The sequence below is a fragment of the Bubalus kerabau genome, chromosome 9 (assembly GCF_029407905.1).
Source record: "Bubalus kerabau isolate K-KA32 ecotype Philippines breed swamp buffalo chromosome 9, PCC_UOA_SB_1v2, whole genome shotgun sequence".
NCBI classification, from domain to species: domain Eukaryota; kingdom Metazoa; phylum Chordata; class Mammalia; order Artiodactyla; family Bovidae; genus Bubalus; species Bubalus kerabau.
This window is the reverse complement of record NC_073632.1, coordinates 14,340,092-14,484,270: the sequence shown is the minus strand read 5'-3', so window position 1 is coordinate 14,484,270 and position 144,179 is coordinate 14,340,092. Positions and strand designations below refer to the sequence as shown.

At 36.7% G+C, this 144,179-nt stretch overlaps 1 pseudogene; it reads right to left on the bottom strand.

Moving 5' to 3' along the window:
• Positions 1 to 34,314: 34,314 nt before the first annotated feature.
• Positions 34,315 to 123,132, bottom strand: LOC129619541 (solute carrier family 25 member 36-like; annotated as a pseudogene).
• Positions 123,133 to 144,179: the final 21,047 nt, after the last annotated feature.

The window sequence follows — 144,179 nt, the reverse complement described above, 5'->3', positions numbered from 1 at the left end:
ATATATGCTTTAGTCATCACAAAGTCTGCAGGATTATGTTCAGAAGAAAACATGAACATGGAGTTAAAACAGACTCTAGAGTGGCAGGTTGAAAAATAAAACGTTTTAGTAGTTTTGAGGGAAAGATAGGGCATAACATAATTTATTTCCTGCATGCTCCAATATGGTAATGGTATGATTTATGAAATAAAGTTTATTCACATCCAGAGATGAAGTGGATTATTTCTGGGGATGTGTGTCTTCAAGAATAGACAAGAGAAATCTCAGGGCCTTTGATTTTGCTTCATTAATTTATTCCAACTTCTAGTTGGAAAACTGACCCTTAAACCCTCTACTGCTGTGTGATACTGCCTCAAATAATTTTAAATGAAGCACATGATTCCAATGCTGCTGAAAAGCACTTAAAGAGCCACTAGGGAAATGTTATTAATGAGTCAATTAATTTGTAAAAAGTAAATAGGAGTGAACTTTATTGATTTTGTGTATGAACACCTGCAAAGCCATAGCTGTTAATTTCAAAACAATCACATACAAAATATGGAAATATTTTTGAACAATTCTGTCACCTCTAGTGTGTTACACAGTGCATTGAAGTGGTAACTTTTTGAAGTCAAGCAATTCTAGGTTTGAATCCTAGCTCTTCTCTGCTTCTAGCTGGAACATTATAAGCCACTTATTCCCCCTGTGTCTGTTTCTCTATCTTAAGCCCATTAATTATAATTGGTATGTGATAGTATCTCATTGTATTTTTGTTTTTCCCAATTTCTAGCGATGTTGAATATTTTTCATCTACTTATTCCCCATACCCTATACCTTCTTGCTTAAGCTTCTTTCCAAATTTTTGTCCATTCTTAAAATGAATGTTTTTCTTATTATTGATATTGAAGATTATATATTCTAAATTGAAGATCCTTTATGAAATACATTTGCAAATATTTTCTTACAGTGGCTTGTCTTTTAAATATCGACATTTAAAAAGTAAACTTTTAAAATTTTGATGAACTCCAACTTATCAACTTGTTCTTTCATGGTTTGTGCAAATTTTTGCTCAGTCATTCCTATTAATATCTGTATTTTGAATCAATATGATATTCTGTAAAATGTCCAGATGGTCCACATCCCTAGGGAGGTATTAAACAGAAGGTAGGGGAGTTAATATAGCAAGACCATAAGGGAGCAATGTAGTCCTTTCCAAATTAATGTAAAATGTTCCTAATCCTCCTTTTCTATAGGGATGTAAAAGAATGTTTCTGTCAGATCAGTGCCCACATGGCATCTTCCTGAGACAGTGCTAATTTGCTCTAGTAGAGGTACTATATCTAGCAAGACAGTTGCATTTGGTTTTCCCTGGTGGCTCAGATGGTAAAAATAAATAAATAAAATAAAATCTGTCTGGAATGCAGGAGACCTGATTGGATCCCTGGATTGGGAAGATCCCCTAGAGAACAGAATGGCTACCCACTCCAGTATTCTTGTCTGGAGAATTTCATGGACAGAGGATTCTGGTACACTACAGTGCATGAGGTCACAGAGAGTTGGACACAACTGAGCAACTAACACTTTCACTTTTTTTCAAGAGAATTCAAGAGAGTCTGAGGAGTCAAGTTTATCTAGTTCATAATATCTCAGGATCTTACTTCTTCCCTTCAGGATCCTAATACTGAGGTAGGAGACTCCTTACTCTAAAATTCATCCTCTCCCAGGGCTATGCTACTCTGATGATTGTAATAAAGAGTAATCAGCTGTTTCTGTCTTCCTGCTATAAGAACTGACTCTCTTTATAAGCTCCCAGGCCCTCTTGCTTTCATCCCTTGTGGTTTCTTGATGATTAATTAGTCTTAGTATTTTCTTTCTTCATGCCATTCATTGGTTCATATCATTAGAGACATAATTCTATAATTCTCCTATTATTGTTTATCTTACTCTTCCCAAATATCTGACACAGGACCGACTAGTGTGATCTTGGAGTCCTATCCAATCTACCACCATTATGGAAGTATTTAAAAATGCACTTCTACCACTTCACTTAACAAATGCAATTAGTCTTCCACTTACCACCAGTGAGGATCCCCTCACTGCTTCCTGGGTGTCAGAACCCCAAAATCCAATTTTAGCTTCCTTAGACTCCTTGCACCAACTATCTTAAATGGAGTGTCTAGGAAACAGACTCTAAGATAGAGATCTGAATGCAGGAACTTTAGGGGGGAACTGTTCTTGGAATATCATCCTTGGGGGACTGAAGGATGGGAGTCTAGACAAAGGAAGAACTTAAACTGTAATAAACTATAATATAGCAACAACAGAGGTCCAGCCTATCCTATGGGAGTATCTGATGCTGAGGTCAAGTATTTATTAATTAATTTAAGATAATAATACATCCATTATATGTTATACAGTGTACTTTCATAAAAAGTAACTATTTTGAAGACAAGCATTTTAGTGAGAAGAACATTTTTTGTGTATAAATTTCTTTATTTTCTGTTTTAGTAGAGAGAAGCTGGATTTAATTTGTTGCCATATGACATCATATAACTTCTGGAAATTTTCACAGCAAACTCATGAGGGAATGGAACTGAAAAGTCAAATAACATCACAGTGTTCTTATAAAAAATGTTTTGGGTTTTGGAGACACACTGGAGTCTGTGGACTGTGCTTTAAGAACTACAGCATTAGACCATATTCTGAAAATGAACACAGTCACCATTCTTTAAAAACATGACCTTATTTATATATCTTGTTCAACTCTTGCTGCTAATGGGGTTAATGGGCTTGTGGAAGTCATTAGGGGTGTTTTCAAATACTCTGATTCTCTTTTCCACTTAGGCACAGGTAGAGTTGTATTATTCTGCCCCCTTTGAAACTAAATCTAGATATACAATTTGCTTTAGCTAATAAGATTTAGTCTGAGTAAGAAGATAGTATGCAAGCTTAGGAAGCAATATGCAATTTACCACATTCTGTTTTTCTGGCTGTGAGTTCCTGAATATTGACAAAGAACACACATGCTGATGCACTTTGGAAGTAAAGAGTGAGCAAGAAGTAAACATCTTATATTAAGTCACTGAGACTGTGCGGTTGCTTTTATTATAGAAAAACAACCCTATACTGACTAACACATTCCTCCTCTCTCTCTGTCTTTTCATCTTTCCCTCCCCAACACCCCCAAAAGTATGCTTAAAAATGATTCCCAAGATTTAGATTAGGTCCATTAGGACTTGGTGGTGGTGGTTTAGTTGTGAAATTGTGTCTGAATCTTTTGACCCCATGGAGTGTAGCTTGCCAGGCTCCTCTGTCCATGGAATTCTCCAGGCAGGAATACTTAGTTGCCATTTCCTTCTCCATTAGAATTTAGTCTAAGCCAAATTTGGGTGTGAAGGGGCACTGTGAACTTGTGAACTTTAACATGGTGAAGTAATGCTTCGGTTCCCATTAAACTTGTTTATTTCATGGAGATGACTTGTTTGGAAAGTAGGAGATTGGGAGAGGGGAATTGTAAGAAAAGGAATTGCACTCCTATGTACAGGAATGAAATACCTTCACATATAACAATAGACTTTTTTGTAATTGTCCAGAGAAGACAATTGACCAGTTTGCTAATGTATAAATAATTTATGTCTTATATTTCAAATAGACCTATTTTATGTGTGATTGTATTAGGATGAATGAATAAGTGCTAGGATTTCAGCCCTTTAATTAAAGAAAAAAAAATGCAGAAGGTGGAAATCTTTTAAGAAATTTTAAGATAAATCATACATTAAAAAAATAGAATTATAAATCAACGCTGCACGTCCTTAGTCAATCAGTCATATCCAATGCTTTGCAATCCCATCAGACTATAGCCCATCAGGCTCCTCTGTCCATGGTATTCTCCAAGCAACAATACTGAAGTGGGTTGCTATGCCCTCCTCCTGGGAATCCTCCCAATCCAGGGATCAAATCCAGGTCTCCCACATTGCAGGAGGATTCTTTACTATCTGAGTCATCAGGGAAGCCCATAACTCAATGGTAGTAGGTGACAATTCTACCCCATTGCCTTTCTGTTAAATCTGCAAACTCACAATAACCTAATGATGAATGAGTCAGGTCTACTAAGACTGTGTGACAGAGAAGAACAGATAGAGAAGTATAACAATGTAACTTTTCTTATATCCTTATACCTGAGTTTCCAAAGAAGAGTAAAATAGAACAATGTATCCACATCCTGATTTGCTAGAATATATAGGCTAGCCTTGGTAAAAGACTGTGAAATTGGTTTAGTCAGCATTTGTCCATCAGGACCTTAGTCTATAGAAGAGAAAGCAAAGTATGAGTTTAATCAGGTGAAGAGACAAGACAGGGTTTTGTTTGGAGGAAAATATTTTTAGGCACAGTTCCCAAACTTTCAAATCATGGGTACGAAAATAATTCACCCTCATCTCAGAAGTCCAAAAGCCTCAGTTGGAATTGTTGACTTAAAGGAGATCAGTCTTGAGTGTTCATTGGAAGGACTGATGTTGAAGCTGAAGCTCCAATATTTTGGCCACCTGATGTGAAGAACTGACTCATTGGAAAAGCCCCTGATGCTGGAGGATTGAAGGCAGGAGGAGAAGGGGACGACAGAGGATGAGACGGTTGGGTAGTATCACCGATACAATGGACATGAGTTTGGGTAAACTCCGGGAGTTGATGATGGACAGGGAGGCCTGGCGTGCTGCGGTTCATGGGGTTGCAAAGGGGTCGCAAAGAGTCAGACACGATTGAGCGACTGAACTGAACTGATGCTGGGAGAGATTGAAGGCAGGAGAAGAAGGGGATGACAGAGGATGAGATGGCTGGATGGCATCACCGACTCAATGGACATGAGTTTGAGTAAACTCCAGGAGTTGGTGATGGACGGGGAGGCCTGGCGTGCTGCAGTCCATGAGGTTGCAAAGAGTCGGACATGACTGAGTGACTGAACTGAACTGAGATTCTCTGAAGGTTGAGGAACTAGTATCTGACACATTCTGAAAAACCTGAGGTCTAGAGTCAGTGGTTAGCAAGTTGTCTTAAGGCAGTCAGGTAGACATAGTTGTTTGGGAATGTCTTTCCTTTCAGAGTGAAAGGTCATGTAAGGTCACATGAATATACATCATAAGTACAATGTGATTCATGAGAAAGCAGCTGGACCAAGCTACTTGGCCTGAAAGCTGCTCAAGAGGAAAGTAGAAGGGTCAATGTGAGTTCACAGAGAGGAAATTCAGAAACTGGCAGCAGATAGAGAAATCCTGAAGGGTCAGAACAGGCATGGCTTGCTTCAAAGAACTGGTAGAAGCCTAGCAATGGGAAGAAGTCACCAGAGAAAGATTCCCTCCTTCCCCACCATTGGACATAATCAGACACTGAACTCTCCATAGTCAGAAGAAACCACTGCAGGGTCAATAATGCAGCCAATAAGAGATTAAAGGCTCTCAGTACCCAATCTACCCACAGGTGTGCAGGATTTCAGCACTGGAGAAGAGGGCAGAGGAGTCTAAAATTGGAGAAAAGTCTGCAGGTTTGATAATTCCCTTGGATTCAGCATTCTCTAATATATCTAAAAGACAATTTTCATCCTAAATATGATGAAAGACTGAAATTTTATCTAGGGACATGGAAAAATGGATATGGGGATGAGTTTGCAAAGACAGTAACATGAATGTCTTTACCCAGGTTGCTCAGTGGTAAAGACTCCACCTGCCAGTGCAAGAGATGCCCGAGATGTTGGTTCAATCCCTGGGTTGAAAAGGTCTCCTGGAGCAGGAAATGGCAATCCATACTAGTATTCTTGGAGAATCCTGTGAACAGAGGAGCCTCATGGGCTACAGTTCATAGGGTCACAAAGAGTTAAACACAACTGGGTGACAGAGAAAACACACATACAAACAAGCACAGTAAATAAAAGTCAGCACCTTTTAATAACTGGATAAAAATGTTTCTTTCTCAAAGTAATGGCATTATTAATTTCATTTAGGCTAAGAATAAATATTGATGAGCATTATTGTTGTTGTTTGGTCTTTTTCTTTTTCTATCTTTTAACTAGAATATTGACAACAGTTTTGGACTTCCTCTTATAGAATATCTACCAGAAAAATTTATCTTTTAAGTGTTATTTGAATTAATTAATCCCTAAGTTCATAAATATTTGTGACAACTGTAAATTTTTGTCAATCAATAGTATTTTGTGCTAAAATATTATATTTTAAGTTCATTTTTAAAAGAAGTTTTGAGAGCTTAAAAATTCAGTTTTGGCCTGCTCTACATTGTTTAAGACAATTTCAAGTTAGTTTTTTTTTTCTTTTCCACTTGAGAATAGCATATTTTTAGCTTCTACTCCATGTTATACATTTTGAGCCTTTTATGACCTGGATTCCTCTTGTGGAATCCTATAATTGGTATTGTTCGGTTAAGGGGAATAAGATAGAGACACCAAATGGGAAATTGTGAGAGAATGCAATGAGTGGAAAACAGCCCTTAATAGAAAGAAGCTTTGTCTTTTTTTTCCATCATTTGATACAGCAGTCTAAAATTCAGGCAATAATCCAGAACAAAAACAAGTCATAATCCACATATAGACTCAAGGAACATTTTCTTCTCTTCAAATATCGTTCTTACCAAAAATGCTACGCTGCATTCTATCCCATTTAAGTCCTCCATGGATATTTGAATTAACAGAGGGAATTAGTGAGGGTATGAATGAAGTCCTACTGTTTTTTACCTTCATTGGCACTAATAAATCCTGCTGTGTAAAAATGAGTTTAAAAGTCTCTATAGAATTAGCTTTCCATTTTACCTTGAATGTTTTAGTACAGATTGTTAGCTAATCAAGCTGGGAAACTGAAATAGAGTGTACACAAAAGTGTTTATCATTAATATTACAAATGAGCAGGGCAGATAGTACTGTACCTGTTTTACTGCTATAATAAAACAAGAAGTGATATTAGCATTGTATCCATTTAGGTTTAATTGTACAAATTGCTAACTAATCAGATGAGAAGCATGGTATTGAAAGACCAATGTTCTTTTTATATGCTATGGCCTTTTTGTGTTTAGCTATATATATAAAGAATTTTAGACCTCAACACAAATAGTATATGCATAAAGATGTGTTTTTAGAAACACTTTTATATAGAAAGTAAATTTGTCTTCCTTTGCAATAATAGGCCTTGGGCACTTCTCTAAAAGCACAGATTTGGGAAAATGCATAACATTTACAGAAAAAAAGGTACAACTCTGTTTATCAAGCCAGATGCAGTTTTTAGCTCAAAGGATTTGGACATGCTGTCCACAGCATGGCCTCAGCTGGAATTGTATAAGTCTGGCAGAAAGACATGTGAACTTTTTTAAGAAGTAAGGTAGAAAATTTATGAGCATAAGAGGAAATGACATGCTTTCACATTTTCTATAAGTTTATCTCAGATTTTATAAACTCTAGTATGGGTTCAACAATGCATAATTTCTGATGTCCAATGAAAATTTCTGTTGGAGGAAAGCTTTAAGAGGTAGAAAAGGGGACACAAATTAGGATTGTTTATCTTCAGAATTATTCAGATGTATTGTTTCTGGCTACTCATTTTTAATGCAGTCATAATAAATCTTCCAATGAATTAAATATAACCTGTGTATATGTATATATTTATGTATGTATACAATAAAATCCCTTATGATTATACAATGGAAGTGAGAAATAGATTTAAGGGACTAGATCTGATAGACAGAGTACCTGATGAACTATGGATGGAGGTTTGTGACATTGTACAGGAGACAGGGATCAAGACTATGCCCAAGAAAAAGAAATGCAAAAAATCAAAGTGGCTATCTTAGGAGGTATTACAAATAGCTGTGAAAAGAAGAGAAGTGAAAAGCAAAGGATAAAAGAAAAGATATACCCATTTTAATGCAGAGTTCCAAAGAATAGCAAGGAGAGTTAAGAAAGCCTTCCTTGGTGATCAGTGCAAAGAAATAGAGGAAAATAATAGAATGGGAAAGACTAGATATCTTTTCAAGAAAACTAGAGATAGAAAGGGAATATTTCATGCAAAGATGGGCTCAATAAAGGACAGAAATGGTTTGGACCTAACAGAAGCAGATGATATTAAGAAGAGGTGGCAAGAAAACTCAGAAGAACTATACAAAAAAAGATCTTCATGATCCAGATAATCATGATGGTGTGATCACTCACCTAGAGCCAGACATCCTGGAATGTGGAGTCAAGTGGTCCTTAGAAAGCATCACTATGAACAAAGCTAGTGGAGGTGATGGAATTCCAGTTGAGCCATTTATAATCCTAAAAGATGATGCTGTGAAAGTGTTTCACTCAATATGTTAGCAAATTTGGAAAACTCAGCAGTGGCCACAGGACTGGAAAAGGTCAGTTTTCATTCCAATTCCAAAGAAAGGCAATGCCAAAGAATTCTGAAACTACCACACAATTGCATTCATCTCACATGCTAGTAAAGTAATGCTCAAAATTCTCCAAGCCAGACTTCAGCAATACGTGAATTGTGAACTTCCTGATGTTGAAGCTCGATTTAGAAAAGGCAGAGTAACCAGAGATCAAATTGCCAACATCTGGTGGGTCATCAAAAAAGCAAGAGAGTTCCAGAAAAAAAAAAAACAAAAAACAAAAAACAAAAAACAAAAAAAAACACACACATCTATTTCTGCTTTATTGACTATGCCAAAGCCTTTGACTAAGTATATCACAACAAACTATGGAAAATTCTGAAAGAGATGGGAATACCAGATCACCTGACCTATCTCTTGTGAAACCTGTGTGCAGCTCTGGAAGCAACAGCTAGAACTGGACATAGAACAACAGACTGGTTCCAAATAGGAAAAGGAGTATGTCAGGGCTGTGTATTGATTGTCACCCTGCTTATTTAACTTATATGCAGAGTATATCATGAGAAACACTGTGATGGATGAACCACAAGCTGGAATCAAGATTGCCAGGAGAAATATCAATAACCTCAGACATGAAGATGACACCACTATCATGGCAGAAAATGAAGAAGCACTAAAGATCCTCTTGATGAAACTGAAAGAGGAGAGTTGAAAACGTTGGCTTAAAGCTCAATATTGAGAAAACTAAGGTCCCATCACTTCATGACAAATAGATTGGGAAACAATGGAAACAGTGGCTAACTTTATATTTTGGGCTCCAAAATCACTGCAGATGGTGATTGCAGCCATGAAATTAAAATATGCTTACTGCTTGGAAGGAAAGTTATGACCACCCTAGACAGTATATTAAAAAGCAGAGACATCACTTTGCCAACAAAGATCCCTGTAGTCAAGGCTATGGTTTTTCCAGTAGTCATGTATGGATGTGAGAGTTGGACTATAAAGAAAGCTGAGCACCGAAGAATTAATGCTTTTGAACTGTGGTGTTGGAGAAAACTCTTGAGAGTCCCTTGGACTCTCCTACCAACCAGTCCATCCTAAAGGATATCAGTCCTGTGTGTTCATTGGAAGGACTGATACTGAGACTGAAGCTCCAGTACTTTGGCTACCTGATGCGAAAAGCTGACTCATTTGAAAAGACCCTGATGCTGGGAAAGATTGAGGGCAGGAAGAGAAGGGGACGTCAGAGGATGGGATGGTTGGATGGCATCACCAACTTGATGGACATGAGTTTGAATAAACTCCGGGAGTTGGTGATGGACAGGGAGGCCTGGCGTGCTGAGGTTCATGGGGTCGCAAAGAGTCAGACACAACTGAGTGGCTGAACTGAACTGAACTAAACATCTATTTAACCAAAGGACTGAATAAAGACTTAACTAAGTCTGAAGTTTGGAATTGGTACATCCTAAGCATTAGTTGTGTTCTAGCATTGCTCCTACTGTTTTTCTTACACAGCTTTCATTCTACCAGTGTGTTTTTGCTTCGTATAATTTCTCTAAAAGGCCCTCTTTGGTTTCTCTCCCTCTGGTCTGGCTGCTCTTATTCTAAAAGCGTATAGCTAAACAGAAACTGAATTCATCTTCCATACTGTCTCTTTGCATACATTGTATTTTTCATAACTGTGGATTCATTCATGTAAAAGTTTTTCTTTCTCTACGTAGGGAAGAATTGTGTGGTGGTAAGCATAAATGAGTTACTATATACTAAGCAGAATGAATTACAAAAGTGAACAAGTGTCTGTAAACTTTTCCAGTCATTTTAATAAAATTGACTACTATACTTGTTTAATCATAGTGCCAGATTCAGAGCTACAACCCAGCTAATTGGCTCCTAATTCCATAAATCTCTTCCTTAACTAAAAGACACACAAGAAAAAAGCATACATAAATTCAAGGTGGAAGCTAAGTTTCAGTTACAATTCTATCAGATTGTGATATTAGTGAAGTCTGTGATGCTGGGTAGTCACTTTACTTTTCTGAGTCCTAAATAAAGATCAATGAGTTGGAGATAATAACAAAATTAATTTGCAACTGTACATTCTAATGTAATGTATAATTTCTTTAGTAATTATGGTAAGAGACTGACTGTGATCCTTGACAATGTTAGTGATTAAATGTTGAATAATTTTCACTGATGAATTTATCTTCCAAGCAATGGTCATAGACAAGCCTATGACTGGATTTTCTTATCCTTTTGAATTGATCTCAATTTGATTGCTTTTAATAAGACTACTTTTTCCAGAGTAGTTTTAAACTCACAGCAAAACTGAGAGGAAAGATACAGTCCATGGGTTGGCAAACACTAGGACATGACTGAGTTAAGCATGCACATGCAAGCGCACCTAGTATTGTACATTCTTTGGGTTTGGAAAGATGTTTAATGATATGTAGCTCCCATTAGAGAATTATACAGAATACATTTTGTTGTTTTGTTGTTGCTTAGTCACTAAGTTGTGCCAGACTCTTTTGCGACTCCTTGGACCATAGCCCTCCAGACTTCCCCATGCATGAGAGTTCACAGGTAAAAATCCTGGAGTGGGTAGCCATTTCCTTCTCCAGAGGATCTTCCCCACCCAGGGATCTAACCCAAGTCTCCTGCACAGGCAGTCAAATTCTTTACCACTGAGACACAAGGGGAGCCCACCGAATATTTTAACTACAAGCGTTTGTGCTCCACCCTCTCATCCCTCCTCTAGCCCTTAAACTCTGGCAACTGCTGATTTTTTTTTTTTACTGCTCTGTAGTTCTGCCTTTTCCAATATGTTGTATAGTTCAAATCATACAGTATGGGGCCTTTTCAGGTAGGCTTCTTTCACTTAGCAATATGCATTTTTCCTCCATGTCTTTTTTTTTTTTTTTAATTTTATTTTATTTTTAAACTTAACATAACTGTATTAGATTTGCCAAATATCAAAATGAATCCGCCACAGGTACACATGTGTTCCCCATCCTGAACCCTCCATGTCTTTCTATGATTTAATAGCTCATTTCTTTTTAGTGCTGAATGATATTCTATTGTCTGGAACTGCCATATTTTACTTATCTATTCACACACTAAAGGAAAATTTGGTTGCTTCCAGGTTTTGTCAATTATGAATAGAACTTCTACAAATGTCTGTATATAAGTTTTTATGTAGACACAGGTTTTCAACTTCTTTGAGTAGATGCCAAGGCATGCAATCAGTAGACTGCATAGTAAAATTATGTTTAAAATTACATCCTCACCATCATTTGGTGTTGTCTCTATGCTGGAGTTGGGCCTTTGTAATATGTGTATACTTGTATCTCATTATTTTACCTGCTTCTGACTTGGGTAATAAACATAACCTTGATACGTGTGTGTGTGTGTGTGTATATATAAAACTTTCACTTTTATATATATATGAAAGTGAAAGTTTCTCAGTAATGACCAACTCATTGTGACCCCGTGTACTATGAAGTGAAGTGAAGTGAAGGGAAGTCGCTCAGTTGTGTCCGACTCTTTGCGACCCCATGGACTGTAGCCCACCAGGTTCCTCCATCCTTGGGATTCTCCAGGCAAGAATACTGGAGTGGGTTGCCATTTCCTTCTCCAGGGGATCTTCCTGACCCAGGGATCGAACCCATGTCTCCCACATTGCAGGCAGATGCTTTAACCTCTGAGCCACCAGGGAAGCCCATATATATATATATATACACATAATAATATATGATAATATATTATTAATTAATAATATAATAAAATATATAATTATATTTAAATATAATATATTTATAATATATTTATATTATATTTATATATATATAAATATAAATATATTTATATTTTATATATTTATATATATTTATATATATAAATATATTTATATTTATATATATATCTATTAGATATATATATCTAATATATATTTATATTTATATATTTATTATATATATAAATATATATATTTATATATTATAAATATATATATAATATATAAATATATATATTTATATATTATAAATATATATATAATATATAAATATATATATTTATATATATTATAAATATATAAATATAAATATATTTATAATATATAATTAAAATATATTATATTTAAATATGATATATAATTCTATACCAATAATTATAATAAGAATACATTATAAAATAGTAAACATATATACACATACATATGTTTCAGACACATTAATAAAATAATTTAAGAATGCAATTACAATATTTTTATTTTGCTTGTTGTTGTTGTTTAGTCACTAAGTTATATCTGACTCTTTTGAGACCTTATGGACTGTAACCTACAAGGCTCCTCTGTCCATAGGATTTCTCAGGCAAGAATACTGGAGTGGGTTGTCATTTCCTTCTCCAGGGAATCTTCCCAATCCAGGGATAAGCCCATGCCTCCTGCATTGGCAGGTAGATTCTTTACCACTGATCTACCAGTGAAGCACTTAATTTGGCTTAAAGTACATAACTTTTCAGGGTAATCACCATGGGCATATGCTAATTCCCAACACTGTACATTAAGTCAGAATCACAGCTTGAATTGGGAGAGTGTCCCATTGAGCCAAAGACAGTATGCATAACTGAATTCAGCTTTGGTTCTTAAATTTTAAAGCATCACTTTGTGAATGAAAATATTAAATAAACTTGAAAGATTTAAGCAGCTCTGTATTCCATAACTGGTGAAAAGAAGTAGATTGAACAAACATGCAGCAGTACAGTAGCAGCATCTGCTGTGATGTCAAATGGTAGTCTTCATATTTCAAAATGGCTGGGATGTTGTCAAGTATAATGTATATGAAGCTTTAGCTGAAATAATCGTGTAAAAGTGATGAAAAAGGTTTGGAGTCATAAAATATCTCAGTTAATATGTGACATAATGAGGTCTGTATAGTTAAGGTTATGGTCTTTCCAGTGGTCATGTAAAGTTGTGATAGCTGAACTGTAAAGAATGCAAATGATGAAGAATTGATGCCTCAAACTGTGGTGCTGGAGAAGGCTCTTGAGAGTCCCTTGAACAGCAAGGAGATCAAATCAGTCAATTTTAAAGAAGATTTAACCCTGAATATTCATTGGAAGGACTGATGCTGAAGCTAAAGCTACAGTACTTTGGCCACCTGATGTGAACAGCTGACTCACTGGAAAAGACCCTGATGCTGGGAAAGATTGAGGGCAGGAGGAGAAGGGGATGACAGAGGATGAGATGGTTGACTGGCATCACTGATACAATGGACATGAACTTGGGCAAGCTCTGGGAGATGGTGAGTGACAGGGAGGCCTTGCATGGTGCAGTCCATGGGGTTGCAGAGTCGGACATAACTGGGGGACTGAACAACAACAATGATGATGATGTATAATGAGGTCACTCAAATTTAAAAATAAATCTCAAAGTCTAGATTTCACTGGAGTAAGTGCTTGATTCAAGGGATACTTTTTCATCATTAAGAACTTCCATTTTGTATTCATAGCCACCCTGTTACTTTCAGGGAGTTACTATATTTGAAATCTAAATTTTCAAGTTTCAGAAAATTTTGAACTTTTCTCCATCAGGGGAAAAATAAGTATTTATTAAAACTGATATGACCTTTGAAGAATGTCATTTTAATGAGTTACATTGCACTATTGCTATATAGGCTAACTCCTTTAAATAATACACATTAATATACTTCAGGTAGGTTATAATTCTAATAACAGGTTAATTGAGATCTGGGGATTAACCCAACATCTCTAGATAAAATCACAACAAATTTGAAAATTTTCACTCCTTATGCATCATCTACTCGTATATATTTTCTTCTTTTTTATTTATTATTCAATTTGGAGGATAGCCACAAATATACTCTGCTATAGTATTTCTTAATCTCAGATATGCAGATGACACCACCATCATGGCAGAAAGTGAAGACTAAAAGTGAAAAAAAGAAAGTGAAAGAGATGAGTGAAAAAGCTAGTTTAAAACCCAACATTCAAAAATTGAAGATCACAGCATCCAATCGCATCACTTCATGGCAAATAGATGGGGAAACAATGGAAACCGTGACAGTCTTTATTTTCTTGGGCTCCAAAATCACTGCAAATGGTGACTGTAGCCATGAAATAAAAGATGCTTGCTCCTTGGAAGAAAAGCTATGACAAACCATATTAAAAAAGCAGAGACATTACTTTGCTGACACAGGTCCATCTAGTCAAAGTGATGGTTTTTCCAGTAGTCATGTATGGATGTCAGAGTTGGACTATAAAGAAAGCTGATCACTGAAGAATTGATGCTTTTGAACTGTGGTGCTGGAGAATACTCTTGAGAGTCCCTTGGACTGCAAGGAGATCAAACCAGTCAATCCTCAAGGAAATACCTGAACAGTCATAGAAAGGACTGATGCTGAAGCTGAAACTCCAATATTTGGCCACCTAATGCAAAGAACTGACTCATTAGAAAACTCTGATGCAGGAGGTGAAGGGGATGATGGAAGATGAGATGGTTGGATGGCATCACCAATTTAATGGACATGAGTTTGAGCCAGCTCTGGGTATTGGTGATGGACAGGAAAGCTTGGCGTGCTGCAGTCCATGGGTTCACAAAGAGTCAGGCATGACTGAGTGACTGAACTGAACTGAACTAATGTTCTTTATCTTGTCACTCCTATTGTTATTTTTGCTGTTTTCCTCATCAATGTCAATAATAGAAAAGATCTTTTGTAGATAAGAGAAGTTATTTTTCTACTGTAAATTAGATTGCAAACTCCAGTCTTTTGTACTAAGAAAGAGTCTCAGTGATGCTTTTCAAAGTTCACTTATGTTGCAATTTCTAATGCAAATTCTAATGCTGAGGTTCTTTTCCTGTATCTCACTTGGTGCGGGTGCCTCAGAAACAGGATGTGACCATGATTCTACTAAATGCAAAGCATCCCAACTACTTCTGGTAAGTTTTAGATTAGTTATAAGAAATCACAAGGGAAATACATCTTCTCACATCTACCTGGAGTAAAAGGATGTTTGGCCTTGGATTACAAAATGAAGCAGGGCAAAGGCTAACAGAGTTTTGCCAACAGAACGCACTGGTCATAGCAAACACCCTCTTCCAACAACACCAACACAACTCTGCACATGGACATCACCAGATGGTCAATAGTGAAACCATATTGATTGCATTTTTTTAGCCAAAGATGGAGAAGCTTTATACAATCATTAAAAACAAAACAGGGAGCTGACTGTGGCTCAGATCATGAACTCCTTATGGCAAAATTCAGATTTCAATTGAAGAAAGTAGGGAAAACCACTAGGCCCTTCAGTTATGACCTAAATCAAATCCCTTATGATTACACAATGGAAGTGACAAATAGATTCAAGGGATTAGATCTGATAGAATGACTGAAGAACTAAGGACAGAGGTTTGCAACCTTGTACAGTAGGCAGTGATCAAAACCATCCCCAAGAAAAAAAAAATGCAAAAAGTCAAAATGGTTATCTGATGAGGCCTTACAAATAGCTGAGAATGTTGCAGAATCCAGTACTCGAGAAACCAAGCACCAGAGTCATAGAGTTGGAGAACTCAGGTTTATTACTCCTGCAGGCCCAGAGGAGTTAATACTCTAAGCTCTGAGCCCCCAGACAAAGGGGTTACAGACTTTTTTATGCATAGGCAGGCATGATTAAGTGGGTTTGTGTTTTGGCAGGGGCTAGGGCGATTGCAAAGAACAGGACAAGAGTGAGTGAGACAAGCTCCAGTTCCTAGTATTATGAGTCCCCACTTTCTGAGACCTTACATCATCTAGAATGTGCAAGGAGGAAGCTGGATTATAGAGGCAGAAGGTGCAGGAGTTTATGTAAAATTGTAACTTTTCCTCTTCATTCACGCCTCTTGATGCTTTTATCACTCATTGAAGAAAGCATCATCTCATGTTTTGGTTGGATATTCAGAGCTCCCCATTGTTTAGGGGGCTATATTGAGCTATTACTATTTGTAACTTTATGAGTTCAATCTGATAGGTTATGAACTGCTAATTACATTGAGAATACAAGGGTCAAACAAGAACTCTGCAAAGAGGATGAAGAGAGGGCCTGTTAAAGGGAGAAGCCACGATGCCCAGTTCTGGATACTGCTCTAATTATCCCAGGAATTAGCTAGCTCCTCTCTCCTTTTTATGATTTGTTCCCTTAGCTGTTGGGCCATCCCTGACTATTTCTGATTGGTTTACATAAAGGCAACATTCTTCATTTAAGAAGAGACAAGAGTCCTCTCTTTTCAGCTGTCAGTAGGCCTGCTGCTGCTGCTGCTACTAAGTCGCTTCAGTCGTATCCGACTCCATGCCACCCCATAAACGGCAGCCCATCAGGCTCCAGCATCTGTGGGATTCTCCAGGCAAGAATACTGGAGTAGGTTGCCATTTCCTTCTCCAATGCATGAAAGTGAAAAGTGAAAGTGAAGTCGCTCAGTCATGTCTGACTCTTAGTGACCCCATGGACTGCAGCCTACCAGGCTCTTCCATCCATGGGATTATCCAGGCAAGAATACTGCAGTGGGTTGCCATTGCCTTCTCCTGTCAGTAGGTCTAGCCCTCTCCTATTCTGTAAAACCACCTCAGCCAGGGAGTCTAGTTGGTCTCATAATGAAAAGCACAGCAATAATACTGATTAGGGATAGAGGCCAGGGTTGACAATGAAAATCCATTAATACTTCAATAGCCGGATCCTCAAGCTTCAGTTGTGCATTGACCAGTCACCTGCAGGAGTGTAGCTGGAGCAAGGCTAAAAGATCCTCAAGCCTCTGGCGAGCGTTGACTAGTCAGCTTCCAGAATGAGTAGAGTAGGGCTCAGCATCCTACGTGGTTGAGGACCCTTGTCTTTGGAACCGGACCTTGAGGAGGTTTTTGGGGTCCCTTCTTTCCAGGTGTCCTCATCACAGGAAGCCTCTGCCTTCTTGATTCTGATGTGGTGGATCCAAGGGATGACATTGTAACTTTAACAGCAGTAGGGGTTTCCAGGATGACCATGTGAGGGCCTGTTCAAACTGGCTGAAGAGGTTCCTTCTTTTAATCTTTAACCATATCTCATCTCCTGGCAGATAGGAATGAACCCAATTGCCCAAAGGAAAGGGTGTCCTTTTTAAGGTTTCTCAGGTGATATGGCAGAACGCTTTTCCAGGTCCTGAAGATGGACATCTCCAGGTCAGCTAGTTGTTGGTGGTCTCCCTTGAGCTTTTCTATTACTGGGGGTCATCTCCTATATAAGATCTCAAAGGAAGAATAGCCTGAGGACCTCAGGGTGCATTTATGGAGGAAGAGGAGAGTGCACAGAATGATAAGTAGCTTATTCTAGCATTGTCTGGGTGTTGGCCGGAGGATATTCTTGTTGTACTACTATTGGAGAAACAAACTTAACAAGAAAATTAAAGATATATGGCCCAAAGATTAATAGAAGTAGGAAAGCTTCTGAGGGGCTAGCGAGGAGAACCAGGTCCAGAACTTGGTTCGTGACATTAGTATTTCTCTAGGTATGAGAAGATGTAAGAATTTGGACTCATAAAAATCTTTACCCGAAAACATCTGACTATCTGAAGGCATGTTTTCTGGGTTTTTCCCAGAGCACAGAGTGCCTTATTTTTTGTTTCCACCTTGAATTCCTTTCAGGGGGGTATTGAAGGTCAGCATCTTGTAATGGTAATGATTTACTCTTTGTAGAGGCAGCTGGCAAGGGGCAACTTCCAATCAGCAGGGCCCCTTCATAGTCATATTTTACCATGTTTTGGGGGGCATTTCATGGTCATTGTGTCCTGCGGTGCTGGGAAGGCTCATTCACAGGTACAACAAAGATTCCGTTGACAGGCCACTCAATGTGTTGTCACTAGACCAGGCCTTGTAAATAGCAGAAGTCTCTGGACTATACCCGTCTTACTAGCTTCTTGGTCCAGGAAAATATTTGCTCTTGTTTCTTTTCATATCTAGAGTTACATTATTACAGTTATCGATCTCATATGGAACTGCGTATCAGCATTTTATCACAGCCTCAGTCACACATTTTGTAACATAAGAAATAATCTTCTGAAGCAAGCTATATAAAAAATAATATAGCTAGCAGTTATTAGTAAGGTCACAAGCAAGAATTCAAGTCAAGAACTTTCATTGGGTATAGCCTGGTATACCCCAGGTTATCTGACTCAGTTAAATGATTATAGCCAACTGTTAATCTCCTGGTTGTGCATCATGGAGCATCTGACCTTTATCCAAAGACTGGTTACTGAGATAAGCTTTAGAAAATCTTAAAGTGTCCTTTTAAATAACTTAATTAAAACTTTTAGCAATATAACATAATAAGGAACTATCTCAGAAATGAGTCTTAGTAAGCACAGATTTTAACTAATCAAATTAGAACTTAATATTCAGTGAAATATAATTTTTTTTTCTTTTTTGGAGAACTCACTGTGAGGGCATTAACACTGTAGCCAGGTAAGGCTTTAATCCATCAAATAAAATGAGGTATGTCAGGGAGCTGGGACAAGCCAAGTAGCCATCTTGGATTTTCCATAGCCCTGGGACTTTGATTTTCAGCTGTTGCTTATCCATTTTTAATTTCCTGATTTAGAAGCAGACTATTACCATGTTTTAAGGACATCAGGATATCTAAAGTTCACCCGTGAATTGTTATTTTTTGCTGTTTTTGAAGCAGAATGAACTTTGTTTACATGTACTGTAATCTTAAATAATGTTTATTTACTTTGTCAAAGTAACAAAAAAATTTTAAAAATAAATACAAATCACTTAAAGGCAAATAAACTCATAATCTGCTATCAAAAGCTGAATTTTAATAAAACTTTGTTCTCTAAATAGAGAGAAGACCAAATTCCAGTCTGGTACCAGAATACTGTCAATAATAAAATTTGTTTATCTGTTTAATCTTAGAAAGTCTTTCTATAAATCTTGAACAACTAGCAGTATTTTTCTAAAGGCATAAGAGTAAAACCATAGAAGGCATGTTTAGAATCTGATTCTATTGCAACTGACAAAGAAACCTGGTCATAACACTTTAATATGATAACTAGAATTATAGTCGGAGAAGGCAATGGCACCCCACTCCAGTACTCTTGCCTGGAAAATCCCATGGATGGAGGAGCCTGGTAGGCTGCAGTCCATGTGGTCGCTAGAGTCGGACACAACTGAGCAACTTCACTTTGACTTTTCACTTTCATGCATTGTAGAAGGAAATGGCAACCCACTCCAGTGTTCTTTCCTGGAGAATCCCAGGGACGGGAGGCCTGGTGGGCTGCCGTCTATGGGGTAGCACAGAGTCGGACACGAATGAAGTGACTTAGCAGCAGAATTATAGTTGGCCATATTTTATCAGGGTATATCAGATCTATATGAATTTTATTTAATTTTAAGATATCTATATTAGTAACATCAACCATATAGTAAAATCTGAAAAAATTTATCATCCCTTCAACAGTACTTCTGTAATTTAACATGTCCAATGAACCCAGGAAGCTTAATAGCTCTTTGGGCTATCTCAGGAGCCCTCTGAAGCATCCCAAAATTAGCTAGAAGTCAAGTTATTTAGGAAGCTATGTCAATAAATGTCAAAAGGGTTTATAACAGTCAGTCAGGTAGGAGCATATGCTACTGCTAAGTCGCTTGAGTCGTGTCCGAATCTGTGCGACCCCAGAGACAGCACCCCACCAGGCTCCCCTGTCCCTGGGATTCTCCAGGCAAGAACACTGGAGTGGGTTGCCATTTCCTTCTCCAATGCATAAAAGTGAAAAGTGAAAGTGAAGTCGCTCAGTTGTGTCTGACTCCTAGCGACCCCATGGACTGCAACCTACCAGGCTCCTCCATTCATGGGATTTGCCAGGCAAGAGTACTGGAGTGGGGTGCCATTGCCTTCTCCAAGGAGCATATAAGTCACTGTGAAAAAATAGTTATTCACTTAGCCAAAGTTAACAAAAGATTATAAAGGTAAACATAGAACAGATCAATTAAGAGGTAAAGAAACTTAAATCTATTATTCAGTTCAGTTCAATTCAGTTGAGTTCAGTCACTCAGTCATGGCCTACTCTTTGCCACCCCATGAATCGCAGCACGTCAGGCCTCCCTATCCATCACCAACTCCCGGACTTTATTCAAACTCATGTCCATTAAGTCAGTGATGCCATCCAGCCATCTCATCCTCTGCTGTCCCCTTCTCCTCTTGCCCCCAATCCCTCCCAGCATCAGAGGCTTTTCCAATGAGTCAGCTCTTTGCATGAGGTGGCCAAAGTGCTGGAATTTCAGCTTTAGAATCATTCCTTCCAAAGAACACCCAAACTAATCTCCTTTAGAACGGACTGGTTGGATCTCTTTGCAGCCCAAGGGACTCTCAAGAGTCTTCTCCAACACCACGGTTCAAAAGCATCAATTCTTCAATGCTCAGCTTTCTTCACAGTCCAACTCTCACATCCATACTTGACCACTGGAAAAACCATAGCCTTGACGGACCTTAAATATCTGAAGAAAGTATGCCCTCTTAACAGAGGGAAAGGCCAAATTTGTTTTGCACCAGCTTACTTTAAACTCATTTAGATAAATTTAATTAAATCTATTTTATTGTATTTTATTTTATTTTTTTAGCTGAATTGGCACTTAACGTTCTCTATGTGCAATCTTTTTAATCTTTTTTTTTTAATTACAGAAAACTTCAATAGTATGCTAAAATAGAATAGTGTACTGAATGCTAAATCTATTTTAAACTTAATCAGTCGTAACTATGCACAAAACTATTTTGGGTTCACTTTCCACAAACCTTTTAATCACTTTTTGTAACAGCCACCTGTAAGTCAGACCTACTTTCTTTTCCCTTTATAAAATATAATTTTATTTTTTATATCTTCTTTATTAAAACCATACTTCTTACTTCCTTATTAGATTAGCAAACAAACATTAATACTAATTATTTAATATTGAATGTTTCCCAGTTTACATGAACCTGAAATTTATTTAGGTTAATTTTTCTTATATTTAGAACTGTTTCATTTGTAAGCACTCATCTCACATGCCAGTAAAGTAATGGTCAAAATTCTCCAAGCCAGGCTTCAGCAGTACATGAACCATGATCTTCCTGATGTTCAAGCTGGTTTTAGAAAAGGCAGAGGAACCAGAGACCAAATTGCCAACATCTGCTGGATCATGAAAAAAGCAAGAGAGTTCCAGAAAACATCTATTTCTGCTTTATTGACTATGCCAAAACCTTTGACTGTGTGGATCATAATAAACTGTGGAAAATTCTGAAAGAGATGGAAATACCAGACCACCTGACCTGCCTCTTGAGAAACCTATATGCAGGTCAGGAAGCAACAGTTAGAACTGGACATGGAACAACAGACTGGTTCCAAATAGAAAAAGGAGTACGTCAAGGCTGTATATTGTCACCCTGCTTATTAAACTTCTATGCAGAGTACATCATGAGAAATGCTGGGCTGGATGAAGTACAAGCTGGACTCAAGATTGCCGGGAGAAATACCAATAACCTCAGATATGCAGATAACACCACCCATATGGCAGAAAGTGAAGAGGAACTAAAAAGTTTCTTGATGAAAGTGAAAGAGGAGAGTGAAAAAGTTGGCTTAAAGCTCAACATTCAGAAAAGTAAGATCATGGCATCTGGTCCCATCACTTCATGGGAAATAGATGGGGAAACAGTGGAAACAGTGTCAGACTTTATTTTTTGGGGATCCAAAATCACTGCAGATGGTGATTGCAGCCATGAAATTAAAAGACACTTACTCCCTGGAAGGAAAGTTATGAGCAATCTAGATAGCGTATTGAAAAGCAGAGACATTACTTTGCCAACAAAGGTCCATCTAGTCAAGGCTATGATTTTTCAGTAGTCATGTATGGATGTGAGAGTTGGACTGTGAAGAAAGCTGAGCACCGAAGAATTGATGCTTTTGAACTGTGATTTTGGAGAAGAATCTTGAGAGTCCTTGGACTGCAAGAAGATCCAACCAGTCTATTCTAAAGGAGATCAGTCCTTGGTGTTCTTTGGAAGGACTGATGTTGAAGCTGAAACTCCAATACTTTGGCCACCTCATGAGAGAGTTGACTCATTGGAAAAGACTCTGATGCTGGGAGGGATTGGGAGCAGGAGGAGAAGGGGACGACAGAGGATGAGATGGCTGGATGGTATCACTGACTAGATGGATGTGAGTCTGAGTGAACTCCATGAGTTAGTGATGGACAGGGAGGCCTGGCATGCTGCGATTCATGGGGTCACAAAGAGTTGGACACGACTGAGTGACTGAACTGAACTGACTTTTCTTTAGGCCAATTACATTAGAATGTTTTTACAACTTCAACAATATTATCAGAAAAAAGAAAAAAAAAAAGACATACACTGAGACATACATAAATCCAGATAGACAGAGATCTTATAGTTTTCTGTTTGAGATTTAAAATATCCCTTTGACCCCCCCTTTTTTTTTATTTTGCTTGAAGTTCTAATTTGCTCAAGGCTGAGGTCTCAGGCAAAGTGGGCTGTGTATTTCAAGGACATGGAAAGAGTAAACTTTAAGCTTTTTCCTAGGCAGAACCTTTTAACAAGCTAGTTGTTTTTAATTGTATATGCAAAAAGAATTGGCTTTGCAGTTTCCAAAGGGGTGGTAGTGGAAATATCTCACTCTGTTCAATCAGCAATCATGCACTCACAATCATTCAGAGGTTTCCTTAACTCTTGCTCCCTTCCTGGGAGTCCCAAGGAGGTTATCATTCACCATGCCTCCCTTCTCCTGAGTTTCCATTTCTCCCTATCTGATACTCCCTTCCGGGGAGCCCAAGGAGGTGATCTGTCTCCTCTTCTACCCGTTGGGGTAGGTTCCTGCCTAGAGACTGGCCCCAGAGATTTACCTTATCCTGTGGCTGTTACTGATGAGTTGCTCTGTCCTTCCAAAGAGTGCAGTCAGTGCTCGGCTGTCCAGAGAGTCGGAACACTGGTCTGAAAGAGAACCCATAATACCATCTGGTGGCACCCTTTCTTGTTCGTCTTGGGTTTTTCTTGGGGTACCTTTGCTCCAGCCTGCTGGAGCCGCTAGTCCAGTGGATCAAGGGGCCTGCATGGTTGGAATCTCACTGGGGCCTACAGAAATATTGCAGAAACCAGTACTTGAGAAACCAATCAACACACTTGGAAAGTTGGAGAACTCAGGTTTATTACTCTTGTGGGCCCAGAGGAGTTAACACTCTAAGCTCTGAGTCCCAAACAAAAGGGTTACAGAGGTTTTTTTATACACGGACAGGGTTTGTGGGTTTGCAGGGGCTAGGGATATTGCAAACAGCAGGACAAGGGTGAGTGAGATAAGCTCCAGTTCCTGGTATTGTGAGTCTCCACTTTCTGAGACCTATGTGATCCAGACTTTGCAAGGAGCAAGCTGGGTTACAGAAGCAGAAGGTGCAGGAGGTTATATAAAATGTTAAATTTTCCTTTTCAAGAAAAGAAGAGAAACTAAAGACAAATGAGAAAGGGAAAGAGATACCCATCTGAATGAAGAGTTCCAAATATAGCAAGGAGAGATAAGACAGCCTTTCTCAGTGATCGATGCAAAGAAATAGAGGAAAACAAGAGAGTGAGAAGGACTAGACATCTCTTCAAGAAAATTAGAGATACCAAGGGAACATTTCATGCAAAGATGGGCACAGTAAGGATAGAAACAGTATGGACCTACAAAAGCAGAAGATATTAAGAAGAGGAGGCAGGAACACACAAAATTATTATGCAAAAAATATCTTAATGACCCATATAATCACAATGGTGTGATCACTCACCTAGAGCCAGACATCTTGGAGTGCAAGTCAAGTGGGCCTTAGGAAGCATCACTATGAACAAAGCTAGTGGAGGTGATGGAATTCCAACTGAGCTTTTTCAAATCATAAAAGATGATGCTGTGAAAGTGCTACACTCAATATGCCATCAAATTTGGAAAACTCAACAGTGGCCACAAGACTGGAAAAGGTCAGTTTTCATTCCAATCTGAAAGAAAGGCAATGTCAAAGATTACTCAAACTACTGCACAATTGCTCTCATTTCACATGCTAGAAGAGCAGTGCTCAAAATCCTCCAAGCTAGGCTTCAGCAGTATCTGAACAGAGAACTTCTAGTTGTATATGCTGGATTTTGAAAAAGCAGAGAAACCAGAGATGAAACTGCCAACATATGCTGGATCATAGAAAAAGCAAGAGAGTTCCAGAAAAATATTTAGTTCTGCTTCATTGACTATGGTAAAGCCTTTGACTGTGTGAATCACAACAAACTGTGGAAAAATATTAAATAGATGGGAATACCAGACCACCTTACCTTCCATCTGAGAAACCTGTATGTAGGTCAAAAAGCAATAGTTAGAACCATACATGCAACAATGGACTGGTTCAAAATTGGGAATGGAATATGTCAAGTCTGTACATTATCATGCTGTTTATTTAGGTTATATCCTGAGTACATCATGAGAAATGCCAGGCTGGATGAAGCAGAAGCTGGAATCAAGATTGTCAGGAGAAATATCTATAACCACAATTATGCAGATTACACGCAGATTACACCACCCTTATGACAGAAGGTGAAGAGGAACTAAAGAACTTATTGATGAAGGTGAAGAAGAAGAATGAAACAGTTGGGTTAAAACTCAAGATTCAAAAACTAAAATCATGGCTTCTGGTCCCATCACTTCATGGCAAATAGATGGGGAAACAGTGGAAACACTGACAAAATTTATTTCCTTGAGCTCCAAAATCACTGCTGATGGTTACTGCAGCCATGAAATTAAAAGGCACTCCTTGGAAAAAAAGTTACGACAAACCTAGACAGAGCATTAAAAAGTGGAAACATTACTTTGCTGACTAAAGTCCACATAGTCAAAGCTATGGTTTTTCCAGTAGTCATGTATGGACATGAGAGTAGGACCATCAGGAAGGCTGAGTGCTGAAGAATTGATGCTTTTGTACTGTGGTGTTGAAAGAGACTCTTGAGAGTCCCTTGGACAGCAAGGATTTCAAACCAGTCATTCTTAAAGAAAATCAGCCTTGAATATTCACTGGAAGGACTGATATTGAAGTTGATGCCCCAATACTTTGCCACCTGCTGTGAGGAGCCAACTCATTAGAAAAGACCCTAATGCTGGGAAAGATTGAAGGCAGGAGGAGAAGGGCACAGCAGAGGATGAGGTGGTTGGATGGCATCACCGCCTCAATGGACATGAGTATGAGGAAGCTTCGAGAGGCGATGAAAGACAGGGAAGCCTGGCATGCTGAAGTCCATGGGGTTGCAAAGAATCAGACATGACTGAGAAGCTGAGCAACTGTCTCTTCTAGTTACATCAAATCTTGAAGGAATGATTATTTGCGCATTTGCACATGGTTTAAAGTTGGATTCAGGAAAATTTTCTCAAGCTTTTTCTCTCCAAGAGAATTGAATTTATATATAAAATATCTTCCAGGTGAACAATGAGGTATAAATAATATATGGGCCTTATACATTGAAATTATGTTTAATTATATATTGATTGATGTGACTACAAGGAAAGCATTATTTTAATTATCTTGGTATCTATACTATTACTGTGAAACAAGAAGCTGAGGACATATCTAAGTTTTTCTGAAGAAGGCATACTTTTGAAAACAGTCTCTTCAAGCCTGAAAAAGTTAATGACAGAAAATTTCTTTTTTTCTTTTTTCTTTTTTTAAATTTATATTATTTCTTCTATCTTATTTTTAACTTTACATTGGAAGCATATTTAAAAAGAAAAACAAAAGTAAAAAACTAATGCTTTAAAGTCACAAGAATAAAATGACCTGGGATTAAAAAGAAGTAAATGACATAGAGGGCTTCTCAGGTGGTTCTAGTGGTAAAGAACCTGCCGGCCAATGAAGGAGACATGGGTTCGATCCCTGAGTTGAAAAGATACCCTGGAGAAGGGCATGGAAACCTACTCCAGTATTCTTGCCTGGAGAATCCCATGGACAGAGGAGCCTGGTGGATTATGGTCTTTAGTTCGCAAAGAGTCAGACACAACTGAAGTGACTTAGCACACACGCATATGACATTTGAAGGAATTTAAGAGTAAAGAGAGACAATCTGAGCTTTTAATGGGTGGTAGAAAGAACTGGATATGATCCTAAAAACTTAAATCAGTAATTAAGAGCATCTCCAGTAATGCAGTTAAGATTAACGCAATAATGAGAGCAATGTAAGAAACCGTTAACTATGCATTTTGCTATATGAAAACACATATTTTAAGAAGTTATATATGCCTCAGATAAAGCAGTGATATGGCATAAATAATAACCAAATTCACAATTAAAATGCAAATGAAGACAATACAAAGAAAGGTGTTGACAGACTAGCACAAAATAGTTAAATGTATGAATGTTAAAAATACTACAAACAAAAGTCATATATACATACATATATATATGCACATATGCCACATACATATATACTTAAGTCTCTGACATGCAAATTTCATAGAGGAAATATTTTGAATATATTACCAGCTTTGATGCCCAATTCAAACCAGAATTTTAAAAATTCTAAAATAGAGATCAATTATTATATGTTCATAATTTTATACATACACCCAGACACATAACATAGTCATTGTGTGTGTGTCTGTCTGTTTGAAAGTAATATAACAATATTTCAAATTAACTAGTTTAGGGTGATAGAATTATTTACATTTTGGTTATGTTTTTTCCAATGTTTCTACAACAAAATCTGAGTACTTTTATAGTTCAAAGAAAACTGAAAATAGATGACTTTCTTTCTAAATCAGAAGCCATTAACTGACTTACAGTTAAACATGAAGAATTTATATTAGCAAAGCTATAATGAATGTAAATCAATTTTTTTTAAAGGTTAATCTACTAACTCTTATTCCTATTCAGTTAGGATTTATTGGTGTTTAGGTTTGCTTGCTTTGCTTGTGTAAAGGACTTTTTGATGAATGTGTGTTCTTCCTAACAGTTTTAATAAAAGCATATCTCATTCACAGTGCCAACCAAGCCTGGGATAGCCCCTAACTTATGTAAACATTAACCTGAGTTTTTTTCTCCTTCACTTTTACAATTCTGTATTCTTGTCATTGTACATTCTTACTCCAAACTATTTTTTTTTTAATCAACCAATTCAGGATGGAAAACATGCTCAGAAAGTTTTCCCACAGATACACATTTTAATTTAGTCCTGGCATCTGAGGACTGAAAGCATCCATTAAGTGAAGCTCCAGGCAGGTGCCAGTCAAGATGTTTTTACACTTGATCATTATGCGTACCTCACAGGGCAATAACAGAGATTCCATTGAAAACAAAAGCTGTGCTAAAATGCATGCATAACCTTGAGTGCTAGGGGCAGGCTGTGAATACAGACTCCACGTTTTCCATCTCTGTCTCAAAAAAGCCACATTCACATGTTACTTTTGGGGAAAAAGACCAAAGGCATTATACAAAATTGGTGATTAACTGGTAGCCCAAGGAGACCCAGGGTAGGTGCAAGACACACTGCAGACTGCTAAATAAAGAGCAGCTATACCAGTAGCATTTCTATAGGTCTGTTTCCAGTCTTGAAATGCTCTTGAACTTCATTATCAGTTACTCTGCTCAGAAATCTTGCCAAGGCATCTTGGATACACTTGGGTTGCCTTGAAATTTAATGACACCAAAGGAAAATGAGTGACACAGAAGAAACTACCAAATTTGCCCACCTCACACTTTCACCATGATTTTTCTACCTATGTTTCTTTAAACCAACCTAAAAGCATTGTAAGAAACATGTCTTAAATTTTTGGTTTGTTACCCTCTGCTTTTAATTTTTCCAAGTATTTATTCAGATGATAAAGCCTTTTCTCTATTTCTCTCATTTCTGTTATGATAATGATATTACTTTTCCACATCTAAATACCTTATCTCCACATCTCAGGAGGTAGAGACTGGATCTCAAGATACTTTACCTCCCAAGGAATCCCAGTAAAGGATATGACATGCAGAGTAGAAACAGCTGTGGATTATTTGGCTAATGATTAAGAAGATGAGAAATAGTGATACACTGCACAAGTTTGTTATCACTTACATATACTAATGTAAAGGAAAAAGCATTTCAATAATTCAAGATGAATACACATTCTTTCCTCTTCTGATGGACCATCTATTATACAATTCCTTAGGCTTATTTAGCTTTCCTATGACTACCATACCATCATGACAAGAACAGTTTGAGTAGTATCGATATTAATGAACTAATGTGCACATTTAAGTCAACTCAAATGCTCCTTTTATGGAAGTGTCTTTACATAATTTTATCTGAAGTTAGTTTGTCACAAAGTAGTGCACAGCTTTATTCTAAGATGCTTGAATTCCTTTCAAGTTTGTGTTCAAACACTATCAGTAAGAACTAAAGACAGAAACAGATGCAAAGACTGGAAGATGCACTTAGATAATAAAAGTATTTTGTCACATCCAAAAAGAAGTGGGAAGCAGGACTATGAAATGTAGCTAATATATTGTAAAGGAGACTGGTGACCCAGTGATGTGATAGTACAGCTATACCCTGTGCTCTTCTTTCTTGCTTCCTCCTCCAAGGATGTGTAGACTGACTTTGCTGTCATCAGTAAATATTTAGTAGACAACCACAAGTTACCCAGTAAGTAGATACAAATTCAGATAGAGTGTATGTGCCTTATGAAAGTGAAAGTTCATTTCCTAACAACAGGGAAATTATTAGGAAAGTTCTTTTTAATAGCAATACCTAGTTAATGGGAGTGTTAGCATTGCTTAATTGTTTGACAATTTGTGCATTTTTAATTCCATACTCAGTCTATTTGGTCTAGTATAGTGACATTTAGATTACATGGCAAGGGAAAGAGAAAAATATTCAGGAAAATAATTGATAAGCAGATAAATAACATACTAAAAAAGCTCCTCTGATATCAGCACCTGTTTATAAATGACCTAAAATCAAAGTTTTTCTTTAAAATCCCATGCAATGGGCACAGTTCTGCATTCCCAATGGGAAAATACAAGAGCAATGTTTACATCACATTAGCATTTGATCTTGTCCAAGACATTGTACAAGGTATTGAACTGTCTAATTTGCAGCTGGGTTATTTTAGTTGTTCCTTCCATAGCTCATTATTGAATGGAAATCAGCTCCCATAAATAAGAATTTACACAAAAATTCTATCTTTTCTTTCCATTGACCTGAGCCTGGTTGCTTCATAATGAGTAAATAAACAATCTAGCACTTTAATCAGTATTGTTATACTCCTGAAAACTGTTATGTAAACACCTCTTTGCTCTGCTACATGTGTCACTTTTGTTTTCTACAGTAATTTAAATTATATTGGCAAATGAGGAAGAAACTACAGGCCATTTCTTTGAGATGGAGTGAACTAGACATCAGCACTAACTCTCCCTGATTGAAGAGCCTATATGATTAGGATGAACATAACACACATTGGAGAAAGCAAAATCAGGAGACTAACAAGAGCTTGATATAGTTCTAATTACAGTGGGGAAGGATTTCAGTGTCATGCCAGAGTAAAATATGGGAGGCACCTTTTCATTTGCAGACTGTTCATTAGGTGTAAGAGACTTTCTCTCTCTTTAGGAAATTCTATTAGTAGGACAGTGACTTATAACTGAACCTAAAAAAGGCAGCTTTTATTTTCAGTATATTATACTGAACTGGAATTATTACATTTAAAGGTTTTATTATTAATTCACAGAAGATTAGCAACAGTGCTAAAACTATGAGTAAAAAACCTACTGATTAGTATTCACTAGGAATGAAGGATGATAGATTGATAATGATAAAGATAACTATTATGTTTCAACAATAGCTAGCAATAGCATTGTCAAAGGCAAACTTTTTTATGTTTACAATTTCAATTTTTACCATGATCATGTTTACTTTGAGATCTAGTACCATGCAAATCAGGATTTAATACTGTCTTTTTCACTTGATATAAGTGAAACATTTGCAAAGTGTGTTGAAATGTCATTCATTAAATTTTGACTGTAATAATTTATTCAAAGAGTACCTTTCTGAAAAATTATATGGCTGTTCATGACATATATACATCTGGTCTAGCAGAGTAATTTACACAGATTAAAATTAGGCATAGTTTATACTTTACACTGCTGATTTTTTATAGTTTTAGACCCAAGATCTAATTTCCTTGGAAATGTAATTTTAGGTCAAATGCAAGTTAAGTGTGGGTAATAGTGTCCATTCAACGTCCCACTTTCCCATTTCCAGAGAAATAAGCAAACACAAATTCAATAGACTGAGTCACATCAACAATAGCCGTTTGAATGATTCAGATAGACTTCATCTCCAAGGAACTGACTCCTTATTCTGATGTGGCAGCTATCAGCTCACCAGGGTACTAAGAATGGTGACACACACATGCCAAACTAGTCTTCTTGAATTTAAGTCTTGATATATATTCAGAAATGATCATCCTACCTGCAATCACAGAAAAATCATCCATGAGGAGGAAATATTGAATATATTATTGGGTCAGCCAAAAGGTTCATTTAAGTTTTTCTGTAAGATGGCTCTAATAGTGCTTAGTTTTCCTTAAAATAATTCCAAACACTTTTATTATATTGTATTATGACAGAAATCATATCAGCATGCATTGAAAAAATTATCAAAGTTGGTGAATTTTTGTGTAGCTATTTTAATATTGAAGATGGAAGAAAAAAAAGCTAAATTTCAAGCATATTATCTTTATTATTTAAGGGTAAAAACTCAACTGAGATGCAAGAAAGATTTGTGCATGTATGAGGAAGGTGCTGTGACTGATTGAACATGTTAAAAGTGGTTTGGGAAGTTTCATGCCACAGATTTTTCACAAGAAGATGCCCCACAGTTGGGTACACCAGTTGAATTTGATAGTGATTCAACTGAGGCATTATTTGAGAATAATCCAGTGTTACACCATGGAGGAGATAGCAGACATACTAAAAATATCCAAATCAAGTGCTGAAAATAATTTGCACCAGCTTAGCTATGCTAATTGCTTTGATGTTTGGGTTCCACATAAGTTAAACAAAAACAAACAAAAAAATCTTTTTGACCATATTTCTGCATGCAATTCTCTACTTAAATGTAACCAAAATGTTCCATTTTTAAAACAAATAGCAGGCAATAAAAGGTGGATACTGTACAATTATGTGGAATGGAAGAGATCATGGAGAAAGGGAAATGAACCACCACCAGCCTCACCAAAGGCTGGTCTTCATGAAGCATGTAAAATATCATGTATGAAACGAGTTGCCAGTCCAGGTTCGATGCATGATACTGGATGCTTGGGGCTGGTGCACTGGGAGGACCCAGAGGGATGGAATGGGGAGGGAGGAGGGAGGAGGGTTCAGGATGGGGAACACATGTATACCTGTGGTGGATTCATTTTGATATTTGGCAAAACTAATACAATTATGTAAAGTTTAAAAATAAAATTAAATTAAATAAAAAAAAGAAAAGAATATGTATTCTGCTGCTTTAAAAAAAAATACAAAGGTGATATTGTGTATACAGTGGGATTGGAAGGGAATCCTCTATGAACTCCTTCTGGAGAACCAAACAATTAATTCCAAGTACTACTCCCAGTTAGACCAACTGAAAACAGCACTCAACAAAAAGCATCTGGAGTTAGTCAACTTTATGCATAATCTTCCATAAGGATATCACAAGACCACATGTCTCTTTGATAATCCGGCAAAAGCTATTACACTTTGGTTTGAAAGTTCTGATTCATTCCCTATATTCACCTCTTCAGATGTCTGTTCATTTTATTTTTTATAGTATTTTTTAAAATTATCTCTGTCATACATAAAGTAAACTGCAACAGACTGTACTTTTGGGGGGACAAAACAAACATCATCGCTCCTTTCCAGTTGTCGCACAAAGAAACAAAGTCTGAGACTAAGATCCTTTTTCTTCCAGCACAGAAATATACTCACTTTTAAAAGCTGAATATAATGCACTAAAAGGTCAATACAAATACAAACAGGAACAGAATATGAGTTCATCCTTGAAGGACACTTGTTATGAATTTGCTACAAAGATGTTCCTTAGTTGCTGGTTTTCATATCATTCTTAGCCATTTGTGGGGTATTCAGATCACTAAAATTAGAGTCTCTTGCACATTCAAAACAACTAATGTTTACAGATCTTCACAAGGCAAATGGCACTGTATTAGGCAGTATAAGTGGCACCTGAAAATCAAAACACTATAGGTTGACACTTTCTCTACAGATTTAAGTTATAAACTCCATTACTGTTTTCTTTTTGGCATGTTTCTCACAATAAATGTCAAAGCTGAAATTCACCATAAAAGATATGAATAATGCCAAAAGTAATGAAACTGAATTTGCCTTTGGTCACCAAATAGATTGGAATAGTAATTCCAAGCACCTCAAAAACATCCAGTTACTGTTAATTACAAGGAAGTTAAGAAGGTGGAGGAATTCAAGGGGGCACTGTGTTTCAAAGGTGACAGCAGAGCAAGCTTGCAATGACATGCTATGAATTTTATGTTGGGGCGCTGCAGTACACATAAGAATACTTGAAACATTTGTATTAAAGATCCCCCAAACAATACAGCTAAATCTCAGAAAAGAATGTTATGAATACTGTTTCTGCCTATTACATTAACCAGTGTTTTAAAAAAATAATTTAACATGGGAATTCTCTCCTAGTCACAGCCCCCCAAGCCCCCAAAAGGCCACAAAGTGCATTCATAAAGAGTTCTTAAGATAAAGCCATTGTACACAATGTACAGTTCCTGTATACTGAAATGAGTACCATACCGGAGTTTAATGGTATAAGCTTCATATACACGTATAGCAACATCCATAAGCAAAGGTCTTTAATATTATAGACTTACAGCAAATACCTTTATAAGGGTCATACATACAATACACTTACAGTATTAAAAGGTGCAGTTGAACTCAACAGCAAAATGTAAAAGCTATCTCCTGTTAACACACTTAATCTGAATTGCATCTTTTTTTATGATTTACCATTCAAGAAATTAGGATGGAATAAATTTCTTATCCAAAGTAGTTTGTTCACTTATAAAACTGTAAGTCAATTAGGATCCCTACCCACTCAATCAGATAACAGAGGCCCTTCTTCTATGAATGTTTATGCTGCCCCGGATACTTAGAATGTTGCCTTAAAAAGAAAAGCAGCTTTTAAGGGGAAAGCCGAAAATTACCATTTTCTCTACTAAATAAATGCAATGTTTGCAGATCTTCCAGAAATAATCCAAAGGTTCAAATTCTTAAAATGGTAGATACCAGAGAAAGATTCAGAAGTGGAACATATTTTTTTCCACTTTAAGAAAATGATACCTAGGTATGATGTTCATTAGTAAGTCACTGAAAAGACATTGCATTCATTCACATATCATTAGGTTAGAAAAGATAAGAGGATATGCTCAAGTTATTGAAATGGTCAAGAATCAACATTTTACAGGCTTATTTGGTCCCAAACTATTACCATTTGAGTTGATACATTAAACAATTTTATTCTTTTTTTTTTTTTTAGTGTTCACATTGGGCCAAACATAAAGTACCCGTGAGGAGTAGAAACCAAAACATTTTAAAGCTAAAAGTAGGCACAATATTTGGATACTACTTTATTTGTGAAAAACAGTGGCTACTAACACCAAACAATTAACTTTAAAATACAGTGCCAGATCCTCTCAAGGAAATGTAAATACTAGTATTGTTAGTTTCCAATTTTATGGGAACTATACAGAAGCCAGAAGTTAGAAATTTATGACTGTTAATACTTTCTTTGGATAGTTCTAGTATAGTATATAGTTACAGATGGCTTTGTCCAGAAGACTGGAAAAGTGCTCATGGAATAAACACAGTACTCTGGTTGCTGTAAATCAACAAAATGCCAATAGTATCCTGTGGACATGATAGAGAATATGGCAGTTTTGAGGAAAGAGTGCTTCTAAAGGCTTTGTCTTGGAGGCAGCCATGTTTGTTTGTTTTTTTCACATTACTAAAAAGACTAAGTATTGTGGTTAGGATTACTTTAATTCCTACACCTAAACTTCCACTTAGGCATAGTTCCATGTTCCCACACTATTTTCCTTCTGTCCACCATGCTGGCTTTGGTACTTCACGGTCCAGTTTCTCTTTTGGTCTTCCCTCTTTATAGCACAGCAGTTTGGTGGTGCTGTCCATTGAGCAGGTAGACCACCAACTCATAGGTGGCCATCATAATGGCTGTGTTTGGAATCTGTCTCATCAGATGAGTTTTCAGACCACAGTAAAGAGACCCAGAGCCTTCTTCTTGAATAAGCAAAGATAATGTCTGAAAAAAGGATCTATATTTTGTTCCTTCTTCACAGTCTTGTTCTCACAACTTCATGTGGATATGCTATATTTGTGGCACACGTTTTTGAGCTAGCATCATTCCCAGAAAATCTGACACTTCTTTATAGACTCTTCTTCATTTTCCATTGTAGAAGCAATCTTATATTCTAGTAGCTTTGCTTAATATTTTCATAAATGGCAAAATGGATAACAGTCTCTGATATACCAGCATATGAAGCAGACATTCTCCTATAAAATCCTCTAAGTCCATCTGTCTGATACACTTCAGGGACACACTGGAAAACACCCATTCGCTTTTCCCTACGGTTCCTTGCATCAAGCTGTAATCGAGTTTTTATAAGCCAAATGGTGTTGGTCGTTGTGATTGCGGTAAAACGAGGTTTAAGTTAGTCCATCCAGGAAGTGACCTGCGGATGGGGAGTATGAAATGACATGATCTCACTCTTTTCTTGGAGAGAAATGTACAATAAATGCCTGCCATTGCAGCTGAAATCATGTGTACCTGGGAAGAATCAGGATCAAATAAACAATTCAACTCTTCCTTGCGGTTTGAATAAGCACCAAATTATATTGCTCTGGAAGGGGCCACCGCCACCAAATTGAGCCCTTATCTTTTAAACAGGGAACCGAGGCCCTTCTTTTTCCAAGATCACCTTTAGGCAATGGAGAGGTCCAGGAGACACTGCTCCATTGACCCTGGCTCCGGCCGTGGTGCTCAGCTGAACTGCAGAGATACAAGGTGTCACAGAAGATGACTGCAGCCGTTTTCACAACTTCCAGCGGACATGTCAGAATGGCTCCCACTGCACCACCACATCCTCCGGCGAACAGGTGTACCAGCCTGTGCTTCTGTCTCCTCCTCTCTCCAGCGTGTCCTCCGGACGCTGAGGCAGACGCGGATCCGGCCACCGGCGTAGGCCGCAGCTTCCGCTCGGCCTGGAGCATCCGGAGCCCCAGGGATGGCGAGGGGCGGGGATGGAGACTCGGCTGCCGCCTGCCCGCAACGCTGCAGCCGCCGCCTCCCGGCTCTGGCCCCGCGCTCTCGGCACCCGTGCTAGAAGGCTGTTTATTTTAGTTTTTACAAAATTCTCTTGATGGAAAACATTTAAATTCCCTGGAAGACTGTAAAAGACACCTGGAACAGTTCTTTACTTAAGAAGTTTAAAGAAAGTTTTGGGAGAGTGGCATTATGAAGTTTCCCGAAAAATGGCAGAAGGTGGTGGGACAAAATTGTGAAGAAATGGTTCAAAAAAGTTCTTCACGAAAATGGAATGTATGTTTAAAAAAATTTTACTTTAAGTAAAAATGGAATATGTGTCTATTTTTGCTTTACTTTTTGACCAATTCAAAACAATTGGTTCAATTTCTTAAGTTAAACACAGATAATCTTAAAATAACTTAGTTTCACTCTCTCATGTCCTGTGTTCTCTAAATTTCTTCATATGTTAAAACATAATCATAGTATTGCAAATCCTGGCATAATGGACTAAATCTCTAAATTATATTTTGTTTTGTTCTACTTTCTTTTCTTTTCAGTGGTATTTAGAAAGTATTTCAGGCTTTAGAGAGAAGAGATCTGAGTTTAAATCCTACCTCCTCAAATAAACTTTTAGTTAATAACCACACTGGGTTTCTTTAAACTTTAAAATGAAAATACTTTTAATTTTAAACTAACGTGAACTAAAGACTGTCACTTGCTATCTGGCTCTATAAGGATTAAGTCACCAGCCAGTGTAGTCGCTGACCTTCAACACCCCCTGAAAGGAGTTCTGGGTGGAGGTCAAGAGTGAGATACTCTGTACTCTGGGAAAAATCACCAGAACAGACTTTCAGATACTTAGATATTTTTAGGAAGTTTTATGAGCCCAGTTTCTTGAATCTTCTCATGTCTAGAAAAGCACTAAAACTGTTAATGGACACATGTGTTCCTGTAATTAGCAGCAACCTTCAACTAAAATGTGTTTTGACTGCATGTACCCTCCTTCACCAAAGTCATGTGTACCAATGACCTTCCCCTGCCTCGCTGGAGCAGTTCCGCAAAGCTATCTGAGAGGTTGCCTCCCAGGTTATAGTCGTCTGTAAGCTTGAAATACAACTTCACAACTCACACATTGCACATTTATTTTAGTCCATGCAATCTTGTACCAGTGTTATGCCCTCTAGGAGTGGAAAAATTTATGAAGCCTCTGATATATAGAAAGTCTTCAGGAAATGGTAGCCTTTAAAAAGAGATCTCTAATGTAGTAAATGCAATCGTTTATGTTTAGGAAATATAATAATGCAAATTCTTACAACATTTTCTAATACAGGATATTCTAAACTCTCTTTAAAAGTGGTTTTGTGAAGCAGGGTACTTGCCTAAATGCATCAATAATCCCTACAATGTATTTGGTTTAACTATAAATTATTTCAGGATATATACATTCTAAATAATGAATTTTATATAGAATTTTTGCACCAGGATAGGCAACAAGAAAAACAAAGATGGAAATTTGAGGCCAAGACACCAGAAGCTCACATCTCTGAGGCTGGAGGGTCCCTGCCTTGTAGTAGTGAGGACATGAAGAGTAGGGAGAGTTTGCTCCACACTTGACCCTCTACAGAAAGGCTGAAAGAGGAGAGAAAGGCAGAGGCCAGAAAAAGCACACCATTCATCCCCACCCACATGGCCCTTGCTCCTCAAAGAGCTTGAGACAGAGGCAGACACAATATGGCAAAGACTCGAATACAACCACTCAAGTCCAGCTGTAGGATGGGCCTCAGATGCTAAGGAGATGCTCCAGTTCACAGGCAAATGGGACCTTTCATAAGAAAAGAAGTATTAATAGAAAAGCATTAAGAGTTTAAGTATATTTGAAACACAATTTCTAAACAAATCTATCAATGCCTAGGACAGGTAGAAGCCACTTGTGGTGTTAATTCATTTTGTAGTTTTTGCTTCTAGATGCTAATTTATTACTGCAATTCTGTATACTTGATCTTATAAATCTTTTAGTTTCCACTGACCAGATTGGAGACTCACACCTTTTATTCCCAGCATGACTCTGAATACTTCCTACTAAGTTCTAAACTTAGTAGACCATTACTACTGTTGTTCAGTCACTAAGTCGTGTCTGACTCTGCAGCCCCACAGACTGCAACATGCCAGGCTTCTCTGTCTTTCACCATCTCCTGGAATTTGCTCAACTTCATGTCTATTGAGTCAGTGATACTATCCAAACATCTCATCCTCTGCTGCCCTCTTTTCCTTTGACCTTCAATATTTCCTAGCATCAAGATCTTTTCCCAAGAGTTGGCTGTTTGCACGAGGTGGCCACAGTATTATAACTTCATTATCAGTCTTTTCAATGACTACTCGAAGTTGAATTCCTGTAGGATGACTGATTTGAACTCTTTACTATCAAGAGACTCTCAAGAGTCTTCTCCAGCACCACAATTTGAAAGCATCAATTCTTTGGTGTTCAACCTTCTTTATAGTCCAGCTCTCACATCCATACATGACTACTGGAAAAACCATAGCTTTGATTATATGGACCATTAGTCTGAGTGAACTCTGGGAGTTGGTGATGGACAGGGAGGCCTGGCATGCTGCGATTCATGGGGTCGCAAAGAGTCGGACACCACTGAGCGACTGATCTGATCTGATCTGATCTGATCAGCAAAGTGATGTCTTTGCTTTTTAATATGCTCTCAATGTTTGTCATAACTTTTCTTCCAAGGAGCAAGCATCTTTTAATTTCATGGCTGCAGTCACCATCTGCAGTGATTTTGTTGAAACTGGACCTATTATACAGAGTGAAGTAAGCCAGAAAGAAAAACACTAATACAGTATACTAACGCATATATATGGAATTTAGAAAGATGGTAACAATAACCCTGTATACGAGACAGCAAAAGAGACACTGATGTATAGAACAGTCTTTTGGACTCTGTGGGAGAGGGAGAGGGTGGGATGATTTGGGAGAATGGCATTGAAATATGTATAATATCATATATGAAATGAGTCGCCAGTCCAGGTTCGATGCATGATACTGGATGCTTGGGGCTGGTGCACTGGGACGACCCAGAGGGATGGTATGGGGAGGGAGGAGGGAGGAGGCTTCAGGATGGGGAACACCTGTATACCTGTGGTGGATTCATGTTGATATATGGCAAAACCAATATAATATTATAAAGTTAAAAAATTAAAAAAAATAAATAAATAAAATGAGAAGGTAAAAGAAAAGAAAAGAAAATGTGTAACTGTTTCCATTTTTTCCCTATTTGCCATGAAATGATGGGATCAGATGCAGTGATCTTAGTTTTTAAATGGTGAACTTTAAGTCAGCTTTTTTGCTCTCCTCTTTCACCCTCATCAAAAGGCTCTTTAGTTCCTCTTCACTTTCTGACATTAGAGTGGTGTCTTCTGAATATGTGAGGTTGTTGATATTTCTCCTGGCAAACGTGATTCCACCTTGTGAGTCACCCAGCCTGGCATTTTATGTGAGGTACTCTGCATAGAAGTTAAATAAACAGGGTGACAATACATAGCCTTGCCATACTCTACCAATTTTGAACGAGTCATTTGTTCCATGTAAAGTTCTTACCATTGCTTCTTGAATTGCATAGAAGTTTCTCAAGAGACAGAAAAGGTTGTATCATATTCCCACATCTTTAAGAATTTTCCACAGTTTGTTGTGATCCACACAGTCAAAGGCTTTAATGCTGTCAATGAAGCAGATGCAGATTTTTTTTTTCTGGGATTCCCTTGCTTTTTTATGATCCAGTGAAGGTTGGCAATTTGATCTCTGGTTCCTCTGCCTTTTCTAAATCCAGCTTGTGCATTTAGAAATTCTCATGTCACATATTGCTAAAGCCTAGCTTGAATGATTTTGATCATAACCTTACTAGCATGGGAAATGAATATGATTGTAGGGTAGTTTGAACATTTTTTGGCACTGCCCTTTTTTGGAATTGGAATTAAAATTGATCTTTTCCAGTCCTGTGGCCACTTCTGACCACCACTGCATGCTGACAAAGGCAAGTGTTTTTGTCAATAAAATGTTCATTATTATAGTAATTTATCATTAACAATTTTACTGAATCACATTGTTTTTACTTTCAGAGCCCATCTCCACCCAGGGTACTTTTATTTTTCCAACATTCCTCTGTCTCAGGACTATGGAGCCTGGAAAAAATACAAGACAGATTTGTGATCCAAACTCTAGCTACCAGTCAGTCCATCTCTGATTTTCTGTTCACAACTGAGTTGTCTTTTGAGAAATCACACATTAGGACTTGGCTTTGTTCTAATTTTGCACTGCTTTTTAGATATATCAAGAGAGAATCATTCTTCTTTTTTTTTTTTAACCACTGTGTGTTTCATTTATCCTTGAATTTAAAACAAAAGTAAAACATTTTTCAAAGATTTCACCTTAGTTCTGGGTAATAGGTAAAGATTCTGTAGATACTTAATAGAGATTCCATTGTCTCTCACTGGTATTCATTCTCGACAGTGGTGTGTCTCAAAATATCTGATGACGCATTCTTGCCTCTTTTATTTCCTTCATTCTGTTCTTTTAGGAAAATAAAAACTTACCTTATTTTTTTTCTATATAAGTAGTAAATAGTCATATGGTGCAAGAAGGTGAAATAAATATTTGGAATTCAAAAAGAAAGCAATAATCAGTGGAAATTTATCTGTGCAACTTTCCTTTTTGGTACTAAATCCAAGTAAATTTGTTTTGCTGCTGTTGGTGAAGAAAAGAGAACATTACTATCTATTTACCATAGCATCATGTATGGGAACCATGAATGATTCTATAAGTCAGAAATATTAGAAGTATATGTGTATCATCTGTATTATAAGTTTTGTATATATAGAGAGACTATACATATATATATTATATATATATAATATATATATATATATATAGTCTGCTAAAGCAGGAGACATAAAAGACACAGATTTGATCCCTGGGTCAGAAGATCCTCTAGAGGAGAGCATGACAAGCCACTCTAATAATTTTTCCTGAAGAATATCATGGACAGAGTAGCCTGGCAGGCTATGTAGGGTCTCACGAAGAGTCAGACACGACTAAAGTGACTTAGCATGTATGAACTCTTTGCACACAGATGACTTTGAAGTTCTACAAGATGCTTTCAATAGTATTTAAATGGGAAGATAGATTCCAGTTAATATCTGGTTTTCAGCCACCTGAGACCAAACTGAATTTTACATGCAGAGAGGATTTTCAAGTTATATTCATTGCTGAAGATTTCAATTTTTACTTTTTACTATACACTAGTCATTTGTGCTCCATGAACTTCAAATAATAAAAAGAACTATTATATATACTTTTTTCCCATTATGTTAATTATTAGTTGCACATATTACCAAATCAAATTTCTTATTATCAGACCCAGAGTTTTACTCTTTCTACAAAATCCAAGCTAAAGGTCATTTTTACAGAGCCTTTCCACAGCTGGGTAGGGTAAGTAAAATTATTAACTTTGTAGCAATAATGCTTAACCTTTCCTTGCTCTTGTGGATTCTAAATTTTATTATATGAATTATCTGTTGCTGCAAAACAAAATAACATAAGATATGACCACTTAAAACAAACATTCATTATCTCACAGTTTCTGTGGTGTAGGACTTAGTTTAAACCTCTATTTAAAGATTTTTCATGATGTTGGATTCAAACTTTCAGCAAGGACTTTAGTCTCATCTGAAGAGTGAATTGGTAGAGAGGATGTTTTCCCGACATGCTAGCTGGCTTCTTTCAGAGTGAGCCAGTAAGAGGGTAAGAAAGTGCACCCAGGATAAATGCTACATTAGTTTTGTAACTTCATCTCTATCGTAAGTGACAATCCATCACTTTTATGCATCTTATTTTTTTAGGAGTCACTATATTCAGGCCTTTTCATACTGTTCATGGGGTTCTCAAGGCAAGAATACTAAAGTGGTTTGTCATTCCCTTCTCCAGAAGCTGAGCACCAAAGAATTGATGCTTTTGAACTGTGGTGTTGGACAAAACTCTTGAGAGTCCCTTGGACAGCAAGGAGACCCAACCAGTCCATCCTAAAGGAAATCAGTCCTGAATATTCATTGGAAGGACTGATGCTGAAGCTGAAACTCCAATAGTTTGGCCACCTGATATGAAGAACTGACTAATTGGAAAAAGTCCTGATGCTGGGAAAGATTGAAGGTTGGGGGAGAAGGGGATGACAGAGAATGAGATGGTTGGGTGGCATCACTGACTCTATGGACATGAGTTTGAGTAAACTCAGGGAGTTGGTGATGGATGGGGAGACCTGGCATGCTTCAGTCCATGGGGTTGCAAAGAGTCGGACATGACTGAGCAACTAAACTGAACTGAACTGATATTCAGGCCATATTGAATTAGAGAGAATTGTACACAGTCATCAATACCAGGTAGGGACATGAGTGAGGACCACATTAGAGGCTGTCAATGACATCTGGGAAAATGGGAAACATGCTTGTATTATATACAAGATATCTCTAAACTGTAGCATTTAGTTTGAAATCTAAAATTATTAAAGTAAAATGTAACTGAATTGAATTTGATTAAGGATAATTCAAATATAATAAGATGAAACTAGATAGTATCACATGGTTCAATAATTGGAAGTTATAAAATTTCTTAACTCATGCCTAAATGGCCATTGTTATTCAGTCACTAAGTCATATCCAACTCTGGGATGCCATGGACTGCAGCATGCCAGCCTTCTCTGTACTTCACCATCTCCTGGAGTTTGCTTAAACTCATGTACATTGAGCCAATCATGCTTTATAACTAACCATCTTACCCTCTCCCACCCTTTTCTCCTTTTTGCCTTCAATTTTCACCAGTATCAGGGTCTTTTCCAATGAACTGGCTCTCTGCATCAGATGGCCAAAATATTGGAGCTTCAGCTTCAGTATCAGTCCTTACAATGAATATTCAGTGTTGATTTCCTTTAAGATGGACTGATTTGATCTCCTTGCTGTCCAAGGGACTCTCAAGAGTCTTCTCCAGAACCAGAATTCAAAAGCATCAATTTTTTTTAGCACTCAGCCTTCTTTATGATCCAACTCTCACATCTGTACATGACTACTGGAAAAAAAAAACATAGCTTTGACTCGATGGACATTTGTCAGCAGGGTGATGTCTCTGCTTTTTAATATGCTTTCCTTCTAAGGAGCAAGCATCTTTTAATTTCATGGAAACTATCAAATAGAACAGATATGACACCTCTTGGAGAAAGTAATAGTAATACAACACAATCAAAACACTGCTAAAGGAAGTTAACACGTTTTATTATGTCATCTAAGTTACATATTGTTTTCTACCTATTTTTTCTCCTTTACTTCACTTTTCCCCAAAGTTTAGTGATATTACCAAGTGCATAAATGCTTGAAACAAATATTAAGTAAATTAATCAATCAACAATTATTTCATAGGAAAATTTTATGGATATCATAAAAATGATGATTTTCTCCAAAGTATTGGCTTTATATAACTGTGTGATTTGATAATTATATCTTCTTGCAAAATTGAACACTTATCATTATGTGATATTCCTCAATCACATGTAATTTTCTTTATTACAAAGCTAGCTTTGTCTGACATTAATATAGTTATACCAAATTTCATTTGGTTGGTAATTGCGTATGTTTCTCCATCTACTTTACTTTTAAATTATCTGAGTCAATATTTACAGTTTCTTGTAGATCTTTCAGTATTACTTTTACTTTTTAAATCCAGCCTAAATTTCTCTATCTTCTAACTAGTGTGTTTAGATCATTTATATTTAAAGTAACTATGGTGACTGCAGCCATGAAATTAAAAGACGCTTACTCCTTGGAAGAAAAGTTATGACCAACCTAGATAGCATATTGAAAAGTAGAGACATTATTTTGCCAACAAAGGTCCGTCTAGTCAAGGCTATGGTTTCTCCTGTGGTCATGTATGGATGTGAGAGTTGGACTGTGAATAAAGCTGAGCACCAAAGAATTGATGTTTTTGAACTGTGGTGTTGGAGAAAACTCTTGAGAGTACCTTGAACTGCAAGGGTATCCAACCAGTCCATTCTGAAGGAGATCAGCCCTGGTATTTCTTTGGAAGGAACGATGCTAAAGCTGAAACTCCAGTACTTTGGCCACCTCATGCAGAGTTGACTCATTGGAAAGGCCTCTGATGCTGGGAGGGATTGGGGGCAGGAGGAGAAGGGGACGACAGAGGATGAGATGGGCTCAAAAACTCTTGAGAGTCCTGTGGACTGCAAGGAGATCAAATCAGTCCATCCTAAAGGAAATCAGTCCTGAATATTCATTGGAAGGACTGATGCTGAAGCTGAAGCTCCAGTACTTTGGTCACCTGATACAAATAACTGACTCACTGAAAAAGACCGTGATTTTTTGAAAGATTGAAGGCAGGAGGAGAAGGGGACAACAGAGGATGAGATGGTTGCATGGCATCACCAACTAGACGGAAGTGAGTTTGAGCAAACTCCGGGAGTTGGTGATGGACAGGTAAGCCTGACGTGTTGCAGTCCATGAAGTTCCAAAGAGTCGACTGAACTGAGTTGACTGAGTCCTGGCTGAGCGACTGAACTGAACGAAACTGAAAGATGGCCAATAACTAAAGATAGTAGACGTCTATGAGCCTGTTACCAAAAATCTTGTTGCCAAGACAAGATAAATAAAATAGCTAGAATTTATTTCAAATGTTTATTTACAAGTAGACAGAATAATCATTATGCAATCTCTTTTTGTGAATTCATTACATACAAAGTGTGCTTCAGTCAGATATGATAAATCTAATATCAGTGTGAGCTAAAGGTCCATGTCATATGATGAATCCCCAAATGAGATACAGGACACAGAAGTTGAGTAACAATCTAGAGAATCACTTGGGAAGGCATTTGTTCATGGGTTCATCTGATTATAATATAACATTTAGGCAAACTTGGAAGTTTCTCTACCATCTAGCTAGATTACCCACACATATTGCCACATACTTCATCAATTTTCTCCTATCAATTTTAATTTAAAACTTTTTAAATTATTATGATACAATAACACATTTCAAGAGACTTTGAAAATACAGAACAAAGTTATATATAGTTCCACTATATATTACTATTATTATTTTTAAATTGATAAAGATTTTAGTTGGAGTTTCAATATTATACTCTCAAAAATTAATAGAATGAATATACAGAAAAGTAGAAGGATACAATAGATCTGAAAAAGGCTACAGACCAATTAAAGATAATTAAGATTTATACAATTTTCACACAACAGCAAAATATAAATTCTATTCAAGTTCCCATAAACTGTAAACTATAGACACTGGAACATATCCAGGAACATAAAACAAGGTTCAAAAAATTCACTGTCTAAATATTTTGAAATTATATAAAGTCTGCTCTCCTATCACTATGGAATTATGTTATAAATCAATTTCAAAATGTACTGAAAATAACCCACATATTTTAAGTGCAACGTGACAATAATCAAGAGAGATCTTTGACTTAATCATTGAAAGCTTGAGTAAACTTAAAAGACTGAAAAACCTCAGAGTGATTGCAGAGAAGAAAGCATTTAAATGAGATTTTAGTATCAAAATGAGAAATGAATATCAAAATAAGAAATTAATATCAAAGATAATTTGGAGGACAAACAATACCAGAGCATTTATGTTTTTCAAAATATTCCAATATAATTCTAATGTGCATCAAGATTTTTAAAAGTGATTACAAGTTTTTCTATTAAATGGTAATTTTCATGATACAGAATTCTATTATTTTCTGTTGGCCAATCATTATATAAAGATATTAAAAAATAGTTATATAATCACAATGGTAAAATATGTTTATCAGTTTTCACAATCAATAGTGAGACATAAAATAAAAGATACAATTGAAAGTCATAATGTAAACATGATTATCCTAACAATAAAAGGAACTCACATAGAGTTTGAGGGATTAAGTAGACTGATGTGGTAAGTGGGGTGCCTATATGTACAAGTTCTCACCTGCCCAGCCAATCTGTATTGATGCACTTAACCTATTTACATTTAAGGTAATTATCAATATGCATGATCCTAATGCCATTTTCTTAATTCTTTTTGGCTTATTTTATGTTAGATTTTTCTTTCCTTTTCTTCTGCTTCCTGCCTAGAAAAATCCCTTTAGCATATCTTGTAAAGCTGATTTGATGGTGCTGAATTTTTGCTTGTCTGTATAGCATTTGATTTTTTCCATCAAATCTGAATGAGAGTCTTGGTAGGTAGAATATTCTTGGTTGTAATTTCTTTCCTTTCATCATTTTAAACACATCATGCCATTCCTTTCCAGTTTGTAGAGTACCTGTTGGGAAATCAGCTAATGACCTTATGGGAGTTCCCTTATATGTTATTTCCCATTTCTCCCTTGTTGCTTTGAATATTTTATCTTTGTCTTTAATTTTTGCCAGTTTGATTACTATGTGTCTTGGAGTGTTTCTTCTTGGGTTTATTCTTTCTGGGACTTTTAGAAGCTTCTTTGAGCTTCCTGGATGTTCTTGACTATTTCATCAACCTATTTCTTTTTAGGGAGGTTTTAAGCTACTATGTCTTCAAATATTTTCTCAGGTCCTTTCTCTCTCTCTTCTCCTTGTCAGTTCATTTCAGTTCAGTTCAGCTCAGTTGTGTCTGACTCCTTGTGACACCATGGATAGCAGCATGCCAGGCTTCCCTGTCCATCACCAATTCCGGAGTTTTACTCAAACTCATGTATATAGAGTCAGTGATGCCATCCAACCATCTCATCCTTTGTTGTCCCCTTTTCCTCCTGCCTTCAATTTTTCCCAGCATCTGGGTCTTTTCCAATGAGTCAGTTCTTCACATCAGATGGCCAAAGTATTGCAGTTTCAGCTTCAGCATCAGTCCTTCCAATGAATATTCAAGACTGATTTCCTTTAGGATGGACTGGTTGGATCTCCTTGCAGTCCAAGGGATTCTCAAGACTCTTCTCCAACACCACAGTTCAAAAACATCAATTCTTCGCCTCTCAGCTTTCTTTATAGTCTAACTCTCACATGCATACATGACTACTGGAAAAACCATAGCTTTGACTACACAGACATTTGTTGGCAAAGTAATGTCTCTGCTTTTTAATGTGCTGTCTAGGTTGGTCATAGATTTTCTTCCAAGGAGCAAGCATCTTTTAATTTCATGACTGCAATCACCATCTTCTTTGATTTTGGAGCCCAAGAAAATAAAGTCTGTCACTGTTTCCACTGTTTCCCCATCTATTTGCGATGAAGTGATGGGACCGCTGGAGAAGGAAATGGCAACCCACTTCAGTATTCTTGCCTGGAGATTCCTGTGGACAGGGGATCCTGGTGGGCTACAGCCCATGGGGTCACACAGAGTCAGGCATGACTGAAACGACTTAGCAGCAGCAGCAGCAGATGGAACCAGATGCCATGATCTTAGTTTTCTGAATGTTGAATTTTAAGTCAACTTTTACACTCTCCTCTTTCACTTTCATCAAGAGGCTCTTTAGTTCTTCTTTGCTTTCTGCCATAAGGGTGGTGTCATCTGCATATCTGAGGTTATTGATATTTCACCCAGCAATCTTAATTCCAGCTTGTGGTTCATCCAGCCCAGCATTTTTCATGATGTATTCTGCATATAAGTTAAATAAGCAGGGTGACAATATGCAACTTTGACGTAGTCCTCTCCTGATTTGGAACCAGTCTGTTGTTTCATGTCCGGTTCTATCTGTTGCTTCTTGACTTGCATACATATTTCTCAGGAGGCAGGTCAGGTGGTCTGGTATTCCCACCTCTTTAAGAATTTCCACAGTTTATTGTGATCCACACCATCAAAGGCTTTGGTGTAGTCAATAAAGCAGAATTAGATGTTTTTCTGGAACTCTCTTGCTTTTTCAATGATCCAATGGATGTTGGCAATTTGATATCTTGTTCCTCTCATTCTGGGACTCTCAAAATACAAGTGTTGGTGAATTTAATGTTGTCCCAATGTTTCTTTCTTTATTTTTTTTTCCCATTTTTTCCCTATATTTTGTTTTGCAGTAGTGATTTCCACAACTATGTCGTCCAGATCACTTTTCCATTCTTTTCCTCAGTTATTTTGATATTGATTTCTTTTAGTATATCATTAATTTCTGTTTGTTTTTTCTTTATTTCTTCTAGGCCTTACGTGAAGAAGTGAAGTTAAGTTGCTCAGTTGTGTCTGACTCTTTGCAACCTCATGGACTGTAGCCTACAAGGCTGCTCTGTTCATGGAATTTTCCAGGCAAAAGTACTGGAGTGGGTTGTTGTTTCCTTCTCCAGGGGATCTTCCTGACCCAGGGATCGAACCCAGGTCTCCCACATTGCAGGCAGACAATGTATCGTCTGAGCCACCAGGAAAGCAAACTTTTATTGCATCTTCTCCATTCTTTTTCAGAGATCTTGGATTATCTTCACTATCATTATTTTGACATGTTTTCTGGAAGGTTGCCTATGTCCACTTCACTTGATTGTTTGGGGTTTTTTATTGTCCCTTCACTTGGGGCATAACCCTCTGCCTCTTCATTCTGGTTAACTTTCTGTGATGTGATTTTCATTCTAGTGCTATGGGATTGTAGCTCTTGCTTCTTCTGTATGCCCTCAGTGGATGAAGCTAAGAGGTTTGTGTAAGCTTCTGGATGGGAGGAAGAAACTGGTGGTGGGAAAAACTGAGTCTTGCTCTAGTAGGTAGGACTGTGTTCAGTAAAATTTAATGCAATTGTCTGGAGATGGGTGGGGTTGTGCTCCCTCCCTCTTAGCTGATTGGCCTGAGGTGATCCAGCTCAATGGTAGGGCCAATGGCAATTCCAAGAGGGCCTATGCTTAGGGGCATCTACCAGTACTGATGCCACCAGTGTCCCTGTCCACAGAGCAAGCCACACTGCTGACCCATGCTTCTGGAGTCCTTCCAACATTATCAGGTAAGTCTAGTTTAGTCTGCTGTGGGGTCACTGTCCTTTTCTCTGGGTCCTGGTACCAACAAGATTTTGTTTGTGTCCTCCACAAATGGAGTCTGTGTTTCCCCCTGTCCTGAGGAAGTTCTGTAATCAAATCTTGCTGGCCTTCAAAGTCGGGTTCACTGAAGATTCTTAGTCCCTTTGCTGGATCCCCAGGCTGGGAAGACTTATGGGCTCAGAACCTTCACAATAGTGAAGCTTTTTTGGTACTATTTATTTGGGGGAGCTTCTTTGGTACTATTCTCCAGCTAGTGGGTCACCCACATGGTGAGTATGGGATTTGATTTTATCATGATTTTGCCCCTACCATTTCCATTGCAGTCTCTCCTTTTTGTCTTTTTTGGTGGGCTCATGCATTCTCCTGTTAATGGTTGTTCAACAGCTGGTTGTGATTTTGGTGTTCTCACAGGAGGGATGAATGCATGTCCTTCCACTCCACCACTTTGAACCAGTCTATGTATCTTTATATCTCTCTATAATTTTTAATTTTAACTAAAAAAACTTACGGAGAACCTCTAGATGATAATATATGAAGGTCGTGGAATTCTCCTTTCCATGGTAGATGTTTTATTAAAATGCTACCTAATATTCCTGGAATGTGGATTTCTAATTGTGATAAGTATTAACAATTTGCTTCTAATATATAAATTCAAGTTAATTTATATACATCTGTTCATCTCACTATTTATGTTGCAAGTGTTAAAAGTAAATTTACCAAAAAATCAGTCCTCATTGTAGATGGCAACTCTTGCAGAATCTTTCCAAGACTTCTCTATTACATTGTGGGACTGTTATGTTTGCATTAGGTGGAAATTGATAAGATCATGAGAATATAATCAATGAGAAACTGTAGATATGATCAATCCAGATGCTTTCACTGTAAGACATTTTCTTATCCATAGAAATTCTGGAGATGATGATTTCTAATATGCCCATCCTGATGTCTATCTATCCTTAAATTCTTTCACAAATGGGATGGTGAGCTAAGAGATGGTTTTACCACTTATTCTGATACATATAATATTGGGATAAAATGTTATCAAATTGGTTGTTTGTAGAGTGATCATATAATTCATTGTCTAATTCCCAACACTTAAGAATGAATGGAAAATATTATAAGCATAATGCCAAGATAACAGGTGTAAATGTAAATTCCAAGCAAAATTTTGCTGTCACCTTCCCAAGAGTTTTATTTATGTCACCTGCCAATGCAGGAGATGCAGGAGACCTGGTTTGATCACTGGGTCAGGATGATCCCCTGGAGAAGGGAATGGACACTCCAATATTCTTGCCTGGAGAATTCCATGAAAGACTACAGTCCACAGGATTGCAAAGAGTCAGACACAACTGAACAGCTTTCACTTCACTTCACTTAATAGGACCTATGTAAATTCTCTCCAAACTAAATAGATGTGCCATCAGAAGAGACCTATTGTAAAGCTATGATCAATATTAAATCTATATAATAATATCAAAAAGGGCAGAGTCTTATGTGCAATAAAATGCTACACTGAATTCTATTATAACCAGCCATTTTAATTTAAAATTGTTAGAATTAATTTCATATTTGAAAATATTTACCAATCTATGTTTCATAGTCCTGGAAAGACTTGTTCATGAAAGACAAAACTTGAGGTAGGAAAACTTCATAAATCTTGGTGGCATTTTTATAAGCTAATTCTTTTTTTCAGAGGGTGAGTGTTTGTATATGACAATGTACTAATGATAGTTGTTCTATCTATGCTGTTAATTTCCAAATATTAGTAATCTTAAATATCCCTAAAATGTCTTTCAATTTTTTATTGAGTTATAATTAACTACTATTTTATATTAGCTTTGATATAACATAGTGATTTCACATTTTTATACATTATAACAGAATCAATGTGATAAGACCAGTTGCCATCCATCACAATACATAGTTGTTACAATATTATGAACGATAGTCTCTATGTGTACACTATATCCCCATGATTATTTATTTTACAGTTGGAAAAATTTCTCACTTTTTCATCTATCCCCCCACACTCTTCTCTTCTGGCAGCCACCTGTTTGTTCTCTGTTCTGTATCTGTTATTTTGTTTTTAGTTTTTACATGTAAGTGAAATGTTGCATTATTTGTTTTATTTTGTTTGATTTATCTCACTTATCATTATATGCTATAGGTCCATTCGTATTTCCATAAATATATTTTATCATTTTTATAGCTAAGTAATACCCCGTACTGTTGTTAAAGTGCTACACTTATTATGCCCACATATTTGGAAAACCCTGCAGTGGCCATAGGGCTGGAAAAGGTCAGTTTTCATTACAATCCCAAAGAAAGGCAATGACAAAGAATGTGCAAACTATCACACAATTTTACTAATTTCACACACTAGACAAATAATGCTCAAAATTCTCCAAGTGACTTCAACAGTAGTGAACTGAGAACTTCTAGATGTTCAAGAAAGATATAGAAAAGGCAGAAGAAGCAGAGAGTAAATTGCTAATATCTGTTGGATAACTGAAAAAAACACTCCAGAAAAACATCTACTTCTGCTTCATGGACTATTATAAAGTCTTTGACTGTGTGGATCACAACAAACTGTGGAAAATTCTTAAAGAAATGGGGATATCAGACCACCTTACCTGCCTCTTGAGAAATCTATAAGAAGGTTGAGAAGCAACAGTTAGAAATGGGCATGGAACAATGGACTGGTTCCAAAATAGGGAAGGAGTACATCAAGGCTATATATTGCCACTCTCCTTATTTAACAAATATGTGGAGTGCATCATGTGAAATGCTGGGCTGGATGAAACACAAGCTCTGGATTCAAGATTGCCAGGAGAAGTATCAACAATATCTGATACCATCCTTATGGTATCCAGAAAGTAGAATGGAAGTAAAGAGCCACTTGATGAAGGTGAAAGAGGAGAGTGAAAAAACTGCCTTAAAATCAACTTTCAAAAAATGAAGATCATGGCATCTTGTCTCATCACTTCATAGCAAACAGATGGAGAAACAATGGAAACAGTGATGGAATTTATTTTCTTGGGCTCCAAAATCACTGCTGATGGTGACTGAACCCATGAATTTAAAAGACACTTACTCCTTGGAAGAAAGGCTATGGCAAACCTAGGCAGCGTATTAAAAAGCAGAGACATTAATCTTTGCCAACAAAGGTCCATGAAACCAAAGCTACATTTTTTCCAGTAGCCATATATGGTTGTGAGAGTTGGACCATAAAGAAGGCTGAGAACCGATTCAGAATCAATTTCAAAAGAACTGATGCTTTTGAACTGTGGTGTTGAAGAAGATTCTTGAAAGTCCTGTGGACTGTAAGATCAAATCAGTCAATCCTACAGGAAATCAGTCCTAAATATTAATTGGTAGGACTGATGCTGAAGCTGAAGCTCCAATACTTTGACCAACTAATGCGAAGAGACGACTTATTAGAGAAGACCATGATGCTGGGAAAGATTGAGGGCAGGAGGAGAAGGGGATGATAGAGGATGAGATGGTTGGATGGCATCACTGACTCAATGGACATGAGTTTGAGAAAGCTCTGGGAGACAGGGGAGCCTAGCATGCTGCAGCCCATGGGATCGCAAAGAGTTGGATATGACTGAGCAACTGAACAACAATAATACTCCATCAGTTCAGTCGCTCAGTCCTGTCCGACTCTTTGCAACCCCATGAATCGCAGCACGCCATGCCTCCCTGTCCATCATCAACTCCTGGAGTTCACTCAGACTCACATCCATCGAGTCAGTGATGCCACCCAGCCATCTCATCCTCTGTCGTCCCCTTCTCCTCCTGCCCCCAATCCCTCCCAGCATCAGGGTCTTTTCCAATGAGTCAACTCTTCTCATGAGGTGGCCAAAGTACTGGAGTTTCAGCTTTAGCATCATTCCTTCCAAAGAAATCCCAGGGCTGATCTCCTTCAGAATGGACTGGTTGGATCTCCTTGCAGTCCAAGGGACTCTCAAGAGTCTTCTCCAACACCACAGTTCAAAAGCATCAATTCTTCGGTGCTCAGCCTTCTTCACAGTCCAACTCTCACATCCATACATGACCACAAGAAAAACCATAGCCTCGACTAGAAGGACTTTTGTTGGCAAAGTGATGTCTCTGCTTTTGAATATGCTATCTAGGTTGGTCATAACTTTCCTTTCAAGGAGTAAGCGTCTTTCAATTTCATGGCTGCAGTCACCATCTGCAGTGATTTTGGAGCCCCCAAAAATAAAGTCTGACACTTTTTCCACTGTTTCCCCACCTATTTCCCATGAAGTGTTGGGACCAGATGCCATGATCCTCGTTTTCTTAATGTTGAGCTTTAAGCCCACTTTTTTACTCACCACTTTCACTTTCATCAAGAGGCATTTTAGTTCCTCTTCACTTTCTGCCATAAGGGTGTGTCATCTGCATATCTGAGGTTACTGAGATTTCTCCTGGCAATCTTGACTCCAGCTTGTGTTTCTTCCAGTCCAGCGTTTCTCATGATGTACTCTGCATATAAGTTAAATAAGCAGGGTGACAATATACAGCCTTGATGTACTCCTTTTCCTATTTGGAGCCAGCCTGTTCCATGTCCAGTTCTAACTGTTGCTTCCTGACCTGCATACAGATTTCCCAAGAGGCAGGTCAGGTGGTCTGGTATTCCCATCTCTTTCAGAATTTTCCACAGTTTATTGTGATCCACACAGTCAAAGGCTTTGGCATAGTCAATAATGCAGAAATAGATATTTTTTGGAACTCTGTTGCTTTTTCCATGATCCAGCGGATGTTCACAATTTGATCTCTGGTTCCTCTGCCTTTTCTAAAACCAGCTTGAACATCAGGAAGTTCACAGTTCACATATTGCTGAAGCCTGGCTTGGAGAATTTTGAGCATTACTTTACTAGCATGTGAGATGAGTGCAATTGTGCGGTAGTCTGAGCATTCTTTGGCATTGCCTTTCTTTGGGATTGGAATGAAAACTGACCTTTTCCAATCCTGTGGACACTGCTGAGTTTTCCAAATTTGCTGGCATATTGAGTGCAGCACTTTCACAGCATCATCTTTTAGGATTTGAAATAGCTCAATTGGAATTCCATCATCTCCACTAGCTTTGTTCGTAGTGATGCTTTCTAAGGCCCACTTGACTTCACATTCCAGGATGTTTGGCTCTAGATGAGTGATCACACCATCGTGATTATCTGGGGCATGAAGATATTTTTTGTACAGTTCTTCCGTGTATTCTTGCCACCTCTTCTTTATATCTTCTGTTTCTGTTAGGTCCATACCATTTCTGTCCTTTATCGAGCCCCTCTTTGCATGAAATGTTCCCTTGGTATCTCTAATTTTCTTGAAAAGATCTCTAGTCTTTTCCATTCTGTTGTTTTCCTCTATTTCTTTGCATTGATTGCTGAGGAAGGCTTTCTTATCTCTTCTTGCTATTCTTTGGAACTCTGAATTCAGATATTTATATCTTTCCTTTTCTCCTTTGCTTTTCACTTCTCTTCTTTTCACAGCTATTTGTAAGGCCTCCCCAGACAGCCAATTTGCTTTTTTGCATTTCTTTTCCATGGGGATGGTCTTGATCCGTGTCTCCTGTACAATGTCACAAACCTCCGTCCTTAGTTCATCAGGCACTCTATCTATCAGATCTAGGCCCTTAAATCTATTTCTCACTTCCAAATCATAAGGGATTTGATTTAGGTCATACCTGAATGGTCTAGTGGTTTTCCCTACTTTCTTCATTTCAGTCTGAATTTGGCAATAAGGAGTTCATGATCTGAGCCACAGTCAGCTCCTGGTCTGTTTTTGTTGATTGTATAGAGCTTCTCCATCTATGGCTGCAAAGAATACAATCAATCTGATTTCGGTGTTGACCATCTGGTGATGTCCATATGTAGAGTCTTCACTTGTGTTTGTTGGAAGAGGGTGTTTGCTATGACCAATGCGTTTTCTTGCCAAAATTCTATTAGTCTTTGCCCTGCTTCATTCCGTATTTTGAGGCCAAATTTGCCTATTCCTCCAGGTCTTTATTGACTTCCTACTTTTGCATTCCAGTCCCCTATAATGAAAAGGACATCTTTTTTGGGTGTTAGTTCTAAAAGGTCTTGTAGGTCTTCAGAGAACCGTTCAACTTCAGCTTGGGCCATAGACATGGATTACTGTGATATTGAATGGTTTGCCTTGGAAACCAACAGAGATCATTCTGTCATTTTTGACATTGCATCCAAGTACTGCGTTTCAGACTCTTTTTGTTGACCATAATGGCTACTCCATTTCTTCTGAGGGATTCCTGCCCGCAGTAGTAGATATAATGGTCATCTGAGTTAAGTTCACCCATTCCAGTCCATTTTAGTTCTCTGATTCCTAGAATGTAGACGTTCACCCTTGCCATCTCTTGTTTGACCACTTCCAATTTGCCTTGATTCACGGACCTGACTTTCCAGGTTCATATGCAATATTGCTCTTTACAGCATCGGACCTTGCTTCTATCACTAGTCACATCCACAACTGGATATTGTTTTTGCTTTGGCTCCATCCCTTCATTCTTTCTGGAGTTATTTCTCCACTGATCTCCAGTAGCATATTGGGCCCTACTGACCTGGGGAGTTCCTCTTTCAGTATCCTATCATTTTGCCTTTTCATACTGTTCATGGGTTTCTCAAGGCAAGAATACTGAAGTGATTTGTCATTCCCTTCTACAGTGGACCATAATATCCCATATATGTGTGTATATATATATATATATATATATATACACACACACACACACACATATATACATATTCATATATATACATATTCATCTGCTTACGTCTCATTTGAGAAAAAAATCTATTCAGGCTCTTTGCCCACTTTTTAATCAGATTTTTTTTTTCATATTGAGATGTATGATTTGTTTATATATTTTGGATATCACTTCCTTATCCTATATATAATTTGCTTATATTTTCCACTAGTAGGTTGTCCTTTAATTATGCTAATATCTTTTCTTCATTGTACAAAATTTTTTAGTTTGATGTAGTCCCACTTATTTTTTTTTCTTTTGTTTTTCTTGCCTGAGGAGACATAGCCAAAAATAATGCTAGGACCAATATCAAAGAGTATATTCCATGTTTTATTCTAGGAGTTTTCTTCTATTAAGTTTTAAGAACTTACAGGTCTTACATGTACATAAGATCTATGTTATTAATCTATTTTGAATTTAGTTTTGTATCCAGTGAATCAAGGTGGTCCAGTTTGATTATTTTGCCTATAACTATCCAGTTTTCCCAGCACCATTTATTGAATAAACTGCCTTTCCCTTCCGTATATTATTTTCTCTTGTAGATTGAATGACCACATGAGGATGGGTTTATTTATTAAAAAAAAAAAGTATTATTATTATTATTATTTACTTTACAATATTGTATTGGTTTTGCCATACATCAACATACATCCACCACGGGTGTACACATGTTCCTCATCCTGATCCCTCCCCGCCCCCCACTTCCCTCTCCATACCATCCCTCTGGGTCATCCCAGTGCACCAGCCCCTATTTTTGGACTCTTTATTCTGTTCCATTTATCTGTATGTCTGTGTTTGTTTGTTTGTCTTTTTCAGTGCCATACTGTTTTGATTACTTTCTGTATATAAAGTATACCTTTATATTCTGATAGCATGTTATCTCAGTTTTGTTCTTTTTCCTCAAATTTGCTTTGGCTACTTTAGGTCTTTGGTGTTCCCATACAAATTTTAGGATTATTGATACTAGTTCTATGAAAAATTGGTATTTTGATGGAGATTGCATTGAACCTACAGGTTGTTTGGGGTCATATGTACATTTTAATGCTTTAATTCTTCCAATCCATGAACATAAAATAACTTTCAAATTATTAGTGTCTTTTTCAATTTCTTTCTGATTAAAGTGTCTTATAGTTTTCTGAGTTCAAGTCTTTTGTGTTCTTAAATTTATGTCTATGTATTTTATTATATTTGATGCAATGGTAGATATTATTGCTTTCTTTTTTTTCCTGATAGTTCTGTGTTAGTGTCTAGAAATGCAACTAATTTCTGCACATTAATTTTGCATCCTGAAAATTTATTGAATTAATTTATTAGTTCAAGAAGGTTTTTGGTGGAGACTTTAGTGTTTTATATGTATAGGGAGAGAAATATAGTATCATGCCCTGTGCAAATAGTGACAGTTTTATGTTTTCCCTTCCAATTGAGATGTATTTTATATACTTTATTTTTTGTATAATTGCTCTGGTTAAAACTTTCAACAGTATGTTGAATAAAAGGGTGAGAGTGGGAGAATTTTTGTTGTGTTCCTACTCTTTAGAGGAAAAGCTTTCAGCATTTCATCATTATTATGTTAACTGAGGGTTTGTCATACATAGTCTTTATTATGTTGCAGTATCGGAGAAGGCAATGGCACCCCACTCCAGTACTCTTGCCTGGAAAATCCCATGGACGGAGGAGCCTGGTAGGCTGCAGTCCATGGGGTCGCTAAGAGTCGGACACGACTGAGCGACTTCACTTTCACTTTTCACTTTCATGCATTGGAGAAGGAAATGGCAACCCACTCCACTGTTCTTGCCTGGAGAATCCCAGGGACAGGGGAGCCTGGTGGGCTGCCGTCTATGGGGTCGCACAGAGTCGGACACGACTGAAGTGACTTAGCTGCAGCAGCAGTATGTTGCAGTATCTTCCCTCTATAGCCACTCTGGTGACAATTTTTATCATAAATGAATGTCTAATTTTGTCAAAAAATTCCATGCCTCTATTGAGATGATTATATGATGTTTATCCTTCAATTTCTTAATGTAGTGTATCACATCAATTGATTTATGGGGATTAATCTATTCTTGCATTCTTGGGGTGAAACCCAGTTGATAATATTGTATGATCCTTTTAATATGTCATTGAATTCAGTTCAGTAACATTTTCTCAAAGATTATTGAATATGTTATTTAGGATATTGACCTGTAACTTACTTTTTTTTTTTTTTTAATAATGTCCTTTGTTTTTTGGTATCAAGGAAATGCTGACTTGATAAAATAAATTCAGAAGTGTTTCCTTCTCTTCAAGTTTTTGGAAAAATATTGAGATAGAGAGATGTTGAAAGAATTTACCTGTGAAGCTATATGAACCTTGGCTTTTGTTTTGGATAGATTTTAGATTACTGATTCAATTTAGTTACAAGTAACAGGTCTATTCAAGTTTTCTATTTCTTCATATTGTATGTTTATAAGAATTTGCCAATTTTTTAGGTTGTCTAATATGTTGACATGTATTTTTTCTATAAAGTCCCTTAGGATCATTTGTATTTCTTTTGTGTTGGTTGTAATGTCTCCTCTTTCATAATTTTATTTATTTGGAGTCTATTTTTACTAATGAGTCAGTATAGATTAATCAATTTTATCTTTTTAATGAATCAACTCTTAGTCTCACAAATTTTTCTATGACTTTTTAAGTCCCTATTTCATTTATTTCCACTCTGATATTTACTATTTCCTCCTTTCTGGTAACTTTTGGCTTCTTTTTCTTATAGGTTTTTTTTTTTTTTAAGTGTACATTTTAATTGCTTATTTGAGAGTTTCCTTAAGTCTTGAGGTAAGCCTATATTGATATGAACTTCCCACTTAGCACTGATTTTTCTGTGTCCCATAGATCTTGAACAGTTGTATTGCATTTTCATTTGTCTCAGATTTTTTTTTAATTTCCTCTATGATTTCTTTAATAAATGGTTGTTTAGCAGCACACTGCTTCACATCTCTATGTTTCAGTATTTTTCTAGTTTTCTTAATGTAGTTGAATTTTAATTTCATACCTTTGCAATGCTAAAAAATCTTAATATTATTTCAATCTTCTTACAAGTCTTTAGATTTTTTTGTGGCCCAACTTGTGGTCTACCCTGGAGAATTTTCCTTGTGCACTTGAAAAGAATGTGTATTCTGTTGCTTTTGGATGGAATATTCTGTATATGTCTGAATATTGCAACCATTTAATATAGTGTTGTCATTTAAGGCATGATTTTCCTTATTTTTTCCATCTAGATAAATTTATCTAATTTTAATAGCAATTGCATGCTTAGTCCCTTACATTCTCTTTATTTTGAAAACTTCTTTTTTTGCTGTTCTTGTTTGGTGATTTCCACTAGTCTATCTTCCAGATTGCATATTCATTCCTCTGTATCATCTGATCTGCTGGTGAATCCTTCTATTATATTTTTTATATCATATATTGCATTTTATGACTTTTTAAAATAGTTTCTATGATGAAACTCTCTTAGTTTCTCCATTATCTTCTTCAATTTGTGAGCTTCCTTATGACTGTTTCTTTGAACTCTATCAGGTAAATTACTTATCTCCACTTGACTGAAGTTTGTTCCCTGTAATTTTATTTTCTTTTTTCATTTGGATCATATTCCTCTCTTTCCTCATTTGTTTAACTTTTTGTTATGAATTAGGTAAAATACCTACTTATAGTCTTGAAGGAGTAGTCATGTGTAGACTGCTTGCACTTGGAAACGTTGGCAGACTGGGTGGAACTACAGCAATCCCTGATTTGGGTCAGTTCCTGGCCCAAAACCACCTTGGTAATGTGGTTGGCAAGGGGTGCAGGCACGACCAGGAGGTGTCCCAGAGGATCTCAACCAATGGTGCCTCTGAGTCTGGAGAAAACTCCAGCAATTCTCTGCCTGTTTGGCAGAATTCCCAGAGTTCATAAATAAATTTACTTCCCATATAGCCTAGGTGCCACTTAAACTACTGACTTTTCACTGTGTACCTGGGTGGACAAGTCTGTTCTCAGGCCCCTCAGCAATACTCCTGTTACAGTTTGCCACATAGAGGATGGGGTTACTATGAATACTGTTTCTCCATCATTTCTGTCATTTCCTATATGACCATCCTATGTGCACTCCCTGTACAATCAACATTTGGGTATTCTTTGAGACAAATTGCTATTTACAAAGGTATAGATTCATTGTGTCTATTGAAAGAGGTAAGTTAAGGGACTTTTAAATCATCATCTTTGGCCACTCTTCAAAGTACAGTCCATTTCAAATTCATGCCATGTTCCCATAATCCAGCTTGCTGGAGTTCTACTACATGGAGACATTCAGGGACTATGGATGCTGGAGGCTCCTATATACAACATATGGCCCCCTTGGTCACAATAACATGGAAAAAGACAGATGGAGACTTTTCTCTATTTTCTTTGGGGTCACACATGTCATTATCAAGCCAGACCAGTGGCTCAAGCTAGTAGTTCCCCAGCCTTCCTCCAGGTGTGCTTGGAAAAAAAAGGAATGGGTGAAGCAACAAAGTGAAAAGAGCTGTAGGTTATTTATGGTTCTTTTTATATAAACGGCTACTGAACTGGTTGCATAACTCCTCTAAACCTCAGATTCTTAATCTGCGAAATAGGAGAATAAAAATGAATGATCTTTATGGTCTTCTCCGACACTAAAATTCACTGACGGCAAAATGCATACAAGCAAACAGCATGTAAATGCACATGACTCTGTTTTAATAAAACTTTGTTCACAAATATGGGCAATAGGCCAGATTTAGCTCATTTGGCATAGTTTGCCAGTCAGTGATCTAGTGCAGTCCCTCTTGGATAGGTGACACTTTTTTCTTCTGTCACTGTCTAATATTCAAAAGGTATTAGTTTCACATTTTCAAATGTGATGGAAATGGATGAGGGAAAACTTTTCAGTTTTAGAGGACTTGTACACTCTTCTGCACTTTATAGTTTCTGTCTAGAACTTTTAATGATGTCACTTCCAGCTTAAATGTACAGACATGCCTCATTTTACTGCATTCCACTTTATTACACTTTGCAGATATTGCATTTTTACATAGTGAAGATTTGTGGCAACCCTGACACAAGCTCTACCAGTTTTTGAGTATTAGTGAAAACACATGTAGTATAATTTTACAAGTCTAGAACGCCTAAGACTTTGGAGAAGATGATTTAATTTAAAATTTGTAAGTTTATTACTCAGAATTTATATGTACAGTAAAATATATGATTCTAAGAACAATAATTGATCAAAGTAGGAAGCACAGCTATCTAAGTTGATGAGTAGAAATTTCCATCCAAAGAGCTGGGGCCTACAGATATAGATGGTCATTGCTTCTTGTATCTCTGAAAATCAAGGGTATGTCCAAATGAGTAGATCAAAACATGAAGCAAGTCACACTAAAATATAGCAATGACCACTTCTACCACAGAAATCCATGTGTCATAGGTTGTCTGTGAAATATCTTCCTAAAGTCTCATAAATCTAATCCAAAGTTGCCTGTACTCTTGGAGAAAGTAGCTTTTTCCTTCACAAGAGATAAAGAATTCAAGAATCAGAAACGGGTTGTATGCCTTCTTCCAAATACATACTTTTCTTATTGCATTCTCCAGCTAAGAGGAACTTGAAGGCATATCAATGTTTAAGTAACTCTTAAGCCAAAATCTTTGTTCTCAATTTGGCTTTATATTATATATCCTTAGGACAAATGTCCTTCTTGCACTATATACTGTCTTTATTGTCTAAGTATTTTACAATTGTTTATTAAGATGGATTTCAGTTCACACAATACATAATGATATTTTAACACTTAATTTGTTGCATTTTCTGGGCTCCCCTGGTAGCTCAGAGGTTAAAGTGTCTGCCTGCAATGCATGAGACCTGGGTTCGATCCCTGGGTTGGGAAGATTTCCCTGGAGAAGGAAATGGCAATCCACTCCAGTGTTCTTGCCTGGAGAATCCCATGGATGGAGGAGCCTGGTGGGCTACAGTTCATGGGGTCACAAAGAGTCGGACACGACTGAGTGACTTCACTTCACTTGTCTCATTTTCTACCGCATTCCTCTGGGAATTTAAATAAAAAAAATATAAAACAATAGTGCAATGAAGAAATGATTATTCTTATAACACAAACTTTCCTTTATTAAAAATGGTGTCAGCATGGTGAGGATGTAGTCTAATTTCTAATTTTTATATGGTTTTGAACGTGAATCAGTTTGGTTAAAAATAACACAAAACAAAAAGTCAGTCTTCTTTGGAAAGGGTCAGCCTCTTCTTTTAACATGAGGTACATAATGTGTAACTCTAATCAGGACACAAACTACAGAGTTATTTACAAGGGATGCAAAGAATGATTATGTTATGAAAGGAGATTAATTATTAAAATATAAAAATGCATATCTAAAATACACACTATGTCTGAGGGTACATACCTGAGGAAGAACAAACTTAAATAAGGGAGATTTCCAAAGCTGGGCTAAGGACCTCATTGGAGAAGGTATGATACAGCCACTGAATGACAGATGTTTTTTCCAGGTTGCAGGAGTCAGAGCTTGTCTACTACATTCAGTCAAGCAGGAAAGAACCCTCTAGGGTACAAGCAAGCCAATGTTGGTGTACAGTTACCTGGAATGAACTGGGACACAGTTTCACATGTGATGACTGGAGCTGGCAGTATCTGCTTTGGGAAGACTTGGGAAGGTGGTCACTGCATTCAGATGTGGGCATCTACAGTTGTCCCAGGACTGTGTGCTTTTGGGCATGTGCCTGGGGCAGGTCACCACTAGATGTCTACACATACTTGCACTACTGACTGTGTAGCAGGAGTAGAAAATTAATTTAAAAAAACCTACAACACAACTTAATGAGAAATAAAACACCCTCTCTTCTATTGTATCCTCCCAGTACACTTTTGATAAGGCTTCCCAGGTGGCACAGTGGCAAAGATTCCATCTGCCAATGCAGGAGATGCAAGAGGCACAGTTTGATCCCTGGGCCAGGAAGATGCCCTAGAATAAGAAATAGCAACCCACTCCAGTATTCTTGCCTGGAGAATTTCAGGGACAGAGAAGCCTGGTGGACTACAGTCCATGAAATCACAAAGAGGCAGACAGTACTGAACACTCACACCCACTCTGTAGATAAGTTTATCAGTGTGCTTGTTGTGAAGTAGTGCTTAGCAGTCCAGTTTATTTTTATAGGCCAGATGCTGAATTTTGACAGGAAATAAATCAATAATTGGTATATATGGAACAGGCCAACCATTGATTTTCTCACTTCAAATCATTGTACATTTGGCCTTTAGGGAATATGAAGGGTGGGGTGCTGACCCTCTATTATTGAAAACCTTCATATAACTTACATTCAACCCTCCATATATGTGATTCCTCCATATGCGAGCTTTTACATCTATGATTCAACCAAGAGCATATCAAGCAGTACTGTAGAATTAGCACTGGTATAAAATGGTATAGCACTGATATCAAATGATCTATACAAATCTATACAAATAATGGATCCAAACAATTCAAACCCCTGTTGTTCAAGGTAAACTGTCATTAGCCAATATTCTACCAATATGAGGATGATTCTAAATTAATATCTTAATTTTAAACAATTGTGACTTAAATCTTCTTTGCTATCTATAAAAATGTTTTATATAAAGTTGGAACATTTGTATCATGGGCTGTTGGTCAGATGTCATGATAAACTTATAAGTTGATTCAGATTATTTTTAATGTAATCTTTGAAAAATTGTTTAGTATATTTCAGTTAATTTTCTCTTTCAAAATAAGTTATTTAATTCTAGTAAACTCACTGCAAACCCGTAAAAGAAGAATCCCACACCCACCCCAACATCCATATAGAGAGAATAAAACTGATCAGATAAATTATTATAGGATTTTCTCTGTTATATAATACATAGCTGTGATTGGAAGGGCTGATGAATAGAATTAATATTAAAACAATTACTTTTTGATTGGTTAAGACAACAGTGACCTATGGGTTTATTATGTTTATACTGTGTTTTATGTAGTTTTAAAAATGAAAGACGGAAACACAAGTGAAGTAAACAACATGGTAGAATAAGAGTTTCTAGTGCTCATCCTCTTTTAAAAACATCAATTTGAACAACTATCCATGTACAAAAATATCTTGACAAGACTTATGAATTCCAGGTAAAGGACTTAGGGAGAAGCCCAGAAATAAGAGAAGATACATTGGAGAGGACAGGAAAGACAACTTCATATTAACCACTTGCTCCTGATTTTTTGCATGGACAGAGACAATTTCCCTGTGGATGGAGAGTAAAGTAAGCGACAAAGCCAGCACAGAGCCGTCCGAGTGCCAGGTCACACTCTGTGGCCTCAGGCTCCAGGTGTGCTCTCATAAATCCAGAGATGGCCCACACCTGCATCAAGTTAGACTCCAGGCTCTAGACTGGACCAACATAGTGCCATGCTGGCCTCTAAAGACTCTATAACCAGGTTTACCCCCAAGAATGTCTGGCACCTAGTTGGCTCCCAGTGATGTAGGATGCAGGCCTGCCCATGCACTCAGGTGCCAGGCCCAGCACCTTGGACCCAAGTGCCAGACCCACAAACAGATCCAAAACCAAGGCCTTCTAAAGTTGACTCACATTCTAGTCTTGACTCCATGGACAAAAGCATCAAAAAAATCATCAAATAGAAGTTATAGTGCTGAAGAACAAAATGATCAAACTGGATAATTCAATAAAGAACATCAACAACAGATTCAAACAAAACAAACAGAAACAGTGAACTAAAAGACAGGTCATTTAATATTATTCAGTCAGAGGATCAAAAAAATAAAGAAAAGGAAAGGGGAAAAAACAGAAAAAAATAATGAAGAAAGCTTATGTGAATGATGGATTATCATTAAGAAAAAAATTATCAATACATCTGTTGGAACTCCAGAATGGAAAGAGTGATAAAGAGTGGCTGAAAGCTTATTTAAATAAATAATGGCTAAGAAATTCCCAAACATAAGAAGAGATTTAGAAGTTTAAGTTCATGAAGTTCATATATCTTCCAAAATATTCAATCTAAAAAGATCCTTTTAATGATACATTAAACCTGCATAAAATCAAAGACAGAAAATAATATTTAAAAGCAGCAAAATAAAATAATTCCTCACAGAAAAAGGATTCCTGCAAAGTTATTAGCAGATTTCTTAATGAAAACCTTTGAGGATAGGAAAGAGTAAGACAATATATTCAATATATTTAAAGTGCTGGCTGGGGGTGGGGGGCAGGCATGTGGAACCCTGCCAACCAATAATAGTTTGCCCCATAAAGATGTTCCTCTGAAATGAAGAGTTTAGCACTCTTCTGAAGTAAAACGAAAAAAAGAAGTGATAGCAGTTTGTAACCATTAGACATGCCTTACAGAAAATACACGAGTTTTTCAATTTGAAATAATTTGAAAACTTATAAAAGTATAAAACTCATTGTAAATATAAAAATATTATCAAATTCAGTATACTTTAATACTATACTGGTCATATGTATATCACTTTTAACTCTGCTATGAAAGTTTAAGGCAAAATATTAAAAATAACTATAGCTACAATGTGTTAATAGATACATCATATATGAAAGATGTAAACTATGACAAATACATATAATAAAAATGTGGAAAGAGGAGAAGTTATAGTGTGGAGTCATTGTATGCAATTCAAATTATGTTGTTACCACTTTAAAATAGAACATAATATTTATAAGATGTTTTATGTAGGCCTTATAGCAACCAAAATAGAACATCTGTGCTGAAAGAAAAAAAAAAAAAAGAGCAACTGCTAATAAAGAATGGTATATCCAAAAAAAAAAAAAAAAAAAAAAAAAGAATGGTATATCCAGCAAAACTGTCCTTCAAAAAACTAAGGAGAAATACTTTCCTACATTAACAAAAGTCGATGTTCATCACCACTATAAGTACCTTAGAAGAAATGTTAAAGTGAGTCTTTCAAGCTGAAATAAAAAGCCACTAGTTAGCAAAACAAAATGATATAGAAGTACAAAGCTTGCTGGTACATATAAATATATAGACAAATATGGAATAGAGCCATATTATAATAGTGGTACATAAATAACTTTCCCTCTAAAACAGAATTTAAAACACAAAAATATTAAAAGTAGCTATAATATAAAATATGTTATTATAATATAATATGAATATAAAGAATTAATATGGTAATACCAGATATAAAATGAGGCAAATTTCACATTAAAACACAAAGTGTGTGAGCAAGGTGTAGAGAAAGATAGAATTTTAGTGTTCAAATGAAATAAAATTATCAATTAAAGATAGAATGCTATAAAACTAGAATGATATAAATATAATAAATTTTAAGTAAGATACATGGTCAAAATAAAGAAAATACATATAAAAGATACAGCATGAAAGAGAAAGAACTTAAAGCAGGTCACCACAAATACAAAAATAAATAAATAAATACAAAGGAAAGAAACACAGCAAGAAAGGAAAAGGAAGACAAAAAAGCTATAAGCTGGGAAACTCTTCTCATGAGGTGGCCAAAGTACTGGAGTTTCAGCTTTAGCATCATTCCTTCCAATGAACACCCAGGACTGATCTCCTTTAGGATGGACTGGTTGGACCTCCTTACAGTCCAAGGGACTCTCAAGAGTCTTCTCCAACACCACAGTTCAAAAACATCAATTCTTCGGCACTCAGCTTTCTTCACAGTCCAATTCTCACATCCATACATGACCACTGGAAAAACCATAACCTTGACTAGATGGGGCTTTGATGGCAAAGTAATATCTCTGCCTTTTAATATGCTATCTAGGTTGGTCATAACTTCTCTTCCAAGGAGTAAGCATCTTTTAATTTTATGGCTGCAATCACCATCTGCAGTGATTTTAGAGCCCCCAAAAATAAAAGTCTGACACTGTTTCCACTTTTTCCCCATCTATTTCCCATGAAGTGATGGGACCAGATGCCATGATCTTACTTTTCTGAATGTTGAGCTTTAAACCAACTTTTTCACTCTCCTCTTTCACTTTCATCAAGAGGCTTTTTAGTTCTTCTTCACTTTCTGCCATAAGGGTGGTGTCATCTGCATATCTGAGGTTATTGATGTTTCTCCCGGCAATCTTGAGTCCAGCTTGTGCTTCTTCCAGCCCAGCGTTTTTCATGATGTACTCTACATAGAAGTTAAATAAGCAGGGTGACAATATACAGCCTTGACGTACTCCTTTTCCTATTTGGAATGAGTCTGTTGTTCCATGTCCAGTTCTAACTGTTGCTTCCTAACCTGCATACAAGTTTCTCAAGAGGCAGGTCAGGTGGTCTTAGCAGATCTTACCCATCTCTTTCAGAATTCTCCACGGTTTATTGTGATCCACACAGTCAAAGGCTTTGGCATAGTCAATAAAGCAGAAATAGATGTTTTTCTGAAACTCTCTTGCTTTTTTGATGATCCAGCAGATGTTGGCAATTTGGTCTCTGGTTTCTCTGCCTTTTCTAAAACCAACTTGAACATCTGGAAGTTCATTTTCATCAAGAGGCTTTTTAGTTCCTCTTCACTTTCTGCCATAAGGGTGGCGTCATCTGAATATCTGAGGTTGTTGACATTTCTTCCAGCAATCTTGATACCAGCTTGTGATTCATCCAGCTTTGCATTTTGCATAATGTACTCTACATAGAAGTTAAATAGCAAGGTGATACTAAACAGCCTCGACATGCTCCTTTTCCAATTTTGAACCAGTCCTTTGTTCCATGTTTTGTTCTAATTGTTGCTTCTTGACCTGTGTACTGGTTTCTCAGGAGAGAAGTAAGGTGCTCTGGTATTCCCATCTATTTAAGAATTTTCCACAGCTTATTATGATCCATACAGTGAAAGACCTTAGTATAGTCAAAGAAACTGAAGTAGATGTTTTTCTGGAATCCTCTTGCTTTTTCTATGATCCAGAGGATGTTGGCAATTTGATCTTTGGGTTCCTCTGCCTTTTCTAAATCATGTTTGAACATTTGGAAGCTTTTCATTCGCACATTGTTGAAACCTAGCTTGAAGGATTTGGGGCATTACCTTGCTAGTATGTGAAATGAGTGCAATTGTGTGGCAGTTTGGACATTATTTGGTATTGCCCTTCTTTGGGATTGGAATGAAAACTGACATTTTCCAGCTCTGTGGTCACTACTGAGTTTTCCAAATTTGCTGGCATATTGAGTGCAGCACTTTCACACTGTCATCTTTCAGGACTTGAAATAGCTTAGCTGGAATTCCATCACCTCCACTAGCTTTGTTCATGGTAATGCTTCCTAATGCCCACTTGCCTTCACACTGCAGGATGTCTGGCTCCCGGTTGAGTGATCACACCATCATGGTTATCTGGGTCATTAAGACCTTTTTTGTACAGTTCTTATGTGTATTCTTGCTGCCTACTCTTAATCTCTTCTGCTTATCTTAGGTTCTTGTTATTTCTGTCCTTTATTGTACCCATCTTTGAATAAAATGTTCCTTTGGTGTCTAATTTTCTTGAAGAAATCTCTAGCTTTTCCCATTCTGTTGTTTTCATCTATTTCTTTGCACTGGGCTTCTCTAATTGCTCAGACAGTAAAGTATGTCTTTACTTTTTAGCAATTATATTGAAGGTAAATGAATTAAACTATCTACTTAAGGGCTATGGAATTACTCAATGAATAAATAAACAACACCCAACTACATACTGTCTAAAGGAGACTTACTCGTAATAAAGTTCCTATATGAAAAGCCCACAGCTATCTGCATACTCAATGGTAAAAAAAAATGAAAACTTTTTAACTAAGACCTGAAACAAGGGATGAATTCCTTTCTTATCACTTCTAGTCAACATGGTACTGGAAGTACTAGACAAACAATTAGACAAGAAAGAAAAAAAAAAGATGACACTCCAATTGGAAAGGAAGATGTAAAATTATTTCTGATTGTGGATGACATAACTTTATATATAGAAAAAAAAATGCTGCACTACACACACTTTTTAGAAATAAAAAACAAATTTAATGAAGTTGCATATTACAAAATCAACATAAATATATCAGTTGTCTTTGTATACACTAACAAAAAACAATCTGAAAAGGTCATAGGGAAATTATCCTATTTACAATGGCATCTAAAGAAAACAAAACAAAATACTAGGGGATAAACTTAACCAAGATAATGAATGACTTATTTACTGAAAACTGCAAAGCACTGCTGGAAGAAAAGAGACAGATATCAATGAAAAGATATTCCATGTCCCAGGATTATAAAATTTAATATTAAGATGTCTGTAAAACCCAAATCAATCTTCAGATTCCTTCAGATTCCACTCAGTCCTTATCAAAATTCAAATGATATTTTTGTAGCAATGGGAAAAATCAAATATTTATATGGAATAAACAAAGGACCCCAAATATACAAAACAATCTTGAAAATGAAGAATAAAGAGAGACCTCACTCTTCTTGACCTGAAGACATACCATCATATTATAATAAACAAGGCAATATATCTCAGAATAAAGACAGTCACATAGACCAAAGGAACAGTAATAAAACCCAGAAATAAATTCTGCCACATATGGGCAAATCATCTTTGACAAGAGTGCCAAAACCACACAAAGATGAAAGGATTGTACCTTCAACAATGTGTTAGTAAAACTAGATACTCAAATTCAAAGGGATTACACTGGATCCTTATACCAAACACAAAAATGGACACAAGTGGATTAAAAACTTAAACACAAGACTTGAAGTTATAAAACCATGAGGAGAAAATGTAGAGGTATATTTTCATGACATTTGTTTTGGCAATTATTTCATGGGTATGATATCAAACATACCATCAACTAAAATAAATATAGAAAAAATGGAACACATAGAATGAAAAAGATTCACACAGCAAAGGAAACAATAAGCAGATTGAAAAGGCAACCTATGGAATGTGAGAGAATGTTTGCAAGTCATAGTTCTAATAACTGGCTAATATACAAAATATATTAGGAATTCTAACAAACAACAATAATGGCAACAAATAAGCCTATTTAAAAAAGAGCTAGGTAATTCCTTACTTACCTCTTTTCTAGAAAAATAGTATGGAAGAATTTGTTTACAGGGCAACAATGGAGAAACAGACTTATGGACATGAGGAGAAGGGAAAAAAGGGTGAGACGTATGGAAAGAGTAACTTGGAAAGTTACATTGCTGCTGCAAATTTACTGTAGGGCTCAGGAAACTCAAACAAGGGCTCTGTATCAACCTAGAAGGGTGGGATGGAGAGGGAGGTGGGAGGAAAATTCTAAAGGGAGGATATATATGTATACTTATGGCTGATATATGTTGAGGATTGACAGAAAATGACACAATTCCATAAAGCAATTAAAAAAATAAATATTTGAAAAAAAAAAAGAGCTAAGGACTTAAGTAGACATCTCTCCAAAGGAGATTTACAAATGTCTTATGAACAATGGACCTATCAAAAAATGCTCAGCATCACTATCCATCCCAAAATGCAAATCAAAGCCACAACAAAATATAAATTCACACTTGTTAGGATGGCTGTCATAAAAAAGACAAGTGATAAATATTGGTGAAGATGTGGAGAAATTGGAACACTTCTGCACTGTGGATAGGAATGTAAAATTGTAAAGCTATTATAGAGAATACTATGGACATATTAAAAAGCAGAGACATTATGTGCTGACAAAAGTCCATCTAGCCAAAGCTATGGTTTTCCCAGTAGTCATGTAAGGATGTGAAGTTTGGAACAAAGAAAACTGAGCACTGAAGAATTGATGCTTTTGAACTGTGGTGTTGGAGAAGACTCTTGAGATTCCCTTGGATTGCAAGGAGATCCAAGCAGTCCATCCTAAAGGAAATCAGTCCTGAATATTCATTGGAAAGACTGATGCTGAAGCTGAAGTTCCAATACTTTGCCACCTGATGCAAAGAACTGACTCGTTGGAAAAGACCCTGATGATGGGAAAGAGTGAAGGCAGGAGGAGAAGGGGATGACAGAGGATGAAATGGTTGGATGGCATCACCAACTCAATGGACATGAGTTTGAGGAAGCTCTGGCAGTTGGTGACAGACAGGGAAGCCTGGCATGCTGCACTCCATGGGGTTTCAGAATTGGACACGACTGAGTAACTGAACTGAACTGATGGAAATTCCCAACAAAATTAAAAATAGAACTATCAGAGTCAGCAATTCCATTGCTGAGTATTTATCTAAAAGAATAAGATACATTTTGATCCCTATGTTTATTACATCATTGTTCACAAGAACCGAGAGGTGGAAACAATCTATATGTACATCAACATATGAATGAATAAAGAAAATATGTTATATAGATAAAATACACATAAAATGGAATATTATTTGGCTTTAAAAATGAGGGAGTCCTACCATATGCTACTATATGGGTGAATCTTTAGAACATTATGCTAAATGAAGTAAACTAGTTACAGAGGGACAAATATGATTCCAGTTATATGAGATATCTAAATTAGTCAAAATTACAGACACAAAAGTAGAATGGTGGTTGCTAGGGCTTGTGTAGACAGGCTAACAGACGTTGCTGTGCAAACAGGCATAGGCTTTCACTCAGGCAAGATGAAAAATTTCTAGAGCTCTGCTGCACAACAGAGGTATAGTTAACAATACTGCACTGTACACTTACAACTTGGTCAGTGAGCGGATTACGTGGCCTACAATTATTTACCACAAAATAAAAGTAAATAAATCATGGTAGTGGTTTAGTCGCTCAATTGTATCCTATTCTTGCAAACCCATGGGTAGTAGCACACTGGGTTACTCTGCCCATCGGATTTCCCAGGCAAGAAAACTGGAGTGGGTTTTCATTTCCTTCTCCAGGATATCGTCCAAACCCAGGAATTGAAAACAGGCCTCAAGAATTGCAGGTGAATTTTTTACTGACTGGGCTCTGAGGGAAGCCCCAAATAAAACATGTAATTGTGTTAAAATAATAAATTTATTGGAAAAACCTTGAACAAAGATGTGGAAAACCTCCACAATGGACATGATGAAAGATGATTAAGGGAAATTAAAATAAGATCTTCAGAAGTGTAGAAAGATCCTGTATTTATATGTTGGAAATTTCAACAGTATTACAGGGTCAGTTTTCCCCAAGTTTATCTAGATAGTCAATATAATTCCAATTGAAGTTGTATTGCTATTTTGAAAACTTTTCTATATATCCTGATAACTATAAAGTTCAATTAGCATATAAAATTTCCTCTGTGTATATTTAGATATTAAACATTTACTACTCAAGAATGATACAAATAAAATTCATTTTGTTGAGCTGTACTAGTTGTATCAGACATAACAGTGGGAGTGGAACATTGTATTATCACTTATTTTTATAATATTTAATTTTGTGACATTTGAATATATTATTTAAAAATTTAGAATAGCCATTATATTGTATCATTCTAGAAATATTAGTTGTATCTCTACAAGAATACTAGTTGTAGAGAAATATTCACCCATGTATTGCTCTATTTCAGGGAATTAAGCCATGAATGTTATGAAAGATGCTGGTTCTAATTTAGGGGGAAATTACTTAGGAGTTTGTTTCAGTAATGTAGGAACTTACATAAGAAGATAAGAATTGTGCACTCTTTCAAATCCAGTTGGAGAAAACAAAATCTGAGAACCACAATATCTCAGTCAGTTAAGCAGGAAGGGAACACAGTTTCAAATTCTATTAGAAAAAGGAACTGGATTAGAAAAGTTTCTTGTCTCTTAGCAATCATGCTGGAGGAGGGAGGGTGCTCTTTCAGAATCAGGTGAGGGAAAAAGTCAATCTAGGAAAAACAAAGACACCACAGTTTTACTGTGCACACATATCAGAACAACCAAATAATTCAAGTCAGGGAGATTATTTAGTCTCTGTTCTGGACATTAATTTGCAGTGAAACAAATTTTCTGTATTTTATCTGTCTAGATAGTAATACATCAGGGCAACTAGGTTTCTGGTTATTTTCAAATACTTCCCTTGGAAGGTAGATTGTGGCTAATTTATTGGCTGAAATTTTAAATCTGCACGGTCTGATATAATTACTAGCTTTGCATGGCTATCTAAATCAGTTAAAATGAAGTAAAATTAAAAATTAGCTTCCTCATTTGCACTAGTCACATTTCAAGTGCTTAAGAGCTTCATGTGGCTAGTGGCTATAGCACTGCAGAGCACAGATGTGGAAGACTTTCATCAATGCAGAAAGTTCCATGGACTGTAGCTATTTTAAAGATCTAATCCTATACATGATATTGCAATGGATAGTAGGAGTCTCAAATCATGCTGAAATTATTAAAGAACTTCAGTGTATCTCTAGCAGATACCTACAGCAGATACCTACAGATGGTCCTTGTTCAATTACCAGTGCCATTCCACATGAAGTTTTCTTTACTATGAGAATTCACAATTTCTGGTACTCAGAATAACATGGGAAGATTGAAAACAAAAAGCAAACTCTGATTTATCTGTGGAGATGAGTCTGACATAGTGCCCAGACATTAGTGTTCTTAAAATTTCCTCACCTGACTCTAGTAAACAGCTAGAATTGAAAAGCATTTTTAGAGATGCGCATCAGCCCATCCCTACCATCTGAATCTGAAACCCTAGGAACAGAGACCAGAAATTTGTAGTTTTAAAAATCATTGCTAAAAAAAAAAAAATTATAAAATAAAAATCATTGCTTTTCTACTTCCCTTGCTATCCAAAAGCATCTGCTTTTTTTTACCTTATCTTCAACATGTACCCATGATTTTGAGAAAACAGTGTTCTTCTACTTGTCCATGCAAATCTCATTTAGCTGTCTTTTTAATTACATCTTCTGCCCATATCCCACAATTCATTTTTTTAAGAACCCTGTTTAAGCCATTGATTTTTATCTTATTTTCTCTTGCTAATTATATTACTGAATACTAAAGATGTACATAATTTTTAAAATATACACTAATAATTATATCTTATATGCAAGTGTATTATGGTTTATATTTTATAATATTTTTTTAAGAAAGTTGAATTTGTTTTGTGTTTTGTGATTTATTATATCAGTTCAGCTTAGTTCAATTGATCAGTTGTGTCTGACTCTTTGCGAGTCCATGGACTGCAGCACACCAGGCTTCTCTGTCCATCACCAGCTCCTGGAGTTTGTCCATCCAGTCAGTCATGCCATCCAACCATCTCATCCTCGGTCGTCCCCTTCTCCTCCTGACTTCACTCTTTTCCAGCATCAGGGTCTTTTCTAATGAGTCGGCTCTTCACAGAAGGTGGCAAAGTATTGGAGCATCAACTTCAATATCAGTCCTTCCAATGAATATTCAGGACTGATTTCCTTTAAGAATGACTGGTTTGATCTCCTTGCAGTCCAAGGGACTCTCAAAAGTCTACTCCAACACTACAGTTTAAGAGCATCAATTCTTTGGTGCTCAGCCTTCTCTATGGTCCAACTCTCACATCCATACATGACTACTGAAAACCATAGCTTTGACTAGAAGGATCTTTGTGGGCAAAATATATGATATATGTTTGTCATAGTTTTATTTCTAAGGAGCAAGTATCTTTTAATTTCATGGCCACATTCACCATCTGTAGTGATTTTGGAGCCCAAGAAAATAAAGTCTGTCACTCTTTCCATTGTTTCCCCATCTATTTGTCATGAAGTGATGGAACTGGATGCCATGATCTTAGTTTTTTGAATGTTGAGTTTTAAGCTAGGTTTTTCACTCCTCTCTTTCACTTTCATAAAAAGGCTGTTTAGTTCCTCTTTGCTTTCTTCCACTGGAGTAGTGTCATCTGCATAACTAAGGTTATTGATATTTCTCCTGGTAATCTTTATTCCAGCTTGTGCTTCATCCAGCCCGGCATTTCCCATGATGTACTCTGCATATAGTTAAATAAGCAGAGTGACAACATACAACCTTGACATATTCCTTTCCCAATTTGGAACCAGTCTGTTGTTCCACATCCTGTTCTAACTGTTGCTTCTTGACAGTCATAAAGTTTTCTTAGGAGGCAGGTAAGGTGGTCTGAGGAGAAGGCAATGGCACCCCACTCCAGTACTTTTGCTTGGAAAATCCCATGGGCGGAGGAGCCTGGTAGGCTGCAGTCTATGGGGTCGCTAAGAGTCGGACATGACTGAGCAACTTCACTTTCACTTTTCATTTTCATGCATTGGAGAAGGAAATGGCAACCTACTCCAGTGTTCTTGCCTGGAGAATCCTCGGGACAGGGCAGCCTGGTGGGCTGCCGTCTATGGGGTCGTACAGAGTCAGACACGACTGAAGCAACTTAGCAGTAGCAGTAGCAAGGTGGTCTGAAGAATTTTCCAGTTTGTTGTGATCCACACCATCAAAGGCTTTGACATAGTCAATGAAAGAGAAGTAGATGGTTTTTGAAATCCTCTTGCTTTTTCTATCATTTGACGGATGTTGGCAATTTGATCTCTGGTTCCTCTGCCTTTTAAAATGCAGCTTTACATCTGGAAGTTCTTGGTTCATGTACTGTTGAAGCCTACCTTGAAGAATTTTTAACATTACTTTGCTAGACTGTGAGATGAGAGCAATTGTGCAATAGTTTGCATATCCTTTGACACTGCTTTTCTTTGGGATTGGAACAAAACCACACCTTTTCCAGTCCTGTGGTCACTGCTGAGTTATCCAAATTCGCTGGCATATTGAGTGCAGCACATTACAGCATCATCTTTTAGAATTGAAATAGCTTAGCTGGAATTCCATCACCACCACAGCTTTGTTCATAGTGATGTTTCCTAAGGCCCACTTGATTTCACACTCCAGGATGTCTGGCTCCAGGTGAATGATCACACCATCATGGTTATCTGGATCACTAAGATCTTTTTTTGTATAGTTCTTTTGTGGTTTTTTGCCACCTCTTATGTGGTTTTCGACCACCATTTCTGTCTGTTATTGTGCCCATATTTGTGTAAAATATTCCCTTGGTATCTCTAATTTACTTGAAGAAATCTCTAGTCTTTCCCGTTCTATTGTTTTTCTCTATTTCTTTGCATTGATCAATTAGAAGGGCTTTCTTATCTCCCTTGCTCTTCTTTGGAACTCTGCATTCAGATGTATATATATCTTTCCCTTTCTCCTTTGCCTTTTATTTCTCTTATTTTCTCAGCTATTTGTAAGGCCTCTTCAGACAACCATTTTGCCTCTTCTCATTTCTTTTTCTTGGGGATGTTTTTGATTACTGCCTCCTGTACAGTGTTACAAACCTTCATCCATAGTTCTTCAGGCACTCTATCAGATCTAATCCCTTGAATCTATTTGTCACTTCCACTGTGCAGGCATAAGAGATTTGATTTAGGTCATATCTGAATGGTCTAGTGGTTTCCCCAAGAAGTTTTCATTTTTGCAAAGTCATCTATGACAATCTTCTCCATAAGAGTGTCTTCAATTTCCCTTTACTAAAATTGAAGCATCTGAACCTTAAGAGTTTATCTATGTGTTCTCCAAAATTATATTACACATTTTAAATTTATTTTTATCAGATCTATCAGTCAGATTTAATACATATTGAGTTATCAAGGGCAACAAGTATAATTAAACATTTAATCTACTTAAAACTGATTTTTATGTATAGTGAAGGTAAGGTTCTGGTCTTGTTCTATCCTTAGTTGGTTAGCTATTTGTGCTGGCATCATCTATTAAATTAACCTTCCTTTTCCCAATTAAATGAATTGATTTCAGTGCTGTATAGTACAACAACATATACCTTGGAGAAGGAAATGGCAACCTACTCCAGTATTCTTCCCTGTAAAATCCCATGGACAGAGGAGCCTGGCAGGCTACAGTCCATGGGGTCACAAAGAATCAGACATGACTAAGCTACTAACACACACATACACACACATACATATATAAGAAAACATTGTTTTAGAGCTCAAGGCAATGGCACCCCACTCCAGTACTGTTGCCCGGAAAATCCCATGGACCGGAGGAGCCTGGTAGGCTGCAGTCCATGGGGTCGCTAAGAGCCGGACACGACTGAGCGACTTTACTTTCACTTTTCACTTTCATGCATTGGAGAAGGAAATGGCAACCCACTCCAGTGTTCTTACCTGGAGAATACCAGGGACGGGGGAGCCTGGTGGGCTGCAGTCCATGGGGTCGCACAGAGTCGGACATGACTGAAGCGACTTAGCAGCAGCAGCAGCATCCATTGATATATTTTCTCTTTCCAAGGTTGTGTTTTAATCATTTAAAGAGATTTCATAATATCTTTTATTACCTGACTCATAAATTCTCCTTCCATTTTTTGTTTTTTTTTTAATGTTCCAAATTTATTGGCTATTGTCAGTAGTTTGTCTATCCATATGGACTTTGCTATTATATTATCTTCATCACCATTGGAAAGCCATTACAATTTAATCAAATTTATATATTAATTTGAGAGTGCTTCATTCCAAGAATATATCATTAAAAAATTTTGTTCATATCTAATTTTATATCACTAAAAAATATTTTATTGTCACTTCAAGTGAATGACAATCGACTCAGTTTCAGATATGGCACCTATTTGCTTACTAGAGGCAGAACCTTTCTTTCTGATCCCCACAATGACTCCAAAATGTTGACCTAAAACAAATACATGTTAGACATTCCCCCATGAAAGATGGCCTTATTGTGGTAGTTGGTATTTGAGGTCTGCCACCATGGTCACCCATGTGCAAGTTCTCACATGACAAAGGAAGAAGATCAGCTTCACTGAGAGAACAGGAAATTTGGAGGACATCAGTGAAAAAGCAGTCCATGTTTGTTTGTTTTTAATCGGCCGAGACCTTAGGAAAGGAGTCTTTCTTCTTCCTGTTGGGCTCTGATATTATCATAGTGCATGAGAACTACCTCTCCTGCTTTTCCAACTCTAATTGAGGTTTAATTAATTTTTTTACACACTGTACCCTTATGGATTCTTGACTGAGACACTCTTGGAATAAAAAAGTCAGATTATCAGGAGAAAAGCAAACAGAAGTTTAGTAGCTTGTAAACCTTCTGTATACATGGGACAGACCAAGGAAAACTGAGTAACTACCCAAATGACCCAAACTACTGACCTCTGGTCCCATCACTTCATGGGAAATAGATTAGAAAACAGTGGAAACAGTGTCAGACTATTTTTTGGGTTCCCAAATCACTGCAGATGGTGACTACAGCCATGAAATTAAAAGATGCTTACTCCTTGGAAGGAAAGTTATGACCAACCTAGATAGCATATTGAAAAGCAGAGACTACTTTGCCGACAAAGGTCCGTCTAGTCAAGGCTATGGTTTTTCCTGTGGTCATATATGCATGTGAGAGTTGGACTGTGAAGAAGGCTGAGAGCTGAAAAATTGATGATTTTGAACTGTGATGTTGGAGAAGACTCTTGAGAGTCCCTTGGACTGCAAGGAGATCCAACCAATCCATTCTGAAGGAGATCAGCCCTGGGAGTTCTTTGGAAGGAATGTTGCTGAAGCTGAAACTCCAGTACTTTGGCCACTCATGCGAAGAGTTGACTCATTGGAAAAGACTCTGATGCTGGGAGGGATTTGGGGCAGGAGGAGAAGGGGACAACAGAGGATGAGATGTCTGGATGACATCACTGACTTGATGGACGTGAGTCTGAGTGAACTCCGGGAGTTGGTGATGGACAGCGAGGCCTGGCGTGCTGCGATTCATGGGGTCGCAAAGAGTCGGACACGACTGAGCAACTGAACTGACTGACTGACCACCTAAGTAATATTTCCAGCTAAAGACAAAGGTGTTAAGTGAGGGTGGAGGAGCACAGTGGCTGTTACAGGAGATAACCAAGAAACACAGAGTAAACAAGGGTGAGGTTGTTAAGCAGATTTAAGGCATTGCTTTCTCTGATGATAAGAGTTTCTATAGATTTAGAGTCATCTTTCTCTTCCTAGTACAGAGAGAGAGGGACACTCTTAAAAATGGAAATTATACTTGTAAATACAAATGTATTTTATAAAAGGATCACTCCTACTTGGCTTTCACAACTCCTCTTATGTCTGCTACTTTTAAAAATAAGCAACCTAAAATAATCCTTATGCCAAAAGTCATATTTTAGGTTTAGCAGTTCTTCTCTCCTTTGTATTTCTAAAATATTCTGCATTCAATCTTTTTTTTTTTGTATTCAGCTGAATTTAATTTTCTAAAACTTAAAAAAAGAGCTTATTTCCAAATTCATCAATAAAATGTTTCTATGATTTTATTGTCTATAATCTTTATCTGAAACAAGTTGTGCTAAGTTCATATTTTTTTAATCTGGATTAATATAAACTGAATTGCAAATGAAACAGGAATCCAAGTTCTTGTTTGCAGAGCTGAAGCATGAACTTTGCAAACATCTAAACACTCAAGGTATCAAACAATCAAGATTTATTTCAGAGAGAAGGAAAGTACAAAGCTCTCAGAATAGACACAGAGTGGGTGAAGTGCCCTAAAAGTGAGACTTACAGCAGTTTATAGCCTTACTAGTAAAGGCATCCCATTCCAGTACTCTTGCTTGGAAAATCCCATGGACGGAGGAGCCTGGTAGGCTGCAATCCATGGGGTCGCTAAGAGTCGGACACGACTGATCGACTTCACTTTCACTTTTCACTTTCATGCATTGGAGGAGGAAATGGCAGCCCACTCCAGTGTTCTTGCCTGGAGAATCCCAGGGACGGGGGAGCCTGGTGGGCTGCCGTCTATGGGGTCACACAGAGTTGGACACGACTGAAGTGACTTAGCATAGTACTGATTTGTACACTTTTGATTTGTTCTTACTTTTAATATATGTCATTTCTAGCCAATCAGCTTAAAGGTTACAATGAATAACTTGCGCTTCAGTCGTGTCCGACTCTGTGCGACCCCATAGACGGCAGCCCACCAGGGCCCCCCGTCCCTGGGATTCTCCAGGCAAGAACACTGGAGTGGGTTGCCATTTCCTCCTCCAATGCATGAAAGTGAAAAGTGAAAGTGAAGTCGCTCAGTCATGTCCGACTCTTAGCGACCCCATGGACTGCAGCTTACCAGGCTCCTCCATCCATTGGATTTTCCAGGCAAGAGTCCTGGAGTGGGGTGCCATTGCCTTCTCCTGACATCTTTATGGCTTCTTTTAATCCTCAAATTCCTAGTTTTCTTAGACATTAAGTCTACATTCCATGAACTTTTCTCATGACCTCTGGCCATTTTACAATAGACCAGATGTATAGTCTAAAGATTAATGCTTACCAGTTGTTTTCCCTCAGGAATATGGAATAGAAGTTAATTACTACCCTTTCCTGGATCTACCCTTCCCTGGTGGCTCAGATGGTAAAGAGTCTGCCTACAATACAGGAAACCCAAGTTCAATCCTCAGGTCAGAAAGATCCTCTGGTCAAGGTCATGGCAACCTACTCCAGTATCCTTGCCTGGAGAATCCCGTAGACAAAGGAGCCTGGTGTGGTACAGTCCATGTGGTTACAAAGAGTCAGAACCGACTGAGAAACTAACTCTAATTGAGATTTCTGATTATTAATTTTTTTTACACACTCTACCCTTCTGGATTCTTGACTGAGACACTTTAGGAATAAAAAAGCCAGATTACCAGGAGAAAAGCAAACGTAAGTTTAACAGCTTGTAAACCTTCAATATACATGGGAGAAGCCCAGGAAAACTGAGTAACTCTGCCAAATGACCCAAGCTACTACCTAAGTAACATCTCCAGCTAAAGACAAAAGGTGTTAAGTGATGATGGGTAGGGGCTGAAGATTAACCCTATCTAAAACAATCAAGATGATACTGATGAGACCATTGATGACCAGTTTCTAGATGAGTGTCTGAGCTGTTGTTCAGCTGCTCAGTAGTGTTCAACTCTTTGACACTCCATGGACTGCATCATGCCAGGCTTTCCTGTCCCTCACCATCTCCCAGAATTTGTTCAAACTTATGTCCATTGAGTAAATGATTCCATACAATGATCTCATCCTGTCTTGCCCCCTTCTCCTCCTGCCCTTAATATTTTTTAGCATCAGGATCTTTTCCCAATCAGCTCTTTACATCAAGTGACCAAAGTATTGGAGCTTCAGCTTTTGCATCAGTCCTTCCAATGAATTTTCAGGGCTGATCTCCTTTAGAATTGACTGATTTGGTTTCCTTGCAGTCGAAGGAACTCTCAATAGTTTGCTCCATCATCACCTCAGCCTTCTTTATGGTCCAACTCTCAAACCCATATGTGACTACTGGAGAAACCATACCTTTGACTTGAAGGACCTTTGTTGGCAAAGTGATGTCTCTGCTTTTTAATACGCTGTCTAGGTTTGTCAAAGCTTTTCTTTCAAGGAGCAAATGTCTTTTAATTTCATGGCTATAGTCACCATGCAAGATGATTTTGGAGCCCGAGAAATTAAAGTCTTTCACTGTTTCCATTTTTTCCCCATCTATTTGCCATGAAGTGATGGGACAAGATACCATGATCTCTGTTTTTCAATGTTGAGCTTTAAGCCAGCTTTTTCACTTTCCTCTTTCACCTTCATCAAGAGGCTCTTTAGTTCCTCTTCACATCTGCATATATGAGGCTGTTGATATTTTTCCCGGCCATCTTGACTCCAGCTTGTGATTAAACCAGCTCAACATTTCACATGATGTACTCTGCATATAGATTAAATAAACCTTGACAATATACAGCTTTGACATATTTCTTTCACAATTTTGAGCCAGTCCATTGTTCCATGTCTAGTTGTAACTGTTGCTTCTTGACCTGCATACAAATTTCTCAGAAGGCAGGTAAGGTGTTCTGGTATTCTCATCTCTTTAAGAATTTTACAGTTTGTTGTGATCTACACAGTCGAATGATTTAGCATAGTCAATAAAGCAGAAGTAGATGATTTTCTGAAATTCAATTGCTTTTCCTATGACCCAGTGGATGTTGGCAATTTGATCTCTGGCTCTTCTGCCTTTTCTATATCCAACTTGTACATCTGGAAGTTCTCAGTTCATGTACTGTTGAAGGCTAGCTTGAAGATTTGTGAGCATTACCTTGCTTGCATGAGAAATTAATGCAATTGTGCAGTAGTTTGAACATTCTTTGTCATTTCCCTTTTTGGGGATTGGAATGAAAACTGACTTTTTACAGTCCTGTGGCCACTGCTGACTTTTCCAAATTTGCTGCCATATTGAATGCAGCACTGTAATAGCATCACCTTTTAGGATTTGAAATAGCTCAGTTTCAATTCAGTCACTTCCACGAGCTTTGTTTGTAGTAATGTTTCATAAGACCCACTTGACTTCACATTCCAGAATATCTGGTTCTAGGTGAGTGATCACACCATCATGTTTATCTGGGTTATTGAGACCTTTTTTGAACAGTTCTTATGTGTATTCTTGACACCTCTTCTTAATATCTTCTGTTCCTGTTAGAAACAAAGCTGATTGTGTTTTGTCTGCAGGAGGTCCCCTCCCTCAACCTATAAATGCCTACTGATTATCAGTTGGGGAATTAGGTTTTGAATAGGTGTCTATCCACCACTGGTGCTCCCCTGCTCTCTGACTGCCAACATCCCACCTCGCCTCTTTAATGGTTTTTGAGCAAAGACCCCACTTTTGGTTACATTTTCGTTGTTTTCTAAGTAGATTATGCTTTTATTTTAAATTTTATCCTTGATGTATAATTTTTTAGCAATTTATTTCATAAGTCCCTCATATTTAAAAACTTTTTTCATCTTTTTATTTTTAATTTTATTGAATAAATTTAATTTTATTGTTTACAAGCATTCAGCCTGCAAACATTCTTAAATTTTCTAATTGTTGAGGGTTTTTGTGTGTGTGTGTGTGTGTGTGTGTGTGTGTGTGTGTGTGTGCTTTGTTTTGTTTTTGTTAACATTGTGAGGAAGGAAACATAATTTTCCCCCTACTTTTCTAGGTTCTTGGCTGAGACACCCTCCCTATAATAAAAAAGATATATTAAGAGTAGAATAGCAAACAGATGTTTAGCTTGTTTGTTTGTTTTGTATTTATACTTTTTATTTTGTGTTGGAGTATATCCAGTTAACAATGTTGTGATAGTTTCAGGCAAACTGCAGAGGGACTCAGCAATACATATATATGTATTCATTCTCCCCCAAACAACCCTCCTATCCAGGCTGTCACATAATATTGAGCAGAGTTCCTTGTCATATATAGTAGGTCCTTGTTGGTTATCCATTTTAAATATAGCAGTCAAGAAGAATTTTAATGGCATGTAAATATTCTGTATATATATGAAATGTCCAGGAAAACTGAACAACTCCCAGACATGGCCCAAGCCATCACCTTAAATAATATCTCCGGATAAAGACAAAAGAATGCGTTTGGTATAGATGTGTGTATGGGGAAGGGGGGAGTTACTGGAGGCTACCAAGCAAAGCACTGTAAATAGAATAAGATTTTTATGCAGATTAAAGTACTTTCCTTCATTGACAAGAATTTCTAGACAGTTAAATTAATTCTTCTCTTCCTGGTACATAGAAGGAAACACCATTATAAATGAAGATTTTCCTTAAAAATGTAAATGTTTCTCACAAAAGGGTAACTTCTACTTAGTTTAGAAAGCTTTTTCTGTATCTGTACTTTCTTTGAATAACTAGCTAAAAATAACATTTATGCCAAACTTATATTTTAAGACTGGCAATTTCTGCTTTCACTTTAATGCCCAGGCTTAATTTTCATAAAAGTTATGCAAACATCACCATCATTATCATAATGAAAGAATTTTTTTTTTAATTTTCAGCAGACTGTTTAATACATATACATATGCATATATGTGTCAATATATTTATGTTTCTTGATGGTATAATTATATTAACTTGCATATTAGCTTGAAATAATTTGTCATATACTTTCTAGATTTTTTTTTTTTTTAATTTTAACAGGGTTGTATTGAAATCTTCCAGTAAGATTATGTTCAGGTTCATGTAATGTTCCTTGTTAACAATGGCAACTGTTATTTTATTTGTTTATTAAAATTCAATGTATACTTTCTCAACATTTGTTATACTTCTCAAATAATGTGATTTAAATATATATATATATATATATTAATTTCTCTCTCTCTCTCTCTCTCTCTCTCCAGAAGAGGAGGGGGCTAAAGATTGAATAAATCATCAATGGCCAATGATTTAATCAATCATGCCTAGGTAATAAAGTCTCCTTAAAAAATACAAAAGAAGGAGGTTCATGAGAACTTCTGGATGGGGAACCAGAACTCTTCCATGAACAACATGCCAGGCTCCAAGTTCCACAAGGACAGAAGCTTCTTTGTTCCTGACCTCACCTTTTCATCTGGTTACTAATTTGTATCCTGTAATATTCTTTGTAATATGTGGGTTATACACTGTGTATAACCCTGAACAGCTTCCTGAGTTCTATAGCTCATAGAGTAAATTAATCAAAACCAAGGAAAAAATTGTGGGAGCTTCTGATTTTAACCAGACTGTCAGAAGTCTGGTTAAAGCATGTGCTGAACTTGTGCTTGGCATCTGAAGTGGAAGGTTGTTTTCAGGAGACTGAGTCCTTCACCTGTCTCTGATGCTATTTCCAATTAGTGTCAGAATAGAGTTGAATTCTTACACACCCTACTGAGGTCCTTTAGTTACTTATTGGTGAAGGGAAGCTTCTACAGAACATGTTGGAATTGGGCTCAGGAACTCAAAAGTACTGCTGCCTGACTTACTTTCCTAAAAGTCATCTTTTAAAAGTTAATTTCCTGATAAGAATATCTAGACATTGTTAATGTATCTATCTAATATCTCAACATTGTGGCTCAGTTGGTAAAGAATCCGCCTGCAATGCCGGAGACCTAGGTTTGATCCCTGGGTTAGGAAGATCCTCTGGAGAACGGAAAGGCTACCCAATCCAGTATTCTGGCCTGGAGAATTCGATGGACTGATTTGTCCATGGGTTCACAAAGAGACGGACACAACTGAGTGACTTTCAAACTTCAGCATTGAAAGTACTCCCAATTCTTGCCAGTCTTTGTTTGAACTTAATCTCCTAGTAACACTTCAACAAATTAAGATGATTTTCTTCACCTCTACACCATTTAATCACGCATGTACTTTTCCCTGAAATACCCAGACTGGAGATCACTTCTGCCAGTTACAATCCTTTGGTCAGTATCCTTTGAAGACTGCCTCTAGAGTCTATGTCTGGACATGCTCACTCATGTCCAACTCTTTGTGGCCCCCATGGACCGTAGCCCACTAGGTTCCTCCATCCATGGGGCTTTTCATGGAAGAATACTGGAGTTGGTTGCCATTTCCTCCTCTAGGAGATCTTCCCAACCCAGAGATTGAACCCTGGCAAGCAGATTCTTTACCCCTGAGCACCCTGTAAAGCCCAATGTATTACTTCTCTAAATGTTGCCTATGTCAAAGTGTGTGAGTTCTGATGATTCCTTATATTTTTAGTTTTTATTTCCATTTTAATGACAATGAAAATACTATAAAGATATAATCAAAATAATCATTTGCAATTTAATTTTGGTGTTTGTATTTGCCCATAATTTTAATAAACATGACACTTTTTGGTTTCCCCCAAAATAAAATTATAATAGTGCTTTTCACTTCTGCTTTTAGACTAAATTTTGGTTATTTTATAAGACAAAGATTGGATTTTTTCTCAGTGATAACTCACAATTTAAATAAGTTTATGTAGAATAAAATCTAGTGTCTCAGATTATTGTGTTAGTGAGACTTTGTCAAAACAAACAAACAAACAAAAAAAAACAAGCAAACATGGGAAGGTGAATTTACTCCAAGTGACAGTCATATAAGTTGATGCTAAGTGGAGATTGGCTTCACAGTTGTTGAAATAGATTATACCGATAGCATAATACATAGTGAATATGGTCCACACTTTAGACACAGTAATAACACACACACACACACACACACACACACACACATTCTGCAACATGAATGTCAAGTTTTCTGATATACTCTATGAATCCCCTTTTTATTTCATATACTGCAGGAGATCTTCAGCAGCTGGGGAGCACATGTATACTTGTGGCGGATTCATTTTGATATTTGGCAAAACTAATACAATTATGTAAAGTTTAAAAATAAAATAAAATTGAAGAACAAAAAAAAATAGAATTCTGCAAGTCAGGCTCATTTTTATGGCTTTATAAGGCAGAGAACAAATTAAACAGAAACCTTCTGTTAAATAGAGAATAGAAATTGGAGTTGTTTTCTTGCTTCGTTTAGGAGCCAAACTTTCTTACGTGTGAGGCATAGCTGTGTGTGTTTGGGTATAAGTCTGACAAATCAGTTCTTGTTTGAAGTCATCACCAGTGAGAACCCAAAATAGGCCTTTTGGGGCATGACTGTGATTGTTTGAGTTTGTGAAATTGCAAACCTAACTTCTGGGTAGCATTAAAAGTGGTATTATTTGAAAAAAAAAAAAAAAAGAAAAGAAGCAGTAATTTATTTTGCACTTATAAATGGGAGAGGAGTATCCTTAAATTTCTTACCAGGTGCCTAAGTGCTACCTATTAGTAAGAGTTTTCAGAGAATCTTCAAGATAGAAATCAAAATAAATTAGGAAATTTTGTTTGACTGGCTGGCTAGTGTTCAGGATATATTCACATCCTTCCAGGTGTAGGAACTGAGCTATGGAGTTTTGCTTCTTTTCAATATAGACTTAGGAATTTGAGTACAGAGGAAGATAGGGGTCATAATTCCCCTCCCTCTCCAAAATTATGAAAGCTCAGTCGCTTAGTCACAGTTTAGATAATTATATTGAACATATATTGAGTTATAGCAAGAGCAACAATTGTATTTTAATAAATAAATGATTGAACAGAATATTTCATCTTGAAGTTGAAAAACATCTAATTTAGAAGATGGATCTGTTCTAGAGGCTGAATATCAACAAACCAGAGATCTGACAGTCAGAAAAAGATATGGTTTTCTAAATACAAGCCTCACACTAGAAAAACCATATTCCTATATAGCTGCAGTAACAACCAGGAGGAGAAAGTCCATGCCTACTCAAAATTGTGGCTCTGATCATTTAATACTTAAAGAATCTAGACTAGACAGCAATTTAGTAACTGAAAAAAGGAACAATTCTTCCAAAGCATTATTCAGAGACAAACAACATTTGAGCACCAGTTGGAATATGTGTGTTCAACTCTCTATATATACACACAAATAAACACATATGCATACATATGTATCTTGTATACATGTAATGGTTGTGTGTGTATATATAAACCAGTCAGAGCAGATTGCCCATCTTCCTAAGACTTTGAGGTTCTAAAAATTTTTTCTGTACATGATTTATTGTGTTTGCTTATCAAATTTTGCTTTGGAGAGGAGATTCTCAATACTATAGACTACATAAATCGTTGTGGGGATTTTTAGCCCCATTCTTGCCTCTACCCAAAGATGCTGGTTGTAGTCATCTTCCTAGAGGTAAAAACTAAATATTTCTCCAGACATTGCCAAATGTTCCATGGAGGATAAAATGCCCCAGTCAAGAGTCCCTGCTTAGAGAAAATAATCAAATAAAAGAAACTTGCAGAAACTGTGATTCAGCGTACATGGATATTTTGTAAACATGTAATACAGTTTCAATTGTATACTTTGCTATATTGTTTAAATATATTTTTTCTTCTATGGCCAGAGTCAAACTTGAGAAGTACTATGCTTTATCTAATAAAATCTATATAGAAGGATAAGATCAAAGTAATTACCATATTCTTATATTTTGAAAATCTACTTAAATTCATGGGAAGATTGTAATAATTCTGTGGTGATTAATTATCTGCAGTGAAGTGTTTAACCTATATAACAATGAAGTTCATGGTCTGTATTAGAATTTTAAAGGCTAGAGACATCTGCACATTACATGATGTTACTTTCAAACACAAGGAAAATATTAATAAAGAACATTAACTTAAAAATGTTTTAGAATGAATGTTTTTCTAATTTTGAAAACCTGTTGGAATCTTGAAGTACTTTTTACTTCATGAGTTCAGTTCAGTTCAGTTGCTCAGTTGTGTCTGACTCTTTGAGACCCCACGGTCTGCAGCACGCCAGGCTTCCCTGTCCATCACCAACTTCCAGAGCTTACTCAAACTCATGTCCATTGAGTGGGTGATACAATCCAACCGTTATCTCATCATCCGTTGTTCCTTTCTCCTCCCACCTTCAATCTTTTCCAGCATTAGGATCTTTTCAAATGAGTCAATTCTTCTCATCAGGTGGCCAAAGTATTGGAATTTCAGCTTCAGCATCAGTCCTTCCAATGAATATTCAGGACTGATTTCCTTTAGGATTAACTGGTTGAATCCCCTTGAGGTTGGACCTTCATGCGTTAAATCATTCTAAAACATCGTATTGCTTTGTTACAAGTTTCAATGACACATTGAAGGAGAATTAAATTATCAAGTCACATTACAGCTTGTTCTTATATATATATTTTTCTTGAAAGAAGATAATTTTTTGGGGAGATTGGGAAGAACCATATATCCTATTAATGCACACTCAGTTTAAAATTCACCCTTCATACTGTGACTGGATATCCTCAGGCTCAGTTTGTAGTCATTTCAGCTGTTGGCGAGGAAAACTGAAATATATATTTGTCTCTTCTGAGAACATATTTTCTGTTTTACATTTATGTGGAAGCTTCAAAACAACAAAAAAATCATCTGCTAAAAAGAATAACCTCCATGATAATCACTTCCAAAATCTGCTAAACTGATCTTCATATGTCTCCCCAGATGGTGAAGTGGTGAAATGGAGCCAGGAAGACCCTGAGGCAATTGTTATTGTTACTCTCTGGAGGATTTCATTATGGAAGTATACCTGCCCTAAGCATGCATCAATTATGCAAGTCAAAAAGAGGCTTTTAATAGATTGTCTGCAAAGGAGGATAGTAAACTTTTGTGTATTTACACTTCTGTTTAAACAAAATCATAGATTTTTACTGAGTAAAATAATATAAATGTGCAACATGGCTTTGCTTCAGGACTAAATTATAAACAACATTCTTTGCAACTTTACCTTGAGATTCTAACTTTTCAAATTCCTATAAATTATATTATGCATTTAAATATAAAATCCGGGCTGCAAAAGAGACATGCAGGAAAAGAATGGAACTCTACGGGATAATCAAAACAACAAACTGTATAGTAGTTGAAAAAATCAAGACTCCAAAAACGTTTTGCTTTTTAAACACAAAATTATGAGTGTCATTTTCATGCAGTTAATGACATTTAGAAGGCATTTCCTGGATAATTTTCTAACCAAAGCTACCAGAGACCTTCCAACACAACAAACTAAAATGTAGTTGCATTTAAAGGAAGCAAAATGTTATACATTATCTTGTGAAAATAGTCAGTGGGAATTTATATTTTAAAATAGGACTTTTACATCTTAATTAAAATAGAGTCTTATTTAGGAAATCTGTTTTTATTTGCTATTACTCTTATAATGTGAAACCACCCATTTAAGAGCATATTTGCACATGCGTGCATGCACACACACACACACACATATTACCATTAGGAGTTGATCAAAAGAATGGTAGATTAGAACTTTTCAAGAATATACATATGTGTATGTATGTGTGTGTGTGTGTGTGTGTGTGTATATATATATATATATATATATAATGCCATTGTCTAATAGAGCTTTCTGTGATGATGGAAATATTCTATATCAGCCTTCTCTGATACAGTATCCAGTAGGCACATGATTATTGAGTGGTTTAGGTATGACTAGTGCTACTGAATAACTGAATTCTTAACTTCACATAATGTAAATTTATATGATCTTATGGCTAGTGGCTATCATATATTGTTCACCATAACCTTAGAAGTTTTCTTAATATTATTAACAAATTGTATTAGTTTATTAAAATAATACCTCATTGTTATCTCATAAATTGGAAAAGATTAAAAACTAGGGCTCAGTTTTGACCATGCTGTGGTAAGAATAACTTTCTAATAAAATCATTAGGCCAGAGGATATTAATAATACTACATTAGAAAGAAAATTGGTAATATGAATCAAATGTTTTAAAATGTTTTGACTTTACCATTTCCTTTGCAAAATAGCATAAAAAATAGTTTTCAGACTTACATTTTTGCACAATCTACTTTCATTTTAGAGGAAAGATTGATCACTTGCTGTAAGACCTCATTATTCCACTGTATGTGGAAAATATGCAATAATATGAGTAACAATTAATAATTAAATTAAGCACTTATAAGTTTGCACAGATCAATGTGAGTTGCTGTATAGTGAAAAACACCAACCAAAATAATGCACTAGGGCCAGAAGAAAAAACATTCCCATTCTGGTGTCTGCTAATTGTCTATCTTGGGAAAATCAAATGACTGTCCCATGTTTTGCTTTCTTATTTGCAAAAATAACTGTTAAATAATATATAAAAGACATTCTATTCTATAAATCTGTTTCTTGATATTTTTCATGCAAAAAGCCAGAGACATGTTAAAGAATAGTCTTATTGCCTGTCAAATTGTATTTAATGGGAACATGGGCAAGAATTAATATCTATCCTAAGGCAAAAATATTTTGAAGTAGATTAGTTTGTCAAATACTCTCCAAGAGTATGTTGTTGTACATAATCAAAGGGAGGGTAAGAGCACAGGGCCTGTCTGGAGAAACATACAAGAGAGATTCCCCTGAGTAGAGCATATGATGTGGGAGCTCCAAGACACACATGACAGTCAGAGGAAAAGAGCCTAGCAACAGAGTAGATAAAATATTAACTTTAGTGAGAACTTGACTACTTCTATAAAGTTTACTGATTAAGACAAAGACTAAGAACAAGACTGTCTGAATTACAATGATAAGCTGGAAAGAAAATATCCACGTTACTTCTATAGGATGCTGGTGAAATGCACTTGCATGTAGAAACATTTTCTGATTGAAGCAATTATTTATATCTATATCTATCTTATCTATCTATACCAAGCATTAGATTTAGATATGAACCCATAGGTGACAAAAAATGTGAAAAAATAATGACCTAGGAACTATGAATGTGAGAAGAAGAAGAGAACGTTTTGGAGAAAAGATCATATTTTAGTCCCTGGTTTAATAGAATTAATAGTATCATGAGATAACTAAGGGAAATGAAAATCTGAAGGCAAGAACACATAGAAGAAATACACACAAAATATCTTCATGATCCAGAAACCAAGATGGTGTGATCACTCACCTAGAGCTAGACTTCTGGAATGCAAAGTCAAGTGGGCTTTAGGAAGCATCGCTATGAACAAAGCCAGTTGAGGTGATGGAATTCCAGTTGAGCTATTTCAGATCCTAAAAGATGATGCTGTTAAAATGCTATACTCGATATGCCAGAAAATTTGGAAAACTCAACAGTGGCCACAGGACTGGAAAAGGACAGTTTTCATTCTAATCCCAAAGAAAGGCAATGCCAAAGAATGTCCCAAATATCAAACAATTGTACTCACCTCTCATGCTAGGAAAGTAATGCTCAAAATTCTAAAAGCTAGGCTTCAACAGTACATGAACCGTGAACTTCCAGATGTTTAAACTGGATTTAGTAAAGGCAGAGGAACCAGAGATCAAATTGCCAACATCTGTTGGATCATCGAAAAAGCAAGAGAATTCCAGAAAAAAAAAAAAAAAAAAAACATCTGTTTCTACTTTATAGACTACACCAAAGCCTTGACTGTGTAGATCACAACAAACTATGGAAAATTCTTCAAGAGATGGGAATACCAGACCACCTGACCTGCCTCCTGAGAGATCTGTATGCAGGTCAAGAAGCAACAGTTAGAACCAGACATGGAACAAGACTGGTTCCAAATTGGGAAAGGAGTACAAGGATGTATATCATCACCTTACTTATTTAACTTCTATGCAGAGTACATCATGGGAAATGTCAGGCTGGATGAAGCAAAAGCTGGAATCAAGATTGCTGGGAGAAATATCAATAACCTCATATGTGCAGATGACACCACCCTATGGCAGAAAATGAAGAGGAACTGAAGAGCCTGTTGATGAAAGTGAAAGAAGAGAGAGAAAAAGTTGGCTTAAAACTCAACATTCAAAAAGCTAAGATCGTGGTATCTGGTCTCATCACTTTGTGGCCAATAGATGGAGGAAACAATGTAAACAGTGGCAGGCTTTATTTTCTCGGGCTCCCAAATCACTGAAGATGGTGACTGCAGCCATGTAATTAAATGACTCTTGCTCCTTGGAAGAAAAGCTGTGACCAACTTAGACAGCATATTAAAAAGCAGAGACATCACTTTGTCAACAACGATCTTTATAGTCAAAAGTTTGGTGTTTCCAGTAGTCATGTATGGTGGAGAGTTGGACCATAGAGAAGGCAGAGAGCTGAAGAACTAATGTTTTTGAACTGTGGTGTTGGAGAAGACTTTTGCTTGTCCTTTGGACTTCAAAGAGATTTAACCAATAAATTCTAAAGGAAATAAGTCCTGAATATTCATTGAAACGAGTAATGCTGAAGCTGAAGCTCCAATGCTTTGGCCACTTGATACAAGGAACTGACTCATTGAAAAAGACCCTGATGCTGGGAAAGATTGAAAGTGGGAGGAGAAGGAGATGACAGAGGATGAGATGGTTAGATGGCACCACCAACTTGATTGACATGAGTTTGGTAATGGACAGGCAAGCTGGCATGCTGCAATCCATGGGTTCACAAAGGGTTGGAGACAAGTGAGCAACCGAACTGATAAATGTAGCAGGACAACTCTGAATTATACATTTAATTTTAGAGATGCCCTATTTATAATGATACTATAGATGTACAGAATGCATTCACACATTAACTTCACTGTTGTCTCTGTTTTATTGACTGTGGATAATGTAAACACAATTAAAATCCATGAGTGTTTCTTGACTCTCATCATTTGAACTGTATATCAATGAAATTCTAAAATATTTTCCCTTCTTAAGAGAACAAAACAGCATTTAACCATGAGAAACAATATTAGAGACAATTCCTATATCAGGTTAAAAACAAACAAACAAACAAAAAACAAAACATAGAAAGAATTCCTCCCTATCTGGAAGGAAGAGCCCTGGGAAGAAGGCTATTCTGTTCCTCATCAGTCTCCCTTTTATATCTCCTGCATCACCCATCCTTTCAGGGGCCACCAGGGGTATTTACCAGTCAATGAGGATTATCAGAATTTACAAAGTCCCTTGCCCTCATTTTCTTACCTGCTTCTGTGAAACACCAGATGGAAGCAGATTTAGTCACTACAGGTTTGCACTGGATTTTAACTACTGACACAGAAGTGAGAGGTACACTCCTGAGTCATTCTGTCCCTCTAGATTATCTCCATTTTTTAATCTTTGTTACATGGGGAAAAATATCAGTTGTTGAATCAGTAATTTCATGGAGTTTGTAAAAATTTCCTCACTGCTTTCATTTTAATTAAGATGGAAAGAACTTGAAGTTTCAACATGGTGATGAGTCAGACAGTGGTAAACATGGAGCTCAAGATAGAAATAGTCTATCAGGGATTAAGATTAAAAACATAGCAATGAGTAATTCTATTGAACTACATTTGTATTGCCCATGGAATAGAGGAGCAGTCATAAGTGTGAGGTTAGTACATTTTTGGTAAACTAGTAATGCTAGCTTTCACATTTGGGAATTTTATACATGAGGAATGCATACCAAACAACAGTGAATTTTATTTTCCATTTATTTTGATTTGCAATGTTTTCCTTAGATTTCAAGTTATACTTTTGCAGTTGTATTTAATGTTGTTCATTCTACCTCCCTCTTTTGTCCTCTTTCTCTATCTCCTTCTTTGTCCGATAAAATTCATGAGAAATTTCTCACTTATCTTCAAAGAAATTTATCTTTTAAATTCTATTCTCTCATTTTAAAAGCTAGTTTTAATATTTGCTGAGTGTTGGTAAGTGGCTATCTCCCTAATTTCTGAAGGGAGGCAAATTGAGGGCTTGGACAGATGATCATAGTTAACTGTAAAATCAGCAGATGCTTGCTATAACCATCATGTGAATATTTTTAATATAAATGCTGATCCCAAAAAGAAGTAAATCAATTTACTTGATAGGTATTTATTCTAAATGGAGGATGAATCTATGGTTACAAGAGTTTGGCAAGTTGTCTTATTTTAAAATTCAATTCTATATTTTATGACAATTTCTGTATTAAATTTATAGAGATCCCAATAGCAGCACAGCAGCATGTTTGACTAGGAGTTCAACTGGTGAAATAAAATCTTCAAAATTAGAAAAAAAGTTAAATATTGATGCAATACATTTAGTTTTTAATTTAAACATCTGTTTAAAATGTTTAAAACATAAAATATATGTTTAATTTGCTTGAATAGACTATAAAAAGGAATCATGTCTGTTTGATTCACTGCCCTATCTCCATTGTCTGGCTCATATTAGATGTTTGATAAATATTTTTGATTTAATGAATCAATGATATCTTAAAATAGTCTTTTCCAGATGGCTGCTACTGTCTCTATTTTCCAGGTATCTTATTGTATATTTTTATTTCTTTCATTTCCCAAGCCAAGTAACATTTAACCAAGTTTTACATAAAAAATAGGATTAACAGTAAGGAATAACAATGCACAAAGGGGAAAAATCATAATATGTATACAATATGACTACTCCAAAAGTACATAGCATAAGGTGCTTTATAGTAATCCATTCTAATTAAGTCTGGAGACTTGTTTACCAAGGACAACTTGCTCACCTCCCCCTTACTTTCATTTCCAGAAAGGGCTCAAATAATGTCTCCAGTTCCTGGCTGGAACTTTCCAATTCTTACTCCACCTACACATATTAGAAGCATATTATCAGAAACACAAGTCTTTTGCAGTCTAAACACTCTTAAGATTATGGACAATATTATTTCCCTCTTCTCTTCCTAACAGTTTGCATTCTAGTACAGGATATCTGCTTTACATTTATATAATTAGAAATCCAGGGAAAAGGAAACATTGCTCTTAAATATTAATTCACATATTTACTTTATTTTTTTAATAAATTTATTCATTTTAGTTGGAGGCTAATTACTTTTCAATATTGTAGTGGTTTTGCCATACATTGTAATGAATCAACCATGGGTGTGTGTACATGTGTTCCCCATCCTGAACCCACCTCACACCTCCCTCTCCATCCCATCCCTCTGGGTCATCCCAGTGCACCAGCCCTGAGCACCCTGTCCCATGCATTGAATTTCACATATTTACTTTAATGAAAGGAAAAAGATACAAGTCTTAGAAATTTGAAAAAAAAGGTTCTACCCCTTCTACTCATTTGAGTTTCAATTGGAGCCAGATCATACCTGATAATTTAGGGAGGATGAATATGATGGATGCCAATTTCTTGAATTCCAATTAAATTTAGCAAAAATGGACTGAGCACCTACCATATGCTAGATAGTTTTCAAGAATTAATAAAATGCTACAAAGTAAAATGAGGTTTAGAAAAGAGGTAAATATGTCCAAATGTAGCTAAAATATAATGTAATGATTACTATACTAACATGGTGAGCAAAGTTCTGAAAGAGCAAAGAGGGAGGAGTAGTGTTCTGTTTTGGAATTTCAGGGGATCTGGCATTGAAAATGTATCATTTAAAGAGCCTTGAAAGAAAGAATAAAGAACTTATGAAAGGAATTTTAGTAATTGCAGAAAATTAAATACATGTGTTAACATTTTTCATACCACGTATATACTTGGTAAAATTATAAGAATGAATGAAATGTATACCACTCCAAACAATAATAAATAAGGAGAAGTGGAGAATAAACAATAGCAGACATATTTTTATGCCATGAGAAACACCTGAAGGAAATAGTAGAAAAAGAAAGTTAAATGACAAGGAATACATAAGATGAGGAGAATAAGATAAGTATGTTGTTGTTTCTCAGTCACTAAGTCATGTCAGACTCTTTTCAACACCACAGGCAGCACACCAGGCCTCCCCGTCCCTTACCATCTCCTGGAGTTCACCCAAGTTCATGTCCATTGAATCTGTGATGTCATCCAACCATCTCATTTCTGCCACTCTCTTCTCCTTTACGTTCAATTTTTCCAATGAATCAGCTCTTTGCATCAGGTGACCTTAGTATTAGAGCTTCAGCATCACTCCTTCTAATGAATATTTAGGGTTGATTTCCTTTAAGATTGACTAGTTTAATGTCCTTTCAGTCCAAGGGACTCTCAAGAGTCTTATCCAGCATCACAATTCAAAAGCATCAATTCTTTGGCACTAAGCCTTTTTTACGGTCCAACTCTCTTATCCATACATGCCTAATGGAAAAACCATGGCTTTGACTACATGGACTTTTGTCAGCAAAGTGATGTCTCTGCTTTTTAAAATGCTGTCTAGGTTTGACATAACTTTCCTTCCAAGGAGCAAGTGTTTTGGAACCTAAGAAAATAAAATCTGCCATTGCTTCCATTTCCTGCCACCCCCTCTCCATTATTTGCCATAAAGTGATGGGACTGGATGAGATGATCTCAGCTTTTTTAATGTTGAGTTTCAAGCCAGCTTTTTTCGCTTTCCTCTTTCACCTACAGCAAGAGACACTTTAGTTCCTCTTCAACTTTCTGTCATTAGAGTGGTATCATCTAAATATCTGCAGTGGTTGATATTTCTCCCAGCCATCTTGACTGCAGCTGTGATTCTTCCAGCTCAGCATTTCACAATGTAAATAAGCAGGGTGACAATATACAGCCTTCTCATACTCCTTTATCAATTTTGAATTAGTCAGTTTTTCCATTTTTGGTTCTAATTATAGCTTCTTGATCTGCATACAGGTTTCTCAGGAGACACCTAAGGTGCTCTGGTATTCCCATCTCTTTTAGAATTTTCCACATTTTGTTGTGATCCATACACTTAAGAGCTTTAGTGTAGTCAATGAAGCAGAAGTAGATATTTTTCTAGACTTCCATTGCTTTCTCCATGATCCAATAAATGTTGACAATTTGATCTCTGGTTCTTCTGCCTTTTCTATGTCTAGTTTGTACATCTGGAAGTTCTTGGTTCATGTTTATCATTTTACAAAGAATACAAACGTTTAATTGTCCAAAGTTTAAGAAAAAATAAGTATAATGAAAGCAAAAATAATTTTCAAGACTAGTTTTAACTTTTAATTAGTGAATGATAGTAGGATGTGTGAACTTCCATGGGACAGAGAAGAATATGGAAAATCTGGCAATTAATTGTAAGCATAAAAAAATAGACCCAGATTAAAAATCTCTAGGGATGGAGGCAGTCTAAATAAATCTTAGTACTAGAAAACTGAAGGTGACAATATTGACTTATAAGCATATTTTATCATGCTGGATTATCATTTAAACTTGGCATGGGAAGACAGTTTGATTCAGGAAATGATGACTATCATACTGATTATTGTTCAGATAAGGTACTAATTTATGTTCATCTTCACTGATTCTAAGAGGTTTAAGATAAAAATTGAATGCCATAATGCTATGATGACTAACCACTCCAAATTCTTTGATGCTGACAACAAATGTCTCAGTTATGTTCTTGTTTTATCTTAACAACCATAGGTTGTTCAGATATGCTCCTGGGGTCTTATTTTCCTGGAGACTAGTTTGGAGGAGGATCTCTATTTGGTATATTCTCTTGGCAGAGGGGAAAAAAAAAAAAGAAAAGAAAAGAAAAGAAAAAAACACAAAAAGTACAAGACAGTCGATGACAATTTGTGATTTTTTAAAAAAGCTTTGCTCTTAAGCAGTATATTTCATGCATTCCCAAATGCCATTGATCCAATGCTTTACAAATATACAAATATCATTAAGGGGACAGTGTATCCCTCCCAAAAGAGACACTGGCTATCATGTGGTGCTGAACTGAAATAAATGCTTTTATAGGAAGTAGAGAATATACCTGGGAACCATAATACAATCTGCCATATTTATAAAATAAAAGTAAATCAACAAGAATGCCAGCAAGTAATTTTTTAAACACCAGCAAATATTTTTAAAAGAAGTAAAGTTCCAGAATACATTCCTTAACATTATTAAAGAGATTTTATTTTTTCATGGAAAATACTCTCAAACATAAAAGAAAAATAAATTTTAGATGGACTCACTGAAATCAAAATGAAACACAGGTGGTGACTACCAATATTATTTACACTTTTTCTGACTTTTTGCAAAAAAAAAAAAAAAGTATATGGAAAGATTCTCTATTCATCAAGTTTTAATGGCTGAATATCAAATTACCAACATTTGTTGAATCATGGAAAAAGCAAGGGATCTCCATAAATACATCTACTTCTGCTTCATTGACTATGCTAAAGACTTTGACAGTGTGAATCACACAAACTATATAATATTCTTAAAGAGATAAGAATACCAGACTACCTTATCTTCTCCTGAGAAACCCGTATGCAGGTCAAGACGCAACAAGTAGAACGAGACATGGAACAATGTACTGGTTCAAAATTGGCAAAGAAGCACGTGAAGGCTGCGTATTATCACCTTGGTAGTTTAATTTATATGCAGAGTACATCATGTGAAATGCAAGGCTGATGACTCACAAGATGGAATCAAGATAGCTGGGAGAAATATCAACAACCTCAGATATGCAGATGATGGCTGAAAAGTAGAAAGGAACTAAAGAACCTCTTGATGAGGCTGAAAAATGAATTTGAAAAAAGTTGGCTTAAGACTGAACATTCAAAAACTTAGGATCATAATATCTGGTCCCTCACTTCATGGCAAATAGAAGGGGAAACAGGGACAGGTTTTAATTTCTTGCAGTCACTGTGAATGGTGACAGCAGCCATGAAATTAAAAGATGCTTGATCCTTGGAAGTAAAGCTATGTGACAAGCCTAGACAGTGTATTGAAAAGCAGAGACATCACTTTTTCTGACAAGGGTCCGTACAAAGTTATGGTTTTTCTTGTAGTCATGTACGGATATGAGAGTTGGACCATAAAGAAGACTGAGTGCCAATGAATTGAGGTTTTATTTATGGTGCTAGAAAAGACTCTTTACAGTCCCTTGGACACCAAGGAGATCAAACCAGTCATTCCTAACAGAAATCAACCCTGAATATTCACTAGAAGGACTGATGCTGAAGCAGAAACTCCAAAACCTTGACCACCTGATGCAAAGAGTTAACTCATTGTAAAAGACCTTGATGCTGGGGAAGTTTGAGCACTGGAGAATAAAGTGACAGAGGATGAGATGGTTTGATAGCATCACCACCTAAATGGATATGATTTAGAGCAAGCTCAGAGAAATAGTGAAGAACAAGGAAGCCTGGTATGATGCAGTTCATGTGATCGCAGAATCAGACATGATGTAGTGACTGAAAACAACAATGGTTTTTAGGGCATTTAATCATTATAGTTTCTTTTCATAAAGGTCCTATGCATTTGTAAAAGTATGGCTAGATTATTTATGGAGTTTGATCTGCTGTGAGTTTTTAAGTGTCTTCTGCTGAGGCATGGTCAGCAGTGGCCTGCTGCAGGGACAGCATCATTGACCACAGCAGGTTCAGGATGCACAGAGTGTTGGCATATGTCCTCTTGCAGTAGGTAGCCATTAGCCCTACCATAGAGCCTGTAGACTGGAGAACTGGGCTATCTCAGGCCAAAAAAATTAATGGGGAGTGAGTACAGCCCCATCCAACAGCAGAAAATTAGATTAAAGGTTTACTGAGCATGACCCTGCCCACCAGAGCAAGTCTCAGTTTTCCCCACAGCCGATCCCTTCCATCAGGAAGCTTGCACAAACCTCTTAACCTCATCCATTAGAGGACATACAGAAGAAGCAGAACTACAATACCATGAACTCCAGAACAAAACACACAGTCTCAGAAAACTAACCAAACTGATGACATGGATCACAGCCTTGTGTAACTTGATGAAACTATGGGCCTTGACATTCTGGGCCACCCAAGATGGATGGGTAATGGTTGAGAGTTCTCATAGAAGATGGTCCACTGGAGAAGGGATTTGTGACCACTTCAGTTTTCTTGACTTGAGAACTCCAAGAAATGTATAAAAAAGCAGAAACATATGACACTGGAAGATGACCCCTCCAGGTAGGTAGGTGTCCAATATGCTACTGGGGAAGAGCAGAGAAATAGCTTCACACAGAATTAAGAGGCTGAACAAAAGCAGAAACCAAACCCAGCTGCAAATGTGTCTAGTATTTTCTCTGTGTTTCAGAGGATAACAAATCTACCGCAATACAGGAGATACAGGAGATGTGTGTTTGATCCCTGGGTGGGGAAGATGTCATGGAGGAGGAAATTGCAACCCACTCCAGTATTCTTGCCTGAAAAATTCCATGGGCAGGGGGTCCTGGTGGATCCTACAGTTCATGGGGTCACAGAAGTTGGACATGACTGAGTGACTAAGCACTAGTGATGAGAGTAAAGGGCTATACTGTAAAGGATAATATTGCATAGGAACATGGAATGTTTGGTCCATAAATTAAGGTAAGTTGTAAGTGATCAAACAGGAGATGGAAAGAGGAAACACTGACATTTTAGGAATCAGTGAACTAAAATTTACTGGAATGGGAAAATTAAATTCAGATGGCCACTATATCTACTACTATGGGCAAAATTCCCTTAGAAGAAATGGAGTAGCTCTCATAGTCAAAAAAAGAGCCCAAAATGCAGTACTTGGGTGCAGTCTGAAAAATGACAAAGTGATATTTTTTTTATTTCCAAGGCAAATCATTCAACATCATAGTAATCCAAGTCTATGCCCCATCAACCAATGCTGAAGAGGAGGAAGTTGAGTGATTCTATGAAGAATTACAAGACCTTTTAGAACTAACACACATGCACACACACACACACAGATGTCTTTTTCATCAGATTTAAAAGTAAAAGTAGGAAGTCAAAAGATACCTGGAGTAACAGATGAGTTTGGCCTTGGAGTACAAAATGAAGCAGGGCAAAGGCTAACAAAGTTTTGTCAGAAAAAAACACTGGTCATAGCAAACACTCTCTTCCAATAACATAAGATATGACTACACATGGGCATCTCCAGATTGTCAATCCGAAATCAGATTTATTTTATTCTCTGCAGTTGAAGATGGAGAAGTTGTATACAGCCAGAACAAGACCCAGAGCTGACTGTGGCTCGGATCATCAGCTCCTTATTGCAAAATATAGACTGAAATTCAAGAAAGTGGTGAAAACCAATAGACAACTCAGGTATGATCTAAATCAAATCCCTTATGATTATACAGTCGAAGTGACTGATAGATTCAAGGGATTAGATCTGATAGAGTGCCTGAAGAACTATGGATGGAGGTTCGGGACATTTACAGGAGGTGGTGATCAAGACAATCCCCAAGAAAAAGAAATGCAAAAATGCAAAATCATTGTCTGAGGAGGCCTTACAATAGAGGTGAAAAGAGGAGAAACAAAAGGCAAAGGAGAAAAGCAAAGATATATCCATTAGAATGTAGACTTCCAAAGATAGTAAGGAGAGATAAGAAAGCCTTCCTCAGTGATCAATGCAAAGAAACAGAGGAAACAATAGAATGGGAAAGACTAGAGATCTCATGAAGAAAATTAGAGATACCAAGGAAACATTTCATGTAAAGATGGGCACAATAAAGGACAGAAATAGTATGGACCTAACAGAAGCAAAATATATTAAGAAGATGTGGCAAGAATACACAGAACTCTACAAAAAAGATCTTCACGACCCAGATAATCACGATGGTGTGATTACTCAACCTGGAGCCAGATATTCTGGCCTGTGAAGTCAAATGGGCCTTAGGAAGCATCACTATGAAAAAAGTTAGTGGAGGTGATGGAATTCCAGTTGAGCCATTTCAAATCCTGAAAGATGATGCTGTGAAAGTGCTGCACTCAATATGCCAGCAACTTTGGAAAACTCAGCAGTGGCCACAGGGATGGGAAAGGTCAGTTTTTATTCCAATCCCAAAGAAAGGCAATGCCAAAGAATGCTCAAACTACTGCACAACTGCACTCATCTCACACGCTAGCAAAGTAATGCACAAAATCCTTCAAGCCCCGCTTCAGCAGAACATGAACTGTGAACTTTCAGATGTCCAAGCTGGTTTTAGAAAAGGCAGAGGTACCAGAGATCAAATCGCCACTATACGTTGGATCATCAACACAGCAAAAGAGTTCCAGAAAAATATTTATTTCTGCTTTGTTGAGTATGTCATAGCCTTTAACCATATGGATCATAACAAACTGTGGAAAATTCTTCAAGAGATGGGAATACCAGACCACCTGACCTGCCTCCTGAGAAATCTGTATGCAGGTCAAGAAGCAACAGTTAGAAATGGACCTGGAATAGCAGACTGGGTCCAAATCGGGAAAGGAGTATGAAAAGGCTATATTGTCACCCTGCTTATTTAACTTATATGCAGAGTACATCATGAGAAATGCTGGACTGGATGAAGCACAAGTTGGAATCAACATTGCCTGGAGAAATACCAATAACTTCAGATATGCAAAAGACACCACCCTTATGGCAGAAAGTGAAGAAGAACTAATGAGCCTTTTCATGAAAGTGAAAGAGGAGAGTGAAAATGTTGGCTCAAAATTCAACATTCAGAAAACTAAGATCACGGCATCTCGTCCCATCACTTCATGGGAAATAGATTGGGAAATGGTGGAAACAATATTAGACTTTATTTTTTGGGGCTCCAAAATCACTGCAGCTGGTGACTGCAGCCATGAAATTAAAAGATGCTTACTCCTTGGAAGAAAATTTATGACCAACCTAGATAGCGTATTAAAAACAGAGACATTACTTTGCCAACAAAGGCCCATCTACTCAAAGCTATGGTTTTCTCAGTAGTCCTGTATGGATGTGAGAGTTGGATTATAAAGATAGCTGAGTGCTGAAGAAGTGATGTTGGAGAAGACTCTTGAGATTCCCTTGGACAATAAGGAGAACCAACCAGTCCATCCTAAAGGAAATCAGTCCTGAATATTCATTGGAAGGACTGATGCTGAAGCTGAAACTCCAATACTTTGGCCAACTGATGCGAAAGTATGAGTCTGGGGGAGGGCTTATTTGAAAAGGCCCTGATTCTAGAAAAGATTTAAGGTGCGAGGAGAAGGCCACAACCGAGGATGAGATGGTTGGATGACATCACTGACTCAGTGGACATGAGTTTGAGTAAACTCCGGGAGTTGGTGATGGACTTGGAGGCCTGGTGTGCTACAGTCCATGGGGTTGCAAAGCGTCAGACACGACTGAGTGACTGAACTGAACTGAAATTGCAGGAAGTGCAGAAAAACTAGCAAGCTTCGTGATGAAGATGAAAGAGGAGAGTAAAAGAGCCGGTTTAAACTTAAAGTTCAAAAAACTAAGATCATGGCTTTCAGTTCCATCATTTCATAGAAAAGACATGGGGAAAGATGATAACCACCATAGCCTTCATTTTTTGGTGCCCCCAAATCACTTTGGACAGTGCTTGTGGACGTGAACTTAAAAGACACTTGCTCCTTGGAAGGAACGTTATGACAAACCTAGACAACATATTAAAAAGTAGAGACATCACCTTGCCTCAAAGGTCTGTAGAGACAAAGTTGTGTTTTTCCTGTAATCATGTATGGATATGAGAGTTGGACCTTAAGGCTGAGGGCCAAAGAATTAATGTTTTTGAACTGTGGTGCTGGAGAAAACTCGTGAATGTCCCTTTGACAGAAAGAAAGTCATACCAATCAATCCTAAGTGAAGTCAACACTGAATATTCATTGCAAGGACTGATGCTGAAGCTGAAGTTTCAATACTTTGGCATCCTGATGAGAAGAGCTGAATTCTTGGAAGAGACTTGATGCTGGGAAGAGTGAGGGAAGGAGGAGAAATGGTCAACAGAGGATTAAGTGGTTGGATGGCATCACCAACTCAATGGACATGAGTTTGGTCGAATTCTGGGAGATACTGAAATACAGGGAAGGCTCACATGCTGCAGTTCTTGAGATGAAAGAATCAGATATTACTGAAGAACTGAACAACAACAGCAATCTGTTGTGAACTGAATTATTTTCTCTAGTGTGTCTCTATTTGGTTATAGTAGGAATGCTATGCATTCTTATTAAGTCTATTTTAGTTTTCACTTGATTACTTTAAATTTTTTTGTTTTCAGTAATGAATTACAATTGATTTTACTTTGGTTTTCAACTTTATCTTTAACATGCATATATTATATTCATGTTCATGGGATTCTCCAGGCAAGAATACTGGAATTAGTTGTCATGCCCTCCTCCAGGGGATCTTCCTGACCTAGGGATTGAATCATCTTCTCTAACATTCCTTGCATTGGCAGGCAGATTCTTTACCACTAGTGCTACCTGGGAAGCCCCTGATATCTATATCCAATAAAACAAAACCAAAACTGCTTGGAGTTCTTTAGTTAACCTTGCTATTTAATGAGCCAGTGGCTTTCCTTATTCTGACATTAACAACAGGTCAGATGGGCCTTCTCCAAAAAGTGATGATAAATTTATAATTTATCACAATGATAAATTATATTTGACTGGAAAAATACCAATTCCACTCAGAATTCCAGTTACATTTCTTTTCAGGTAGACACCCAGTAGTAAAACAGAGCAATAAGGGTGCTCGTAACCCAAGATATGAGAAAAAGTCATGTAGTCCTTGTTCCTTTAGTATGAAAATAACTTAAAGACTGATAGATATACAAGAAAAAGCTGTATGAAAAAGAACAATCAAGTTAAAACTAACAAACAAAATAGCAAGAACAGTGGGTCAGTAGGAAGCCAAAATATTTACTGTAAGTGTTCACAGGGAAAATCAAGAAGATATTTTAACCACAAGATAATAATAGGTTTCTATAAAAGGAAAATGATATAAAAGAAGCTGTGAATTAAAAACATAATGGTCAACATAATAATACAAAATCAAGATAATAAGAAGTGAAAATAGTTTTCATAATGAAGAGAAAAGGCTGGACAATATAAAAAAATTAAAGAGAGAGTGGAGTGATATAGAAGTCATGTCTATCAATAGTAGTTCTTGGAAGGGATTATTGAGGAGGCCAAAATCAAATAGACCACATCTTGGATCACAAATCAAGCCTCCATAAACTTAAAAAAAAATTGAAATCATATCAAGCATCTTCTCCAACCACAACTCTATGTAATTAGATATCAATTACAAGAAAAAGAAAAAAAAAACAGTAAAAAACACAAACACATGGAGATTAAACAACGTGTTTCTAAACAACTAATCAAAAGGGAAATCAAAAAGTTTATAGAAACAAATGACAATGAAAACATGATAACTCAAAACCTACGGGATTTAGAACTGCAGCAAAAGCAGTTCTAAGAGAGAAGTTTATAGCAATGCAGTCCTACCTCAAGAAACAAGAAAAGTATCAAATATACAATCTAATCTTGGCCCTAAACAACTGGCAAAAGAAGAACAAGAAAAAAAAAATTAGTAGGAGGAAAAAAAATCATAAAGATCAGAGCAGAAATAAGTGAAAAATGAAAGAAACAATAGTAAAGATTAATAAAACTAAAAACTGGTCTTTGAGAGATAAACAAAATTGACAAACCTTTACCAGAATCATCAAGAAAAAAAGGGAACAATCAAAATCACAAAATTAGGAGTGAAAAAGCAAAGGTTACAACAGATAATGCCAAAATACAAAGGATCATAAGAGATTATTATGAACAACTATGTGGCAACAAAACTGAGAAAAAAAAAAAAACTGGAAGAAATGGACAGATTCTTAAAAAGTTCAATCTTCCAAACTGAAACATGAAGACATACAAATTATGAGCAACCCAATTACAAGCACAGAAATTGAAGCTGTGATTAAAAATCTTCCCAAAAAACCAAAGCCCAGGACCAGATAGCTTCAAAGGAGAATTCTATCAAACATCTAGAGAAGAGCTAAGGCCTTTCCTTCTAAAACTCTTTCAAAAAATTGCCGAGGAAGGAACACTTCCAAACTCATTCTACAAGGCCACAATCACCCTGATACCAAAACCAGACAAAGACAACACAAAAAAAGAATGCTACAGGTGAATATCACTGATGAACATAAAATCAAAAATCCTCACCAAAATTTTAGCAAACAAAATTCAGCGATACTCAGGTGCACTGAGTCAGTGATGCCATCGAACCAGCTCATCCTCTGTTGTCCCCTCCTTCTCCCGCCCTTAACCTTTCCCAGAATCGGGTATTTTCAAATGAGTCAGCTGTCTGCATCAGGTGGCCAAAGTACTGGAGTTTCAGCTTCAACATCAGTCCTTCCAATGAGCACTCAGGACTGAACTTCTTTAGGATGCACCTCAACATAGTAAAGGCCATATATGATAAGCCTACAGCAAACATTATTTTCAATGGTGAAAAACAGAAAGCATTCTGAGATCAAGAACAAGACAAGGGTGTCCGCTTTTACATTCTTCTGCTTCAAATATTCTGCTATTAATTTCTTCTAGAGTATTTTTAATTTCAGTAATTGTGTTGTTTGTCTCTGTAAGTTTATTATTTAATTCTACAAGGTCTTTGTTAATTGATTCTTGCATTTTCTCAATTCTGTTTACAAGGTTTTTGGTCATCTTTACTATCATTATTCTGTATTATTTTTCAGATAGTTTGCCTATTTCCTCTTAATTTATTTCAACTTCTATGTTTCTCATCTTTCCTTCATTTGTGTAGTATTTCTATGTCTTTTCATCATTTTTCTTTCTAACTTATTGTGTTTGAAGTCTCCTTTTCCCAGATTTCAGGGTTGAATTCATTCTTTCTTTTGATTTCTAGCATCCCGTGGTTGGCCCAATGGTTTATTTAAGCTTCATATAGGGTGAGATTTGTGCTGAGGTTTTTGTTTGTTTGCTTGCTTCTTTGTTTTTCCTCTGATGGGAAAGTCTGAGTGAGGTGGTAATCCAGTCTGCTGATGATTGGGTTTGTAGTTTTGTTTTGTTTGTTGTTTAGATGGGGAGTCTTGCACAGAGTGCTACTGTTGGTTGGGTGATGACAGGTCTTTTATTTACTGGGCTTCCTTTGTGTGAGTTCTCACTATTTGATATACTTGAGGGCTAATTATCTAGTATTCTAGGGTCTTGGAGTCAGTGCTCTCACTCCAAAGGCTCAAGACTTTATCTCTAGTCAGGAACAAATATTCCACGAGTGCATTAAGTGAGATTGAAACACATACTCAAAAATGAGAAACCAAAGATGAACTGCAGACAAATGACACTTACAAAATCAGGCAAATAACAATTAAAATAATGGAATATACACATAGGTTAAAGCATCTGCCTGGAATGTGGGAGACCTGGATTCAATCCCTGGGTCAGGAAGATCCCCTGGAGAAGGAAATGGCAACCCACTCCAGTACTCTTGCCTGGAGAATCCCATGGAGGGAGGAGCCTGGGAGGCTACAGTCCATGGGATGGCAAAGAGTTGGACATGACTGAGCAACTTCACTCACTTCACTATACACCCATGAGCAAAGTGAAAACAGTCCAACAAAAATAAAGTACAGTAGATTGACCAGCAAACACAGGAAATAAAAAATTATATTTAGCAGTTAAGATAAAAACTAACAAGCACAAACTGGGGAAAAAAAAAAAAAAAACAAAAACAACAAAAAAAACCAAAACTACAGCAAGGTGCCAAGTGGGGAATAAAGCAATGAAAAGAAAACTAACAAATATGTTGAGAGGAAAGGAAAGAAAGTAAAGAAAGAAAAAATAGATATGTAAAGTTAAATAGAGGTAGATGAATAAGATTTATATATATTAAAGATTAACTGCAAGGGGAAAAGACCAGTAGGAAAGGCAAACAAAGAAGTAAATATAGAAAAAATATAATAGGCTAAAAATTAAAAATAAAAAATAATAAGAAAAAATAAAACAAAACAGGAAAACTTCATAGAACTGCAGAAGCCCAACATAGAGGCAGAGGTTTATAAGACCAATAAAAAGTGTGACTGAATATATATATATACACACACATATATATACACCCATAAGCAAAATAAAATCAATACAACAAAAATAAAGTACAACAGATTTACCTGGCAAACAAAGGAAACCAAACATTATATCTACCAGTTAAGACAAAAACTAACTAAAGCACAAAATGGAAAACAAAATGAAAGCAAGGTGCCAAATGGGGAATTAAGCAATGAAAACCAAGCTAAAAACAATGCTGAGAGGAAAGGAAAGAAAGAAAAGAAAGAAAGAATAGATACACAAAGTTAAATAAAGCTAGATTAAGATTTATATACATTAAAAATTAACTGCAAGGGGAAAAGACCAGTAGGAAAAGCAAACAAAGGAATAAGTGTAGAAAAATATAATAGGTTTAAAAAAATAAAAATTTAAAATGAAAAAAAAGAAAGGGAAAAAATAAAGAACAAAAACAAAAAAGAAAGATTAAAAAAAAAAAAAGAAAGAAAGAAAAAAAGAAAAAGCTCTACAGAACTGCAAAAGCCCAACATAGGAGCAGAGGTTTATAACACCCATAAATACTGTGACTGAATATACACATATACATATACACCCGTAAGCAAAATTGAAACAGTCCAATGAAAGTAAAGTACAGTAGATTGACCTGGTGAACAAAGGAAACAAAAAATTATATCCACAAATTAAGAACAAAACTAACTAAAGCACAAACTGGAAAACAAAAAGAATACAAGGTGCCAAGTGGGAATAGAGCAATGAAACAAAACTGACAAATATGTTGAGAGAAAAGGAAAGAAAGAAAAGAAAGAGAATAGATAAGCAAAATTAAATAGAGGTAGGTAAAAAAGATTTATATACATTAAAAATTAATGTATATAAAAGGGCAAAAGAACAGTAGGAAAACCAAACAAAGAATAAATGTAGGAAAAATAATGAGGTTTACAAAATTAAAATTAAAAAAGAAAATAAAAATGGAAGAAAGAAAGAAAAAAAGAAACAAAACTCTATAGAACTGCAAAAGCCCAACATAGAGGCAGAGATTTATAATCACAATAGAAAAATGTGAATGAGAAAATAAAATAAATAAAAAACTCAAAAGCTTAATTAGATTTCATAGTGCCAATAAACTCGACAACTACAACAGAGGGGGGAAAATAGGAGGAAAAAAAGAAAAAAATAAATCCAAAAGAATTTATAGAAAAAGTCAAAACGTAAGAATAATAAATGTTTTTCTTGAGTCACTGCTGTCAGAGTCCTTTCCCTCGAGGGTAGTCACAGTCCACCTCACCTCCCCAGGATGCTCTCCAGCATTGCGCTGGTCTCTGGCCCTTCCATGGGAGCAGCTCAGATTCTAATCTGGTCCTACTCCTCAGTGTTCTTGCCTCCAATGCCCACAACTATCAGAACTAGTGCTTTTTTTTTTTTTTTTTTTTTTTTGGTGGGGAGCTCTCAATGTCCTTTTATATATTCCATAGACACAGAGTCTGCATAGTTGATCATGTGGATATAATGTGCGGCTTGCATAGTTGGTGGGAAGGTTTTGGGTCTTCTTCCTTAGCCACACTGTCACTGGGTTTCAATTGTGGTTTTATTTCCACCTATACATGTGGGTCATCCACTGTGGTTTGTTCCTGAGGCTCCCCTGGAGGACTTGGGTTTGCCCCTGTGAGGGCCAGGCATGGAGGTGGTGCAGCTGCTTGGGTTGCAGAGGTTCTGGTAGCACCAGGTACTCAGGGCAGTTGGTGGCTAGGGCAGCAGCAAATATAGTGCTCTAGGAGGGTATGACAAACAGTACTGACCAATACGCTCCAGTACTCTTTCCTGGAGATTCCCCCTGATAGAGAAGGCCACAGTCCACAGGTTGCAAAGAGTCAGACACCACCAAAGTGACCCCGTGTGCATAGACACAAGACTTTTGCTTGCAGCAGCTCTGCCCCATTGAGGGTTGAGTGTGAAGGTGGCGCAGCTGCTTGGCTTGTGGGGACCCTTGTGACATCAAGTATGCAGGGACACGGACTGCCTCTGCTGCAGGAGTTATGGCCCTATCAGAGTTTTTTGTTTATTTGTTTGTTTTTGCTCCTCTTGTAGCTGGCGATAATAAGGCCTCTTTGGCCAGTCTTTCTCCATACTTCTGCCCATTCAGGCACTTAGAGGGCTCCCTTGCCTGAGGTCCTTCTCTGTTGTTTGGCACTTCAGGCACACAGGGGCGCCCTCCTGCCTGGGGTCCTACTCAGTAGATCAGAGCATCAGGCACTTAAAGGGGCACCCTGGGTGGGGTCCTTCTCTGAATTTCAGTGCATTAAGGCATTTGATGGGCCAGCCTCTCTATTGTTCAGCTGCCGATGCTGGCATCTGGAGAAAGAGGCTATGGTGATGGCTCCACCCCCTACACATGACTCAGCAGTATCGCCTTGCTTCCATGGCTGCCTGGCTTTCCTCTGCAGGCATTTCCCACCACAGTCTCCTCCCTCACATCCCCTCACTCCATCTCTCCGCAGTCAACAGAAGCCCTCACCCTAGGTTTGCTCCACAATCCCTAAACTCCAGCTCCCAGCCGCTGCACTTACTAGGTGACATGTGTCGCTCTTGGGGTTGTGCATGGCAGCAGTAAGGACTGTCTGATTCTCATTCCATTTAGGCTTCCACAGATCACCTGTTTCACTCTCAGCCTTAAATGGTTCTCCTATGACAATTGCCCTAATGTGGGGATCAGACCACTGCTTCAGTTCCCCCACCTGTCGAGCAGGTCTAGTCCTACTAGCACTCCTGTTTCTCCTCCTAATTCCTTCTTCCTATCGAGTTTTGTGTGGTTCTAAATATTCTTTTCCACTGGTCAGGTTCTCCTGTCTGCTCTCAGCTGGTGTTTTGCACACACTTCTGTGTCTGAAGGTGTATTTCTGATGTATCCATGGAGAGAGATGTTCTCCACGTCCACCTATTCCTCTGCCATCTTGGTCTCCAAATAGTTTAGTTTTTATTTTTAAATTTTCTGTCTTCTTATTTTGGTTTTAATTTTTTTTGGGGTTTTCTAACATTTTCATCCAGAAAAATGTCATGGCCTTTACACTTTTACTTGTTCTAATATAACCTAAAGACAGAATAAATTTCCATTTTATAACTTCTTTAATTGTAACTTCTTGATAAACTATTATATAATTATGAAATGTCTTTTTTATTTCTGGTATTACTCTTTTCCTGATGTCTAATTTGTCTGATATGCATATAAAAATGTTTTCTTATGTATATATTTCATGTGTTATGTTTTTTAAACATTTTTAAAAAAATACATAGGTATATTTTTAATATACAATGTTTGCCTTATAAATCAAAAATAGTTAAATTTTTCTTTTTTATCCAGCCTGAAAAATCTGCACTTTCATTTTTTAATACAATTATTGTCATGTTTTAGGTGAAAACTAACATTAGTGACATTTTTCTCTTTGGTTGATTTACATTTTCTTTTGTGCCCACTTTTCAGTGAATCATATATAATCAGCTTTATTTCCTCTTAAATGATTTAGTATGCCTCAACATTATTTTTGTGAATTTTTTTTAGGAATTATAATGTTCACCTTTATCTTATTACACTCTGTGTTGAAAAGCCTGCTTACTACTACATCAGTGATGTAGGAACTCTACAACAACGTGCTTTCCTTACCCTCTCTGACTTTTGTTTTAATACCATGTAATTTATATATGGATATGTTATAATTTTCAGAGTATATTTAGTTTTCTTTAAAGAATCAACAGTTTTTTCATGAAAGTTTTAGTAGGTCTAATTTAATTTCTTTTTAAATGTTTGGTTTTTATATGTCTTTTTAAATGTATGGTTTCTTCATTCATTCCTGAAGATGAAGTTTTATTATTATATGCTTTCTTTTTCTTTTTTCTGCTTTGGTTGATAATATACTTTGATTTTTTTAAAAACATAGGTTGAAGTTTAAGTTTGATTAAAAGTTTTGAAATTTAAGATAGACAAAAATTATCACACCTTTTGTTTATCTGAAAATGCCTTTGATTTTGATTAGAATTCCCTGGTGGCTCAGATAGTAAAGCTCCTGCCTACAATGCAGGAGACCTGGGTTCAATCCCTGAGTTGGGAAGATCTCCTGGAGAAGGAAATGGCAACCCACTCCAGTATTCTTGCCTGGAAAATACCATGAATAGAAGAGCCTAGTAGGCTACAGTCCATGGGATCGCAGAGAGTCCAGACACTTCACTTTCACTTTCTTTCTTCCATGGTGGCTTTTTAAGATTTGTTCTTTTACCTTGTTTTTTTTTAGCAATTTCCTCATGTGCCTGAGTATATGTATATTTTTCCTTTTTTTCATTATAAGGGTTTGATGAGGTTCTTGTTTCTGGTGGTTGATCTATTTATTTCATTTTGAAAAAATTTTAAGCATTACTTCTTTATTTTTTAGTTTTTTCTTTTCCTTCTGGGATTTCAACATATTAAAACATATGTTATATCTCTTGATATTGTCCTGCAGATCACCATGTGTTTATATTTTTAATCAAGTTGGGACAATTTCTCTTATGCATTCTTCAAATTGGTTCTTATCTTTGTAGTGGCAATTACTAGACTTTACCTCTGATTTTTTTTTTCTTTTCCAGGTATGACATTTTCAGTTAACTCTTTAAAAAATTTTCCATTTCTCTGTTGAAAATACTCAGATGAACACATTTTCTTTGGCCTTTTCCATCAGATACTTCAGCATACACAAGCCTAATAACGCTAGCATTTGGGCCATTTCTGGTTCTGTTTCTGTTTCATATTTTTTCTGTTGACCATGTATTATATTTTCTTGTTTCTTTATATTTCTTGTATTAAGAAAAGCATATGCCAATATTCATATATAAAAACATTATGTAAACTATATTAAATGATAATTCCACCCAAGAAATTTCTTTTTTCAGGCATTTATTATTGGGTAAGTGTTGTTGAGTCAATTTTATAAGTAGTACATGGAATTTTCACTGCTTTATTTAAATTTAGTTCACCATTCTCTTCAAATTAATTCAGAGTAGAATCAGAACATTTATTTAATCAAGTTTGAAATCTAATAACCATATATTCTAGATAGATGTTTTTATTTTAAAGTTCAAGCACCTATTTACAAAGAGTGACATTCTCACATGCTTTAGAAGATGGCTATCAGATTTTCTGGGCATCTTGCTTTCCTGTCTTGGCCTGACATTTGCACTCTCTCTATATGTTTATTTCCCTCTCTCTTCTTCTTCTTCTTATTCTTTTTTTCTGTCTCTGCACTTTTTAAATTATTATTTTCTCTTTGTCCTGCTTTTATATTTCTATTTCTCTGCTTGTTTATTTCTCTTTGCTCTGCTTTCTTTCACTGATCACAGGTTTGGAGGGTAGTGAGAGAATAGTCCATGAATGTCCAAATGTTTGTAACTGTTGTTCTCTCAGTTCTTTTTCTCCTCTGATCTTTAGCAAGTCCTACACATCATTAAAGAAGTGTTGTATATTAAAAATTGCAACTTGAAACTTGATTCAGGAGACATGGAGGAAGGGTAGCAGTATACGAGCTCTGTTGTACACATAGAACATTTGGAAATACTGTGAAAAAGAAGAAACAGTGATAGAGATTACATATATTTAAAGTTCCAAAGCTAACTGAAAAAAGAAATGAAAAGGATGCAACTATAAAAATTTGTGAAAAGTACTGAAAAACATAGGTATTATGTAAAAAAAAAAAAAAAAGTAAACTCATGATGTTTTGCAAAGGAGACTCAATTGGCAGTGTCCACAGTTCATTAATCCAGAAAAATGTATAATATTTGAAGTTTTCAGGGTTAGAGAAGAGGAGAAATGACTAAAATTGTCATCCTTCAGGAGGGGCACTGATGACAGATCAGGAACAAGGAGTCATTTCCCTTCATCAGTCAGTTCAGTTCAGTTGTTCAGTCGTGTCTGACTCTATGTGACCCCATGGACTGCAGCATGCCAGGCCTCCCTGTCCATCACCAACTACCAGAGCTTGCTCAAATTCATGTCCATCTAGTCGGTGATGCCATCCAACCATCTCATCCTCTGTCATCCCCTTCTCCCACTTTCAATTTTTCCCAGCATCAGGATCTTTTCAAATGGTCAGTTCGCATCAGGCCAGAGTACTGGAGTTTCACCTTCAGCATCAGATCTTCCAATGAATATTCAGGACTGATCTCCTTTACAACGGACGTTGGATCTCCTTGCAGTCCAAGAGGCTCTCCAGAATCTTCTCCAACACCACAGTTCAAAGTCATCAATTCTTTGGTGCTCAGCTTTCTATATAGTCCAACTCTCACAGCCATACATGAGTGCTGGAAAAACCATGGGCTTGACTGCTGCTGCTGCTGCTAAGTCGCTTCAGTCGTGTCTGACTCTGTGCGACCGCATAGATGGCAGCCCACCAGGCTCCCCCGACCCTGGGATTCTCCAGGCAAGAACCTAGACGGATTTTTATTGGCAAAATAATGTCTCTGCTTTTTAATATGGTGTCTAGATTGGTCATAACTTTACACTTTATAATCAGGTCTTTATATTACTTTATTTATAAACAATGCATTCCATGGGCACTCTTGGGCTTTTTATTATGGATTATGAAAAAGCAAAAGAGTACTGAGGGTTAAAGGTAGAATGTGGAATAAGTTAAAAGAATATTCCCCAACCCCCACCACCGGGCCAAAAAAGGTCTTTGAAGATGAATATATGTTTGTACTCACAAATCTGTCTAGTGATATGGCTTAAATTTTAAGCCCAAGTGAAATGAGATCAGAGATATAGAAAATAATGCTTATTCCAGCAATAAATGTGCAGCATATCCTTAAATTCAGGGAAATAAAGTTTTGTTTTACAAACTTCTTCTTCTTCTTTTTTTTTTTTAGAATCCCCAGGCTGTAAGATAAAGAAAAGAAAGAAAAGAACTGTGATATATCAGTGATTTTTTTAATATCTTTAATTTATTTTGTGTGTTCCTAGAAGGATAATAATAATTTTATGCATTAAAATATGTGTTTACAGCAAACGTATGAATGGGATATCCTTTAGGTAAGTGCTGCTTCTCTTTCACAATCTCCAGCCAGGATTTAATGAAAATAGTAATATGTTCTGCTTGAATTCTTTAATATAGAAACTCTATGAATTTAATTAGAAGGCAAATATCAATGAGTTGAGGTCAGTATGGATAAATGTACTCAGGATAGCTAATATTGATGGTCACAGGTATAAGGAATGAATATCAAGATAAAGTCTATGTAAACATGTTTCCATGAGAGAATAGGATATTTAGAAAATAAGTTATAGTCGAGTGGTAATTTATTTAAATCAATGCAAATTAACTTTCACCTCTTCACATGGATATAATGAAAAGTTAAGAATGGTAGTAGTACAAAGCTTATCATATTTGGAGTTTTACTTTACCCCAGACAAATCTTTATCATCTCATCTTATCTTAGAAACAATGGAAGCAATAGACTAGATCAGTGCTACTGAGTGACCCTTGACTATTTCATAGTGAATTTGAGCTCGTTTCCCTTATGTTCACTGCCTGAATAAAACTGTTCTTTTAATTTTCCCTGATTTTATGAATAATAGGGAAGATAACTGGGATGTATTTTCAGGATGGTATTAACACCTTAATGTCTTTTATCACAAAATTTTCCATCATAGGGCATAAAGTTTATCAACTCATAGAAGTTACACTATGAAGTATGTGAAATCAAAATGTTATGAAAATGCCTTTGTATTAAGTTGTGGTAGTGGGAATTGTAGAGATGTGACAATCTGGGGTGAAAATGTTTACAGTAATTACTTTTTTAGAATGCAGTTGAATGTTTAAAATGCACATAAATGGTATATAAAAAAATCCAATGAGGTCATAAAAGAGACCAAGGAAGACTTTAGCTTTAATACTTAGTCAACACATTTTAATGACTTCAGTGACCTAAGGACATGTTTAGAGAGGCATACTTATTGCTCTGTTAACAGGTTATACAATTTGGTATTCTACCATGTATAAATGCAAAACCATTTTTAGTGCAATGTTAATCTTGATAACTTTAGCCCTTGAAAGTTAGAAAATGAAAATTTCAGGTTCTCATAGTCAATTCTGTCTCCTAGGATGTGTTTTGCAACTTGTTTTGAATATGTGAACTCGAATTACTTTGATTTTGTTAATTAGCTATCTAAATACTGAACTTAACCTTAGAAATCTGGTAAGGTGTTTGTATAACGTTCCTATGATGTTCTCTTAACCTGGAAATAGGATGTGAGGCTGTCATGAAGCTTTAGGTTACTGAGCAGCAGCAGATTCAAGGCTCTGCGCTTCCCTGGCTGTCTTCTAGTATTTCCCTGAAAAATGACTGCTGTAGTCATGGGTGAAGATATGGATGCACTTACAGTGAGTTGCCCCCTAACACAGTATCTTTCACAAAGTTCCATGTGGGAATGCAAGGTAGTGATATGTGTGCTGGTAGAGTGGGCAGAAGAACATAGGAATGCCGATGGGAATAGTGAAGAAGGAATGGAAGAGAACAATGGAGAGGAGTAGATCATATGAGAGATCATGTGCAAACGTTTGTGGCCATGGTATTTTTGATTTCTCAGGTCCAGAAAGGTTGTGCTATTTACATCATTTATTGATGTAATGTTTAATATAATTTAACCAAGTAGTAGATATTGAAAGTTACATAGCTCATTTCAAAAGCATTTAAAAATTTCTAAATATAATATAGAATAAACAGTGTAAATCCCTAACACATGTGAGAAAGATAGATACTGTTCAATGAAAGTTGCCTCATTTTGTCTATATCTATCTATCTTCTATGCAACAATTGAATTGGAATCAACATTCAATTATTAACAGTACAAGCTGTTATCCAGCATAATTCCTGAGTATTATCAGGCAATATTGTTTCCATAAGATTGTTCTAAAAATATACTAGACAGAAAATTTCAGATGAGCAAAATTAATAGAGAGACACTAGCATAAAAACTAGAGTTGAGAATTAAATGGAATATGTAAATGAAATGGCACATTAAAAAAGGAGATAATATTATGAAATTGAGAAAAATATATGACCCAAAATATGAAGTCTTTATTACAATCCATACATAGATACATAAAAATTAAGCAGTTAGAATAAATACAGCCTATGCAATAAACAAAACAAAACAAAACAAAACACTATCTTTTGTAAGTCGTGGTGGTGGTATTAGTATTTTATTTTTCTTCCAAAATATGGTATTAAAAATTCTGATTAAGTAAGTGAGTAATCAAGATATTCTCTTTTTTTGTAATATATTCTACCACTGGAAATTCTGGGGGATTTTCTGTGGAAATCTTTGTGGAAAGAGATAGAGATATATTATAGAAAAGGTTAAGTAAAACCTACATGTTCTTGTATTTGAATGCCAACCTGAAACTCATTGAAAAATACACACACACACACACACACACATGTTTTATATATTATAATATACTCTACATATTTTATATGTGTATAATATCAGATTGAGCTTCCCTGGTGGTTTAATCAGTAGAGAATCTGACTGCAGTGCAGGAGACATGAGTTCAGTCCTTGGCTGCAGAAAACCCCCTGGAGAAGGAAATGGCAACTCATTCTAGTAGTCTTGTCTGGAGAATTCTATGGACAGAGGAGCCTGGTGGGCTACAGCTCATGGGATAGCCAAGAGTTGGACATGACTGAGCAAGTAATAGACACACACAGTCTTAGATTCGCCTACTGAAAATTTTTAGAACTATACACAACAGGACAATGAACATTCATAGAGCCCAAATTGTGGTTCTGCAATTTCATTTTCTATGAAAATATATTATTAAATCTTTTTGGAAAAATTGTTGATTAATATCTGTTGCAGAAATGTTCAAGATAATCCTGAAACATCTTGACATATTACACAGAATAATAAAGCTATTAAGTCAACAAAGGTCTTGAGAAAAGGACACAAGAGCCAATTTGAAGGGATTCCCACTTGCCAACGATGTGACATTGTAAGCTTCAAAATGGAAAATTGCAGTAGTAAAGATTAAAGCCAACATAACTATCTAAATCTATGTGCTTTTAATTATTAATTGGTTACTTTGAATAATGAGCTGGAGCTAACTCATCACAATGGGAGTTGGGAAAATCAAAGAATAGAATTAAACATTTATCCTACCTTTCCTATATTTACTAAACTTTATAGAAGTATAGATAAAAAGAAGCAAGCCATAAAACATCCCAATCAATAAATGAAAGCAAAAAGATACAATTAGAATATTACCACTTTGCCTCTCTTCCTCATAATGAATAGACAGACATTCAGTGTCTCTTGCTGTTCTCCCAAAATAATAAAACCAGTTGTTATAAATGTTGCCTGTAAATGAACATACAACCACTCAAAATCTTGCAAAAGGGATTGAACCTGAGTTCCTTCAAGCCTATCAAGCTGTCAAATACACAGAACAGAGAAGCAAGTGTAACTGCTGCAATCAAGTGAATGTGTAATCAGAAAACCCTCAATGATGTGACACACCAAGATCCCGAAACACTCATGAGTTGGATATACATTTCTCTTTGGAGTTTCATGATGGTTTGTTTTAACTGATAATTTTTTAACTGACTGTACTTTAACTGAAGGCTTAGTGTCTTGTAGATTAAGTCCCTCCTATAATTTTTCTTCAGAATTATCTTGACTCATCTTCACTCTTATACTTTCTTGTAAATTGAGGATTAATTTATCAAATTATTGATTATTGAGGTGAGGAATTTTGGTTGTAATATAGTTGAATTCATGTATAAATCAGAAGATATTTTCAAATAAATCATAATGTTTACTTTGGTTTTTATTTGTGTCACTAATTTTGTTCAAGATTTACATTTTTTCATAACAATCATATCTTTCTTATATTGGACTTAATTTCTGCTACTGTGATGGCATGAGAATAAAATAAAATTTTATTTTCAAGTGTATTGTTCCTGTTGTATAAGGATTCTATTGACCACTGAACACAAATATATATCAACAATCTTGCTATTTGATAATTCATTCTAAAGGTTGACCATTGAATCTGTCACTTTTACTTTCTTTCTTTCCAATCTACATCATTTTTGTTTCTTTTCCCCCATCTCAGTTCTTTCCTTCCTCCCTCCATTTTTCCTGTCTCATTTCTTTATTTCATTTATTTCTTATTAAATTTTTAATACAAAAATTATAGAAGTTGACTTGGTGTGCACAGTAGTAGTAGCAGCAGCAGCAGTATTAATGTTGTTTTTGTTGTTCACTTGCTAATTTGTGTCCAACTCTTTGTGACCCCTTGGACACAGCACTCCAGGTTTCCCTGTCCTTCATTATCTCCCTGAGTTTGCTCAAACTCATGTCCATTGAGTCAGTGATGCCACCCAACCATCTAATCTTCTGTCACCCCCTTCTCCTCTTGCCAACAATCTTTCCAACATCAGGGCCCTTTCCAATTAGTTGGCTGTTCAAATCAGGTGAATAAAAGCCTCTGATGAATATCAAACCTCTAATGAATATTCAGAATTTATTTCATTGAGGATTGACTGGCTTGAAGTCCTTGCTGCCCAAGGAAGTTTCAAGAGTCTTCTCAAGCACCACAGTTTGGAAACATCAATTATTTGGTGCTCAGCCATTTTATGGTCCAAATCTCACATCCATACATGACTACTGGAAAAACCATGGCATTGACTATACAGACCATTGTCATCAAAGTGATACCTCTGCTTTTTAATAAACTGTCTAGGTTTGTCATAGCTATTCTTTCAAGGAGCAGCCATGTTTTAATACCATGTCTGCGGTCACACATTGATTTTGGAGACCAATAAAATGAAATCTGATACTGTTTCCACATTTTCCCCATCTATTTGTCATGAACTGATAGGACCAGATGTCATAATCTTACTTTTTCAAATGTGAGCTTTAAGCCAGCTTTTTCACTCTCCTTTTTCACCGTCATCAAGAAGCTCTTTAGTTTCTTTTCACTTTCTGCCATTAACGTGGTATCATCTGCATATCTGAGACTGCTGATATTTCTCCTGACAATCTTGATTTCAGCTTGTGATCCATCCAGGCTGGCATTTGCATCCTGGCATGATGTATTCTGCATATAAGTTAAATAAGCAGGGTGACAATATACAGCCTTAATGTACTCCTTTACCAATGTTGAATCAGTCCATTGTTCCATGTCCAGTTCTAACTGTTGCATACAGCTTTGTATGTCTTGTCCTGCATACAGGTTTCTCAGGAGGCAGGTAATGTGACCTGGTATTCCCATCTCTTTAAGACTATTCCACAGTTTGTTGTGATCCACACAGTGAAATGCTTTAGCATAGTAAATGAATCAGAAGTAGATGTTTTTCTGGAATTCCCTTGCTTTTTCTATGATCCAGCATATGTTGGTAAGTTGATTTCTGGTTCTTCTGCCATTTCTGAATCAAGTTTGTATATCTGGAAATTCTTGGTTCAAGTACTGCTAAAACTCAGCTTGAAGGATTATGAGCATAATCTTGGTGGCAGGTGAAATGAGTGCAATTGTATGGTCATGTGATCATCCTTTGGCATTGCCTTTCTTTAGGATTGGAATGAAAATGGACCTTTTCCAGTTCTATGGCCACTGCCGAGTTTTCCAAAGTTCCTGCCATAATGAGTGCAGCGTTTTAATGGCATCATCTTTTAGGATTTGAAGTAACTCAGATGATCACTACCAGATGGTCAGTACCAAAATCAGATTGATTCTATTCTTTGCAGCTGAAAATGTAGAAGCTCTATACAGTCAGCAAAAACAAGACCTGAAGCTGACTGTGACTCAGATCATCAGCTCCTTATTGCAAAATTCAGACTTAAATTGAAGGAAGTAGGAAAAACCATTTGGTCATTCAGTATGACATAATTCAAATCCCTTTTGATTATACAATGGAAGTGATTAATAAATTAAATTCAAGGGACTAGATCTGGTAGACAGAGTGCCTGAAGAGCTATGGATGACAGTTCATAACATTGTACAGGAGGTGGTGACCACATCCCCAAGAAAAAGAAATGAAAGAAGGCAAAATAGTTGTCTGAGAGGTCTTACAAATAGCTGAGAAAAGAAGAGATGAAAGGGAAAGGTATAACTAACTGAATGCAGATTTCCAGAGAACAGCAGTGAGAAATAAGAAAGTCTTCTTAAGGGAACAATCCAAAGAAATATATGTATGGCAAAACCAATACAATATTGTAAAGTAAAAAAAAAAAAAAAAAGGTTAAAAAAAAGAAATATAGGAATACAATTGAATGGAAAAGACTAAAGATCTCTTTAAGAAAATTGGAGCTATCAAGGGAATATTTCATGTAGAGACAGGCACAATAAAGAACAAAAACATCAAGGAGCTAACAGAAGCAGAAGAGATTAAGAAAAGGTGGCAAGAATACACAGAAGAACTGTACAAAAAAGTTCTTAATGACCCAGTTAAGCACTATGGTGTGGTCACTCACCTAGAACCAGACATCCTGTAGTGGGCCTCAGGAAGCATTACTATGAACAAAGTTTGTGGAAGTGATGGAATTCCAGCTGAGCAGAAGTAATAGCAGTTTTCTCAAAGATTATATATGTTACATTTCAGCTATATATATATATATATATATATATATCTTTATATTTAGCATTATATAATTCTTCATGGATTTCCATATCCCTTGATTGACTCTGCTCTAAAGTAAACAAAACCTCTACATTTTCTTATTTTCCTACTATTTATGGATTCTCTCTTCTTTACTCTTTCTCTATATTGGCAACTAGTAACAATTATTACAATTTGCATGCACACAGCAGTTGTTAAAAATTTAAATCTGCCTATTTGATCAGGTTATGGTATTTTTAAAAAATAGAGCTTGCAGCACTATTTACAATAAGTAGAACATGGAAGCAACTTAGATGTCCATCAACAGATGAATGGATAAAGAAGCAGTGGTACACATATACAATGGAATATTACTGAGCCATCGAAAGGAACACATTTAAATCAGTGCTCACGAGGTAGATGAACCTAGAGCCTATTATACACAGTGAGGCAAGCCAGAAAGAGAAAAAAAAATCATATATTAACACATATATATGGGATTTAGAAAGATGGTACTGATGAACCAATTTGTAGAGAAGCAAATTGAGACACAGAGAATAGAGAATAAGCTGATGGACACAGGTGGGAGGAAGAAGAGGGTGGGATGAATGGAGAGAGGAGCATGGAAACATATATACTATCATATGTAAAAAAAATAGCCAATGGAAATTTGCTGGAAGACTCAGGGAACCCAAACTGAGGCTCTGTGACAACCTAGAGAGGTGGGATGCGGTGGGAGATGGAAGGGAGGTTCAAAAGGGTGGGGATATATGTATACCTCTGACTGATTCATGGTCATGTATGACAGAAAGCAACACAATGTTGTAAAGCAGTTATCCTTCAACTAAAAATTTTTTGTTGTTCAGTCACTAAGTCACTTCCAAGTCTTTGTGACCCCATGGATTGCAGCACCCCAGGCTTCCCTGTCCTTCAGTATCTCCCACAGTTTTCTTAAACTCACATCCATTGAGTTGATGATGCCATTCAACCATTTTATCCTCCATTTCCCCTTTCTCCTCTTGCCTTCCATCTTGCCCAGCATCACAGTCTTTTCCAATGAGTTGGCTCCTCGCATCAAGTGGCCAAAGTATTGGAGCTTCAGCGTGAGCCCTTCCAATGAATATTCAGGGTTGATTTCCTTTAGGATTGAGTGATCTCCTTGCAGTCCAAGGGACTCTCAAGAATCTTCTCCTGCACAAAAGTTTGAAAGCATGAATTCTTCCATGCTCAGCCTTCTTTATGGTTCAATTCTCACATCGGTATATGACTACTGGGAAAAACCATAGCTTTGAATAGATGGACCATTGTTGTCAAAGTGATATCTCTGTTTTTTAATATGCTGTCTAGGTTTGTCATAGCTTTCCTATCAAGGAGGAAGTATCTTTGATTTCTTGCCTTCAGTCACTGTCCATAGTGATTTTGAAACCCCCCAAAATAGAATATGTCACTATTTCCACTTTTTCCACATCTCTTTGCCAAGAAGTGATGAGACAGGATCCCATGATCTTAGTGTTTTGAATGTTGCATTTTAAACCAGCTTTTTCACTTTCCTATTTCAACTTCATCAAGAGGCTCTTTAGTTCCTCTTCACTTTCTGCCATTAGGGTATTATAATCAGCATGTCTAAGACTGTTGATATTTCTCCTGCAAATATTGATTCTAGCTTGTGAGTCTTCCAGCCCAGCAAAATAAATAAATTTTTTAAAATAGGGCTGTTTCAAATTACTTGTATTAGCTTTCAACTTTTGTTACAAAGGAAAATAGCCTATAACATTTTTCTCCATTTTCAATGATTTATTTTAGTACCAAGGTAAAATAGCCCTAAAAGAATACTTGGTTTAATAAGTCAATCAATAAGTAATAAATGATTTGCTCTTTATTATTTATGGAAAAATAATAAAACACGATTTATGTTTTTCTTGAAATTTTGGTATAAATTGCCACTGAAATCATCTGTGTCTTTATTTGTCAATTTAACATTTTAATGTGTGTGAATAGACTTACCTCTTCAGAAATATCCATTTTTGCCAGTTTCTTTTGCATTCCACAGGTAAGGATCCAGATAGGGAAAATCCATGAGCCATCCTTCCCCTTCTTCTGTCATCCTTCTGTCATCCCACTCCTGCTTCCTTCTCATACCAGAGGGTGCTCTCTTGTGTGTGGATGTTGATTCTCACCTGTGGCTGCAACTATGAGGCCTGTTCATCATGTTTTATCCCAAACAGCTGTTCCTTGGCCACCTCTCAAAACAATAGCAATATAACCCATACATGAGAGAAAGGTTCCTAAACAGAAGTCCCTGAAATCCTTTGGCTTAGCCTAGAGTCTTTATGGGGATGTATTTAAGAAGGCTGTGGCTTCTTCTAGATGGTGTTGTTGATTTCTTCATTCTCCCTCTACACCCTTGCCCCTTGTGTTAAGGGGTGCAACTCTAGGCTGTCAACTTGTGAACTTTTAATACACAACCACATGCTGCTCTCCAAGGTATTAGGTAGAATAAGGGAAGCCACTAACAGGCTGTGAGGGGACAATGAGAAATGTAAAGGGAGAAAATTTGGAAAACTCAGCAGTGGCCACAGGACTGGAAAAGGTCAGTTTTCATTCTAATCCCAAAGAAACGCAATGCCAAGGAATGCTCAAACTACCACACAATTGCACTCATCTCACACGCCAGTAAAGGAATGCTCAAAATTCTCCAAGCCAGGCTTCAGCAATATGTGAACCATGAACTTCCTGATGTTCAAGCTGGTTTTAGAAAAGGCAGAGGAACCAGAGATCAAATTGCCAAAATCCGCTGGATCATGGAAAAAGCAAGAGAGTTCCAGAAAAACATCTATTTCTGCTTTATTGACTATGCCAAAGCCTTTGACTGTGTGGATCACAATAAACTGGAAAATTCTGAAAGAGATGAGAATACCAGACCACCTGATCTGCCTCTTGAGAAATTTGTATGCAGGTCAGGAAGCAACAGTTAGAACTGGACATGGAACAAAAGACTGGTTCCAAATAGGAAAAGGAGTTCGTCAAGGCTGTGTATTGTCACCCTGCTTATTTAACTTATATGCAGAGTACATCATGAGAAACGCTGGGCTGGAGGAAACACAAGCTGGAATCAAGATTGCTGGGAGAAATATCAATAACCTCAGATATTCAGGTGACACCACCCTTATGGCAGAAAGTGAAGAGGAACTAAAAAGCCTCTTGATGAAAGTGAAAGAGGAGAGTGAAAAAGTTGGCTTAAAGCTCAACATTCAGAAAACGAAGATCATGGCATCTGGTCCCATCACTTCATGGGAAATAGATGGGGAAACAGTGGAAACAGTGTCAGACTTTATTTTGGGGGGCTCTAAAATCACTGCAGATGGTGACTGAAGCCATGAAATTAAAAGATTCTTACTACTTGGAAGGCAAGTTATGACCAACCTAGATAGCATATTCAAAAGCAGAGACATTACTTTGCCAACAAAGGTCCGTCTAGTCAAGGCTATGGTTTTTCCTGTGTTTATGTATGGATGTGAGTGTTGGACTGTGAAGAAGGCTGAGCGCCGAAGAATTGATGCTTTTGAACTGTGGTGTTGGAGAAGACTCTTGAGAGTCCCTTGGACTGCAAGGAGATCCAACCTATCCATTCTAAAGGAGATCAGCCCTGGGATTTCTTTGGAAGGAATGATGCTGAAGCTGAAACTCCAGTACTTTGGCTACCTCATGTGAAGAGTTGACTCATTGGAAAAGACTCTGATGATGGGAGGGATTGGGGGCAGGAGGAGAAGGGGACGACAGAGGATGAGAAGGCTGGATGGCATCACTAACTCAATGGACGTGAGTCTGAGTAAACTCCGGGAGTTGGTGATGGACAGGGAGGCTTGGCGTGCTGTGATACATGGGGTCGCAAAGAGTCGGACACGATTGAGCGACTGAACTGAACTGAACTGATTGTGTGAAAGTTAAAGTATATTTCAAGTTACATAAAGTGGTAAACACATCATATGCTGAAGCAGATCTGACACCATAAGAAAATAAGACTATACATTACCTTTAATAACACAAATTGCAAAAGCTATTTCAGTGACATCATCAGGGCATAATGGAATACATTTTATTGCTTTTGTTACAATTATAGTATCTGTTAACACAAGGTATGTTCAAAACTTTTTCTTTAGTTGTATCTGAACTCAGCCGTATAAATCAATGGGTCCTCCCCATGAGACTTGAATAAAGGATTCTATACTTGCTGAAGAAAACGTCAGTATTTTCACTGAAGTTCAGCTATTATGTCAAGAATCCTTGTATTGCTATTACCTGCCTGCCTGGGTTTGGCTCTTTTTTATTCAGTATATATCTTTTGAGTTAGTATGGTTGAATAATGGTGTTTTGTCTATTGTCCAGTTTATTGTCTGCCACTGATGAAGCAATCGTTTTTTTCTTGTATTAACTTGAAAAAAAATCTGGTTTGTTGTATTATCTTTCAGCTCAGGCATTGTTAAGCCAATTCATTTCAAATACAAGCCTCCAGAAAGTCAAATTCTCAGCTGTCTGGAGAAACAAGCTTATTGATATAGTTGAAAACAATTTCAAAAAACTACTTGAGGTAAATCTTACCCATTTTCATGGGCAAAAATTGAGAAAGAAGTCTAAGTTTACTCTGGCATAAAGAAAACAAAGAAAGTGTGTGAATGCAGCAATTTTCTTTCTTGTCACTGTGTTTTGATCAAGAGAATACAATGGTGACTATTAAGTGCCTGTTTGAGTCACTATTGTCAACAATTGGCATCATTTCCCCAAACAGATCACAAAATGGTTAATTTATACTATTTATGCTTGATATTCTTGTTGTAGACAATGTAAGGTACATAATACTTTTTAAAATCCTCTCCCCTCTTTTTATTATTTAGTGCAGAATAACATATTCAACAGTGGTAAAAAGGGGTAAAAGACATTCTTCTAATGTCTTTAATTCATTTTTTTTTTCAGTTTGTCATAGTCACCTAACAAAAAAGTTGCTTAATGTTATAAAATTCCTGGAGTGAGTTTGGAGAATGTAGAAGGAACAGACTCTAAAAGACAGAGGAGATTTTATATGTTCTGTCTCATTACTGGAATGACTTGGTTTGGGATTTCAACTATCTTCTTTGTATTTCTTACATAAAAAACATGGCAACAAGCAATGGCTCTGAACTTCAGTGGACTTGAACTCCTTGTATCTGTACAGAATAGAGCTTGGGACTGATCTCAGTAATTACTGAATAATGGGCTCTATATACAAAGAGTTGTAGCCAAGAATCTGAAAGTGCTTTGAGTACATAGAATCTTGTCCCAGGTCTGATTTCTCATTCTAACACCTCTTTTCATTTAGAAATTCATGTGCTCCTTTCTTATTTCGATCCACAAAGTCAGCAAATCAAAAACAACATTATGATTTGTTTCACACCCTTAACCACTGATGAAAAGAAGAGTTAGTTTTATGTCTTAAGAATGTTGGTAGCTTGATAGGGATTGCATCGAATCTGTAGATTGCTTTGGGTAGTATATTCATTTTCACTATATTGATTCTTCTGATCCATGAACATGGTATATTTCTCCATCTATTAGTGTCCTCTTTGATTTCTTTCACCAGTGTTTTATAGTTTTCTATATATAGGTCTTTTGTTTCTTTAGGTAGATATATTCCTAAGTATTTTATTCCTTTCATTGCAATGGTGAATGGAATTGTTTCCTTAATTTCTCTTTCTGTTTTCTCATTATTAGTGTATAGGAATGCAAGGTATTACTGTGTGTTGATTTTATATCCTGCAACTTTACTATATTCATTGATTAGCTCTAGTAATTTTCTGGTGGAGTCTTTAGGGTTTTCTGTGTAGAGGATCATGTCATCTTCAAACAGTGAGAGTTTTACTTCCTCTTTTCCAATCTGGATTACTTTTATTTCTCTTTCTGCTCTGATTGCTGTGGGCAAAACTTCCAAAACTATGTTGAATAGTAGTTGTGAAAGTCGGCACCCTTGTCTTGTTCCTGACTTTAGGGGAAATGCTTTCAATTTTTCACCATTGAGGATAATGTTTGCTGTGGGTTTGTCATATATAGCTTTTATTATGTTGAGGTATATTCCTTCTATTCCTGCTTTCTGGAGAGTTTTTATCATAAATGGATGTTGAATTTTGTCAAAGGCTTTCTCTGCATCTATTGAGATAATCATATGGCTTTTATTTTTCAATTTGTTAATGTGGTGTATTACGTTGATTGATTTGCAGATATTGAAGAATCCTTGCATCCCTGGGATAAAGCCCACTTGGTCATGATGCATGATCTTTTTAATGTGTTGTTGGATTCTGATTGCTAGAATTTTGTTAAGGATGTTTGCATCTATGTTCATCAGTGATATTGGCCTATAGTTTTCTTTTTTTTGGCATGTTTGTCAGGTTTTGGTATCAGGGTGATGGTGGCCTCATAGAATGAGTTTGGAAGTATACCTTCCTCTGCAATTTTCTGGAAGAGTTTAAGTAGGATAGGTGTTAGCTATTGAAGTACCATTTCAGAATGGTAGCAGTCAGAATGGCAGCTATCTAAAAGTCTACAAGAAATAAATGCTGGAGAGGGTGTGGATAAAAGGGAATCCTCTTACGCTGTTGGTGGAAATTCAAACTAGTACAGCCACTATGGAGAACAGTGTGGAGATTCCTTAAAAAACTGGAAATAGAACTGCCATGAATTCCCTGGTGGCTCATAGGATAAAGCATCTGCCTGCCATGCGGGAGACCAGTGTTCAATCCCTGGGTTGCGAAGATCCCCTGGAGGAGGAAATGGCAACCCACTCCAGTATTCTTGCCTGGAGAATCCCATGGACAGAGGAGCCTGGCTGGCTACAGTCCACGCGGTTGCAAAGAGTCGGACATGACTGAGTGAGTTCACTTCACTTCAGAACTGCCATACGACCCAGCAACCCCACTTCTGGGCATACACACCAAGGAAACCAGAATTGAAAGAGACATGCATACCCCAGTGTTCATCACAGCACTCTTTATAATAGCCAGGACATGGAAGCAACCTAGATGACCATCAGCAGATGAATGGATAAGAAAGCTGTGGTACATATACACAATGCAATATTACTCAGCCATTAAAAAGAATACATTTGAATCAGTTCTAATGAGGTGAATGAAACTGGAGCCTATTATACAGAGTGAAGTAAGCCAGAAAGAAAAACACCAATACAGTATAATACTACATATATATGGAATTTAGAAAGATGGTAATGATAATCCTGTATACGAGACAGCAAAATAGACACAGATGTTTAGAACAGTCTTTTGGACTCTGGGAGAGGGCGAGGGTGGGATGATTTGGGAGAATGGCACTGAAACATGTATATTATCATATGTGAAACAAATCGCCAGTCCAGGTTCGATGCATGATTACAGGGTGCTTGGGGCTGATGCACTGGGATGACCCAGAGGGATGGGATGGGGAGGGAGGTGGGCGGGGGGTGCAGGATGGGGAACACATGTACAGCCATGGCAGATTAATGTCAATGTATGGCAAAACCAATATAATTAAAAAACACACACACAATAATCAGGAAAAAAAAAAAAAAAAAGAATGTTGGGGTTTCTCCAGTGTAAGTAGAAAAAGTGTTTTATGAGAAGAATATTTTGAAAATATAAAGAAAATCTTTATTCTTTGCATCTATCATTCTTTTAATTTGTGGATCCCAAGCTTCTCAAAAAATAATTTTCCTATAAATAATGAAATAGATACCTAGTCTTAAAATTTCATCATAGCTTGTAAAGATGTGTACTTTTCTCTAACATGTGGAAATATATCATTTATATCAATATTTAGTAATATTAAAATTTATAACAAACATTTGCAGTTTATTTTTCTGGAGGAGCATTTTTCCTGGCATATTTCCAAGACTACATTAGAGGCTAAATACTTACCTGAGTTGTTCTTCTAGGATACTCATATAAGTCTTTCTAAACATATCCTCCTACTGAAGCATTAGTAAAATAATAATAATAATAACCTTGATAATGTAATTTATTTGGGCAGTGAGGCAAAAGGAGAAAGGCATTGACATTAGGAAGTTCCAAGATCCAGAAGGAAGGAATATTCCAGAAAGGAGAGTAGAAGGATGCTGAGAGATAAGAGCAGCAAGCACTATTGAAATAGAAATCTTTAATAAAGCAATACCTACTTATTCCTGACTAATACTATTGCTAACAAATTCACATTATGGAATCCTAGATAAATTGAGTTGCATTAGTTACACTTCCAACAAAGGTCGATATAGTCAAAGCTACAGTTTTTCCAATAGTCATGTATGGACATGAGAGTTGGACCACAAAGAAGGTTGAGCACTAAAGAACTGATGCTTTTGAATGGTGGTGATAGAGAAGACTCTTGAGAGTCCCTTGGACTGCAAGGAGACCAAGCCAGTCAATCCTAAAGGAAATCAACCCTGAATGCTCACTGAAAGGACTGTTGCTGAACTGAAGCTCCAATACTTTGGTCACATCGTATGAAGAGCAGACTTTTTGGAAAAGACCCTGATGCTGGGAAAGACTGAAGGCAAAAGGAGAATGAAGCAACAGAGAATGAGATGGGTGGATAGCCTCACAAACTCAATGGACATGAGTTTAAGCAATCTCTGGGACATAGTGGAAGACAGAAGAGCCTGGTGTGCTACAGTCCACAGAGTCACAAAGAGTTGGAACCAACTTAGTGATTGAACAACAAGCTACACTTTAGTTAGTAAGCTGTGGTACTTTAGGTTTTTGAAGATATATTTTGGTAGTTTCATTCAGTTGAGTTCAAGAAATGTTGATTAGTGTCAACTGTACGATAGTCATTTTTTTTTTTTTTCTAGACAGAAATAAGGGAATTGAGGCCAATTTGTAGATATCTTTGGTTTGTATGTATGCATGTAACTATGTGGGGGTAGTTGGAAACATGACCCTGGAGTCCTAGATTTACACGCAGGATTGAGAAAAAAGATCTTCAAGGATTGGTGTACAGATGGCAGCTGCGGCCTAGGAACTGAGTAATTTCACTTAGGTCAGATCTGCAGAGCAAAAATAAGACCATATCTGGAGTCCCATATAAGACTTCCATTGAGAATACCTTCACTAGTTCCCTGTATCCTAGTAAACTTGAAAAATAAAATTCCACACTTCAACAAGTTAGTTACAAGGGTGTACTAGAATAGTTTTTCAAGATGTGTGAACTTGTGTGAAATTCTATGTTTGTGTTCTACACACAAGGATGTATTACCTCTCTTTGCGGTATGATGTCTGTACTAAACAGAGGAAAGTTGAAAGTCTTACTCAGTGTTTCTAATATGGATATGGATTTTCAATGCTAAGTATTGTTAATTAAAGAGTGAAGGAAAAGGATGCTACAAACAAACAAGAAAACCAAAACCAAAAACACGCACACACACGGACATGTGCGCGTACACACACACACACAAACACACAATGAAGAAATCTCTGGATTGCTTGGGATGTTTTTCCTCAAAAAGGAAAAGAGAATTACTCCCAGCTTGGAGTTTTCTTTGTAGGCTTGCTTGTCATAAGCCAAGATCAGAGATTTGATGTAGAGATCCTGCAGCAAACATTTAACTTGAGATTGGTAGGTTCCCCTCTAAATAATAAGTGAAGAGTGACCACTAGTGTCTCTAGTCACTGGTTATCCAAAGAAACCAATGAACACAGGGATAATTAGGGTAACCAGATATGAGGTATCTCCCTTTGACTGATATTTAGAAACCAGGAATTGTTTCTCTGCGAGTTTAAGTCATCAAAGATTTGTAAAATTCAATCCTTATAACTCAAAGATTTCTCTTATTATTTGCCATCCCAAGCATTTAAGGAAATTTCAATTTGAAAACCACACAACCCAGATAGGAACAGGTTCTGAAATGAAAACCATAGACTTGATGCATGTAGGATCTGTATAGGGAGGTGACTCTGATATTTTGTTCTGATGTATTTGATCACTCTATTCCCCTGAAACTCTTGCAAGGTACTCTCCAGGATTCTTTCATGTTTACATCTGCCTTCACTTTGGACATAGAAATAGACATGAGCTTACCCTGGTGAGTTCTGAGCAAAGCATAAAGAATCGCTCCTTTTGCAATTTACCATAGTTTCAATGGTTTTCTCAGCTCTATAAAACTTAGACTGGAATGATTCTCCCGGATTACTATTCATCTACATGCACCCTAAACCTTCCAGAATCATGGCATTTATACTTAGAGCCCCATTTTCTGTGCTATCATGGTATCATATCCATAATAGCAGGTTCTTAAATCTTTACAGAATACTACTACTGTGCTTTCAAAACATCTTGTTGTAAAGTTGTTGCTATTTTTCATTAATTTTAATTTATATTAGCTAGAAGAACTATTGCAGGCATAGCCTCCCCATCCTGGTTATAATTCTCTACTCTCTCAAAATGCTCTTACTTTCTTTCTAAATTCTCTTTATTTTTTAATAACTAAAAGCAGTTGGGGAAAATCATACTCTGGACTAAACTTTGAGTGGAGTGTTCCACTTAAAAAAGCTCAGCCTTATCCAAATTGTATTTGAGCACATTTTCTGGAGTCTGAGGACTCTGCCCATGTGTGCCCTAGGGAAGTCTTCCCTTCAGTGTATAAGACTATTCTTCCTCTCCAGGCTTCAGTAAGTGCCTAATAATTTACAAGCAGCTTTCAGGTTCTTTTATCAAGGTTACTCTAGCAGTTGCTACTTTAGCAACTTTTCAGTCACATATCTTAGCTTTCTCCCAAGACTGAGTAATATCCTGGGGGAAAAAAAAAAAAAGTTCAGTTTGATGACTGTGTTCATAAGTATAGGAACAATATTCTCTAAGACCCAGCCTTGTGATGATATGACCTCATCACATTGGCTAGAAAGGGTTACTGACCATAACAGGTTCTTTGCACCATATTTGCCAGGTCAGTCATGATATGTCTTCTACCTAAAGTAATACATTCATCCTCTTTAAGATGTTAATAAATAAATTTTAAGTATCTCTCTTCCTAATATCAGTTCAGTTCAGCTCACTCACTCAGTCATGTTCAACTCTTTGAGACCCCATAGACTGCAGCACGCCAGGCTTCCCTGTCCATCACCAACTCCTGGAGCCTGCTCAAACTCATGTCCGCTGAGTCAGTGATGCCATCCAATCATCTCATCTTTTGTCGTCCGCTTCTCCTCCTGCTTTCAATCTCTCCCTGCTCTAGTGTCTTATCTAATGAGTCTTCTCAATATTGCTCTTGAGAAATAGTTTTGGTTAATTAATTATAACTTTTTTCATAAAAATCAACCAAATCCCTTCCAGTAATCACAGACATGAAATGCAGATGCCCTAGATATTCTAATAGAATTTGCCTTTCCAATCCTTCTCAGAGTTAGCAGGTTTTAGTACAATTGACATAGGGATTAGTTATTTTTATTCATATATCGCACCACAACTGGCAGGCACAATACTGCTAAATTTGCTTAGGTGACTTATCAAAATGGTTAATATTTCAAAAGCTGTTTCAAGTATAAGCAGCTATTTAAATTGTTATTATGCAATAGGTAAGATGATCTCCAGTTTATGTATGGAAAAAAACATAAAATTCAAGGAAAATAAAGTTATTGAATTTTTGTGACTTGTTTCTAGTTCAAAATACATAGCATGATCTGGAGCTAAAATCACCTTTGAGTTCTGTATGATTCAATAGAATAATCATCATTAGCATTCAAATATACCTATGATAATTTCACCTCAATCTACAAAGGATTACATAAATTGCTTATTGGGAGACTGGCAATGAGGTATTAAGACTCCTTGTGATTGAAATGGCAGTACCTGGATAGAGAAATGTTCTTTGAACAGGCATTGTACTTTTAAATTGTTAGTATTCTTATTTTCAATTTTTACAAGAACATTTCTAGGATCCTCTTTCAATCCCCAGAGCATCACTCAATAAATATTTATTATTGAATGAATCACAGATTCCTTGTGGTGGATTCATTCATTTTTGCTTATTTTGTCTGCCAATAAGAGTGGGGTAGGGTTAGAATTCCTAAAAATATGAGGAAAACTTAAAAAGACTTTTTTAAAAAAGAGACTAGCCAGTTCTCGCATATCTACTGTCTGCTGCTGAGGAGTGTTGCGGGGGGGGCGGGGCGGGCGGGTGGAGCAGTGGTGGTGGGGAATGCACCACGTGAGAGTTGTGAATTATTTGGAGCAAAATGAGGACTATAGCACAGGAGACAGTCTCTCAGGTACATCTGAGGAACTGCTCAGAAGATGTAGGAAGAAGGTCAATACTACATATGATTTTAGTGAAGGGGGCACTTGCAGTCAAGCACACATTTTGGCAGAGGCTTGCTGCTAGTCATGCAGAGCATGTGTCATCATTAATGATTTTACCACTTTTCTAGATAGAAAGAGATGTGAAAATTTGGCTCATAAAATCTTCTCTGGAAAAATATATACCTATCTGAAAGTCTGTTATTCCTGTTTATCCCAGAACACGGAGGGCTTCACTCCTGAGTGCCAACCTGAATTTCTTTCAGGGTGTATTGAAGGTCAGTGACTAGAGTGGCCAGTGATTTCATTATTGTGGAGGCAGTTGACAAATGCCAAATTTTAGTTGGCACTAAATCATTTGGCCACCTGATACAAAGAGCCAACTAATTGGAAAAGACCCTGATGCTGTGAAAGATTGAGGGCAGGAGGAGAATGGGACAATAGAGGATGAGATGGCTTGGTGGCATCCTCGACTCAATGGACTTGAGTTTGAACAATCTTGGAGATAATGAAGGACAGGGATACCTGGCATGCTGTAGTCCATGGGTTCACAAAGAGTTGGACATGACTGAGCAACTGAACAACAACAACAACAAAAAATACAAACAATATAATGTTTGGTGTGGATGTCTTCCCTTTATATATTTCTAGTGTAGGCATGGATATTCATTCCATGTTGTCTTTATCTCCCTGCCTGAAGACAGACAAATGTGAGGCATCACTTTGAAGGGGCACCATTAAGAGTCTAAATCTCCTGAAAGTGAAAGTCACTCAATCATTTCCTACTCTTTGAGACCCCATGGACTGTAGCCTGCCAGGCTCCTCTGTCCATGAAATTCTACAAGCAAGAAATTGGAGTAGGTAGCCATTCCCTTCTCCAGGGGATCTTCCCAACCCAGGAACCAAACCCTGGTCTCCCATATTGTAGGTTGATTCTTTACCATCTGAGACACCAAGAAAACCCCTAAAGCCCCTGCAATATATATATTGAAGAAACAGGCACTTAAGCTAGCCTTCCTTTTGAGTTTAGTGGAAAGCCTCATGCCCCACATTGGTCCATTTTTTTCCAGAGAAGTCTTCTTTTTCATCAAAGAGCAATATAGAAAAACTCTCCAGGGAAACCTATCTAGAGCTTGTATCTACCCTGCAGTAGAGCAATTTTGTACATTGGACAAAATTTCAGTTTGTTTCATTATGCTAAAGGGAACAAGGGGAAAAACTTACAAGGTACTCATGCTTAGGTCAAAGTTACAAGCTGAGTATTCTTTATGACCTTTTTCTGAAACTTACATTCTCAATGGAGGTAATACCACCCCCCTTAGAGAAAGCAAAAATGCCTTATTCTTTTTAGGGATAAAGCACAGATATACAGAAAATGCATAAACTGATATACAGTATATATGTGATATTAAAATTTTGTAAGGGGGATTTAAATAAAATGTCTAACAAACCTCCTTAGGAGGGTGATAATGTTGAAAAAATGTTTGAGAAACAGTGTCTATGGTATCCTGTTTTCAGTTTACTATTCCGAGGTTTTGGTTACTTTTATTTCATCCTGATAAATTTTGGTGATTCTAATTTGTCCTTGTTTGTGTGGAAAATATTTAAGATTATCAGAAAGCACATCAGGGATATACTTGAAACGTCCTGGTTATCATTATAGTTATTTAGGTATAGTTATATAGGCTCTAATATCTGACTTCTACAAAAATATCCTTAATTTATTTGTCATGCCATTTTGCTTTTCAAGCAAGACATTTTGTTGTGACCTGTTGAACTTAGCCATATTCATGCATCTGACCATCTCCCACATGGACACCAGGATGGCAGAAGTGGCTTTAAACTGCCTTTTGTATACATCTTGCCAGTATAAAAGCAAAATAATAAATAATTTGTATTGATACGGATTTAAAATGTCTTTTCCTGAAAATAGCTATGTCAAGATCCTGTGACCTCAAGGAATGAAGCTCTATTTTGTTACTGTTTTCATTGTGACCAGCAGGTGAAACAAGGCATGTTTAGGCTAATAAACAGAGGAAGCAGTACTACTAGGCAACTATTGCACAAGGAATGGGTGAGTAAAACACTTTGACAGAAAGTGACAGTTGCCCTCAATCTCAAAAGTTGAGTAGAAAATTTGTTTGTGAATGAAGGTTAAAAGGCCATTCTTATTAGAGGAAAAATTTTTTGGAGGAAAATCAAACACAAACCACACACACAACAAAAACACGAGGAAGCAAGAGAACAAAACATACTCCTGGAACTGTAGGCAGCTAAGGTTGGTGGACTCAGTGAGACTGTGGGTCTGATATTTTGGCCAGGAACCCAGAAGGTGGGAGAAGTCACAGGATCACGGAGCCTTGATTGCTCTGAAGTGTTTAGGGAGTTTTATTGTCATTACTGTTATTTTTGTTTTCTGTAGGCCTTGTGAAACTACAATAGACTTTGGTAGTGAATCGGCCTCAACTCATTTCCTTTAAGAAGCACAATACCCTGACAGTGCCATGATGAGTGATGGCCGTGAGAAAGGATGACACAAAAGGAGTTGGATGATCCCAGGAGTGTAGCTGGTATGACATGGTGAATAAACCTGTGGACACTAGTGCTTAATGTCTCAACATGAGGAAGACAATTTATGGTTCTTTACCATATAGGTAGCAATTCCAATAAAAATAATGGAAAATCTATATATAGAAGACACATAAAGTGAGATCAGAAAAAGTGAAAAGCTGAACCATCAAAGGTTTATCTAATTAATGCTCAAGGGGATAATGCTGAGATTAGCTGAATGATGTTTGCATAACTATTCTCATCTATTTAAATTAGAATTACATGTGATTATGAATATATTATTTTCCTAATAGCAAAGCAATAAATTCATAAAATAATCATGAATCATTTTAAATACCTCAAATGCCTTAAAGAATGATATGATCCTTTGATCACTTGCTGGATGAAAATCCTATTTTTGTGAAGGGACAGAGGTATCCTAGGCTGACACCACTAAACATTCCTATAAAAACAGAACTTTGTCTTATTTGTATAATCCTGCTTGATGTGGACTATCTCCAGCATGCTCTGCCCAGATTTCATTCACAGCATGTTCTGAAAACTGTACTCACTTCTCCTTTGACATTTTCTGCAATCAAAATGTAGCATAACCCATGATTTCAGATCTACTTACTTATCCTTCAGTTCAGTTCAGTTCAGTCACTCAGTTGTGTCCGACTTTTGTGACCCCGTGAATCACAGTATGCCAGGCCTCCCTGTCCATCACCAACTCTCAGAGTTCACTCAAACTCATGTCCATCAAGTCAGTGATGCCATCCAGCCATCTCATCCTTTGTTTTCCCCTTCTCCTCCTGGCCCCGATCCCTCCCAGCATCAGGGTCTTTTCCAATGAGTCAACTCTTCGCGTGAGGTGGCCAAAGTACTGGAGTTTCAGCTTCAGCATCAGTCCTTCCAATGAACACCCAGGACCAATCTCCTTTAGGATGGACTGGTTGGATCTCCTTGGAGTCCAAGGGACTCTCAAGAGTATTCTCCAACATCACAGTTCAAAAACCTCAATTCTTTAGCACTCAGTTTTCTTCACAGTCCAACTCTCACATCCATACATGATCACTGGAAAAACTATAACCTTGACTAGATGGACCTTTATTGGCAAAGTAATGTTTCTGCTTTTTAATATGCTATCTAAGTTGGTCATAACTTTCCTTCAAAGGAGTAAGCGTCTTTTAATTTCATGGCTGTAATCACCATCTGCAGTGATTTTGGAGCCCCCCAAAATAAAGTCTGACACTGTTTCCCCATCTATATCCTTAGGGAAACTCTTCTCAGTCACAAAGATGACCATTCTCCCCCTTCAGAAAGAAGGAAATTTAGGGACTCAAAAGTGGTTTGCCCTTTTCCAGATGACTAGAGAGATTTCCTGGCATCGAGTTAAACAAAAATAAAGAAAGCCGAAATAACCACTGCATGTGTTAACTCTTTAAAACTCTAAGAAACTTATCTGGTGTACAATGTCTTAGATTTTGCTCATCAGCCTTGGAACTCAATGTAGTTTTGGATTAGAACAATTTTCTTAAATTCTCTGAGCCACAGGTTACTAACATTTCGGCTTACTATTTGAGTAGCTTATGACACATTTCTATGAAAGTTATTGCTGAGAAAACACACATAATTATTAAAATGTTAGATATTATTGCTACTAAGCCAAACAAGTATTTTATATTCTACCTCAGACAACCCCATCAATGTTTAGCATATACTTCATTTTCTCATTAAAAAAAAAAAAAAAAAAATTCCATAGGAGAATACTGTCTTTTATCAAACTAAGAATCCTATAGAAAGTGAGACACCTTTAATTTATTCTACAGAACTTGAGTCTTTATAATAAAATCCTATTTTTAATTTTATGATGTTATGACAGTATCTGTAACTTCAAATGCTATTCATATTCATAAGCAATTTGCATAACTATTTAATATTCTTCTGCTTTGCTGTACCTGTTGTGATATGCTATCTAAATTACCAGCTCAATTTTCAGAGTGTTGTAAGTTTATAGTTAGAGGCAATGATATGCAGTAGCACTTACACAAAGAAATCAAAATATTTTTCAGAAACAATTGAAGCATCTCATGCTAAGGGATTTGTAGTGTTTTCATAACTAAGTCAGCTTCCTTCTGCTGTAGGTGTTATGCAAAATAATACTGCCTATTAATTTGGAAATAATTCTTAGTACTTGATTTTTCACAGTATGTGACTCTTTTTATTCAGTCCCCTCTAACTTTTGCTTTCATTAGCTTGGTCTAAGCTGCTTTTAAAATCTTTTCTCACTCCACTCTAAAACTGACTTACAGAGTATAGATTAGTGAAGAAAGAAAGTCTATTCTAAAAATATAGCATCTCCGAAGTTTTAACAAGAGAGTGTCTTTAATTTTAAAATTTTCAGTCATATTATTTTTATAGGAAAACTATAAATTGCCACTGTCATTAAAACTCAAGAAGTCAAAGATGAAATGAGAAATTCATCTGTACAATAACCCACTCTTCTCTACAATGATTGACATCTCCCAGTCACCCAAGTCAAAATTGTGAAAGTTACCCTAGATTCTTCCCTTTCCCACGCTTTCCCCAAAACCTATGATCCAGTCTAACCCTAAGTGACATTGACTCCTGATTTAAAATCTCCCAAGTCATTCCCCCTTTTCCAATTTTATTACCTGTATCCTAGTCTGAACATTATTTAATATTTACATTAGTGTTCCCAACTGTTGTCATGTTCTTCAACCTTGACAAAGTTCTTGCTTTTTTCAACAAATAAGCTTTGTTTTGGGGTGGGAGGGAGTAGATTCACAAAAGAAAATGAGCAAAATGTACAGAGTTCCCATATAGTCCTCCAGGTCTCATTTTCCTCTTTTGGTTACATCTTGCTTTGTTGTGGCACATTTGGCACAATTGATAAACCAATACTAACATATAATTATTAACTAAACACCATAGTTTACATTACTGCACACTCTTTGTGTTGAAAAGTTTCTTGGGTTTTGACAAATGAAAAATGTCATGATTACATAATGAATCCATTACACTGATGTTCAAGCTGGTTTTAGAAAAGGCAGAGGAACCAGAGATCAAATTGCCAACATCTGCTGGATCATGGAAAAAACAAGAGAGTTCCAGAAAAACATCTATTTCTGCTTTACTGACTATGCCAAAGCCTTTGACTGTATGGATCACAATAAACCGTGGAAAATTCTGAAAGAGATGGGAATATCAGACCACCTGATCAGCCTCTTGAGAAATTTGTATGAAGTTCAGGAAGCAACAATTGGAACTGGACATGGAACAGAAGACTGTTTCCAAATAGGAAAAGGAGTACATCAAGGCTGTATATTGTCACCATACTTATTTAACTTATATGCAGAGTACATCATGAGAAACGCTGGACTGGAAGAAACACAAGCTGGAATCAAGATTGCAGGGAGAAATATCAATAACCTCAGATATGCAGATTACACCACCCTTATGGCAGAAAGTGAAGAGGAACTCAAAAGCCTCTTGATGAAGGTGAAAGTGAAGAGTGAAAAAGTTGGCTTAAAGCTCAACATTCAGAAAACGAAGATCATGGCATCCGGTTCCATCACTTCATGGGAAATAGATGGGGAAACAGTAGAAAGAGTGTCAGACTTTATTTTGGGGGGCTCCAAAATCACTGCAGATGGTGACTGCAGCCATGAAATTAAAAGACGCTTACTCCTTGTAAGGAAAGTTATGACCAACCTAGATAGCATATTCTAAAGCAGAGACATTACTTTGCCAACAAAGGTCCATCTAGTCAAGGCTATGGTTTTTCCTGTGTCATGTATGGATGTGAGAGTTGGACTGTGAAGAAGGCTGAGCGCCGAAGAATTGATGCTTTTGAACTGTGGTGTTGGAGAAGACTCTTGAGAGTCCCTTGGACTGCAAGGAGATCCAACCTATCCATTCTAAAGGAGATCAGCCCTGGGATTTCTTTGGAAGGAATGATGCTAAAGCTGAAACTCCAATACTTTGGCCACCTCATGCGAAGAGTTGACTCATTGGCAAAGACTCGGATGCTGGGAGGGATTGGGGGTAGGAGGAGAAGTGGATGACAGAGGATGAGATGGCTGGATGGCATCACTGACTCGGTGGATGTGAGTCTGAGTGAACTCCAGGAGTTGGTGATGGACAGGGAGGCCTGGAGTGCTGCTATTCATGGGGTCGCAAAGAGTCTGACACTACTGAGCGACTGAACTGATCTGATCCATTACAGTGTCCTAATGAGTATTTTCACTGCCCTAAATAATCCTCTGTTTGCTATCTATTTACCCCTTCCTCCCTACCCTCCCAGCTCCTGGCAAACACTGATTTTTTTTTTTTTTTCTATCTTTATTGTTTTTTTTTTTTTCTAGAATGCTATAGAGCTGAAATCATACAGTATGTAGGTTTATAAGATGGGCTCCTTTGACTCTTCAATTCACATTTTAAGGCTCCTGCACAGATTTTTGTAACTTGATAACTGCATTCTTTTTTTTTTTTTTTAACTACTGAATAATATTCCATTTTACAGATGTACCACTATTTGTTTGTCCATCCACAAATGAAGGATGTATTGGTTGCTTCCAAGTTTTGGCAATTATGAATGAAGCTGCTATAAATGTTTGAGTGCAAACTTTAAGTGAATTCAAGTTTTCAACTAGTTTGAGCAAATACTTAGAGTGATTTTTAGATCCTATGGCAATAGTAAGTTTGGTTTATTAAGAAAGTACCAAGCTCTCTTCTAAAGTAGCTGTCGCATTTTGAATGTCCACCAGCAATGAATATACTACACCCTCATCAGCATCTGGTGTTGTCAGTGCTTTGCATATAACCATTTTAATAGATTAATATCTCCTTGTTGCTTTAATTTGCAATTCCCTAATGAGATATGATATTGAGTATCATTTCATATGTTAATTGACTATCTGTATACCTTCTTTGGTAAGATTTTTTCACTTTTTGTTTATTTCCTTATTGTTGAGTTTTAATTGTTCTTTGAATATTTGGATACAAGATCTTTATCAGATAAACCAAATGTTCCAAATTATTTACTTGCAGTTTGTGACTAGTCTTTTCATTCTCTTAACAGTATCTTTTACTGAGTAGAATTTTTTGTTTTAGTGAAGTTTCATTTATCAAACCTTTCTTTTATGGATCTTGCTATTGGTGTGTTTAAAAACAATTGCCAAAGCCACTGTTGCAAAGCTGTTATCTTCTAGAAGTTTATAGTTTCACATTTTACAGTAGATTTTATGATCCATTTGGAGTTATCATGAAAGACATATGGTCAGTGTCTTGATGTTTTACATGTGGATGCCCAATTTTTCCAGCAACATTTGTTGAAACGATTATCATTCTCTATTTCATTACTTTTGCTTGTCAAAAATCAGTTGGTCACATTTGTACGGGTCTATTTCTGGGCTCTCTATTGGGTTCCATAGGTCTACTTGCTTGTTCTTTCATTAATAACCACAGTGATTGTCTGCATTACTGTAGCTTTATATTGTCTTGGAATCTGGTAGTATCAGACTTCTGTCCTTTAGTATCATGTTGGCTATTTTGGACCTTCTGCCTTTCCATATTAACTTCAGAATAAATTTGTCAGGATTTTGATTTAGATAGTACTGAATTTCTAAATCAAGTTGGGAAGAATTGATGTCTTAATGATATTGTGAAGTCTTCCTATACATGAGCATAGAATAGCTCTCCATTATTTAAAGTATCTACAAGTTTGCTGACTTTTCAATCTTCATGTTAGTACTTCAGTATTTATATCAGTTCAGTTCAGTCACTCAGTTGTGTGTGACTCTTTGCAATCCCATGGACTGCAGCACACCAGGCTTCCCTGTCCATCGCCAACTCCCAGAGCCTACTCAAACTCATGTCCATCCAGTTGGTGATGCCATCCAAACATCTTATTCTCTGTCACCCCCTTCTCCTCCTGCCTTCAATCTTTCTCAGCATCAGGGTCTTTTCTAATGAGTCAGTTCTTTGCATCAGGTGGCAAAAGTATTGGAGTTTCAACTTCAGCATCAGTCCTTCCAATGAATATTCAGGACTGATTTCCTTTAGGATGGACTGGTTAAATCTCCTTGCAGTCCAAGGGACTCTCAAGAGTTTTCTCCAACACCACAGTTCAAATGCATCAATTCTTTGACACCCAGGTTTCTTTAGAATCCAACTCTCACATCTGTACATGACTACTGGAAAAACTGTAGATTTGGCTGGATGGACCTTTGTTGGCAAAGTAATGTCTGCTTTTTAATATGCTGTCTAGATTGGTCATAGATTTTTTTCCAAGGAGCAAGCGTCTTTTAATTTCATGGCTGCAGCCACGCTCTGCAGTGATTTTGGAGCCCCCCAAATAAAGTCTCTAACTGTTTCCATAGTTTCCCCATCTATTTGTCATGAAGTGATGGGACTGGATGCCATGATCTTAGTTTTTTGAATGTTGAGTTTTAAGCCAACTTGTTCACTCTCCTCTTTCACTTTCATCAAAAGACTCTTCAGTTCTTCTTCGCTTTCTGCCATATGGATAATGTCATTTGTGTATCTGAGGTTATTGATATTTCTCCCAGCAATCTTGGTTCCAGCTTGTGCTTCAGCCAGCCTGGCATTTTGCATGGTGTACTCTGCATATAAGTTAAAATAAGCAGGGTGACCATATACAGCCTTGACATACTCCTTTCCTGATTTGGAACCAGTCTGTTGTTTCATGTCCAGTTCTAACTGTTGCTTCATGACCTGCATACAGATATCTCAGGAGGCAGGATGATATAATTTTAAGTTCCTCTGTGTTATACCTGGGTAGTCTAGCAAATCCCAGACTTTTCTCAAACACTGAAATTCATTGAACTCTCCAGCATCAGCCTCTGAAAGTTTCCTCTTCATAATTTATTGCCCAGCAATACCAATTTATTTAATTTTCCTTAATGCACTGTTGGGATATTATCTGAAATGATATGGATTGTTTTCTCCTTTCTCTTATCATTACTTAGATATTGAAAAAGAACATTTATTCTTATATTCCTTTTGTACCTAAAAATAACAATATCCACCTTATTCACCTTATACCTAATTGGAACTTTACTGAGACTTATAGGAAAGATGTTTTCTTTCAGTTTAGAGATGAAGGTTCACAGGAAGAACTGGGTATGATGTCTGGGGCTAGAATCACCATCTTACAACCATGAGAGGAACATGAAAACCATAGGAAATATACCAATTAAACACTCTAAATTTGTGGAGTTGCTGAACCAACTGTAAAACTGCTTATATTTCTTTATATAAACAGTGTGTGACTGCATGATTTAAATTTCTTTTAGTCAAGCTTTCAGTTATTGTAGCTGAAAGAATTCCTAAATGACTTATACTTGATTTTGTCTGTAAACTTGTGGATGTAATGCTTTCTGCCTAGAATGCAATTCTATTTGTCTTTCCTAAGAACTTTCATCTGTACTCAGTTGTCATAGTCTGTGTGAAATTCTCTCTGATTCCCCAAAAGCATTGAGAATATGAATCATTTCCTACTACCACTTGCTTAATTTATAATTCTTCATTTACATGCAAATATATTTTATTAGAGTTCTTTGTAAATGGGAATAAATTTTATTCATTTTTGAGTAATTAATTTTAGAAGAATGTGTAGTATAAAAATGTTATTGTTTATCAGTCTTTGATTCAAAACATATTGTTATCATTAAGGGAATTATTTAGACTTTCAAGTTTTAGAGCAAAATCAACTATATAACTTTATATTAATATTAAAATAACATGAATCTTGATCTTTTTCTATTTCTTAGATCTCAATGAACACCAAATCTTGTATCTTCTTTAGACATCCATATGTTTTTAAATTTTTCATCATTTTAAGAAATTATTCAATTTTTAAAAATAAAACGTGAGTTGAAGTGAAATTACAAAGCTCTATTTAGTAGATTTTAGTATTAGCTCTCAATACTATGCATATAAACAAATGTACTTGGAATGCAACAGAGCTGAAAGCAAATGATTATACTAAATTCATGAATGGGATATTTCACTTTTCAGTCACAATTTTACTTATTAAAAAGAAAAATTATTGTAGAAAACTTAGAAAATACAGACAAAGGTAGGATTTAAATAATCACTCACACTCCCATTCCAGCAAGAGATACATTGTAAACTTATTGATTTGTGTATTTCTAGATTTATAACATGCA